Source organism: Salvia splendens, chromosome 1, assembly GCF_004379255.2.
Source record: "Salvia splendens isolate huo1 chromosome 1, SspV2, whole genome shotgun sequence".
In the NCBI taxonomy this organism is placed as follows: domain Eukaryota; kingdom Viridiplantae; phylum Streptophyta; class Magnoliopsida; order Lamiales; family Lamiaceae; genus Salvia; species Salvia splendens.
The window spans coordinates 15,652,684-15,793,296 of record NC_056032.1 but is presented as its reverse complement, the minus strand read 5'-3'; the positions used below and the strand labels follow the sequence as shown (position 1 = coordinate 15,793,296).

General features: G+C 40.2%; 17 protein-coding genes, 2 long non-coding RNA genes and 3 pseudogenes across 25 annotated transcripts; 14 read left to right on the top strand and 8 right to left on the bottom strand.

Annotated features, from left to right (window-relative positions):
- Nucleotides 1–9,938: 9,938 nt before the first annotated feature.
- LOC121805663 (calcium homeostasis endoplasmic reticulum protein-like) lies at nt 9,939–10,931 on the top strand. Its single transcript, XM_042205645.1, has one exon. The coding sequence runs from the start codon at nt 9,939–9,941 to the stop codon at nt 10,929–10,931; it is 993 nt and encodes a 330-aa protein (XP_042061579.1).
- A 48-nt stretch (nt 10,932–10,979) lies between these two features.
- On the top strand, nt 10,980–11,815 carry LOC121805579. The gene is made up of 2 exons (XM_042205530.1): nt 10,980–11,330; nt 11,381–11,815. The coding sequence occupies exons 1-2, from the start codon at nt 10,980–10,982 to the stop codon at nt 11,813–11,815; spliced, it is 786 nt and encodes a 261-aa protein (XP_042061464.1).
- Nucleotides 11,816–14,487: 2,672 nt separating this feature from the next.
- On the top strand, nt 14,488–14,970 carry LOC121805429. Its single transcript, XM_042205310.1, has 2 exons — nt 14,488–14,666; nt 14,784–14,970. The coding sequence occupies exons 1-2, from the start codon at nt 14,488–14,490 to the stop codon at nt 14,968–14,970; spliced, it is 366 nt and encodes a 121-aa protein (XP_042061244.1).
- A 4,560-nt stretch (nt 14,971–19,530) lies between these two features.
- LOC121805351 lies at nt 19,531–26,197 on the top strand. The gene is made up of 2 exons (XM_042205198.1): nt 19,531–19,856; nt 25,978–26,197. Exons 1-2 carry the CDS (start codon nt 19,531–19,533, stop codon nt 26,195–26,197), a joined length of 546 nt encoding a protein of 181 aa, XP_042061132.1.
- Nucleotides 22,404–24,803, bottom strand: LOC121796675. Of its 4 annotated transcripts, none has more exons than XR_006049781.1 (5): nt 24,640–24,803; nt 24,061–24,190; nt 23,740–23,845; nt 23,248–23,355; nt 22,404–22,844 (listed from the first exon to the last, which is right to left on the bottom strand). It is a non-coding gene; the product is annotated as an uncharacterized LOC121796675 (long non-coding RNA). The 4 variants fall into 4 exon arrangements; XR_006049782.1 differs by having other exon boundaries at nt 23,740–23,827; XR_006049779.1 differs by having other exon boundaries at nt 23,740–23,834; nt 24,640–24,802.
- A 6,370-nt stretch (nt 26,198–32,567) lies between the features above and the next one.
- Nucleotides 32,568–34,523, top strand: LOC121799229. The gene is made up of 3 exons (XM_042198558.1): nt 32,568–32,877; nt 33,072–33,383; nt 33,756–34,523. Exons 1-3 carry the CDS (start codon nt 32,608–32,610, stop codon nt 34,353–34,355), a joined length of 1,182 nt encoding a protein of 393 aa, XP_042054492.1. The 5' UTR covers nt 32,568–32,607; the 3' UTR covers nt 34,356–34,523.
- Nucleotides 34,524–35,859: 1,336 nt separating this feature from the next.
- LOC121744041 lies at nt 35,860–39,625 on the top strand (annotated as a pseudogene).
- Nucleotides 39,626–39,674: 49 nt separating this feature from the next.
- On the top strand, nt 39,675–41,778 carry LOC121744037 (7-deoxyloganetic acid glucosyltransferase-like). Its single transcript, XM_042137481.1, has 2 exons — nt 39,675–40,515; nt 40,684–41,778. Exons 1-2 carry the CDS (start codon nt 39,993–39,995, stop codon nt 41,613–41,615), a joined length of 1,455 nt encoding a protein of 484 aa, XP_041993415.1. The 5' UTR covers nt 39,675–39,992; the 3' UTR covers nt 41,616–41,778.
- A 793-nt stretch (nt 41,779–42,571) lies between these two features.
- Nucleotides 42,572–43,216, top strand: LOC121805262 (7-deoxyloganetic acid glucosyltransferase-like). Its single transcript, XM_042205094.1, has one exon. It carries the CDS (start codon nt 42,572–42,574, stop codon nt 43,214–43,216), a length of 645 nt encoding a protein of 214 aa, XP_042061028.1.
- Nucleotides 43,217–43,318: 102 nt separating this feature from the next.
- LOC121797008 (UDP-glycosyltransferase 76B1-like) lies at nt 43,319–45,049 on the bottom strand. The gene is made up of 2 exons (XM_042195754.1): nt 44,563–45,049; nt 43,319–44,270 (listed from the first exon to the last, which is right to left on the bottom strand). The coding sequence occupies exons 1-2, from the start codon at nt 45,035–45,037 to the stop codon at nt 43,396–43,398; spliced, it is 1,350 nt and encodes a 449-aa protein (XP_042051688.1). The 5' UTR covers nt 45,038–45,049; the 3' UTR covers nt 43,319–43,395.
- Nucleotides 45,050–58,375: 13,326 nt separating this feature from the next.
- Nucleotides 58,376–61,100, top strand: LOC121796669 (rop guanine nucleotide exchange factor 5-like). Its single transcript, XM_042195474.1, has 7 exons — nt 58,376–58,911; nt 58,984–59,100; nt 59,223–59,377; nt 59,459–59,533; nt 59,625–59,918; nt 59,991–60,350; nt 60,440–61,100. The coding sequence occupies exons 1-7, from the start codon at nt 58,674–58,676 to the stop codon at nt 60,920–60,922; spliced, it is 1,722 nt and encodes a 573-aa protein (XP_042051408.1). The 5' UTR covers nt 58,376–58,673; the 3' UTR covers nt 60,923–61,100.
- Nucleotides 61,101–74,440: 13,340 nt separating this feature from the next.
- Nucleotides 74,441–76,974, top strand: LOC121744029. Its single transcript, XR_006038414.1, has 2 exons — nt 74,441–74,581; nt 76,465–76,974. It is a non-coding gene; the product is annotated as an uncharacterized LOC121744029 (long non-coding RNA).
- LOC121744019 lies at nt 74,522–76,421 on the top strand. Of its 2 annotated transcripts, XM_042137463.1 has the most exons (3): nt 74,575–75,415; nt 75,504–75,728; nt 75,844–76,421. In XM_042137463.1, exons 1-3 carry the CDS (start codon nt 74,921–74,923, stop codon nt 75,892–75,894), a joined length of 771 nt encoding a protein of 256 aa, XP_041993397.1. In that variant the 5' UTR covers nt 74,575–74,920; the 3' UTR covers nt 75,895–76,421. The 2 variants fall into 2 exon arrangements, with proteins under 2 accessions (XP_041993390.1, XP_041993397.1); XM_042137456.1 differs by having other exon boundaries at nt 74,522–75,415; nt 75,504–76,421.
- A 1,785-nt stretch (nt 76,975–78,759) lies between the features above and the next one.
- On the bottom strand, nt 78,760–80,633 carry LOC121798732. 3 transcript variants are annotated; one of them, XM_042197876.1, is made up of 4 exons: nt 80,546–80,608; nt 80,143–80,202; nt 79,698–80,050; nt 78,760–79,576 (listed from the first exon to the last, which is right to left on the bottom strand). In XM_042197876.1, exons 3-4 carry the CDS (start codon nt 79,956–79,958, stop codon nt 78,974–78,976), a joined length of 864 nt encoding a protein of 287 aa, XP_042053810.1. In that variant the 5' UTR covers nt 79,959–80,050; nt 80,143–80,202; nt 80,546–80,608; the 3' UTR covers nt 78,760–78,973. The 3 variants fall into 3 exon arrangements, with proteins under 3 accessions (XP_042053810.1, XP_042053827.1, XP_042053818.1); XM_042197893.1 differs by having other exon boundaries at nt 79,698–80,202; nt 80,546–80,633; XM_042197884.1 differs by having other exon boundaries at nt 79,698–80,585.
- A 1,036-nt stretch (nt 80,634–81,669) lies between these two features.
- Nucleotides 81,670–84,704, top strand: LOC121805202. Its single transcript, XM_042205029.1, has 3 exons — nt 81,670–81,921; nt 84,257–84,566; nt 84,656–84,704. The coding sequence occupies exons 1-3, from the start codon at nt 81,670–81,672 to the stop codon at nt 84,670–84,672; spliced, it is 579 nt and encodes a 192-aa protein (XP_042060963.1). The 3' UTR covers nt 84,673–84,704.
- Nucleotides 84,705–85,708: 1,004 nt separating this feature from the next.
- Nucleotides 85,709–89,464, bottom strand: LOC121805112 (cucumisin-like). The gene is made up of 10 exons (XM_042204933.1): nt 89,405–89,464; nt 89,230–89,321; nt 89,054–89,139; nt 88,682–88,925; nt 88,045–88,558; nt 87,764–87,867; nt 87,462–87,680; nt 87,276–87,387; nt 86,976–87,189; nt 85,709–86,229 (listed from the first exon to the last, which is right to left on the bottom strand). The coding sequence occupies exons 1-10, from the start codon at nt 89,462–89,464 to the stop codon at nt 85,709–85,711; spliced, it is 2,166 nt and encodes a 721-aa protein (XP_042060867.1).
- Nucleotides 89,465–90,406: 942 nt separating this feature from the next.
- Nucleotides 90,407–94,423, bottom strand: LOC121805036 (cucumisin-like). Its single transcript, XM_042204818.1, has 10 exons — nt 94,306–94,423; nt 93,874–93,962; nt 93,696–93,790; nt 93,378–93,621; nt 92,333–92,846; nt 92,028–92,131; nt 91,654–91,872; nt 91,466–91,574; nt 91,167–91,380; nt 90,407–90,924 (listed from the first exon to the last, which is right to left on the bottom strand). Exons 1-10 carry the CDS (start codon nt 94,408–94,410, stop codon nt 90,407–90,409), a joined length of 2,211 nt encoding a protein of 736 aa, XP_042060752.1. The 5' UTR covers nt 94,411–94,423.
- A 5,830-nt stretch (nt 94,424–100,253) lies between these two features.
- Nucleotides 100,254–101,273, bottom strand: LOC121804947. The gene is made up of 2 exons (XM_042204713.1): nt 100,776–101,273; nt 100,254–100,685 (listed from the first exon to the last, which is right to left on the bottom strand). Exons 1-2 carry the CDS (start codon nt 101,271–101,273, stop codon nt 100,254–100,256), a joined length of 930 nt encoding a protein of 309 aa, XP_042060647.1.
- Nucleotides 101,274–105,311: 4,038 nt separating this feature from the next.
- On the top strand, nt 105,312–106,048 carry LOC121796663 (ras-related protein Rab2BV-like). The gene is made up of 2 exons (XM_042195470.1): nt 105,312–105,476; nt 105,560–106,048. The coding sequence occupies exons 1-2, from the start codon at nt 105,312–105,314 to the stop codon at nt 106,046–106,048; spliced, it is 654 nt and encodes a 217-aa protein (XP_042051404.1).
- Nucleotides 106,049–107,922: 1,874 nt separating this feature from the next.
- LOC121804780 lies at nt 107,923–114,060 on the top strand. The gene is made up of 3 exons (XM_042204486.1): nt 107,923–108,059; nt 112,804–113,765; nt 114,020–114,060. Exons 2-3 carry the CDS (start codon nt 112,892–112,894, stop codon nt 114,058–114,060), a joined length of 915 nt encoding a protein of 304 aa, XP_042060420.1. The 5' UTR covers nt 107,923–108,059; nt 112,804–112,891.
- LOC121804863 lies at nt 111,211–112,663 on the bottom strand (annotated as a pseudogene).
- Nucleotides 114,061–120,177: 6,117 nt separating the features above from the next.
- Nucleotides 120,178–123,351, bottom strand: LOC121804697 (annotated as a pseudogene).
- Nucleotides 123,352–140,613: the final 17,262 nt, after the last annotated feature.

The following is a 140,613-nucleotide window of genomic DNA, read 5'->3' as shown; positions in this document are numbered from 1 at the left end:
TGATGGAATCACTATGGAAGAATCTGACATGGGAGCTAATCAAACGGCCTAAGGGTTGAAAGATTGTTACTTGCAAATGGATCTTCAAGAAGAAGGAAGGGACCACAGTAGATGATGGTATTAGATACAAAGATCAGCTAGTTGCAAGAGGGTTCACACAGAAGGAGGGGGTTGACTATAATGAGATTTTCTCGCCAGTGGTCAGACACACTTCCATCAGAGTGTTACTAGCGATGGTTGCACATTATGATCTGGAGCTTGAGCAACTAGACGTGAAGATAGCTTTCCTACACGGATTGCTTGAAGAAGATATCTAGATGACTCAGCCAGAGGGATTCGTGGTTCCTGGCAAGGAGGATTATGTTTGCAAGCTGAAGAAGTTCTTGTATGGACTAAAGCAGTCTCTGAGGCAATGGTATAAGAGATTTGACAGCTATGATTGTTGTGTGTATCATAACAAAGCTGATGATGGTTCTGTGATCTATCTCGTTATGTATGTTGATGATATGCTTATAGCTGCAAAGTCAAAGTCCGAAATTCAGAAGTTAAAAGCTCATCTCAGTGCTGAATTTGATATGAAGGATTTGGGTGCTGCAAAGAAAATCCTGTGTATGTAGATTTATAGGGATAGAGAAAAGAAGAAGCTTTCTTTGTCACAGAAGAGCTATATTGAGAAGATTTTGTCAAGATTTGGCATGTCTACGTCAAAGGCTATTAATACTCCAAGTGCCATAAACATTCATCTGTCATCTAATCATGCACCGAAATCTGAAGCTGAGGAGGAGTACATGTCTCGAGTTCCATACTATAATGCAATAGGGAGTTTGATGTACTCTAATGCAATAGGGAGTTTGATGTACGCTATGGTCTTGTATGGACTAAAGCAGTCTCTTTATTCAATTTTTTATTATTAAATAAAAGTTCTTTATTCAATTTTAAAAAATTAATATAAAAATTTGAAGAAGCAATTTTACTTGTATGTCACAAAATTAAGTGATAATATTTAAGGTCAAATTATATTTAGAAAATTTGTCAAAAATATATTGTAAAGATATTTATAAAAAATTATGAGTATATGCTAAATTTATTAAAAATATATACACTTTAAAGTATTAGGGGTATTTTCGTCCAAAAAAACTTGGAAATAGTAAAAAGTACCTCAAATGATACTAACTCAAAGTTCACGGACCTAAAATGATATTTTCAAAGTTCACGGACCTAAAATGATACTTTGGCAAAGTTCGTGGACCAAAAATGATGTTCCCTCTTAAAATAATAAGCTAATAAGTGAAATCATTTAATGCAGCCGGTGCTTTATTGATAAAATAATATTATATTTTAATATTTTAAAATTAAGTCTCTTCCTCAACAAGACACAACTGTCATTGTTCTTTCTTTCTACCGCTACAAATATTCAGTTCAACCCCTCTTCTTACTCAATTTCTGATGATTTACTTTTCAATAACCTAAATTTGGTGAGGGCTAATGACCGTTTTAAAAATAATTGTAAATTTTAGAAGTAGAGAAAACATAAAAATAAGAATTTGGGGAAGGGCTTAAGCCCTCCCCTTCCCTTTACTGCGTCCGCCCATGATTAGAACCCGAGTTTCTATGGTGAACTACCTTCTCCCTCATAATCCCAGCCACCTCTTTCTTGATCAAATCAATTTCTTCTATCACATTTTGTAGATCTTGATAGAAGTGGATGCAACGGATTTGTTCATCAACATCATCATCAGTTGCTGCTGCAGAAAGCTGAATGGTATTAATTATATAGGACTCAATCACATTTTGAGTTGTATCACTTGCATCTGCAATGCAAATTAGGGATGTGTTATAGAGATGACAATTAATCAGATTTTATTCAAAAATAAAACATGTATCAAATTTGATTTCATCTAAATCAACAATTAATAAAATTCTAGTAAAATAGGTATATCATCTCTAATCAACACCAATATAATAGATAAATAATTTGCAATATTTATACAAAAATTATCTCACCCATAATGCGAATCTCCAATGGATCTCGCAATACTCATAGGGTGACTTGTAGCCTTCGAGAAATTCCTGCAAGAAGGTAACTATTTGTTTGAGAGATTCTACTTGTTGTTTATCGAGACAAATAGGAGGGAAAGGATGAGTTTCAATATCATTTATGATACATAAGGGAAACCAGAGCTGCATAAGCGGCCATCTTAATTCTATGAATAATGCACAAATTAAACACAATGTGAATTGAAATGATCAGATGAATATGGTATATCGACACCACAATTGAGACTTGAAGCTTTTTATGAAATACTCGCCCCGTCCCATAATAGATGTCACACTTTTTTTTTAGTTTGTCCCACAAAAGATGTCACATTTCCTCTTTTAGAAAAATTTTCATCTCACATCAATTATAAAATTATATTTTCTCTCATCAATTAACACATAAAATAACATTTCCTAAAATTCGGTGTCATCTTCCAAGTGTGACATTTATTATGGGACGGAGGGAGTACAAAGAAAGAAAGAGAGTGAGAGAGAGAAAGTCAATTATGAAGTAGAATGTGATATTGTGCAAGATAAGAAAGGAAGGCAATTATTAGAATGTGATTTCTGCAAGATATTTTCATGAGCACTAGCATTATAACTTTTATTAACACTTCATGAGCACTAGCATTAACTTTTATTAGCACTACAAATTTATTAATGTTGCTACAGCGTGGGCTTCCGCAACAAATCCACCAAGTACAATAATAAGTAACGAAATAAAGAATGCTGTCATCAAATTTTTTATTCAGTCTTTCTCATAGAAAAATAGCAGGGGTTTTAATACGCAAGTTGTAAAGTAAAAAAATGAGAAAAATAAATGAAATTGTTTAGTGAATGATAGAAATATAAATGATAAAATAAAAAAGAAAGAAAAATTTTGTTATAAATGGATATAGAATATTTCTTAGGAACAAACGAAAAATGAAATATGGTCTATTTCTATGAGCCGCAGAAAGTATTATAAATTACTCCTTCCATCCCATAATATGTGTCCCACTTTGACACAACACGAATTTTAAGAAATGTAATAGAAAGTGGCTGAAAAAGTTAATGAAATATGAGTTCTACTTTTATCTATTCTCTCCGTCCCACAATAGGAGTCACATTTGATGTGAGCACGAATTTTAAGAAATGTATAAAAATATTGAGTTGGAAAAAGTTAGTGGAATATGAGGTCCACTTTTTTATATTGATTTTAAAATAACAGAATGTGAATGAAATGAATTAGTAGAAAGTGGGACATACTTACCATTTATGGTAAAATTGAAATGTGGTTCTTATTTTGGGACGGATCAAAACGGCAAAATGTGACTCTTATTATAGGACGGAGAGAGTATTAGTTTTATAAAATAAGTTACTAGAATATGGGGTCAATTATAAAAAAAATTAAAAATAAAGTGAGATAATTAATATGGAACAGATCAAAATGGAAATTGAAACATATAACAGGGAACAGAGGGAGTACTAAATACTACTCTCTATGTTCCATTTAAAATGAAACGTTTTTCATTATAAATGATACGTTTCCGAAAAAATTTCTTGTCAAAAAACTAATATTTTATTTCTAAGGCCATCCACAATAGGAATAGTCCAGCAATAGCCCAGCCATAGCCTAGCCACAAACTCCTCCTGCCACGTCATCAACACTAAAAATCCTCCTGCCACATCATAAATAGCCCAGCCATAGCCTAGCCACATCATAAATAGCCCAGCCACATCAATAGCCACATCACTAATAACAATTATATAAAAATGAAATAATTAACAATCACACAATATACGGAATTTAATTTACGAGACATATACGGGAAACATTAATAATACTATTAAAATTTTAAAAAGTACAATAATTTTAAAAAAAGTACAATAATTTAAAAAAATTACAATAATTAACCAAAAAGTACAATAATTCACTCCTCTGCTCCGTCGTCGTCTCCTCCGTCGTTATCGGCACCATCGCCTCCGCCTCCGTCGCCGCCGCCTCTACTCCCGGCGGCTTCCCTCCATGCCGCCTCCAAATCCTCCTGCATGCTCAGGAGCAATGTTTGAAGCAAACTCTTCTCCACGGGGTCCACCGCCGCCCGCCATTCGGCCATCGTCTTGACCATCTAAGCGTGCGTTTGTTGACGCGCGAAGAATTTGAGATTCGCTGTGGATTGGCCAAGGGGGGATGCCGACTGGACCTCCTGGGAACCTCGACCCCCCCCCGCCTCCCGTTGAGCCCGCTTGTGCCCAACCGGGCGAGTTCGGCGAGCGAACGAACGAGGGTTCGGGACCTCCTGGGCCGTCTCGGGGAGGTCGTGGGAACCACCGCTGCCGCCGCTGAAATCACCGGTATAGTTCAGTCGTTGCTTTTTCGGCCAGCCAGCGTCGACACCTACTCGGAACTTCTCGGAGTCGTTCAGCACAAGATAGCAGTTCCAGTAGGTGAAGTCCTTATACACCCCCTTCAGGGGGAAGGCTTTCTCCGCTATCCTCCTGCAGTCTTCCTCCGTTTGGCCACTGCTCATCATGCGGAGGGCGCTGGTGTACAAGCTCGAAAATCGGGAGACCGCAGCCCAGATTCGGTCCGACCCCTTCCGGCAATCCTCCCCGGTGCATCGCCTCCCCTCCGGGAAAAACCTCTGGTAGGCTGCTGCTATCTTGCCCCATAAGTTGACGATCCTCTGGTTGTTCGAAACGAGAGGATCGTCCCAAACACTCACCCACGCCTTGGACAGCGCGACGTTCTCCGCGTCCGTCCACCTCCTCCGTATAGAGCTGTCGTCCTCACCCGGCTGTGAGGACTCGCCGACCCTCTTCCCCTTGCTTTTCTTCTTTGGGGCGCCACGACCCCGCCCTGCGCCTCCCGTTTGAACGGGAGCATCCGGAACACCGAGAAGATCTACCCCAAGTCATCGAAGGAGAAAGTGTCAAATTGGGGCAACGGCTGCGCATCCGTTGGGGTCGATGTGTGTGACGAACCAGTCGAAAAATCAAAACTGGGGCGATAGACGTCCCCCGGCGTCCCCTGCGTCGCCGGGGATCCCCCCGTCGTCCACTGCGTCGCCGGTACCCCCCCCCCCCCGGCGTCCCCTGTGTCGCCTGGGATCCCCTCGTCGTCCACTGCGTCACCGGTACCCCCCCGGCGTCCCTTGCGTCGCATGTACCCCCCCGTGCATCATCTGTATCACGGGTGCCCACCCCGGCATCATCTAGCCACTGGGTGCCCACAAGGGCATCGCCGGAAACCCCCCGGCTGGCATCCCGGGCATCATCTGCTGCCACGGGTACATGTTGTAGTATGGTGGCATCTGACTCCATCCACTTCCCACGGGGACCGGGGGAGTTTGAGCTTGAGACCCGCTACTCCCTGAAGTAGGCTCGTTGTTGAGATCCATTTACCGTTGTTGATCTTGTACAGAAATTTAGATAGAGAGAGTACTCGTTAAAACAAGTGGTGCGAATGAAAATGACGTGCAAGGCGCGTATATATAGTGTTTCGAAAAAAAAATCGCGCTAGGCGGTGGCTAGGCGATCCGGACGCTGCAATAGCGCCGAGCGGATCGCCCAGCGCACCGCCTAGCGCCACGGAACCGCCGAGCGCTAGGCGGTTTTTAATTCCGGAAATAGTTGGGCGGTTGCAATAGATCGCCTAGCGCCCCGCTCGGCTAAGCGGTGCGCTAGGTGCTATTGTGGATGGCCTAATGGGACAGAAAGAGTACTACCACGACATGTGCTCGAACATTGTAAATGCTATGGGCCTTACCACAAGCTCACACGACAACAACTGATTAATCTATACCACTGATTCCTTAAACACGCTCTTTATAATTTATAATCCTTATGTCCCAATAAAAATGTAACGTTTTCCTATTTTAATTGCCCCATTAAAAATGAAACATCTCCTAAAATGGAAATAACTCTATCTCTATTTTTTCATCTTTCTTACTTTACTTTCTCTCTTATTAACTCACAAAACAACATTCTATAAAATCCCGTGCTGATTTCCAAATGTTTCATTTTAAGTGGGACGGAGGGAGTGTATTAGGAATGCATATGATAAAAAGATTCTTTAAACACGCTCTTTGTATTTTATATATTAGGAATGCATATGATAAGAAATTGAGATTAATCTAATACTATAGTAATATCAATGTAATAATATAAGGAACTATGTAAAACTGGAAAATAAGAAATAAATTCGAGATATCAGTATACAAATCTTGTAGATCTGGAAATAACTGTTACTACTACTATTTACAAATAAATGGTAATTTTCATCTTTTTTCGATGTGGATATGGTATTAGTTTAATGACTTTTCAACTTTGTAATTAGCATGATATATACATTATGTTTTTTAAAAAGAGAAGAAATCCTGTTTATTAAAAGTTTCATGAGGAAAATATTTACTATATTGAAGTTTTGACCTCACGTTATACAAGTATAATTAATTTCATACATTTCGTACTAAAGAAACAATATGTTGAGATAAAATAGAGTAATTGTGTAATCGACAAACGAAAGAACGTAAAGAGACACATAATTTACGTGGTTCGCCAATTTGCTACGTCCACGGGCAAGAACGGAGAACAAATTGTATTATGACTGTTGTTATAGATTTAAGATCACGATCAGTGAATTATGTGCTCTAGTCACATATAAATAGGCACACATGAGATCCTATCCCAATTAGGAAACATAATCCTATCCCAATTAGGAAACATAATCATATCCCAATTAGGAGACAAATTCAAGCCATACTAACAAATCTCCACATTGACTTGAATCCTCCTCCAAATGCATCATCATAATACCAAACAAACAAACTTCTTCATCCTTGCCTCAAATTTGCCCTCCACGAGCAACTAAAAGCTCATGACATCAACATTACGCAAATCCAGCAAAATTTTGTTCAAATTTTCCAGATGATCCGAAGGGGCATACCTTCCTAATTGCGTAATTGAAACAAACGTTGTTTCAGGAGCAACTTGTTGGTTAGAGACTTCGTCATGTATAGACTCTCCAACTTCTTCCAAAGGGTGGCAGCAGTCTCCTGCTCAGTAACTTCGATGATAACATCGTCAGACAGGCACAACATGATGGTCGAGTGGGCCTTTTCGTCTAAGGTTGTCCACTCCTCATCATCCTTCATTTCCTTCTTTATTTTGAGCAGCGCCCACAAACTCTGCCGCTTCAGCAAGGATCGCATCTTGATCTGTCATAAGCCAAAATTATTTCTCCCGGTGAATTTGTCGACCTTCACGTTCAAAGCAGACATCTTGGTCGATTAACAAAGAAACCCTAACAGATGCGGAATTCAAAACCCTAGTCCGAAAACCAGGCTCTGATACCAGTTTGTTGTGACAAAATAGAGTAATTGTGTAATCGACAAACGAAAGAACGTAAAGAGACACAGAATTTACGTGGTTCACCAATTGGCTACGTCCACGGGCAAGAACGGATAACAAATTGTATTATGACTGTTGTTACAGATTTAAGATCACTGAATTATGTGCTCTAGTCACATATAAATAGGCACACATGAGATCATATCCTAATTAGGAAATAAGCCTATCCCAATTAGGAAACATAATCATATCCCAATTAGGAAACAAATTCAAGTCATACTAACACAATATATTTAATTGTGCAGGAATGTCCCTTGACCAAGGGCAACAAGGCCAAGCTGATCAAGCTGGCACAGGAGGCGAAAAAGGCCAAAACTGGGTGGGTTGATCAAGGTGGTGATCAAGCAGTTGGCCGGGGGACCACTGCATTCAAGAAGGAGGACACGTGAGGCTGATGCGCTAGAAAACGATCCTCAATTAGTTATCAAGAACTACAGCTGTGAAACAGAAAGGGGACACGTATCGATGGATAAAACGCACAAGGACGAAGCCGAATCCTCATTCGGTTATTGAAGAACCACTGCATTCTAGAAGGAGGGCACGTATCAATTGATGAGGCGCGCAATCCTAGGAAGGACGAATATTCACTGCCGAAGTCGTTATCCTAGCTGGAGATTGTTGCGACGAGCCTATAAATAAAAGACGCAGCACCATAATGAGAATCTTCGGCCGGTCCCTTAGTTTAGTTCTCGCCTGGTTCCAAGTTCTTCCACGTTCCAAAATAGCCTAGGTTAGGGAGTAGAAATGGTCAGTTAGAAGGAGAGCGACCGAAGGGAGCGCGACAGAGAAACTCAGATCTGTTCAGCGCCGTCTCAAGTTTCTTTCGGCTTTATTCACTTTCTTACTTTCTAGTTTTAGTTGTTTAAGTTTAATTCCGTGTTGTTGCGTAGTTAAAGAATAGTTCTTGTTTTGTATTTCGCATGTTCACAATATTGTTTTGAGTTATGAGTATAAAAATCAAAGTTGTTTGTTTTCGGAATTCTTGTTTACTGTTCCAGCTTAGTTTCATTTTGAAATCCCAGATCGAGTGCTTGTATCTGCATTATGATGAATGACGAAGTGGTTTGTAGTTTCGTAGCATGTTTAGGTAGTTAAGTCTTTATTTCAATCTGTCGTTTACTTGGTCCGTTATCTGTTGTCCGCATGATGAGTTCCTTGATCAAGTAGTTAGTTTATATTCTGACCAGCGTAATCCAGTAGTTTAAAACTCCCAACTTAAAGCATGGCAGCAGCCGACTCATGTTCACTATTCACACACTCAACGCACCAGTTTCTCTGTGGGATCGATCCCGTACTTGCCGCTTTTCTGTTAAAGTAGTGCATGTTTCGGAGTTATAAATGTTTTCGTGAAAGAGAAAGCGCCTTGATCAAGTCACAACGACTATTGTGAACTGATCCACCGGTTCGGTTATCTTTCCATATAACTTGATCCACGCGAAATCTCCGCATTCACCAAATGGCGCCGTTGCCGGGGAGACATGGTGTTATTACATGGATGTGTTTAGTGCATAGGTGTAAATAGTTTTGTTTCTTTCTTTTCTAATTTGTTTTTCTTTCCGTTCATGAGAAGGTACCACCGTGGAGGACACTGGAATCATCCTCTCATCTACAGAGATATAAACGCTCATTAGCGAGTCCAGGAAGCCGGTGTTGTAACCACCCGTTACAGAGCCGCGTTAGCAGCAACCGCATCATTATCAACTGTGGAGCAACTAACCAGTGAGGAAGAAGGAGAACAGACCACACCACCTAAACCACCTCTCGAGGAAGCAGAAAAGAAGATGGCCCTCGTCGACAATGATTCAGGAATTGGCTCCCTACATGCTCATGACAAGAAAGAGCCCATTTATGCCATCGCCATCACTCCGGGAATGCGAGCAATCGCGATCAAATCAGGGGTGCTAGCCGTAATGTCGAATTTCTGTGGCCTCTCGAAGGAATGTCCTTACGCTTTTCTAGAAGAATTTTGCAGATACTGTGATATTCAACCCGTGCCGGATGGATCCAAATCAGAAGATTATAGACTCAAGGCTATACCCTTCGTCTTGAAGGGTGACGCAAGAGTTTGGCTGTCAAGGTTGCCAGAGGGCTCAATTAGAACATTGGCCGAGTTTCGCATGATCATTCTGGACCGTTTCTTCCCAGTGTCAAAGACAAGTGCCTTGAAAAGGGAGATTACAGAGGCAAGGCAAGAGTATGATGAGCCTCTGGGCAAATACTGGGACAAATTTCAAGGACTGCTTCAAGCGTTTCAGAATCACAAGATGGGAGAGCGGGAGATCTATTCAACCTTATATGGCGGACTTACGGTGGACAGCAAAAACAATCTCAACCTAGCGGCCCAAGGGGATTTCTCAAAAACCTCATTCAGTCAAGCGAAGAGTATTATGGAAAGGCTAATCGAAGCAAAGAGATCGTATGAGACCTCTCGCGGCCAATACAGACGAGGAGCAGCGTATGCAGCAGAGGCACGTAGTGACGAGAAGCTGGAGGCTTGATTCGAGCAGATGAAAAAGAAGCTGCTATCCAGAGCGCCTCCACCTCCTGCTACCAAGGAGAAGCCATATGTGCCACCACCCCCGGAGGAGCACCATTACTATTACTGCGAGTTCCCTCCTGAAGCGGAGCTGCAGACTCAGGTGAATGCCGTCGGCCATTGGAACCCAAATGGCAACTGGATCCAGGGAAAGCAGAGGGATGCTCCGTGGAGAGACCATCCTAATTTCAGGTGGAGTGACCAGAGCCAAGGCCAACCACCTCAACCATCCACACAACAAATACAACCCTCCGAGGGGCAGCCCAATTGGCCCGCTCGAAATCAAGAGAGACCACATAATGGAGGAAACAGAGTGCAAGGTGGTCAAGCGAACTGGTCAGGCGGACCACAAGGTAATTGGTCAAGTGGTAACCAGAGCAACTGGTCCAGTGGAGGACAACCTAACTGGTCAGGCAGACAGTACGAAGGAAACTGGGGTTACAGACATCAAAGCCCCCAGTCGAGCAACACCGCAAGACAACCCAATAATCAGGTGGTGAGCTACGTCCCGCCGCATCAAAGAGGCAACCACCAGCACCAGGGGAACCAACAATACTCCCAAGGAAATCAACAGCATCATCAGCCACAATATCAGCCAGATCACTATGGGACATCCGACTACCCTCAGCCTAACCACGGTGGAGGGCCTTCGAATCAAAGATATAACCGGAAACCCAATGAAGGTCCGGGGGAAATGATGGTTCCGCACCATCCTAATGATGCGATGCGTGAGATTCAGGAGGCTCATAAGGAGCAGAGGGCAGCGCTGGACATGCTTACAAAGCAATTATCTCAAGTCTCCATGTCGGTGGGAGAGCTGAGAGGAAACGAAGGGAAGATCCATGCCACGGTGCAACCGCCTAGGCGGGAGAACATAAGCGAAGTCTCCCTGAGATCAGGGAAGGTATACCAGAGCCCCAGCTCACCTGCGGTACCTGGATCAAGCCAAGAAGAAGAAGGATAGTCCAGTCCCCCTGATCAAGCCAAAGTAAGAGACAAAGGGAAGGCGAAAATGGGCGGCGAGACCTCAAGAGAAAGTCAAGGAGAAGAAACTGAGAAGGTCAATCCCTACCCATATCGTGGAATAGTCACCAGGAAAAGAGACGCCACGATCGATGTGGCCAGTCTATTCAAGGATGTGGAAGTCAAGGTGCCACTCTTGACGGCATTAAAGATGCCCCCAATCAGCAAGTTTATAAAAGGCTACCTGGCGGGGAAGGTCAATGAAGAAGGGAGAATGATCATAGAGGAAAATGTCTCTGCAGTGATCCAGCGGAGCGACCCCCCATCAAAGAAGACCGAACCAGTGATGTTCACACTCCCAATTTCGATCGGAGATATATTCAAGTGGAGCACGCAATGTGTAATTTGGGGGCGTCTATCAATGTTCTGCCGTATTCTATTTATAAGAAGCTGGGAGAGGCCAAGCTTGTCGATACTGACATCATGATACAGCTGGCCGACACGTCTTGCATTCATCCGGAGGGAATTCTGGAAGATGTAATAGTGAAGGTTAATGATTTTCTATACCTAGCCGTCTTCTGCATCATAAAAATGACAGAACCAGCGGCGAAGGAGTCTAGTGGAGTCCTGTTGGGAAGGCCGTTCCTGTCTACGGCCAGCACTATAATCGACGTCCGTAATGGGACGATCAGTTTGGATTTCAATGGAGAACAGTTTACATTTAATATTGACGAAGCAATGAAGAGTCCGTCGGATAGTGAAAACGTGTATTCGGTGGATGTGACCGAGCCGCTAGTGCAGGAGTATCTGGACAAAGGTAGTTCACAGACTCCACCGCGCATGAAGAGGTTGAGAGAGAAGTCACCGACTGGTATGAAGCCATGAACGTCGGTGAAATGGATGATCAAGTCATCGCGAAAGCGGTGATAGATTTCTGCGAACGACCGCGACTAGCTGGGTCAAGCGGGATCGCTCAAATGTCTAGCCTCGAGAAGCTTCCTGATCAAGGCAAGCCACTGAGAAGAGAAACGGAAGAAAATCCTCTGCCTACTGAAGTGCCGACGCCCGCAAAGGAATTGAAGCCCCTTCCAGCACATTTGAAGTACGCCTATCTGGGGGAAGACGAAACAAAGCCAGTTATCATCAAGAGTGAGTTGACCCAGGGGCAGGAAGACAAATTGCTGGAAGTACTGAGGCGAAATCAGAAGGCCATCGGGTGGAAGTTGACAGATCTGGTGGGCATCATCCCAGATTTATGCATGCACTATATCAGGTTGGAAGAATGAGCTAAACCACACCGTGACCAGCAACATGAGGGAAGATGTACTCAAGAAGATAGTCAGGCTGGTCTCCATAGGAATTATCTACTCCATCCCTGATAGCAACTGGGTCAGTCCAGTTCATATGGTGCCAAAGAAGTGCGGAATCCAGATGGTGAAGAACGAGAAGAATGAGTTGATTCCGACACGACCCGTCACTGGGTGGAGGATGTGTATTGATTACAGGAAGCTGAACGCGGCCACAAAGAAAGATCATTTCCCGTTGCCATTCATTGACCAGATGCTTGAGAAGTTAGCCGGGAAACAATACTTCAGTTTCCTCGATGGATACAATGGCTATTTTCAGATTGCAGTGAATCCAGGGGATCAAGAAAAGACCACTTTCACATGCCCCTTTGGCACCTACGCCTACAGAAGAATGCCATTTGGCCTCTACAATGCCCCAGGCACCTTCCAAAGATGCATGATGAGCATCTTCTCTGCTTTGTTGGAGGATTGTATAGAGATCTTCATGGACGATTTTACCGTCTATGGGGACACATTTGATCAAGGATTACATAGCCTAGACAGAGTGTTGGAGAGGTGCCGGCAGAAGGACCTGGTCTTAAACTTCGAGAAGTGTCATTTCATGATCACTAAAGGCATTGTCCTGGGCCACGTGGTGTCAAGCAGAGGGATAGAGGTTGATCAAGCTAAGGTGGCCGTTATTGCAAAACTCTCGTACCCAACAAATCTAAAGGAGATCAATGCCTTCTTGGGTCATGCGGGCTTTTACAGGCGGTTTATCACAGATTTTGTGAAGATAGCCCAGCCCTTGACGAGGCTACTCCAGAATTATGTGGAGTTCGAGTTTTCCGATGCCTGCAAGGCCGCTTTCCAGCTATTGAAGGACAGACTGATCAGTTCTCCGATCATCCGCGCCCTCGACTGGAGTCCCCCTTTCGAGGTGATGTGCGATGCAAGCGATTATACATTAGGGGCGGTCCTGGGTCAAAAGGTCGATGGGAAAAGCAATGTTATATTCTACGCTTCAAAGACTCTCAATCAAGCGCATAAGAATTACGATACGACAGAGAATGAGGTGCTGTCAGTAGTCTATGCCTTCGAGAAGTTCAAACCCTACGTGCTCGGTGCAAAGGTGATTGTCTACACAGACCATGTGACTATCAAGTATCTCCTGGCTAAGAAAGAGTCAAAACCGCGCCTGATCAGATGGGTACTCCTTCTACAAGAGTTTGACTGGGAGGCGGTTGATAGGAAGGGGTCGGAGAATAGAGTGGCTGATCACCTGAGCCGAATCATGCAAGAAGACAATGGGGAAGCCATCTCTGACGCCTTCCTTGAAGAGCACTTATACCTGATCAAGTCAACGTCCAGTCTGCAGTCTATTAACCAAGTTGAGAAGTTAAATCAAGCTGAGCAAGAGAGAGAGAGATCCACAGGCGGAAGGAGCCATGGTTTGCTGACATGGCCAACTATCTGGTGACAGGCGAGCTGCCCAGGAATGATTAAGTCACAAGAGCGCAAAGGCAAAAACTCAAAAGTTACTCCCGCTATTTCTACTGGGACGATTCTTATTTGTGGAAGATGAGAGCTGATCAAGTCATCCGACGCTGCATACCAGAGTGGGAACAAGAGGACGTATTGGTCCACTGCCACGCGCTAGCTTGTGGCGGTCATTTTGGTTCGAAGAAGACAGCAATGAAGGTGCTTGATAGCGGGTTCTATTGGCCCTCCCTTCATAAAGACACCTATGAGTTTTTGCAAGAGATGCCCCGATGCCAGCTGACTAGAGCGATTTCTGCTAGAGATGAGATACCACAAATCCCTGTAGTAGTGTGTGAAATATTCGATGTGTGGGGGGTGGATGTCATGGGACCCTTCCCATCGTCGGAAGAGAATCTTTATATTCTGGTGGCAGTGGACTATGTGTCCAAGTGGATAGAGGCTAAGGTGACAAGGACGTGTGAGTCCAAGAAGGTGGCAAGATTTTTAAAATCAAATATCTTTACCCAGTACGGGGTGCCACGAGCCATCATCTCTGATCAAGGAACTCACTTTGTCAACTGGACCATTGAAGCTTTAATGAGAAGATAAGGCGTCCACCACCGACTGTCCACGCCTTACCACCCCCAATCAAATGGCCAAGCTGAGGTGTCTAACCGAGAGATCAAGGCGATTTTGGATAATACAGTGAACCCCACAAGGAAGGATTAGAGCCGTCGATTGGAGGACGCGCTCTGGGCATACAGGACCGTCTTCAAGACGCCGATCGGAATGTCCCCTTACCGTCTGGTATTCGGGAAAATGTGTCATTTACCTGTGGGAATCGAGCATCAAGCCTTCTGGGCTATCAAAGATATGAATCTGAATGCTGAGGCCTGTGCTGAAGAAAGGAAATTGCAGCTGCAAGAGCTTGAAGAGCTCCACCTTGACGCGTACGACTCTGCAATGTGGTACAAAGAAAGGGCAAAAATGTGGCATGACAAGAACCTCCGAAATAAGGAGCTCAAGGTGGGACAGAAGGTGTTGCTTTTCCAATCAAGACTCAAGTTGATGTCTGGAAAGTTAAGGTCAAGGTGGATAGGCCCATATACCATCATCGCCATACGAGCAAATGGAGCAATCGAACTCCAAGGAAGTGTTCATGATTCATCTTTTTTTTTGGTGAATGGGCATAGAGTGAAGCCTTACAGAGATGGAACTGAGGTGTGCGTGGTGGACGACATTCCACTGCTCATGTCTAACTCTCTCCAGTGAAAGCAGGTATAAGGAGTGACTGAGTATTCTTGGGTAGTCTACTTGATCAAGCAACTGATTTCTAAACCTACAAACTGATCAAGTGACGTTCTAAGGGCAATCAACCAATTCTTTGGTAGTTTAGTGTAAATACTTTTTCTCAGGGTTAATTTTAAACGCATATAAAATTGAAAATTTAAAAAAAAAAGAAACTGATCAAGTGGTTATTATTTGAGTATTCATCTGGAATTACTTGTCCACTTGATCAGTTGGAATCTGGATTTAATTGGTGGGTTAATATGGTAGCCTTGACCAAGGCAGGGAAATAACAAGGCGTGCTCATTCATTGAAAAATCGCTGAAAGACGGAACGTAGGAGAAGGCCAACTGTTGCGTTGAAAAGCCGTAGTCCAAGAAGTAGCGTATCAGGGTAGCCAAGCTAGCTGTTGTTCTAAAAAATAGAAGCGTCAGTACTTAAAGCATCGCACGGACACCAACAATCTACATTTCAAATTAAAAGGGAGTTTTCTGAACCGTCCTTCACTTTTTCTTCCAACAGCCAACAGTACTTCTTTGTTTGCTCTCTCGTTTCTCTCTCAAATTTGCAGAACCCTAGCCCAAGTTGCCACCATTTTCACAGAAAAAAACCCCATAGATATCAAAGAATGAAGATCACCGAAATCAGCAAAGAAACCACATCATTCAGGGACGTCACCAGCAGTAGCGGCCGAGGACCCTCCGTAACAGCCGCAGCGGCGACATCTGAAAACCCTAGCGCCGCCGCTCCACTCCCTACAGTGGACCCGACTTTCATGAGGCAACTAGAGAGCCTCCTTGGCAGCGTACCCATCGGGACGGATACTGCGGCGGTTTACGCCAACCTCAAAGCACAGCTGGGAATTCCCAGGTCTGGGAATCCCGTTCCGCCTCCCGTACCCCAAAATTTCCCCACTTTCTCCTCCCTGAACACAAGCTCCACCTCACTCTCCTAAATTTCCCCCCATCATTCTGTTGGTACAGTACAGTGGAGACGACTCAGACGATGTAGAGCAGGGGGAGGCTATTGAGCAGCCTATCGCTTGTCACAACGAGGGCGTATCTACCCACGGCTGGAGGAAGCGGAGTTAGAGCCGCTTGTCGGAGATATTGGTAGGGCTAGCCCTAAGCCAGAAGAGGGCACCCCTGCCCTCAACATTCCGTCACCAGCGAGTGGCGGGGGTTCTAACTCTGCCCCTTTCCAAAGGCCACAACAGATAGAGGTGGTGGAGATTGACGACGATGATTTGGAGGACTTTCCGCCTCTTCCCAGCGATATTTTACTCAGCAAAGGGAGGTCGACTGGAATTTTCTACAAAATGTTAAGGATGAACCAGTACCCGAGAAGGAGACGGAGCAGCTACGTCGCCGAACGCGTCGTATGAGGCGGCTTATAGATGAAGCAGAAGCCATGAAGGCCACTCAGCCAAGGAGGGAGGATGAGCCGCTAGAACAGAGGCCCCGCGTTGTGCGGCGCCTAGTTGATGATGAAGAGACTGTTGAGGACAGCCACGTAAGGAAAGAAAGGAAGAGGAAGGGGAAGGAGCTTGCTCACCCTCCTCTTAAGAAAACAAGCCCTGCTAGCCAGGGAATTGTGATCAAGGACACCGACCTGCCAGCCCCCCCACTGCCGCATGAAGAAGAGGAAGACAGTGAGACTGAGGGACGTGACCTGCTCTGGACCTGGACGTCCAGGAGACGACAAGGGAGGCCTGCGTCAGCCCCTGCTGCTGATTACTCTAAACAATCAGTGGTCTTGACCGCAGACCTCCTCAGGCAGATGCTCGAGTTTGATAATCCCAAATGGCAGGAGGAGGTCAACCAGCGGGTGACTAAGAAAAAGCGGCTGAAGTCAGGGAAGAAGCTCCATCAACCGACCCTAGAGAAGATACAGGTCAAGGAGAGGTTCGCAGAGTACATAACCGGGATTGGGTTCGAGTGGCTCCTGGAGGTAGATGAGACCCATGTTCCTGAGGTCTTAGCCAAGGAATTCTTCACTTCTTTTCGGTTCACAGGCGACACAGACTTAGAGGCCAGGAGTGTCACGTTCAGGGTGTTTGGCTATGGCCAACGAATGAGTTTAAATGAGTTCTCCATCCGCATGGGACTATATACAAATGCCCAAGTGGCCAATGGAGAGTGGTTTGGGCGAGACATCGGCCTCCCGAACAAGAAGCCCGAATTTAATCAGCAAGCTGTCTGGAAGGTCCTTAGCCATGAACGAGCCCCAACTTTCAAAGCCTCTGAGTCCAGGGGAAATCATATTGCTGACTCAGCCCTTTGCCTCATCCAGGTCTACCTCGGCTGCAACCTTCTGGGTCAGGCCAACACCATGGCCATAATCACTCTGGCGGAGCTCTACTTCATATGGTGCACGAAGTAACAAAGAAAAGTCCACGTGGGCTTCTGGCTAGCCTACTCCATCTACAAGATCGCTACCCGCCCAGCTCGTCATTTGAATGTGTGCCACCTCCTGGGTGCTTACTTAAGAAGAAACTGGACACTGGAGAACTAGGAGAGTGTGGAACGCCCCCTCTGTTGCCCTAGACCTGAATTGTTTGACCTGGACTTCTTTTTCAGAATACAGGTACTAGAGAAGGCGCGAAAAGGGCTGCTATTTATTCTCGTTTTGTAAAAATGATAATATATAGTTAAAGTGGAGATTTGGTAAAGTAAGAGACAGAATAATGTAGAAGACTCTCTTCTCTACATTATTCTCTTTCTTAATTTACCATTTCTCTACTTTAACTATATATTATCATTTCTACAAAACGAGTGCTCAAAAGTAACTTGGACTGCTAATGCGGGACGGAGGGAGTATAAAACTAATATATAAAAGTAGGATCCACATTACACTAACTTTTTTATCCACTTTTCTTTATATAGTCAAACAATTTTCTTAAAACTTGAGCCGGTCAAATATGAGACATTTATTTATGGATGAAAGAAGTACTTGTTAAGAAGATATAGTTACTCTTTTGAAAATGTACCTTCTCAATTTACATTTATCCTTTGGAGATGCTCTTAGTGGATGAGACCTACTTCATATTATATTACTAGTATTTAATGAGTGTAATGGTGGATCATAGTGGTATAAGTGGTAAAAAAATTGATGTTTATGAATAATAAGTTAGGACGGAGAGAATGTTATGTACTAATAATTAAAAAAGAAAAAAGAAAAAAACTCAATAACACGAATTTGTAATTTTCCTGGAGGGCAACTCTAAATCTGTTTATGTATCAGGCCATCCGCTATGCTGTCTCTTATCCGTCTCTTAACCGTTTCATCTCTTAACTATTCATGGGCCCCACTGTACTTTTCACTCCATCTCTTAACTAAGAGACATCATCTGCATTCATCCATCTCTTAACTATCTCATCCCTTAACTATTCATTCAATTTCATTTTTTATTTCCAACAAATTCAATTAATAAAAAACACACTTCATTAAATAAAATAAAATTACAATTTAAAATCCTAAAAAAATAAAAAAAAAACCACATAATTAAAAAAACACATAATTAAAATCTAAAAAAATAAATAAAAAAGACATAATAGGGTGGTTAGTGCCGGCGTCAACGAGCCTTGGGTGCCCGGCGTCTACGAACCGGAACCGGAAGCACCCAAGACATTGTACATGCCCAAACGTGTTCAAGTCATAGCCGCCGGAGCCGCCAGAGTTTCCGTCGCCGGACATTTTCAGATGATAATTGGAGAGGTGAGATGAAAATTGGAGAGAAAAGAAAGATGAATTGAGAAGAATAGATGTGTGTTTGTGTGTATAATGAGAATGAAAGAGGAGTATTTATAGAAAAAAAAGAAAAATATTACCGTTTTTTTATTTTTATTTATTTTTTATTTTTTATTAAAATCAAATTTTAAAAAAAATTATTTATTGCGTCAGCATGACGACGCACATTCGCGGGCCGGCGAGTGGGCGTCACGCCTAGCGCCAGCGCTCGCCACGTGGCGCTGGCGCGTGGCGAGACGTCTCGCCAACACACCCTCCGGGCCGAGACGCCCACCGAGACGAGACCGAGATGGATGGTTGCATCGCCGTCTCGCTGCCGTCTCGTCTCTCTGAGACTAGACCGGGGGCGTGTTGCGGATGCTCTCAGACAGACGCCAACACTTGTGTGTGTGTGTGTGTTTGTGATCATTTCGATGTGACTAATGAAAATCATAGGTTTAGATACTACTCCTATTATAAATTTCGGCGAAGAAGAATGGTCCAAAACGAACTCCCGCCGTTTATGACGATTGTATTTCTCCCTATCGACGCTTCTGTTTCACTGCGTCTACTGTATGTTTTTCTCTTTTCTCTATACAGACACCTGATTTTCGCTCCACTGATATCTTTTTTGGAGGCTGTCTTGTTCCTTGCCTCTGTCTCTCTCTGTCCCATAAACTGACACCTAAATGCTGCCCTACATTAGCTACCTCAATCCAATAATATACCCTCAAGAGAGAGAGCGTGTGAAATTATTGATGATATTGATTGTATTTAGCATTTACATGAAGATTTTTCACCTGGGTTTATCCAAAGATGCAATCTTTACAAGAACCCAGTAATGCGGATTTGGAATCTGCAGCTGATTTTGATAGTGTCGGTGGTTTAGTGAAAGTTGCAATCGAGATTGTGGTTATGGCAGAAAACGGCAATGGTGGGGAAGAGAGAGAATCCAGTGTGTCTGAGTGCTCTGTAGAGATTGTGGCTAAAATTGAGAGGGATTGTAGGATATGCCACCTCAGCATGGATGCAACTGATCAGGACTCAGGGTTTGCCATTGAGCTGGGATGCTCTTGTAAGGAGGATTTGGCTGCTGCCCACAACCAATGTGCTGAGGCATGGTTCAAGATTAAAGGAGACAATTTCATCTTGCAAAACTATTCATCTCCATTTTACTACTTTAAAAAATAAATCTTGATGTGATTTGTGGTGAATTGTTTGTATAGTTGATTGTTAAAGTTGGTGAATTGGGTTAAGAGCATCCACAATGGGCGCCCTAGTCCACCCTATAGGGCGCCCTATACTCCGTCATATCAGCATTCTATCCTCCTACCTTTCCACCTGCATTCTGATGCCCTAAAGTCCGCGCTTTAGGTTTCACTACTATTTTGTTAATTAATTTTTTATGTTATGCAAAATTATAAAAAAAACACTATAATTAAAGGCAAAATCCTACATTACTAATTAAATTTGTTTTACAAGAATTAGAAAAAAAAACAAATTCACTTAATCCTACATTACTAGTTCATTCTCAGCTTGCGGCGCAGATCATCGATCATCCACTTGAGGTATTCGGCTTTGGCCGGGTCCTCGCACTGCATGAGGGCGTGGTGCGTGTCCAACAACATCCTCCGGTTGGCGGCCTCCACCAACTCAGCGTAGGCATGTCCCGTAGCCGAAGTCAGGTCGGGGTCGGGTTCGGGGTCGGGATCAGGGCCGGGGCCGCGGTCGCGACCTGTGAGGATGTCGCCTTCGCATTGCCCTTGTTCTTGGCAGCCTTGACGCCAATGGGACGCCGGGAGGACATCGGTGTGCCGGAACTCTCATCCTCGTACATCGGCTGGTTTAGGTCCATCCGAGGTGCGCCGCTGTCGCTGCTCGTACAATCACCGGTAGCGGTGTTCTTCATCCTCTTCGCCGCAGCCGATAGGGGCATAATCCCTCCTTGGAACTTCTGCTTGTCCTTCAAGAGGAGCGAGGAGTTGTGATGCTTGAAATCGCCATACAATGAAATGTACGACGCAAGCGCTCTATCGCGCACATCAGTCAAACTCTCGCCGCTGCCCTGCTCCCTCAAGCACTTCTCGTACTCCGCCGAGAACAAATTGACCTGCCTCTTCACCTGATCCCAATGCTTGCGGAGCTGCTCTCTATAGCGCTTGTAGGCGGCCGGCGGCTTGACCTCGTTGTAGCGCTCAGCGATACGCTCCTAGTACGCTATTTGCTTTTGGTTGTTGGCAAACACCGGGTCCTCTGAAATATCAATCCAACATCTCGCCAAGACGATGGTTTCATCCGGGTTGTAGTTCGTCCTCCCTGGGGCGAACTCTTCATTCTTCTCCGGAGGCGGCAACTTCTGGGCCCTTTGCCTGTTCCGCTTCTTCTTGGTGGCGGAGCCCGAGGCGGCGACGGCGGCGGAGGCAGAGGCGCAGCGGGGTGGGGTGGGGGCGCGGGTGGGAGACGGCTCCATGTCTGACAGCCCATACGAATCCGTACTGAAATCGTGATCATACTGGGTGTTGGAGTCAAAGGGCCGGTATTCAGAGTGTGTACCCGGCCACCGTGCACCACCACTGAACATCGGACTATTCGGACTTGGGTAACCACCGGGATTCATTTTATAAAAGTGAAATAGAGAATGATGAATGAAAGAGTGAAATGTTAAAGAGTGAAAGGAATGGTGGTGTATATATATAAGTTTTGAAGAATTAAAAAAAAAAGGAAAACGCGTTGCATCGTCCCCTCGCCCGCAGTGGGGCGGGCGATGCATGGTCAAAGCCCTATCGTCCGCGGACAAAGCATAGGGCGCGGACGATGGATGTGTCATCGTCCGCATGGCTATAGTGGCGGACGATAGTCAGCTCGATGCATCGGGCGGACTATCATCCGCCCCACTGTGGATGCCCTAATGATGAAGTGTTGTGTTCTTGATTGTTTTGTGTTTCTATTAGGTTCATTATAAGGAAGATAAATTGGAATTAATGTTCTCCTTTGGATCTTATGAACTTTAGCTTTATAATAAAGAGAAAAAAAGAATGCTAGTATGGTACTGGACAAAAAGATGTGAGCACTAGGAATGGTTTGATAGTGAAATACTTTTGTTTCACATTGTGAGAATCTAATCTTCTCTTTCAAGCTTGGCCTTGTTCATTGGGCGGTTTTGGTGTTATTAATTGGATCTATTGAAATTCAATCAGTTAGGGCAAGTTGGGTTACTTGTTGTGGTTGTTTAGTAATTTCAAGTCATTTAGCACATGGTTTCACTACAAAAAAAACGTTGATTTGCAAGCACTAAGCATTTATGCTCGCAAAAACATCATTTTGCAAGCACTTTGCGAGTAGAAAGGGTGCTAGCCTTTTCACTTGTCGCAAAATTTGCGAGAACAATAGCAAGCACATTCTGAAAAATTGCAAGCACATTGACTGGTGCTCGCAAAATGGCTTGCAAAATCTGGAGGCCGTTGCAAGAATTTTTTGCTCGCAATACTTCCTCAATGTTGTCGCAAATTCAACTTCGGCGAGCATTCTTGTGCTCGCAAAATAATTCCATTTTCTAATTTTGCAAGCACCGTGGTGCTCGCTGTTCAGCATTTATTTTAAAATACTTTCTACTAAATATTTGTAATTTTTTTAAAAACTAATATTAGGATTTATATTTTCAAATCATAGTATGAAATAACTCAATTGAATGACGAAAATTCAAATTTTACATAGATACAAAATATTGTTTCACACTTCAATTAAATCAAATCACAAATTAAGTTCTAATACTACTAGTTTCCACAATTTAGTTCAAATACTACTAGCCACTTCTAGACTCTAGAACTTGCTTGAACTTGCTGACTGAGGACTTTTACTAGCTCCCGCAATTCTTCGATCTCTTGATGCAAAGGCTGTACTCGTCGCTCGAAAAGCTCATCAACCTGATCAGTGCTGAGGCATGACGAGCCGGAAGATGCAGAGCCCTCAACTGAGCTGGTAGCAAATGGAAAATACAAGCTTGTCGCTTGCCCAACTCCAGGAACCTGTTTCCTTTTCTTAACCCTCCCAAAAAGCTCGAGAAAGATTGCATCGTAATCTGGATCTTCCCCTTCAGCACGCAACTCTTCAGCCCTTGCCAAAACCCTCTCCTTCAAACAAACAAACAAACGTTAAATTTAGCAGTGAGCTGATGCAAGAAATTATGTTGGCCACATAATGGTTCATCATTCATTGGAGGAGAGATTATAAGGAGTATTAAACAATAATGGTTCATCATTCATTTATGTGGCTGGCAGTAGACTATTAAGATTCCAAGTTCTGACTTATTAATTAACAGAACTTAGCAAGCAATTAGCAAAAGTTACAGAAGCATGCTACTCACTCTTCTGAAAATAGAACTTACAGAACTTACTCTTCTGAAAAGTTACAGAAGCATACTATCCTAAAACAGAACTTACAGAAGCATGATAATAAACTAAACATGTTTTATAATGTCAATAAAATTCACCTAAACTGAAACAGGAAAGGAGTAAAACTCAAACAGCAAATTACCTCAATTTCTTTGGCTTGTTGTGAACATAACTCGTATGAGTCCTTTAGCCTATGAGTCTTGAGAAATAGGTCCCAAAATGGAGGGAGATTTCCATGGTTCTCCTTAGCCTGCAAACAATTTTAACAAAAATTTAACAATAATTAACTATAAGTTCAAACATTATGTAATATCCAAATAGAAACATAAAACATAACTATAAGTTTCTGTTATCCATTTTTCTCTATTTTCAAATTCTTGGTGCTATTCTACATGTTAAATGACATTTTGATGAATGAATAAAATGATGTTCATGAACATATTTCTTTTCCTCGAGTCTCTGATTTTGTTCTACAATCAGTTCTTTATTTAGTGTTTTTTACATATATGTTTGCTGCTAATCAACTAAAACCTATTCTGCATTGATCAACCAAATATAGCTACAAATAAATGACACTCAACTATAGATTGTTCCAAATGCATTTGAAATAATTCTCCCTAGTTGCCAGCAGTACCTTTCTTTATAAATCCAGCAAGAAGTAGTATGCTAATCCAATTGGAACAGCAATGAGCAAGCCAAATATAACCCTATAGACTCATTAACTAAAATCTGCATCAGAACTTCGAATGTTGATTAATAATTAAACAAGTATTTTTTCCAAGGCAATTAGCATATAACACCCAACCATGTTGAAATTTAGATATGCTGAAATGAAACTTAGATACCAAGCTGCAACATTCACATAGTTCTCATATTGGGGTGGCATTGATGACAAGAAATAGTGATACACAAACAAGAGAATTGAAAAATAAACAGAGTCTGAAAAAACATGTACAATGTCTCAAGCTTAGATGACTTCTCCTCATTCGACTTTATTGCGCATAACATCCAAAGAGAGTTGCTCAAACCAACAAGCTATAAGACCACTTCTCCTTCACGTTCCATATTTGAATCACACCACTGTTCTGGTAAAAAAGCCACAAGGAACTATGAGGTACTGAGATATTTTTTTTGTGCTTAAATAGAATGAATACTGAGATATCTTATTCTGAGGGATTTACATTAGTAAGGAAGACAAGTTAAGACGAAAGCTGCAAAAGTAACCAATTTTTACAAATATCGGATAACTCGAGCAAATCACCCTAAATCGAATTCCACACGAATCGAAGAACAATTAAATGAAACGACATTAAATGATTTCAAAGAAGATCAATTCCAACATTTAGAAATACATAAAGCAAACATGTTTCTGCATTGAAATTCAGAGTTACATATAGAATCACAAAAACTCACGCATCTGCCGATGAAATCATGGAACTCGCGCTTCAAAATCAAAAAATTAAACAGAACTCCCAATGAAAACACTTGTGGATCTACCAAATCGAAGACGAAACAAACCGGAATAGAAAAGCACCTTAGATTTTGGCAGCTATGCGAGATTCATGGCCGAGATTTAGGTTTTTTGTTTAGATTAAGAGAATGGAGAAAAATAAGGGGAAGGAAATGAATGGAGAAAGAGTGGCGGGAGGGTTTTGTGTAGTGGGAGGATTTTGTTTTGTGTAGATCTAATATTTGCGAGCACAAAAAATTGTGCTAGCAAAACAGCGAGCACAATTTATTGTTGCTAGCAAAACAGCTACCAATACTTTTGCTAGCACCATGTGCTCGCAAATTAGCAAGCATAATTAATTTGCTCGAAGTAGTTGTCGCAAAATTATTTGCAACCATCTATTTTGCATTTTGGTCGCTTTTTTGGTCGAAATTCTTCCAGAAATTGCAAGCACAACATATGCTTGAAAATATGTGCTTGCAAACAAGCATTTTTTTTGTAGTGTTTGCTGAATCATTTTGACATAGATCTATTTGCCTTTCATCCTAATCTATGTTAAACCTTGTCGACTATCGATTTTCGTTACAGAGTATGGCATCGTTCGATCCAGCATCTCTTATCCCTATCATAGAATTTTTTCTAAGAATATTACTTTGCAAGTGGAGTCATTTTCTGGTCCTATCACCTATGTCAGAGAAATCTAAACGCTGTTTTAAATTATGAGAAAGTTGAAATTTAACTAATGGCTTGAGACTTTTGTTTCTGAAGATGAAGATGTTACCCAATGAGAAGCATATAAGCTATAGTGAAAAGAGATTGTACACTATGAATCCTAAGCTATACTTAGAAACTTCTATGTATGGAGGCTCAGATGGTACGCTTCTACCGCGTTATTTCGTTCAATGAATTAAAGCTAGCTGCTTAATTACTGTGATCGATTAAAACTATTCTTGATATATTGTGGAAATATTTTTTACATTAGCACAAATTCATGATTTTATGAAGGATTTTAGGTTCATTATGCATATTCTTTTGAGAATCTCAAGTGAAGAAAAGGTGTTCTTCATTGAAAGTCTTTTATGTTCTTTCGAGTATATCAAATGAAATTTAAGATATTCTAGTGTGCTGCTATACTTGTGTCTTTAGATTTGGTGAGGGTACATTTTTCTTAGAGATCATATACACTTTGTATTAGTTACTCGTTGCTTTGGTTGATTGTTACAATGAGCGTAGTCCTTAAACACGAATAGGAGTCTAGAGCTCTGAATGGATGTCTCGTTCTTTTTCGTATGGTCAATTCACTGTAAATTACTTCGAAACGTAGAGCCTGCTGATTGGAAATGAGTTCTGAGTATTAATATCCGGTCAAGAAAAAGTGAAGAGCAATCAAAATGACATGATTTTTCTGTATGTTATATACAGAACCTGTGAGATATGTGGATCCCTTGCAAAAAATGTGGTCGGGGCAACTGAGGCTGATCTGACAGAGTCATGGAACGAGACCGGTGATGCTGCTGCTGCAAGTGCAGCATCCCAGTCGCGGAACTTCTGGCAAGGCCGGCGTTTTCTCTACTTCTTGTTAGCTTGCATGGTGTTTGCGTTTGTCATATCGTGTCTTTTCCATTTCAACGTGCCATCTTGAAACTCATGGAGACTGCGTGAACCAGTAAGTACCCGATGAATATCCACTCTTCTGAGGTGTATCCCTTCTCCCTTTCCGTAGCGCCTATCCACACCGTTGTGTACATTAGCGCCTCCTCCCCTACCTTCTTCTGCAAAATGCACGATCTCTTTGTGCACGCGTGTGACACTAGTTTTAAATAATACTCATAATTTAACAATTCCTATATAGAAAGGATACACCATTTAAATTAAATTAAATTCTAATAAATTTGTAGTATGTCTATGTTTACTTGTATTAGTTTGGCGAATCACTTAAAAATAATTGAGTTTCTCTTTCTATCAAATTGTTACCACAATCGCCATACATCCACATTCAAAAATATGAAATGACTCTAATTTATATGTAACAATAATTAATATATTGTTGCATTAGAATATAGGTATACCGTGCTGTTATAACTCAAGCGTTTGTTTCAACAAATTCAAGGAATGCATGTTGACATGGGGAAGAGGTTTATCTTTTTCTCTTGAACCATTGATTCCGTATGCATGATTACAAAATATACATAGTAATGAAATTAAAATTGAAGTTCATTTTCATAGTTGCGATTGCAATTTCCCTCACCATTTATAATTACATAAATATATGTACAATTATGCTATTAAAACAACCATTAGATTTGTTCGGGGAACTGATAATTTCTTTGTAAGGCTGATCATTGTGGAAAACCTGAGAGTCTCTACCTGACTAGAACAACTTAGATCTTACCGAGTCTGCTATCTACCGATTGTTTGGATCTAATCAATTTCATGGGGATTGTATTGTAATCCACAAATATCAAATTTTGTTTGATCGGGACTATTTGAGGGGAGAAGAGATGTTTAATAATATTAAATATGCAAAATAAAAATAAACAAAACCATATGCACGAATTTACATTAAACTGACTAACAATTATAATTTCAATATAAAGAACGACTAACAAATAACTATACATACATAAAAGGCGAGTTTTGGCCTTATTTTGAAATATTTATAAGTTATGGGATGAATATGAATATGAATATTTATAAAATATGTCATAATCAAGGTTCAATGTAATGGAAACATTTTTATTGTTTATTTTAACTCTGATTTGAATTCACGTATAACATGTTTGTTGTATTAATAGATATAGTAAACTTAGAAATTGTTACATATGAATATTAAATTAACTTAACGAAATAAATATTGCAAAAACTAAAATTGTGGCAATACATTACCACTTCGAATAGATTTTTAATTTGATATATTGCTATATTGAATGCATATTTTTATTTCTTCTTTAGTGTACTATATTTTTATCTCTTATTTGGTGTACTATATTTTTACCTCAAATCAACGATTCAAAATATTTTAGTCCCAGTACCAGTCGACAAATTGTATGTCGATTAAAGGTTTTCAGAATTAAATTAATAATGTCTAAGTTAAGATGCATGTTAGTACAACATAACAATAAGTAACTTGTAGTTAGAGGTATAGTCATCCTATTTCTACCCCTAATTCTAAATTCTAATTCAGACCTTCAGAGCATCTGCAATGGTGGACGGACGTCGTCCGCCGCTGCGCTCGCACCGCTGGCACGGCGCTGCTCGATGCATCGAGCACGTCCGTGCCAGCGAGCAGGCGACGTGGCAGCGTGTGATTGGCCAACGGCATATCCGTTGGAAAATATTTTTTTAATTTTTTTAAAAAATAGAAAATAATACCAAAAAATAAAATAAAAATATTTTCCCAATCCCAAAAAAATGCCCGTTTTTTTGCTTGTTTTTCTGTATTTTTTTTATTTTTTCCCCAAAATCATCTATAAATACACACATTCATCATCCATTTTTCACATCAAATCATCTCTCATTCATCTCTCATTCATATTTTTCATACAACTTATCTACACCTTCATCTCTCACTCAAAACCTCAAATGGATTTCACCCATCTCATTGCGGAAGCCGAGCGCAAAGAACAAGAATACTACGAACAACATCGCGCCGCTTATGAAGCATATGTCGCAGCGAATACCCCCGCCCCTCCTCCTCAACCAACTAGGTCAACTTGCCGCTACATCCATCGTGACCGGGAGGGAGTCCACGAAAGGCTCGTTGCCGACTATTTTGCCGACCCGCCGCGGTTTCTGGCAGATTACTTCAGGCGCCGTTTTCGCATGTCAAAGCGCTTGTTTATGCGTATTGTCAACACATTATCCGCTCGTGTTGAATTCTTCCAAACAGGTCCAGATGCAGCCGGTCGACAAAGTATCTCGGCGTTGCAGAAGTGTACGTGTGCCATCCGACAACTCGCTACTGGGCAGACGGTCGACCTCTTCGACGAGTATTTGCATGTCGGTGAGTCCACTGGAATCCTTTGTCTTAAATTTTTTTGCGAGGGCTTTCGTGCAGCTTCCGGTGATGAATTCCTTCAGGCACCCACCACCGATGATTGCCAACGGTTGCTTCGCCTTCACGAATCAGTCCATGGCTTTCCCGGAATGCTTGGCAGCATTGACTGCATGCATTGGAGGTGGAAGAATTATCCGACTGCTTGGAGGGGGCAACACTTCAGCGGCCACAAAGGCGGCGGCCCAACACTTATCCTTGAAGCGATCGCCGACTACCGCCTATGGATTTGGCATGCATATTTCGGCGTTGCCGGATCCAACAACGACTTGAACGTGCTCTATTCTTCACCCCTCTTCAATGATGTGTTGAATGGTGTAGCACCGGCGATCGACTTCACCGTCAACGGAAATACAAACCACATGGGTTACTATCTTGCCGATGGTATCTACCCAAGGTGGTCGACTTTCGTGAAGACGCTCAGTAACCCGCAAGACCCGAGACATGTTCTTTTTGCGCAGCGTCAAGAGTCCGCGCGGAAAGACGTCGAAAGAGCCTTTGGGGTCCTTAAGCCCGATTCAACATTGTGAAGGCCCCGGCTCGGCTGTGGTACTTGAACAATATCGCCGACATCATGTACACGTGTATTATCTTACACAACATGATTATAGCCGACGAAGGACCAAGGGCGGCTAGCTTCTACGACGAGGATGAAGTCGGAAGCTCAAGCGCGAGGTTTCCTCACGCCGAGGTGTGCATACGACGGTGGGTGAAAGGATCGAAACAAGGCACACAATGCGCGATACCCGAACCCACGTTGAGCTACAAGAAGACCTAATCAAACACATGTGTGCGAAATTCGGCAACGCGTACTGAGTTTTTTTAATTTTATGAATTTAATTATGTAATTTTTAATTTTTAAGATTTTAATTATGTAATTTTTAATTTTTAGGATTTTAATTATGTCTTTTTTATTTTATTTGTAATTTGTAATATTATTTTGGTTTTTAATGAATTTTAATATTATGGAAATGTTTTTATTTAAACTGAATTGTGCTCGTCCTTGCGGAAGAGTACAGCTGTGGATGTTGTGCTCTTGCCTAAGAGCAGGAAGAAAAAGTGGGGTCGGGCCCATAACCGTGCTAGTTGGCAAGAGCACGGTTGTGGGTGCTCTCATAATCATTGTGTAAAGCTCAATCATCCTTCGCGAAGAAAACAAACTGAATTATGGAAAAGATTGTGATTTTAATATTTTATTCTTACAAGCATACTATAATTCCTCATAATTTAGATCTTGGTTTCACAATATATTTCTCCTATTGATGCTAAATAGCTAGAATATATCATGAGATTTTCTGTTTTATTTTTGTTATATTGTGAAGATTTAATATTCCCCACCATGTGCGTAACAAACAAGCTAGATTAAGATAAAATTGCGTCAAATTCTCTTCGTGATTAATTTTGGAGTGGCTGATTTTTTTTTCCCGATAAGATTACACCAATCCTCAGTTAATTGGACAAAATTCAGATATATTATTGGATCAATCCATTTTAATATAGATATTTTATAGAGTTAGTTAAATTTCAATTAATAATCGTAGATTTGTTATGATACTATTAAGATGTACCCTATAAAATTTAGGATAGTCATAAATGGATGTAATTGTGCGTACATAATCGAACTTTTTAACATTTTACCTTAAAAATTGATTCATAAACATTAATTGATTAAAAATAAATTTCATATTAATCATTTTGCAAAACTTCAAAAAAAAATATTTTAACTTATATATTTGTATATTTAAGAAAAAAATATACTTTTTAACTAAATATTGTATAATTAATTTGAATCAAGCTTGAAATCATGTTAAAATTTGACATAGAATTTCTATATCACTTCTTTCTTATTGCTTCATAATAATTCAACAAATAACAAAACTAATTTTTAATTAAATTCAATTAAGTTTAAAAATTTAGGAATATTATGAACATGTACAATTTATGTACATATATATTTTTTTCTAAAATTTATATAGTGATTTCAAATTTCTCATTTACATAAAATATTTGTTATATTTACTTGGATTTTTTTAAGTAAGGTAAGACGTGTTCCTCTGTAGCAGAGTATTAAAAAAATCTCATTTAGGAAACTTTTTTTCTTTGAATCAACTTATAATTAGGGTTGGCACGGTACGGTATGCCGCACTCAAAATGTCATACCGTATACCGTACCGCAAATTGCGGTATGAGAAAATATCATACCTATACCTTACCGAATTTTTCGGTATACCTCATTGCGGTATACCGCAAAATTCGGTATGATTATTTTCGATACCGTTACCATACCGTCTATGCGGTATACCATACCGTATTGCGGTATACCGTACTTTTATATTATACCGAAATAAGGTATGGCATATCGAGTACGGTATACCAAAATAAGGTATGACATACCGTAATACTTGTGTTTCATACCAAAAAAATTATATTATAGCCAAATATTTAAAATAAAATTTCACTTATTTAAATAATTTCTAAAAGATTAAAACTACACCATAATCAAATCTATACAGTGAACTTGATTTGCATCTTTGCATATGTATGTTTGGGGTTGGGGGCGGTTGAACTAAAATATGAAAGTATGGTTAGAGATTTTAACATATTAACTATTTTTTATATAAATTTTAAATACAACATATATATCAAATTTTTGGCAAATATCGTAAATCCGGTATATTGCGGTATACCGCGGTATAGGAAAATCTATACCTTTACCATACCGATACGGTATCATACCGTACCGCAAATTCGGTATTTTCGATATTTTTTCGGTACGATAAGTGCGGTATTTTGGTATTACGGTATATTTTGCCAGCCCTACCTATAATCAATTTTTTCCTGATACATGTGGCTGGATCTTTTACTTAGATTTATATTATAATTTAAAGTTTAAACCTATTTTAAATCATGAATCTGAAGTGCGTCACACCTACTATTTGGGAATAAATATAGAAGTATATGCATAATTATTTATTTGACGGAATTGCGGACACATATCTGATATGCTGATTATTTTTAAGATTTTAATTTTTTGTCCCATTGGTCTTCCATTTAGATTTATGAGTCTATGAAAGATGCTTTTGGTCGCCTTTGCAACGTGGTATATCAATCAAATCGCCTCATAGTTATCAATTCTTTATAATTCAATCAAAATTATACTACTAGTAATTTGATTTGCCATCTAAGTCTTTCTTCCAGTCTTGCTAATTGGCCGATATATTTTTGGCAACCTATTTATTTAGTGAGTCGTCAAAGGAGCAAGTCTAATGAAAAGAAAAAGAAAAATCACTACTATAAAATATTTATTTTGCAATAAAAAAATATTTTAAGAAGATATTATACCTTCTTTAATTTATTCAAAAAGAAAAATATGATAGTTATTTTTATTAATCTATTTTCAAGTTATCTTCTTCCTTTTATAAAAATATATATTTATGGGCGGTACGAGTTTTAAGAAATGTTAAGAAAAATGGGTAAAAAAGTTAGTGGAATAGGGATCTCACTTGTATGGAAGGTGAGACCCTATTACCATTTAAGGTAAGAGTGAACCGAGACTCCTATTCGCGGACGGACTAAAATGAAAAAACGGGACTCTTATTCGTGAACAAAGTAAATGACAAATATATCTTCTCAATTTACCTAGCTCAATATCAATTATTTGAGACGTGTTTACAAGCATAGTTACAACTCATTCATTCACATAACTCGAAAGTAGTAATTTTTTTGTAAACGAATGTGAGAACCTGTATAAATTATAGAAATTCTATAACTGACGAACACATATATGAGAAAATTAGGTGGGAAATGATATTATTCCCTATGTCCGATAAAGCTAATTGGACTATTATACCCCAAACATAAAATAACTAGACATTGTCCTTTCATATGGTATGGACATTAGACTATATAAACATTGCCGTTTACCATTACACAAACAAACTCTTTTGCGTTGTCCACATCTTTTATTACATACACACACCAAACTCAAACCCCTTCCGATGAGAACCTTGTGGCCCAACCTCGAAGGGGACGACGGCCTCGAGACAGTCCTGGAGGTCCCCATCCCCGACGAGATGTTCCCAGCCGCCTCCAACTCCAGCAAGCCGTGGCGGGCTGTCAAGTCCTGGCTCATGAGCGGCCGCGCCTCCCGCCCTTCCCCGGACTATGAGGGGCGCGCCTTGGAGATTCAGTCCTTGCTCGGCGTCGTTGGAGCCCCGTTGCTCCCCCTCCCGATCTCCTCCGATCACGACATCAAACCCCACCCCATCGTATGTCTTGATATTATCACATATATATATTGTCCTTGGAGCTCCGTTGACATTGTGTTTATCTGTTAACATTTTCTAACGATCAGATCGTAGTTTGAAGTTTATACAATATTTAGAGTTTGCATTTGATTACATCCCTCTATGAAGTTTTTTTTTGGTTTTGGAAATTAATTGTATTGAATTTTGGTATGCAGGAAAAATCGATGGCTTCATACATAGTCCAACAGTATGTAGCGTCTTGCGGAGGCGCACACGCCCTCGACTCGATCGAAAACATGTGCGCGGTCGGGAAGGTGAAGATGGCGGCTGATGCTAGAAAGATGAATAAAGGCGCGGGGGAATTCGGCGGATTCGTGCTGTGGCACCAGAGCCCCGCGCTCTGGAGTCTGGAGCTCATGCTTTCTGCTTTCAAATTAAGCGCCGGCTGCGATGGAAAGGTCGCGTGGGGCCAGACTCCTTGGCGCACCTCCCGCGCTCCCCCGCGCCCTCTCCGCCGCTCCTTGCAAGTACGGTTTCAATTGAATAGTCAACTCCTTTTTTTTTTAATTTGTCAAATTTGATTTGCTAGTTTTGACTAAAGGAATACTTCAATTTTCCAACTGATTACCTTTTTACATCGTATGAAATCACTAAGTCATCACAGTCCAAAAACGCGCATATATATATTTAATTAGTCATCACTTTGTGATTTTTATTTTGTCACAAACAACCTCAAAAGTCATCTTTTCCTTTTGACTTGAGATGGTGGAAAAATGTCTCATATCATTAAACAACTAAACCTACTTTTTTGACTTTTCTTTTGTACACCAACGTGAGATTGTTGTAATATATTTTTTTAGTTTAAATGAGTAACTGTGATCAATGTTGTGCACTATTAGGGGCTCGATCCAAAGGGAACAGCAGACTTATTCTCCAACTCCATCTGCATCGGCGAGAAAAAAATCAACGGCGAGGATTGCTTTGTACTAAAGCTTGAAACAGAGGCTGCAAGATGCAGCAACAACGCAGAAATAATCAAACACACAATTTGGGGGTATTTTAGCCAGAAAAGTGGGCTATTAATCCAACTACAAGACTCTCACTCACTGAGAGTAAAAGAAATCCATTGGGAGACCAAAACAGAGTCGTTGATCCAAGACTACAGAGCAATCAACGGCGTCAACATTGCTCACGGGGGCCGGACAATGGTGTGGCTGTCGAGTTTTGATGACAATAATCCCGAGAGCCACAGCAGAAGCAGAATGGAGGAGATTTGGAGCATTGAGGAGATCGACTTCAACGTCAAGGGGCTGTCGACGGATTGCTTCCTGCCTCCTGCGGAATTGGGTGATTGCGACGATGAGGATCGGCTGAGGTGTAAGGGTTTGGATAAGTATAGTAGAAATTGTGCTTCGAGAAGTGGGAGGAAGAAGAAGAAGAAGGTGGTTGCAATTGATGAACACTATGATTTAGATGATGATAATTCGTGCATTAGATGACTCCAACCCCGCCTTACTTATTGATGAGAAGTGCTTACTAACTGAGTGAGTTGCTCTTCATACTTGTCCGCAAATAACAATTGGATTGTAGAATTATGGTATATTAATAGTTAGTTTGTACATTATTAATTTACTCATACCTATACATTTTCAACCTTACTTGATTAATGATCTATGTCAGTAAACATGATGCATCAGTACTAACTAACTCCAACGGAATTTTTGTTTTTTAAGAAAACAATCAAGCTCACAAAATAGTACTTTAAGTAAAATTCAAATATCTGGTAGCATTACCATAAGAATGATTAATGATGACTATCACTTGCTTCTCTGCCTGTTTATACGATTTTTAAAAGATCATCATCAACTTTCTCCTGTGCAAGTACTCCATCTTCTCTGATGCCACTTTTTCCATCTTCTCTTGATTGATGGATGATGACTACACTCCAAGGGAATTTAATTTGTTTTTGTATATATGCTTCGTTGTGATAGGCCCAGTGATCAAGCCCAATCACTGCTTAAACCCAACCCTAGCCCACAACCCACTTAGCAACCCTAAATTCGATCCACCTCCATTAACTCGGCCCGGTTCGGTCCCCTTGGTATTTAAAATTAAATTAGGGTTTGAAAACATACTCTCATTTCCTTATCTTAATTATGCCTCTGTCTCTCTGACTTTTGTTTTAAAACAAACTGATTTATGCCTCCTTGTTGGACTTCTTTAAGCATACCAATTTAATAATTTGAACAAGGAGGCTTGAAATCTGATTGCTGTGTCTCATATGGCTTCTCCCTTATTCTGTGCAACTACTCTCTTTATTCTACAAAAATATGTAATATTTCATTTTTAGTCAATCCCACAAGAATATATACATTTTCTAAATTTAGATTTTTTTTTCCTCTAATGAGATGGGACTCATTCTCCATTAACAATACTGTAATTATTTTTTCTTTCTATATCTCTTTTACTTTATCAATTATACATTAAAATCTATACACAACCAAAAATGCATATTTTTATCGAAAATGGAAGAAGTATGGACCTTCCTCTTTTCCTTCACTAATACTCTGTCCAAATAAGTGTTCTAAGTCGCCTCACTAGAAATTTAAAGAAATATAAAGAACAGTAGATTGAAAAATAATAGAATGTGAGTCATATTTTGTATTAATTTTATAATAAAATATGAGTCTTATTTGTAAAAGTAATAAGACATTTAATCGTGGACGAATGGAGTAATAGATTTAGTTTGACCCATCTTAAATTTTAAAAAATATATACTACCTCCGTACACAAAACAATATCAGTTTTACTATGTTGGACACAATTATGTTTATTTTTATTGGACAAGTGTAGTAATAAAAAATGGATGAAAAAAGGTAATGGTAGGTAGATTAATAGTATAATAAAATATAGGTGCAAAAAAATTAATAAATGTACTAAAATAGTTTTTTTTAAAAAAGTTAATTATTCAGTAAGAGAGTAACAAATTGGAATAATTAATAACGGACATAAAAGTAGTAAATTAAATAAAAAGAAACTTATCTCTCTAGATTTGCCATCCTTCTCCACCGCCACCTGTCACATAATAAAACCATACATAGCAATGAAAGAAAACCACAATACCCAATCCAGATCCAGTCATGGATGCCCATGAGCTGATCTTCCCTCTCCCTCTCCAAGGCCCCATCAATTCCATGCTCAAACTCGCTGAGCTTTTCTGCCTCCGCCAAATCAAGGTCACTTTCATCATCACTCAACACATCCACCGCCGCCTCTTCGTCTCCTCCGCCATCCAAACTTACATGACAACAAACTATGGCGGCGCCTTTCGCTTCAAATCCATCCCCGACGGTCTGCCTGAAGAGCATCCCCGAACTATTCGCGAGTTCTCGGCATTGTTGGCATCATTGTCGGCCGTCGCCCCGCCTATCTTGCAGCAGATGGTGGCGGTGAGGGAGATCAGTTGCATTGTTGCTGAGGGGATTTTTTCCTTTGCGAGTGATATAGCTGGTGAGATTGGAGTGCCACTATTCTATTTTGATACTTATAGTACTTCTGCGCTTTGGGCTAATATGTGTCTGCCTCAACTCATTCAGGCTGGGGAACTTCCCTTCAAAGGTTTGTTTATCACACTTTCTTCCTGTTTTTCATCTTTTTAATATCCCACCTTCTCACCCTATATAAAATAAATCAAGCATTTTAATTTTACATGTACTATTTTTTTAACAATACGGGTAGAAATGTGAAAAACCAAATTCTAGCAAAAAAATATATAAAGCTTGATAATTAAAACTAGCATTAATTCAACCACTTTCCAATGACCTAACCTCAATTTAATACTCCATCTGTCCCACTTTAGAAGTCACGGTTTACCATTTTAGGGCGTCTCACTTTAGGAGTTTTGGTTGAAAAATTCCATAAATGGTATTAGGCCTCACATTCCACTAATATTTTTTCACTCACATTTTATTATAAAACTAATATAAAAACTAGGACTCACATTCCACTATCTTTTTTCACCAACATTCTTTTACATTTCTTAAAATCCGTGTCGAACTCAAATGGGACTCCTAAAATGGGACGGGGGAGTGTGTATCATAAAAAAGAATAGGTATCATATTGAGGAATATGCTTTCCTATCATGCGTCCCAATCGCCCATCAAATTAAAAAATTTCAAGAAATTTCTCTATTCTTGTACTAAAAAATTGAATTCACAAGTACCTTTTATTTATACTTAGTTAAATAATTTTATATGTATAACTACAAAACTAGTACTCCCTCTGTCCCATTAGAAATGAAACGTTTTCCTTTTTGGTCTGTCACATTAAAAATGAAACGTTTCTAAAAATAGAAACAATACTCTCTCTACTTTTTCTTCTCTCTTACTTTACTCTCTCTTCATTAACTCACAAAACAACACTACATAAATTCCTGTGCCGAAAAGCAAATGTTGCATATTTAATGGGACGGAGGGAGTACTAATTTAGGAAAAAGGTTAATACAAAAAAGCATCCCAATCTCAATATAAAATCTAGACCAAATCCTGACAATGACCTAAATATGACCTCCGTATGCTTGATTCTGCGTTTTTGTATTAAGATTGAGTTTTATATAGATCAAAACTCACTAATTTAGTTTTTATATATTAGTTAAATAATAGTATTAAATGTATAACCAAAAAACACGAATTTAGTTCACTATAAGAGTGATTTAGGCCGGTCACTACAACCTTCAATGAAGGATTTAGTGCATTATACTGGCTTTTTGGTTTACGTTGTGTTTTTAAATTCGTGTTGTGAACTAAAACGCCTTTATATCGAAGTAAAATTGCGCTTATAGTGAACTAAATTCATGTTCTCTAGTTATGCATTTAAGTATTGGTCGCTCGTTCACTAAAAAACTAACATGTTGACATGTTGTAACAAAACACAGATGACAACTTGGACGAAACTATAAGAAACGCACCCGGCATCGAAGGCATCATCCGCCGGCGCGACCTTCCCAGCTTCTGCCGCGGCATCAACTTGGAAGATCTCGAGATCAAGTTGCTCCTGGAGCAGGCACACTTGATGCCCCTTTCTCAAGGGATCATCTTGAACACTTTTCATCAACTTGATTCTTCACTTTTATCTCATATGCTCAAACTCCCCCCTCCACACTGTCCTTCGAACACAAACATCTCAGAACAGCTCCTCCAGCATCTTGCTAGAAGACAGGAGCTGCATTTCTTGGCTCGACAAGCAGCCCTCGAAATCGGTTGTGTATGTCAGCATTGGAAGCCTTGCTCTCATGACAAAGGATCAGTTTCATGAGTTTTGGTATGGTTTGGTGTAGGGCTAGCAAATCGTGCGGATTGGGTCGTTATCGGGTCAACCTGATAATGACCCAACCCAATAAGGCCTAACCTGAACCCGACCTGCTAAGGAAACTGTAAATCCGAACACGAACCCGACCTGCTACCTTCAAATCCGAACACGACCTGCACCCGACACGAACCCGTTATCGACACGATATAATATGGGTTGACACGATACGATAACAACCCGAACCTGATATTACACGATTAAAACCTAATATTACACGATTAAACCTTAATTTCTAACCTAATTTACATAATTAAAATTCGTTTTATACTATTTAAACCTAATTTATAAGAAATTAAAAAATTAAAGTAATATATATTTTTTTAAATAATAATAAAAAAAATAATATTATTTCTTAATGGGTTACCCGTATCCGACCCGCATCCGACCCGAACCCAACCCGAAATTATCGGGTTCTTAATGGGTCAACCCGATAAGGACACGAATCCAATAAGACTTGACCCCAACCCAATAATTTCGTGCGGATTCGTGTCAGATTATCGTGTCGTGTCGAAAATTGCCAGCACTAGTTTGGTGAATAGTGGGTCGAGATTTTTGTTGGTTCAGAGGCCCGGTTCGGTGGCTGGATTGGATGATGGGATTCCTGTTGAGTTGTTGGAGGGTGCGAGAGAGAGGGGGTGTGTTGTGAGTTGGGCGCCGCAGCAGAAGGTGTTGGATCATCGGGCTGTTGGGGGGTTTTTGACGTACTGTGGGTGGAACTCGATTCTGGAGAGTGTGGTGGCGGGAAAGCCGATGATTTGTTGGCCGCATCATTTTGACCAACAAGTGAATAGTAGGTATGTGGGAAAGGTGTGGAAGGTGGGATTAGACATGAAGGATAGTTGCGATAGAGTTGTGGTGGAGAAGATGGTGAGAGAGGTTATGGAGTTGAGGAAGGATGAGTTCTTGGAAAGGGCTCGACAACTGTCGGAGGCGGCTAGGTCGAGTGTTGGCGAAGGCGGGTCGTCGGCCAAAGATTTGGATCGCTTGATTGATGATATCAAGAACATGAAGTTGCTCCCCAAACACAACTAATGGACTAATGGAGTACTCCCTCCGTCCCAAAAGTTTGTCCCAATTTGACTCGACACAAGTTTTAGAAATTGTTTGACTTTGTATTAAATGGAGTTGTTTAATGGAATAAGGGTCCCACATTGAGGAGATTGAAGGGTGAATTTAATATCTATTTTTGGTAGGTTCCAAGTGGGATAAACTTTATGGGACGGACAAAAATGATAAAATGAAACAAACTTTGTGATACGGAAGGATTATTAATTAGTGAGAGCCTCTTTTTGGTTGTACTCCAATTTCCAAACACATAGTACGTCTCTTTGTGGCTGAGTCGTACTTTTTTTTTGTAGTCATTTTAGTTTTTGGAAAAAATCAACTTATTTCTTGTTTGATACTTTACTCTTTTTTACTTTATTATCTCTTCATCTCTCTATCTTTTTTCTTTCTTACTTTATTCTGTATTCAAAATTAATCTTTATATATTTATAATAAGTTTTTCTTTATATAAACACCTCTCCACCTTTCTATTTATAATATATGATCTACCAAGCAGAGTAAAGGTTCTCCCATGCCTATCCAGTATCCGCACATATAAAATATCAGGGGGACCACCACTACATTATCTTGGATGCAAGTATTTGTATATATTCAATGTTGCAGAACAAGCTGCATACACGACTACAGCATACCATCTCTGACTTAGATGTTTGTTATTTTTGTATTCTAAAACTTTTGATTTGTTGGAAGAGACACTTATATATATGAATAAGAATATCCCATTACTCCAATTCAATCCAACAATGGGTGCCCATGTGCTGATATTCCCTTTACCTCTCCAAGGCCCCATCAACTGCATGCTCAAACTCGCTGAGCTTTTATGTCTCCACCAAATCAAGGTCACTTTCATCATCACTCAACACATCCACCGCCGCCTCCTCCATTCCTCCCACGCTCAACCTCACTCAACCAAGTATGGCGACTCCTTTCGCTTCAACCCCATCCCCGATGGTCTCCCCCACGACCATCCCAGAACCGTCTTTGAGTTCTCCGAGCTCATGACCTCCCTGGGGGCCGCGGCCCCCCCTATCTTGCACCAGATGCTCATCTCAACCGATGACCACTCCCCCACTTGCGTCGTCGCTGATGGCCTACTCACGTTTGCTACCGATATAGCTGCTCAGGCTCGAGTCCCCCTCTTGTATTTTGATACTATTAGCCCATCTGCTATTTGGACATACATGTGCCTTCCTAAACTCATTCAAGCTGGGGACCTTCCTTTCAAAGGTTTGTCATTTTCTTGTCTTTAGAGGATTAAACTGATAGAAATCTATTGGTTCCATCCTAAAACCAATCGGGAGGATGGGTCTATCAGACTTATATAGTAATTTCAGTTTTGTTTGTACACCGATGTGGTTAGTTTCAATTGCCAACATAAACTTTTGTCACTAACAGATGACAACCAGGATGAGTATATAAGAAACGCCCCGGAATTAGAAGGCATTATGAGGCATCGCGACCTACCAAGCTTTTGTCGCGGCGCCATAGATTTCACAGATCCTCAGGTAGATCTAGTGCTGAAGCAGGTACACCATATGCCCCTTTCCCAGGGGCTCATCTTCAACACTTTTCAACGCCTCGACGCCCCAGTCTTAGCCCAAATACGCAATCTCTGCCCAAACATCTACGCCATCGGCCCCCTCCACGCCCTCCTTCTGAAGAATCGCACAAGCTGCTACATCAACTCCACCAGCATCTACCAAGAAGACAGGAGCTGCATTTCTTGGCTCGACAACCAGCCCGCCCGGTCCGTTTTGTATGTCAGCATTGGGAGCCTCTGTGTCATGACAAAGGAAAACTTCTTTGAGGTTCTGCATGGAACTGTGAATAGTGGTTCCAGATTCTTGTGGGTCCGGAGGCCTGGCTCGGTCGCAGGTTTGGATCCCGTGGAGATTCCTAATGAGTTGTCACGAGCCACGGAAGAGAGGGGGTGCACGGTTAGCTGGGCCCCGCAGCAGGAGGTGCTGGCGCACCCGGCTGTTGGGGGATTTCTGACGCACAGTGGATGGAACTCGACTCTGGAGAGTTTGGTGGCGGGGATACCGATGATATGTTGGCCGCATTATGTGGACCAACAAGTGAATAGTAGGTTTGTGGGGGAGGTGTGGAAGGTGGGATTGGATATGAAGGATAGTTGCGACAGAGTTGTGGTGGAGAAGATGGTGAGGGAGGTTATGGAGGTGAGGAAGGATGAGTTCTTGGAAAGGGCTAAAGAGATGTCGGAGGCGGCTGAGGCGAGTGTGGGGGAAGGCGGCTCGTCGGCGGCGGATTTGGATCGTTTGATTGATGATATCAAGAATATGAAGTTAAGCACCGAGCACAAGTGATGTGCTTCTTTTTATTTTATTGTGGAATTGGAGTTGGATTTTGTTACTTGTTGTATTAGAGCAGAGGATATGGCTAAAATAAAATTTTGGTTTTTTTATTATTAGAGTAGTTGGATGTTGTATTATGTTATCTACAAATGGTTCGCAATGTTCTTTCATTTTATATGGTTGGAGTGAGATGGAATTGTTTATCATTATTTTTTTTTACTTGATTTACTAGATCTCATCGTCTACTACTATCTAATTTCAACTAATTCTTCTATATTTTATTAATTACGCATTAAAATTAAAATTTGTATGATCCAATATAATTTAATTTTAAGGAATAGAAAGTGTAAGAAGGGCGGTTTTTAAGAAATTGAAAAAAGAAGACAACACTCACCGCACCGCTATGCCAACAAAAAAAAAACATACTACTACTAGTCAGATAAGTCTATATTTTTCTATTTCTTTTCCCTTCCTAACCTTATTCATTCTCGAGAGCTTCCTTTCAAAGCTATATTTTTCTATTTGTTTATTCTCAATTGTTGAAATTTTTTGTGGTTCTCATATATGTAAATTGATTCTCTTCTAAACAACTCTAAATCATTAGTGCAATTTCTTTAGATTTAAGACGGAGCTTGTCATCTATTACCAGAGCATACTCCCAAAAAGGACATTTGTCTACAAGAGAATTAATGCATACGGGTAGTTAATATTAGAAGATAGTGAGATCCACATTATATTAGTGTTTAATGATGAGTTCTAGTAATATAAGTTGTATATGGGTAATGAGTTTGAGAGAAACTTTCCATAAATGGAACTGGGATAATTTTATAGGACGGACGGAAAAGAAAAATGTACTTATTTTTATGGAAGGAGGGAGTATTTGACCTTTGTTACTGAGTTATATCCTGACTTTATAAACACAACAATTTTTCGATTTTTCATTTTTGGTAGGAGATGATTTGGATGTAATGGTGAAGGGTGTGCCCGGCATGGAAAGGTATCTCAGGCGCAGAGACCTTCCAAGTTTTTGTTGCTCCGATGACTTACATAATCCCAGCGTTAGATTTTATCAGACGGAAACCAGACAAAATCCCCGAGCCTGTGGTCTCATACTAAACACATTTGATGAACTCGATGCCCCAATTCTTTTCGAGATGCATAATATCTGTCCCAATATTTACACTATTGAACCACTGCACGCACATCTCAAGGCCAAATTAGCTGCCACTTCATCAACACTAACTGCATCCTCCAATAGCTTATGGGAAGAAGATAGGTCCTGCTTGACATGGCTCGACTCTCAACCGCTCAAGTCTGTGCTCTATGTGAGCTTCGGGAGTCTGGCTATAGTCAATAAGGATCAACTGATGGAGTTTTGGCATGGTTTGGTGAATAGTGGTCAAAGATTCCTGTGGGTGATGAGGCCTGATTCTGAGGCTGGGGAGAGTTGGTTTCCGGTGGAACTATCGCAAGGTACTAAGGAGAGGGGATATATTGTTGGTTGGGCACCTCAAGAAGAGGTGTTGGCTCATCCGGCTGTTGGAGGGTTCTTGACGCCCAGTGGGTGTCACTCCTCGCTCGAGAGCATACATGAAGGGGTGCCTATGATATAACTCATCTAGGGATGAAATTCTATAAACTAACTATGTGCAAGGAAATTGTCATTCATTTTCTACTATCTAGCATCAGTATATTCCACCATACGATCATATGAATTTTTTCTGAGTGGATTGTCAATTTTATTTTCTTAACCACAAATTGCAGACACTACATAACAAATCACTAAATGTGACTAGAATGAAGAAATGACATTAATCAATTCATCAAGCTCCCTATTAGTGGAACCTCCCATCTTCAATCCAGCATCTATCTTCTCCTTCAACAGCATAGCCATCTTCCTCATCTCCTCCCCATCTCTCTCCACCATTAATTTCCTAATACCATTTTCAGTCCTTCCCCTCTCCAAATCCTTGTGCAAATTGATGCCAACTCTCCAAACATCACTCACATACCTCGCATTCACAAACTGATCGCCAAAGAAAGGCGAACATATCATTGGCACGCCCTCGCATATGCTCTCCAGCGTCGAGTTCCATCCACAGTGCGTCCAGAATCCCCCGACTGAGGGATGGGACAGAATCTCCTGCTGCGGGGCCCACTTTATAATGATTCCTCTCCCACTCGTCGCCTCGAAGAACCCACTGGGCAGCATCTCGAGCCACTCCGACCCATGGACCAGGCCGGGCCGGACCGCCCACAGGAACCGGCTCCCGCTGTTGGCTAAACCCCACGCCATCTCGAGCAGCCTCGTGCCATCCATGGCCGCGACGCTGCCGAAGCTAACGTAGAGTACGGACTTCGGTGGCTGCTCGTCCAGCCATGAGATGGAGCTCATGTCTTGGGCTAGTAAGCTGCTCGATGCCGCCGAGAAGCATTTGTGGAATGGGATGGCGAAATTTGGGGACTCGAGGTGTTGGTTGAGCCGCCCGATCTCGGGTTGCTCAAGCTCTTGGAATGTGTTGAAAATTACGGCGGAAGCCTTCTTCGTTTCTTCCACCATTTTTGCTATGTTGTTGTATGCATCTTCAGAGTTGTACATTTCTATCACGGGCATGTCTTTCACCTTCAGCGGCGGCACCTCCTCCACTGCCTCCTCCATTTTCAAATCTGTCAAAAATTAGTAGTCTTAGACGGGTTTGGATCCCCTGTTGAGACTATAAGCACAAGGACAGTTGTTCTACGCAACACATATTTTAAATGAAAAAATTAATATTTTAATTTATTATTAAAATATATGTTGTGCGGGACATCAGCCTTTGCTGTGCTTGCAGGCACAACATGGGACCCAAACACATCTTAGACAATCAATATATACAGTATCATACTAATATCAAGTTTGAGTATGCATCGCTAAACTCTCAAAGATACAATCAATGAAATTAGGAGCATGCAACCGTACCTCCGTCAGAGAGGGACAGATATCCCTCATCTCTAAGACGAGAGAGAGCGGCGAAGGCCAAGAAAGCGCCGACGCTGCTAGTCCTCATGACAATCCTGGGAAGACCGAGAGCGGTGGCAACAGAGTGCGTGAAATACCAATTAGCATCGGAGATGAAGCACTTGACGTCGCCCTCGGAGACGAGGCCCTCGAGGCATTGGCAAAAAGGGTGGACGCAGTTGGTGTTGATGAGATTGATGATGCGGACAGGGTCGGGGGCGGAATGGGGGGATTCGGACAAGGAGTCGGAGATGGGGTGGAAGGAGAAGTGGGGGTAATTGGATGGATTGGGGGAATTGTAGCGGGTGTGGATGACGGAGATGAGGAATCCACGAGAGTGGAGGATGCTGGCCAGCTGAAGCATCGGGTTTATGTGGCCTTGAAATGGAAGAGGGAATACTACTAATCTGCATTGCTTTTTCTTTGCATAATCCATCCTTTTTCTTTCTTTCTTTTCGGACAAGGAGAGCTCTATTAATATGCTCTAATATATGGAAATTTAAAGCTGTCATTTTAAGTGTGTGGGGGGCCCGACTCCGACCATAGGCAGTCATAAGTCAATTTCTTTTATGATTTACCAGAAAATTGTAGGCATGATGGGGAAACTACATGGAGTAAGTAGAGTTTTCAAGTCCACTAGTCCTGAATCTAGGCATGCACAACGGTTCCGAACCGCCGGTTCCGGTTCATGAACCGACGGTTCACGGTTCATCATATGCATGAACCGGAACCAGCCCGCCAAGGGTCCCGGCGGTTCCGGTTCCGGTTCAAAAAACCGCCGGTTCACGAGGCGGTTTAAAACCGCCGGTTTTTTGCATGAACCGGCGGTTCGCCGGTTTGAACCGGCGGTTCAACCGAAAATTAAAAAAAATACTTTTATTTTTAAAAATTGATTTTTATACTTAAAAACAATTTTTACAAATAAATGAATACAAGAAATTCATAATAGCCCATAGATATTTGATGGGCTTGTGAATTTATAAAACCATTCTTGGTTGTTTCTCTTTTATAGAGACATCCTTGAATGTTTTATATTTCACTTTTGATGTGGGACAAAATCATTCTTGGTTGTTTCTCTTTTATAGAGACATCCTTGAATGCTTTATGTTTCACTTTCGATGTGGGACAAAATTATTCTTGGTTGTTTCTCTTTTATAGAGACATCCTTGAATGTTTTATGTTTCACTTTCGATGTTGGACAAAATATGTTGAAGTATTTTCTTTTATAACTATATGTTTAGAGCATTCATTCATTTTTTTTCCAATGTGGAATACAAAACTTTCTTTTATCTTCTACTTTTCTTCATGTTTTGTATAATATATATAAACAAAATTATTATTCAAATATATTATTGATTGATAAAAATAAAGAATTATTGAGAAATATGATTTGTATATAGAAAATATTTATTTGTATAATAATTATTGTTAGGTTTATACTTTGTATAAGAATTATTCTTTCAATGTGTATAATATTATTTATTAGTTAACATATACATAAATTTATAAACCTAAGCAAATCATTAATGATAAAGAACTAATGAATAATAGTTTATGTAATAATATTTGTTGTTAAATTATAATAATAGAAGATAGAGTATTAATATAGACGAAGAATGATGGACGGTCTATAATATACTTATAAATAAAGACTTTTTATCCCACATTGAAATAAAGAGTAACACATCCAAAATGTGTAACTATAAAAGAGAATAATTCAATATACTATCTTCTAAATTAAATAAAATCCAATATACTCTCATCCAAGTATTGGCATTTTAAAAATCAAATCCAACTTTAAGTATGGAGTATTTTTTTTTTGTCTTTTTAGTCTTTATTATGTATAAAATGTGCTTAAACAAATTTCAAACAATAAGGTGAAAATTACAATTTTATTGATAATAAATTTGAATAAGACTAAAAATTACAACTTATAATGAATATATTTTATTTACAAAAATAAATAAACACTACTTAAAGTTAAACCTTTTGATTTTTAAAATATCAATACTTAATATTGGACTTGAGCATTTAAATTGGAAGACAGTGTATTGAATTATAGAGAAAACACTACTTGAATTATAGTGTATTGAATTATAGAGAGTGTATTTCAACTTATAATGAATATATTTTATTTACAAAAATTAATAAACACTACTTAATATTTTATTTATCATTAATGATTTGCTTATGTTTATAAATTTATGTATATGTTAACTAATAAATAATATTATATACATTGAAAGAATAATTCTTATACAAATTGTATAAACCTAACAATAATTATTATACAAATAAATATTTTCTATATACAAATCATATTTCTCAATAATTCTTTATTTTTATCAATCAAGAATATATTTGAATAATAATTTTGTTTATATATATCATACAAAACATGAAGAAAAGTAGAAGACAAAAGAAAGTTTTATATCCCACATTGGAAAAAGATGAATGAATGCTCTAAACATGTAGTTATAAAAGAAAGCACTTCAACATATTTTGTCCCACATCGAAAGTGGAACATAAAACATTCAAGCATGTATCTATAAAAGAGAAACAACCAAGAATGATTTTGTCCCCCATCAAAAGTGGAACATAAAACATTCAAGGATGTCTCTATAAAAGAGAAACAACCAAGAATGATTTCATAAATTCGCAAGCCCATTAAATATATATGGGCTATTACGAATTTCGTGTATTCATTTGTTTGTAAAAATTGATTTTAAATATAAAAATCAATTTTTATAAATAATTTTTTTTTTAAAATTCGGTTGAACCAGAGGTTCAAACCACCGAACCGCCGGTTCACGGTTCACGATTTCACCGACCCTGAACCGGCAGTTTGAACCGTTGAACCGCCGGTTCAAACCGATAAACCGCCGGTTTTGAACCGTCGGCTCACAGTTCACGCATCCTTCGACCCTGAACCGGCCCGTTGGAACCGGCAACCCGCCGGACGGTTCAAACCGCTGGTTTCGGTTCCGTTCCGATTCATGAACCGGCGGGCCCGAACCGGCGTTTAACCACCGAGCTGGTTCGGTTTGTGCACGCCTACCTGAATCTTACGTTACAGAAATTAAATTCTTAGCTTTAGAGCATCCCCAACGGTGCTCTTGGGCAAGAGCACTGTCCTTGTCGTCGGCAAGAGCACGACTGTGCTCGCCGTTGCGCTCTTGCCGTCGGCACGGACGTGCTCTTGCCGAAGAGCAGGGCGAAGTGGCAGCGTTCCGTTGGACGGTGATGCCCAATCGCGTCATGCGCGATTGGGCATGTTTTTATTCCATTAAATTTTTTTTTTAAACTCATAAAAAATCGAAAATCATTAAAAAAAAATTCGGATTCTCAAAAATATACTCCCCCCGTCCGCACTCATTTTATAAAAATAAATAGTTAAAATGGAGAAATGGTAAAGTAAGAGAGAGCTTTTAAAATTTTTATAAAACGAGTGCACAAAATTGACCGAGATTCCTAATGGCGGACGAAGGGAGTAGCCATTTTTTGTCTAATTTTTTTAAAAAATTTTGATTTTTTTACATCAAATAGTAGTGATATCAGTCAATCTTTCTCATCAAATGTCAATTTTTACTTAAGATAGATAGGTTTATGTTTATGGTTGCAATTCCCAATTTTGTAGCCTATATATATAAGCATGTTCTTGTGTCTTCAATTCGGAAGCGAACATGATTCACCAATTATGTAATTTTTAATTTTTTAGTAATTTGTAATTTTATTTTAGGTATTTTTAATGCATTTTAATATTATGGAAATGTACTCCTAACCCCACAAGGTTCCAAGACAGGGCTTAACTCAATCCATAAACAAGATCGGACGTTATTCCGTTTCGTCTTACCCTCTTTTTCTTTTCCACTTTTGGTTTAATAATAGAAGTATTTAAAATGAATAATAGAATTGTGGGACCCTTGAATAGTGTAAGAGCATGCTCTTGCGGAAGAGCATGGATGTGAGTGTTGTGCTCTTGCAGAAGAGCAAAGAATTAAAAATGAATAAATGTGGGTCCGGGCCCACATCCGTGCTCTTATATCTCTGTTGGTTTTGCACTTGTTGTGTTGATAGCTTTGTTGATTTTTTTGCTTCCGTTTTATTAGTCTGTGTACATTTGATGGTGTTGTACTCTACTCGCCACTTTGGATGGTTTAAGATTTTTTATTTTATCGAAAAAAAAGTGTCGCACTCTTATAGGTATTAATTATTGCTTCCCTCCGTCCTAAAAAAATACTCATTTTACTATTTTAGGTCGTCCCCCAAAATTAGACTAAGCCTAAATATGGAAATATTTTAACCAATTACACACCACTTATAAAGTGCACCCCACAATCCACTGCTTTCTCTCTCTCTCTCTCTCTCTCTCTCTCTCTCTCTCTCTCATACTTTACTAATTGCACATTAAAACTCGTGACATTTATAAGTTTGTCTATTTTTTGAGGACGAAGAAGTATGAATTAATACTCCATAAGTCCCTCATTTTTTGTCTAGTTTTGTCATTTCGTCCGTCTCTAATTTCTTGTCCATTTTCACTTTTTACTATGAATGATAATGTAACATCCCTAACCCAAATCATACATCAATTTATATAATTATATAATTTTTATTATTAGATATGATTATTATTATTACTATTTAATTATAGCAAGTGAGAATTATAGAAGAACTATTTAATAAATTATGGGAGATTTTCTTATATAGTTGAAATGTACATCTATACATATACGTAAGATTAGTACTATTTGGGGTAATCAATTGCTAACTCTCTTTAAATTGCTAACTACAATTAATTAGAGATCATAGGATGTTTAGAGATCTAGTGGTCTATAATTTGTCATGTGTAAATTTATTTTTTTATTATTTAAATATAAAAGGATAATTTAAAACTCCCAAAATTAGGGTTTTAGATCAAAATGTCAATGTAGTGTATTAAACATATCAATACGATGTCCTGAATATGTCAATACAATTTCGAATTCACATTTTACATATTATATTGACATATTTTGATAACTACATTGACGTTAAACCGCTTCATAAAAATCTGAAAAATTGAAGAATTGTTTTCAAAAATTTGACATCGGAATATATGCTAATGAGATCTCGTTAGAATCCTTATACAATTATCTTTAATTTGATATATGTTGTGTGCAAAAATAATTTAAATTGTGATAGTTATATGTATTTAAAGTTTTGTGATACTTTTCAAAAGTTAGTTATAACTAATTTATTCTTGATTGACCTTAATACCCTTATTGACATTTTTTTACAATATATTCATATTCGGAGTTTAATGATCTTAGCCTTTGATTTGAAGATCTAATGCATCTCATTTAGTCGTAGTTAGCAATTTAAAGAATAGTTAACAATATAACACACCTCATTTGTTAAGTACTAGTATTTAATATTTTGTGAAATGTTTAAACTCTCCATTTTTTTAATAAATATGTGATTAATTAAAATTCTTCATAAATATAAGATCAACTAAAATTTCTTATGACATAATTCAATGTATTATTATTATTATTATTATTAACTATGTTGCTATTATCACAAGGTACATGATAATTGGTGTATTAGATTTAATAATAGTAGTATTATTACTATTGATTAAATTATTTGAATAAAACTATCATTGATTTAAAGTACTTCCTCCGTCCTCCAAAAATAAAAATAAAAAAAAACGTTTCTTTTTAATCTCGTTCCTTAAAAATAAAAACTTTCTATTTGAGGAAATTTTTTATGAGACCCATTTTACATTAACACACTTTTCTTTCTATCTCTTACTTTTAATTTTGGATTAAAACATGTTCCATTTAAAAAATTCCTATTTTAGCAGACGGAGAAGGTATATATTATTGAGAGCTCTTGTTTTCTTCATAATTACCATATTCTTCTCTCCACAAACCATTCATTTCCGTTGATGCTAGTAAAATTTTTTATGCAATCAAATTAATAGTACTATTACAATTACTAAGATAAGAATTAAGAGTGGGATTAAAGAAGTTGTGATATCATATATAAATATTCAATATTTATGAATTAATTTGTGAGATAATACAATAATTGGCTGTGACATCATAGTTAACGTGTGAGGGGGGGGGGGGGGTGTCTATATAAGTTTTAATTTAAAATTAATACTCCTAACTTGTTATGTTTTTTTATAGAGTAGATTTTTATTTACTAGTAAGAGCTGAGGGATAAAATTGAGTTTAATGGATGAGTTTTGGTAGTTGGTGCCCTGTGATAGACTATTCTGAGTTTTATTTGAGTTTTATAGTAGTAATATTTTATTTTTACATAATACAGTAGTATTAATTTCAAATAATAATGTATACTACTCATTTTTGACTAATTGAATTTTTTAATATATTAAACTGATTATAAACTATATGAGTCTTTGTCATAACTTAGCTTTATAAATTATCTAGGATTTTAATTTATTTAATGGATTTCAATTAAGTAATTTCCAATTGTCTAACTTAGCTTTTACCTATATTTTGTTATAATTATGTAGATACTAATTATTAATAATTGACTTATTTTATATAAAGGAGAACAAAAATTATTAGTAACAATTGAATTTTAATATCATTAGATATTTATATTCTAACTTTAAAATTAATTTCACACAAAATTTAAATAATAAATAAAAGTATAAAAAGTGATACGAAATCAACATAAAAGAGTTGAAAAGAGGGTTACATTTCTCTTTATTATTTACTAGTGTTAGTGTTCAAGGATAATATAGTCAAAAATATATTGTTGTTTTCTAGATGAAATAAATTAAAGTGAATCAGCAATAAATGTACAACTTTTTATTAATATTTTAAGTTTATGGCTGGGCATAATATGACCATTTAGCACTACTCTTTTGATAAACGTGACATAGTTTCAACTATGAACAAATACTGGTCTTTTTCTTGTGCATTCTTCAGTGTAATTCTTATGCATTTTGTCATGTGCATATTTGTTGGTATTGTCTTTGTAGCTCACGTAGGCAAAATATAAAGCCAATATAGACTAATGTTGATTATGAGTTTCCCTAACATGATTTCTTTCCGTGTGTAAAATTTATGGTAAAGTATGTTTATTCTCAGCTCGAGAAGGGGAAAGTTCTAGAGGAGCACAACAAAGATGTTGCCACCTTCTCTGCGGTGATTTCAATTACAGTAGATGATGGGATGAGTAGAAGGCTACAATTGAGATTGCTTTCATATTAGGATTATAAAAATATGAGATTGCTTTCATATTAGGATTATAAAAAATGTACTTCATCTAACCACAAAAAATAATCTCATTATTCACTTTTCTTCCGTTCACCAAAGTCAGTCACATACTCATAATGGAAAGTCGCTCATAGTTTATTACTCACATTTATCATTCGCTCATATTTTATTGATTTTCTTTTATTTCCCTCTTATTCTATCTCTTTCTCTCTTACACATTATCAATTTCATTTAAAAATTATGTCTCCCACGCGTCACTATTCATCATTGCTTTTCCTACAAACCTAAAATAAACCAAAAACTAGGTAGCTCACTATCAAAAGCCCAATGATCTAACTAAACACTAAAAGAATGAAAAATACATTATCACAAAAAACCTATATAGTATGTAGGATTGTTGCTAACGAAACAATTTATAAAACTATAAGAATTCGGGATTTGTAAGTATTAAACAAATTGCAGCGTAATTATTTTGCAGCATACATTCTCAATTTACTAACATATATTCTTCTTTAGGTTGAATTTAGGTGAAAATATTGGTCAAGAAATCTTATAATCAACGGGGTAATTTTGCTTTTATTAACAACGGTATACAAAAAAAGTTTCACCTTTTTACTTTCGGATTATGACCTCGATAATAGCAGTTGGATTATGAAATTCTTTACTAGCCGTTTGACTATTTTTGAAGTGGAATTTGAATACGTGATTATTATGTACGGATTTGCTGTAGATACGTTCGAATTCGAACTTTGTCTTATCTAACAATTCTTTACAGAATATGATACTACAAGTCATCTAGGATTGATTATTTTGCAGTATAACCTCGTATACTAATATTACCTGAGTTATTGATGTTACACGACAGTTTTAATTAATGTTCATAAAATTATTACGACAAGTGTACAGCTTTATTTATGGTACTTTTCAATCGATTCCATGTGACGCGAATATTTTTTAATCTAATTAAAATTGAGATTTTGAAACTATGTTTAAAGTCAAAGATTTAGATTATGGGTCTCAATTTGACGAACATTTCAAAATTTCAGATTAAATTTATTAACCTTACAAAATATAAAATATAGGACCGAGATATCGAACTTATCTGAATTTTTTTTTTCTTTTCTCTTCTACTTTTTCCTTATAATTTCCCTTCCCAACATTTATCAATTTACCAAACTACCCACTTAAATTTGAACCTAAAATCTGAAAATTATTCAAATACAGTTTCTGCTGCTCCACTCCAGATCAACCTCTTTCCCACCGGCCCTTTTTTTCCTTATTTTGGCTCTTTCAACAATTTCTGCCGCTTCGCAATTTCTTTATCACTTTACATACAAAAATAGAATTCAATCAAAAAGTAACTAAACCTTTGTAGCAAAGTGTTTATATGAGTTTAAAAGACCAGAAATTGCAAAGTAATCGTAATGGAAAGGGGAAAAAATAATAGAAACACAATTAAGGAACACAACAAAGAGGTTTACAGCTTTGCGTTAACTAATTTCAGAATTATAAAAGCGGTAGCTTTGGGTTAACTAATTTTCACGTTATGTATTCTGCCGCTTTGTAATTTCTTTCAACAACTACGAGAAATTTGGGTTCGAATTTGAGTGGGTAATTTAGTTAATTGATTAGTGTTAGAAGGGAAATTATTATTAGAAAAAAGAAAATAAAAAAAGATAAAAAAAAATATAAAAAGCTTATTCCGAAAAATTTGTATGTCTCGGTCTCATATTCTGAAAGGTCGACAAATTTAATCTCAAATCTCTAAAGGTTAACGAATCGAGACTCATATTCTAAAATCTCTCGTTTAAAGTAGAGTATAGCCCAAAATAGTTCGGCTCTATTTTCATGTGTTGTCCACCTTATATTATAGGGCTGACAAATCTTGTGGATTGTATCGTTATAATGTAAACCCAATGTCGACCCAAACTAATATGACCAAATCCAACCAAAAATATAGGGTTCTTATCAGGTCTCAATCCATTAACTTTATGTATGTTCGTGCGGATTATCGTTTCATATCCAAAATTGTCAGGATGATTGTGAATGTTACTAAGTTACTATACAAATTAGTTTGACTCAACACGATAACGACCCCGGCGTGATATTATACGATTAAAACTTGATAAAACACTATAAAATATGATATTACACAGTTAAAACATGTTATAACATAATTAAATGTTTATCATGATTTAAATCTAAATAATAAAATTAAAATTTAATAATTAATTAAAATAATTATCATCATTCTTATCAGATATACAAACCCAATCCGACATAATTTGAACCCAACCTAAAATCATCGGGTTCTTATTGGGTCGACCCGATAAGGACCCAAGCCTAATAATTAAGGTCTTACTCAAACCCATTAATTTTGTGTGGATTTATGTCGAATGATTGTACCACGTCAAACATTGCCAAGTCTACTAAATTATCTTTATCAGTTTTTTTGTGTATTGCATTAAGTAGACGGTTTGGCTCTATTTTATTTTATTTTATTTTGCGTAACTTCTCCAAGCCATTCTACCGAATGGATTGTCGCATATCACAATCGGTCGAGTTGCTTGTCGACATACACCACTCACTTAATATGTTGAAGGAAAATTACATAAACTACAATCAAAGATACCTAAGGGAGTCATATTATTTTGATTACCATCAATTGGATAATGACCATAATATTTTGTTGCCTCTCACTTTCGATATCAGCTAAAATCTGAGTTGGAATAGACATGATTCACATCGCTAATGAAACAACGTCACATTATTTTGAATTTTTTATTTATTTTTCTGAGTTTAATATTTTAATCTAATATTAATAGTAGTTAATAATTAATCTATATATTTGGTGGTCTACTACTACTTCCTCCTTCCATTATTAAGTGAGATATTTCTTTTCGACATAAAATTTAAGAAAATGAGATTTTATTAATTAAGTGAAGAAAAAATGTAAGGTGGATTAAAATGCAACACAATTCTATTTAACGTCTCTAATATTAAATAATTGACAGAAAAAAAAGTTGTCATAAATCACAATTGACTTTATCAAACTAAGTATTCGAAACATTATTTCACTGGAGAACTTTCGTCATATTTACGCAATTTCCTAATGATATTGTATTATAGTTCTATTATAGTAATCTCACGATCCATATTCATGACAACCTTTTTCTTCTTTTCTTTTACATTATTATTTATCCCCCTAAATGACCTATTTTTATGGGAGAAATTTCGGAATAAGGGTTTAAATTCGCCGACCTTTCGTAATTAGGGATTCAATTCGCTGACCTTTCGTAATTTGGGATCGAGGCATGCGTATTCTTCGTAATAAGGGATTTCTGATATTTTAGCTTATTTATGTGCTTTTTAAATATTATTTCCCTCTGATATTTTAGCTTATTTATGTGTTTTTTTAATATTATTTCTCTCTAACCATTTATCAAACGTCTAAATTACCCCCTTTAAATTTGTTTTTTTTGCTAATTTCATGCCTCTAAAATAAATCTCCAAGAGCAAATGGTCTCTTATTTCCCTGACATACTCGAATCATGAACCATAAATCTATTGTATGTGTTCTACGGTGCATATGATTCCACACAATCTACACTTAGAGCACCCTTTCATCCTTATTTGATTTCTTAGGAAATATTTTAATAAATTGAAAAAAGAAAAAAATATTTGTCTTCCCCCCGAAGAAAATCGATATCGTGAGTACTTGTATTTGATTAATGAGTCTAGTTGCATGTTTTATTATTGTTATATTGTATCCTTGGCTTTAGGGATGACAATGGGAAGGTCTGGGTTGGGATTGGATTTTCCCAAGAACCACTCAGCCAGGGAAACATGTGGGCCAGCTCAGCAGCTCCGTCTTGCCTTGATGATAGTGGAAGAAAATTGAGAAAATAAAACATTAATATGTCCATATATTTAGTGACTTTAAAATGGAAAGAAGAGGAATATGTAGGGGAACAAAACCAATGACAAGGATGAGGAGGGCTCACAATGTCTGTTACTAGCATCTAGGGTGGTAGGTGTGACCATGGGTGAAAGTGCAGAATTTGGGCAGACATAGCTGCTGAGACTCTCAGAAAATGTAATGACAGAAGAGTCACAGTGAAATGTATCATGTATAGACATTAGAGAAGTGATGACATGATGAAGGGAAGGGAAGTGGTTGGGTCTTGTCTAGAATGGATAATATATGTATTAAAAAGATCATCTTTCTACACCTAATTTATCACAATTTTATCGTCCCAACTAAGAACAAGTTTGAAGGGGGTAATTTAGACGTTTGATAAATGGTTAGAGGGAAATAATATTAAAAAAGCACATAAATAAGCTAAAATATCATAAATCCCTAATTACGAAAAATACGCATGCCTCAATCCCAAATTACGAAAGGTCAGCGAATTGAATCCCTAATTACGAAAGGTCGGTGAATTTAAACCCTTATTCCAAAATTTCTCTTTGTATGGGATGCTGAGAGTATTTCTTTATGCTCTTTGTGTCCACAAAAAATAGTCTTATTTATGGATGACACAAATTTTATTGCAAAATTGATAAAGCAATAGAAATAGTGAGAAAAAATAGGTAAAATATGAAACAGAAAAAAATGTATAAGATATAAAAAAAATTATTTTTAAAAATTAGACTATATTTTGTGGATATTTTGAGACAGATATGTTTAACTTTACATATAAAGGAGGAATGACAAGATCAACACATTATTTTCAAACTGATTTTCGGAATGACTTTGACAATTTATGCGTTTGACTATTAAAAAGAGAATCTCTCTTGAAAGTTACGGGAGATAAAAATAGTACTTCTATCCCATATACAATTACAAGCATATAGAATGTGTATAATTATAGCATAATTCTTTCTCTTGAAAATTTAAATAGAATGTCTTCCCTCTCATAATTTCAAAAGCTTCTCCTTTCTCGATGCATAATACTCTCGTAATCATGCGGTATTTGCAGCTTACTTGGCACTAATACACAATTACCACCAATAATAAGATTTAATTAATGAGAGTGGATCAATTAACGAGGGCAGAATAATATTGAAAACACTACCATGCATAGGCGTTTGAAAAATGTACGTAAACCTTATTTTCAGGCAACAAAAAGTAGGACGATTACAAACTCGATGAATACAATTATTTCATTGTCAACCAATTTATATAAATTAATTAAGGTCGATGTATGAAATAATAATAAAGTAGCCGCCCTATTATGGCTGAACATCCTTGTTGTTTTTGTTTTAATAAATATGGAACATTTCCAACAAAAGGTAAATCCATAATTTGGATTCTTTTGGTTGTAAGATTTCATTTTGTTTCGCAAGTTAATATTCTCAAGTAGGAGAATGGAAAAATAACAACAGAATTTACCATAAAAAGAAATAGAAATAGAAATTTAAATTTTCAATTAATAATAATTGATTAGGTGAATAACCCAAAAAAAATAAATTATAAATACCAGTAGAAAAAAAAGAGAGAAATGAAAATGAAAAGAAACACACATAGAGCACTGGAATTATAAATGTATGGTTATGTCAATTTCATCAGGATTGGAGAGGTGAAAACTAATGAACTTGACGCTCCCCATGCGATAATTGCAGCTCTAATTTAATGCGAATTCAACCTCACTAAAGTTAAGTCTCTTCTACTTCTAACTTAACTTAAAATATATAAATCAATATGTAAATTATTCCATGACTAGCTACTAGGAAACATAAGTTCATATAAAAAAGAATACTACTTGCGAGAATGCTGAACTGCATAAATTGCTTATTCATTCAGGTAATGCAATTATCACATTATTGATGACCAACATTACAAATATTCATTTATTTCATTACAAATTAATGTCACAATTTCAAAATTAGCCCATTAGAATATAGCCATCATATATGGAGTACTATACTAAAGCATCCAAGCTTGACTAGTGACTAGTCATGTTAGGCCATGAGATCTACATCTTGTAATATGACTGTGATTTAGATTCCCAAATATTAAGCATTTAACATACTTCCCCGATCCCTGAAAAGTATGAACTCTTTCTTTTTAGTCCGTCTCTAAAAAATATGAACTTTCTAATTTTGAAAACTTTTTTATCTCTAATGAGGTGAGTCTCATCTTTCTCTCTTATTTTATGAATTATAAATTAAAACTCGTGTCGAACCAAATATTCATACTTTTCAGGTATGAATGTAGTATATTTATAAGCATATGATTAAATTGAATTTATAAAAAGATAATGATAAAAAAAAGCAGTTGAAAATTTCCTTGTTAATCTAGAACTAGAAATCAATTAGTAAACCAGCTTGGCAATCAACAAAAACTGGGGATGATGTACATAAGTATAGCACTTGATTAATTGATAATGACCAAATAATTAATTAAAGAAAGAGCAAAATAGTAAATTGCGTAGATCGAGCAGCCCCACGCCTACGGCTTCGCATCTCTATCACTATTATTATAGTAAATCATTATTTTGAATGGGACTTCCAAAGTAGACGTTGGCCATCTTGTGACTTGGTAGTTACCTTCAAGCTATTTTGAAAATCAAATCTGCACTCAACACACACAGTGAAAACCACCACTTTCACGCAGTAGTAGTACTAATAAAATCCAGTCTACCCAAGAGAGATAATCCACGCCTAACCGTTTAAAGATCGCTTTTTTCCCATTTTCATTTTCGAAATTTCGACCTTTTCAACCTTTGTCCGTTGCCAAGATTGAATCTTTATGGCCTTCTCTGAGGCAACGGCTAACCCCTTTTCTTGAATAGAAGCAACCCCCTTTTGTGGTAATTCCCATTTGCCGTTTAAATGGCTAGCGCAACTGGGAAGAAGAAAGAGCCGTCCGAGTTGGCGAGTGATGACTCAGTGAGTGGCCCGACTGGGAGCAGCAGCTCTGAGAGTAGATCGAGTTCTGACAATTCTTGCTCAGCTCAATTGGGTTGGCCGATCAAGAAAACCCCCAATCAGTCAATCAAAAACCCCCAATTGAATGCTGAGTGTTGTGACAGTGAGAATGTGTTGACGAAGCAGACCTCAAATCTTTCAGGTTAGTCAAGACTCTCTCTTGGTTATAATCTTCAAAGGATTTGATATTCATTCTTTTTCTTTTTAAATAAAGAAATGGAGATGATGAAAGAGCGGTTTGGGAAGTTATTGCTGGGTGAGGACATGTCAGGAGGTGGAAAGGGAGTGTGCCCAGCGTTGGCGATTTCGAATGCAATTACAAATTTGTGTGGTAAAGATTCAGTTTTTAATCTCAATTGTGTCTATATTTGTTTCTGAATTAGCATCGAAAATTAGATTCTATATTTATTTGTATGTTGTGGTGATGATATGTGACAAATTGTTTGTCCATAGCTACTGTGTTTGGGCAGCTGTGGAGATTGGAGCCATTGCAGTTGGAGAAGAAAACAATGTGGAGGAGAGAAATGGAATGGCTTCTCTGTGTTAGTGATTACATTGTGGAGTTGAAACCTTCTTGGCAGACTTTTCCTGATGGAACCAGGCTTGAGGTGAAGCATCTAGTGATGGACTAATCTTTTTTGGAAACTAGTTGATGAACTTGAATTGTGATTGGTTTTTGTTGTGTGCAGGTTATGTCGTCTCGGCCAAGATTGGATCTTGTTATTAATCTTCCGGCTCTTCAGAAACTCGACAACATGTTGCTGGTGCGACTTGCACGGATTTCTCTTTCGACATTGTTTTTATCTCATCTTTTAATATTGATTGATCTCTGTGATTGTCCTTGTGATGTGGCAGGAGATACTAGAAGGGTTCACGGAGACTGAGTTCTGGTACGTTGATCAAGGTGTGGTAGCTCCGGAGAGTGATGATGGATCAGCCTCCTTCCGGGAAGCTACTCAACGACAAGAGGACAAATGGTGGCTGCCTGTACCCCGTGTCCCTCCTGGTGGTCTACCTGAGGCCTCGAAGAAGAAGCTGATCAACAAACGCGATTTTGCAAGCCAGATACTCAAAGCTGCTATGGCAATCAACAGCATTGTTTTGGCTGAGATGGAAGTTCCTGAGTCATACTTGGAAACACTCCCAAAGGTTTATTATTAGGATTTTCAACACTAGAATTTGAAAGAGGAAGTTTCTGATTCGTGTTTTTTTGAATTGTAGAACGGGAGAGCATGCCTCGGGGATGTCATCTACCGCTACATAACATCATGTCACTTCTCCTCCGAGTGCTTGCTTGATTGCCTTGACTTGTCAACGGAGCACGTTGCTCTAGAGATAGCAAACCGGGTGGAGGCAGCAATATACGTGTGGCGGAGAAGGCAGCATCCAAGGCCACTAACTCATCCAAACCGTTCGACCAACAAGTCATCTTGGGAGATCATTAAGGATCTCATGATGGATGGGGACAAGAGGGAGCAGCTCCTCGCTGAACGAGCTGAAACCCTCTTGCAATGCTTGAAGCAGCGATTCCCTGGTTTAACACAAACCGCACTGGATAGCACCAAGATACAATGCAACAAGGTAAAATTAAACACACACATACATATATACTATACCCTCTTTTGTGATGTGGATTGATGTAATAATAATGTGTTTATGAATTGTTGTAGGATGTCGGGAAGGCCATCTTGGAGAGCTACTCGCGCGTGTTGGAGAGCCTCGCATTCAACATTGTAGCGCGGATTGAGGATCTACTCTACGTTGATAACATAAATAAGCAGTCTGAGAAACTTTCAACAGTGAGTGTGGTTTCTCAGAAGAAGCTGTCGATGCCATTCAGCGTGCCCGTCTCAGGCACTCCCTACCGGTCAGCATATAGCACGCCTAGCTTCTCCCCGGCTCCGCTGATCAGCCCTGCCAGAGGGGAGAGGACACCGTTCATCGGGGGCAACTGCAACAAGCCTCCACGACGTGGCTTAGGTGTTAGACGAGTCCTAACAAACTATCTTGGGGGCGAGTCTAAAGTGAAGAACTGCAGCAATGTTCGACAAGGCCTAGGTTCTGTATCCAACAGAATCAGTGAAGGCACAACTTCATCGGTGTCCCGTCTGAGCATTGAAGGGAAGGAAACCGAGTCTTCGATGGACCGGTGAAATGTTAGGCATAGACGGAATAGGGAAGATGTGTGTAGCTTCTTTTAGAACAAGCATAGGATGTGTATCCACTCTTTATTATTTGTTCTTTGATTTATTTGTCAATCCATGGTTGTGTTATAATATAACTCTGGATTGTTTTGTGGTTGAAGAGCCTATGATACCACAAGTTATCCAATCAATCAGCCTTGAAGTCGTTAAGAAATAAGAACAGAAGACTAGCAAACACATATACACTACAAATCTGATTCTACAATAAATTAAAATATTGAATCTGGAATATAGGTAGCTTTGCAAATATTTATTTGTTTCACAATTGAGATTAGTCTAAGATTAGTTCGTGGTTATCTTTTTATTCATTATATGATTAGATATGTCTTCGTCTATAAAAGGCACGACGGTTATTGAATAAAGCATGAATTATTTTTGGAACTATGTCCCATGCTACTCGCACTTTTCACTTTGACAGCGTAAATTTGAACATGAGTAATTAGTGAAATTAAATTAAATTAAATTTTTAAGTGCAATAAGGCAACACTTGTTAAAGGAAATACGAACTAACTCTAATATCTTAATTAAATACCATAATTTTTTTTATCTAAAATAGAAATAGTGCAAATAGTTTTGAATCCAAAAATGAAATGCGCAAGTAGCACGAGGCGGAGAGAATATCAATCAAGAAAATTTCTCTTTGAGTTTTGGTTCGTAGCAATACCACAACTTATCAAACGAATTTTCTATCATATCAACTACTCATTTAGCCAAAACACACAATGTACGTGACTCATTTTTGCAACTAACTCAATTTTGAATTAAAATACTCCCTACGTCCCTAAAATATTGTCCAAGTTTTACTCGATACGAATTTTAAAAAATATGAAGAAATGTGAATTAAAAAAGTTGGTGTAATGAGAGTCCCACATTTATATATTAGTTTTATAATGGAATGTGAGTGGAATGAGTTGATGGAAAGTGAGATCCATTTACCAAAATTAGAAGAAAAAAAAAGTAAAGTGAACAACTTTTAACGGACAGACCAAAATGGCAAAACTGGACAACATTTCACGGACAGAGGGAGTAGAAAAATACTTAAAAGTCATTTCAACTAGAAAATTACAATAATCTAAAAACTACAATGAACATAAAAAAAATACTCCCTCCGTCCCACTTTAGCAGTCTTAGTCACTTTTCTGCACTAATTTTATAAAAATATACTCCATCCGCCCCCATTAATTGTCCACTTTGGTTAAAGAAAAGTGAGTTGAAAAAGTTAGTGAAATATGAGTTGTACATTAGTTTTATAATAAAATGTGAGTGAATTGAGTTAGTGGAATGTGAGACCTACTTACTATTTATGATAAAAAAATGAAAGTGGACAATTAATGAGGGACGAACGAAAATAGTAAAAGTAGACAATTAATAGGGGACGGAGGAAGTAATAAATAGTTAGAGTGAAAAAATGGTAAAGTAAGAGACAAAATAATGTTCCACTTAGAGTGAGACGGAAGGAGTATTTCTCAATCCAATCCAAATAAAACCAACCATTTTACTTGGCAAAAAACTTATTCTATGTGGGCAATAGACCATTTTTTAAATTCCTGGCAAGTAGGATAAAAAGTCATTTAGAAGAGCAGTTGAGAATTGTTCTATGTGGCCCTATTGTACGGGGGAGGCTGCCGACGGCGCTATTGCGGCAGGTTCCGCCGAGAATTCCGGCTGCGGAATTATTTTTTTTTGTTTTTCATTATAACTCTATAAATACTCTATTCCACACCCCTTCACTTCAATCTCTCCTTATCTCATTTATCACTCTCAAGAAAACAAAAAATGAATCACGGTGGTCCCCTAACAATCCCGATGGAACATCGATGTACACTAACTGTTCATTCCCCAATGGTTTCCCAATATTGTTTGCTGACGGTACCCCGATGATCCCTACCATTGCCCAACTGAGAGGACCCAAGACTCCGGCTATCCAGGCCACCTACTACAACTTTTGTCAAGTTACGGGGATTGAGAGAAAGTGCATTGGCCGGCCATGAATAGCCAAGATCTAAGTACCCCAGAAATGCATGGCTCCACCATGGACCTGAACTTCAACATAGACGAGTATGAGCTCTCGAACATGGAGCCATCACACTCCCTCCGGAGCATGCTTCCCAGGTGCGCACAAACGGGAATGGGAAGGGCAAAGCAACGTAAATGTCTAAGCCTATCACTCGCTCTAACTCTACAACCACGATGAGACTATGGTTCTGGCTAGGTCTTGGGTCGACATCTTCGAGGACCTGATCTTCACGAACAAACATAAAGTGAAAAATTTATGGTTGCGGATCTCGGAGATGTACCATTCCCTGAAGCTGACATTGGCAAAGGAGAACAACAAGGACCATCTCCGCAAGCACTGGAACTGGGTCAAAGCGGATATTTCCAAATTTGCAGCCACCTACCACAACACCCAAAGGATGCGGGGCAACGACCAAAGTTGGGAAGACATCCACGACTAGGCCATGAGACGTACTCCAACAACGGTATCAATCCCAAGTTCAAGTACTACGACGTCTTTCTTCTTGTGAAGGACCAAGGTCAGTGCCGCTGGCAGCTACACTAGAAGTGGCAGGGGTGATGCCATCGACTTGAACCCTCCAATGGAGGAGACTGTTGGCACACAAGTGCCAATAGACATTCGTCCCATTGGTGCCAAGATGAAGGGGAAGACAAAGCCAACCTAGCCACCAGACCCAGCGCCGCAGCCGAAGAAAAAGCCCTCCAGTTGTTGGTCAATACATCGTTGCAGCGAACTGTTCAAAGGGATCGATAATAGGAGAATTCTGTATTTCATTTTTTTAATTCTTGTACAAAGAGTACTACAATATAGGACTATGATTTGCTATACAAGGTAATGAAATTAATTACATTGATTCAGCATCTTCTATGTTTGGTACAGTATAATTCTTCCAAATCTTCGGTAATTTGGAGAATATTCTTCGTGATCTCCGTAATCTTCTCCAACACTCCCTCTCAAGTTAAGTGACGGGATTCCCGATACTTAACTTGCACAATACTTCTCGGAAGGACTTCGAGTTTACTGCCTTTGTCAATATGTCTGCCAACTAATATTCAGATTTTACATATGGAATCTCAACTACCTTTGCTTCGATGTTGTCCTTTATGAAGTGCCTATCAACTTCCACATGTTTCGTACGATCATGTTGAACTGGATTTTCCGAAATGCTTATAGCCGCCTTGTTATCGCAGTACAACTTGCATGTTTGGGATGAAAAAAGATTCAACTCCTTCATAAGTTTCCGTAGCCATAGTAGCTTAGTTAATCCACTCTTAATACCCCGAAATTCTGCTTCTGCACTAGAAAGTGCCACCACCTTCTGTTTCTTGCTTCTCCATGTTACAAGGTTACCTCCTACAAAGATAAAGTAGCCCATCGTCGATTTTCTATCGTTTGGGTTCCTGGCCGAATCAGCATCAGTGAATCCATGTATCTGTAGGTGCCCATGCTTCTCGAAGAGAATTCCGTGTTCGACTGGCCCCTTTAAATACCGCACGATCCGTAGAACTGCCTCCCAATGCTCTTCTTGGGGTGCGTGCATGAACTGGCTTACGACCCCTACATCATAGGCAATATCTGGTCTTGTATGTGATAGATATATTAACTTCCCGACCAATCGTTGGTACCTTCCTCTGTCAGTCTGTTTTGCCCTTTCCTTTATCTGCAGACCGTGGTTCTGGACCATTTGAGTGTCTGCTGGTTTACAATCTATCATCCCAACTTCAGCAAGCAAATCCAGCACATATTTCTTCTGATTGATGAAGATTCCCTTCCTTGATCGCAGTACTTCTATACCCAAGAAATACTTCAACGACCCTAAGTCTTTCATTTCAAACTCGCTGAACAGATTTTTCCTTAACTCTGCCATTTCTTCTGTGTCATCCCCGGTAAGAATCATGTCATCCACATATATGATCAGGCACGTGATTTTATCCCCTCTTTGCTTGATGAAAAACATGTGATCAGAATTGCTTTGCCTATACCCATACTTCTTCATCACCTCTGTGAACCTGCCGAACCAGGCTCTCGGGGACTGTTTTAACCCGTAAAGGGTCTTCTGCAGTCTACATACTTCTCCTCCCTGAACTCGTCAGTGAACCCGGGCGGGGGTTCCATAAAGACTGGTTTCGCCAACTCTCCATGTAAAAAGACATTAGTCACATCAAACTGATGAAGTGGCCAATCCTTGTTGGTAGCGATTGAGAACAGAACCCGTACAGTATTGATCTTTGCCACGGGTGAAAAAGTCTCAGCGTAGTCGACACCATAGGTTTGGGTGTATCCCTTCGCCACGAGTCTGGCTTTATACCTTTCTATTGTGCCGTCTGGCCTCCTCTTTATTGTGAATACCCATCTGCAACCAACCGTTCTGACTCCTTCAGGCAACTTATCTTTGACCCACGTATTGTTCCTTTTTAGTGCTTTTATCTCTGTCAGCATGGCCTCTCTCCAGTGTTTATGTTCCATCGCTTCCTTGGCTGATTGTGGAATCTCTTCTTCGTCATATAGGGCAGCTTCGAACGCCCTTGCCATTTTTGTCAGATTTCCTTGCACAAAGTTTGCCACTCCGTATCGGCTTTTCTTTCCAATCTTCTCAGGGGAGTATCTTTTCGGTGGGATCCCCCTTGTGCTTCTGGGGGGAGGACATATCTTCCAGTGTCACTGTCAACTGTGTTGTTTTCCGCTAATACTTCTGCATCTATCGGGTCAGTATCAACCGTATGGACATTCGGTTCAGAAATTACCTCGGATATCGGCGGAGTAGGATCGAGGGATCGCGGTTGAGAGGACTCACTTGGCGAGACATGCTCGGCGGTAGTGACAACTGGTTCTGTTAGATCCTCAATCGAAGAATTTGGAAGTGGCACGACCCAACTTAGATAGTCCACAGAAGTATCAGACTCATTCCCCCCCTGACTACTAAGGTGGGTCTGGTAGAAAAATTCGGTCTCCAAAAAATTACAGTTCATGGTAGTGGTCATTTTCCAAGTGTTGGGATCAGAACATCGGTAGCTCTTCTGGTTCACCCCGTACCCAACGAAGACATATTTGGTAGCACATGGGGATAATTTGGTTCTCTCGTGTTTGTCAATATGAACATAAACCGTGCAACCAAAAATCTTGGGTGTAAGGTTCAAATGTTGGGGAATTTTAGATAGAGAGGATAGGATATCAAGTGGGGTTTTTTAGTTCAGGATTTTTGTGGGTAGGCGGTTCATGAGGTAAACGGATGTGGCTATGGCTTCAGGCCAAAAGTGTTGAGGAACTTTGGATTCAATCATGAGGGCTCGGGCTATTTCTAGGATTGTTCTATTTTTTCGTTCGGCTACCACATTTTGTTCAGGTGTATAGGCACAGGAAGTTTGATGGATCATCCCCTTTTCTTGAAATTTTTTTGTCATAGGGTTGTTAATAAATTCCCTCCCATTATCGCATCAAAGAGTTTTGATTGAAGTATGAAATTGGGTTTGAACCATGTTAAAAAACAAGACAAACTTATCTATCACTTCAGATTTGTGTTTCATGAAATAGATCCACGTCATTCTAGTGCAATCATCAATAAATATAATGAAGTATCGAAAACCCTTTCCCCCAATAAAAGGTGCCGGACCCCACACATCAGAATGAACCAAAGAAAATATAGATTGCACACGAGTGTTTGAAAGTTTAAACGACCGTCGGTGGCTTTTAGCCAAAACACAGGTTTCACAAAAGAAATCATTAGGAATAGAAAGTTTTGGAAACAGTAATTTAAAGTAACCAGGGGAAGGATGTCCTAGTCTTCGGTGCCACAGCCAATTTCTTGTTTCATGGACCCGTGAGCCAGCATCGCACTACCAGTTTGAGTTATCTCGTCCACGTAGTAGAGTTCACATTTCTCAGTGCCACGCCAAGGTATCCTCTTCGTCCGAATATCCTGTAGAATGCAGAAATCAGGGTGCATCAGAAGAGTACAATTCAATTCTCTTGTTACATCGCTAATAGACATCAATCGCTGAGATAGAGTCGGAACATATAAGCAGTTCTCAAGACGCAAAGTAGGCGATATTTCAACAGTGCCAGACCCTTGTACCGTAATCAATTCCCCACTAGCCGTTTTAATATAAGTCTTGGTAATCGTACTCATGTTAATAAAATCATTCATATCCGGGGTCATAGTATCCGTTGCCCCACAATCAAATATCCAACCCTTCGACATACTAGCCCTTTTATTCACATGAAATGCAGCGAAAATTTTTCCTAGGGGAGCAAAAGGATTTTTAGATACAAAATCACATACTTGGGGGCTATTATTCAAATTTTTTTCATGATGGGGGTCAAAAAAGGATTTGGAGCAGTCTAGGGGGCCTTTTTGCAAAATATGGGGTTGACATTTAAATTTAGAACACTTATGGGGTGAAACTCTAATTTGGAATTCTTAATAGGAGTGTTTGGCGAAATAAAAAAGGGTCTAGGGTTTGGTTTCGAACCAAACCCGATACCTCTATATGTTGGCGCCGCTCCTTCTCTTCCGGCGAAATTGCCGGCTCCCCGGACATTGCCGCCGTCGGTTGGACCCTCTAGATTATCTCCTGACCCGCGACTAGTCGTTCCCCCACGGTTTCCACTTTGATTTCGCGGTTGTCCCTCCTCGGTGACTCCGACCGCCATCTTCGCTTGCGGCTGTGCCGCCCTCGTCTTTTGCCTCTCCTCCCACCACTCCGGGTATCCGAGGCGTTTGAAGCACGTCTCGTACGTATGCTTGGGTTTCTGGCAGTGAGTACACCAGAGACCGGATTTGTCCGGTCGTCCTCCCGACCGGCTGGTTGCGATGGTGGAGCGAGGCAATCCTCCGTTCCGATATGGTGGACGCTGACTCTGGGCAACGAACCCGCTCCCAATTCCATCCCCAGATGATGTATTTCCGGCTTTTCCGCCGATGACTTCGCGGGTGGGGGATGACGATGCCGGTGGCATGACTTGACGTCGAGCTGCCTCCGTCTTCACCCACCCGTATGCTGATTCAACTGATGGGTAGGGGTCCTCCTTGAGGATGTCACGCTTGATGGAATCGTATTCTGGATTCAATCCGGCTAGAAACTTGAATAGCCGCTTCTCGTTCGAGTGGGTTCAGTATTGGTTCACTCCTTTGTCGTAGCAAGTGGCTGGCTGCTTCTGGCATTGATCGACATTGATCCATAGCCAGTGGATCTTCCGGTAATACGTTTCCAAGTCCATACTGCCCTGTTTACTCGTGATTATTTTCTCCTCCAGGTCGTAGATGAGGCATTTGTCCGTTTTGTTCTCGAAAGTGACAGCGAGACTATCCCATAGCGCTTTCGATGTCTGATGATGGGCGAAATCAACAATGATTTCGTTCTCTATGTTGTCGACGATCCAAGAGAACACCACCAAGTCGTCCTTTTCCCAGTCGTTATATTCCCGACTTCCGGGTTCTGGGGGCTCTTCTCGGATGTGCGAGTATGCGCCCCTGCCTCCTATCTTGACTTTCATAAGTCGAGACCACAACGGGTAGTTTTTCCCGTTGAGTTTAAATGCCACTGTGACATTTTTGCTATTCTTCAGTTTTGGTTCTGAATTGATTTTGTTATCGTCGGGTTTAGTATCATTCGTATCTGACATTTTTGGATGTAGGGTTGGTTGCTCTGGTTCTTGGCTAAGGAAGGTCGGGATTGGTATTCTCCGGCTATGCTATGATGATAATTTTCTGAGCCGAGAGGAAGCCGACTCCGATGCCTTGTTCAAAGGGATCGGTAATAGGAGAATTCTGTATTTCATTTTTTAATTCTTGTACAAAGAGTACTATAATATAGGACTATGATCTGCTATACAAGGTAATGAAATTAATTACATTGATTCAACATCTTCTATGTTTAGTACAGTATAATTCTTCCAAATCTTCGGTAATTTGGAGAATATTCTTCGTGATCTCCGTAATCTTCTCCAACACGAACGTTGCTCGACATTGTGATCAAGCTCTCTAAGACAGACGATGAGAGCATCCGCAGCGGTGGCGAAAGACGCCACCGCCGTCCGCGCCGTTGGCAAGGCGCAGGACCGCCGCCGCTGCAGCCGCGCCGCTGGCACGGCGCTGCTCGATGTATCGAGCACGTCCGTGCCAGCGGACGCACACGTGGCGCGCTCCCATTCGTCAACGGCATAGCCGTTGTGTTTAAACTTTTTTTTATTTTTATTTTTTAAAAATCGGTATTTAATTATAAATAATGCTAAAAAATAAAAAAAAATATTTTCCAAATCCCAAAAATATGGCCGTTTTTTTCCCGTTTTTTCTGAATTTTTTTGATTTTTTTTTTATTTTTTTTCCCCAAAATCATCTATAAATACACACATTCATCATCCATTTATCACATCAAATCATCTCTCATTCATCTCTCATTCATAATTCTCATACAAACTATCAACACATTCATCCCCCACTCAAAATCTCAAATGGATTTCACCCATATTATGGCGGAAGCGGAACGCGAAGAACAAGAATACTACGAACAACATCGTGCCGCTTACGAAAGAGCCTTCGGGGGTCCTTCGGGGTCCTTCAAGAGTCAGCGCGGAAAGATGTCGAAAGAGCCTTCGGGGTCCTTCAAGCTCGATTCAACATTGTGAAGGCCCCGGCTCGGCTGTGGTACGTGAATAATATCGCCGACATCATGTTCACGTGTATTATATTACACAACATGATTATAGCCGACGAAGGGCCGAGGGCGGCTAGCTTCTACGACGAGGACGAAGCCGGAAGCTCAACAGCGAGGTCTCCCCTACGCCGAGGCGAGCATACGACGGTTGGCCAGAGGATCGAGACAAGACACACAATGCGCGATACTCGAATCCACAATCAACTACAAGAAGACCTAATCAACCACATGTGGGCGAAATTCGGCAACGAGTAGTGTCATTTTTAATTTTTAGGATTTTAATTATGTAATTTTTAATTTTTAGGATTTTAATTATGCAATGTTTAATTTTATTTGTCATTTGTAATATTTATTGTGGGTTTTAAATGAATTTTAATATTATGGAAATGTTTTTGTGTAATTGAATTTTATATTAATTGTGCTCGTCCTTGCGGAAGAGCACAATTGTGGGTGTTGTGCTCTTGCCAGAGAGCAGGCATGAATAGTACCGCCCGGGCCCACAACCGTGCCGCTGGCAAGAGCACGGTTGTGGATGCTCTGAGGATTTGAAAAAAATTACTAGCAACTTATCGACAACATTATCAGACAATTGAGATTCAAGTGATATGCTTTATTTCTTTATTCGACTAGCTTTTTTTATTTTTTCCTATATGTTTTTTTTTCTCTGTTCAAAATTAAGTATGCTTTGGTATTGTGTTTATGTTATTTTGCTATTTTACTTTATTTGATAACACAAAAATTAACAAAAAAAAGATGAAAATTGTGAAACAAGTTGGGTGTATTTTGGGGTTGATGTTATTGCAGGTGCGAGGCTGGAATGTGAAATGCTGATGTGGCGGTGTGAAAACGAGTTGTGGCGGATTTGGGACGACTTTGGATATGACATGCTTACTTCAGTATGACCTGGTCTAACAACGACTTTAATGTACCCAGTCGTGTCTTTTCAACGAACAATATCGTGGTAAATCCCCAGCCTTCGAATTCACATCGAACGGCCGAAAGTATCATATGGGGTAATACGCAAATGCCATATTTCTGAGGTGGCTGTATTTGTGAAGTCGATTACTTGCCAAACTAATGATAAGAGAGTTTTACTTGCTGAAAGGCAAGAGGTTGTACGGATGGATGTCGAACGGGCATTTGGTGTGTTGCAATCGTTCAGAGCAATAGTGAAAGGCGCGACGCGTTTATGCTATCATGTATGCATACATCATCATGCATAACATGATAGTCGAGGATGATGGTGAAGGAATAACCAATTGGGGCGACGAGAACGCTGGATCTAGCTCTTTAGCTCAGAAGCCCCAACATCACGGTGCACCGTCCCAATTCCACGATTTTAGTCGTCAATAAGCTACAATGCACGAGGAACAAGCACACTATCAACTCCAACAAAATATGATCGAAGAAATTTAAACCCATAACCGTTGAAGTTCGTTGAAGTTTGTTTGTACCTATTTTTCTAGTTTTTTTCTCATTGTACTTTTTTCTGCATTTAATATTATATTTTTAAATCTATGTTATTTTGCTATTTTATTTTTTTACTAACTTAAAAATTTTAAAAAGAGTGAAAAATGGTGAAAAAAACTGTGGCTGATTATGGGACGGGCACTATTGCAATTATCGGAAATGTAATTTAAAATACTGCTATGACATGAGAAAAATTGGACATGGCGAATTTTGGGCGGGTTTTTATCTACTACTGTGGATGCCTTACTTCCATTATCTAACTTTATTGGGCAATTAAGATGTCAAAATAGTGGTATAATGTTCTTTTGTTGATTTTAAGGCCATAAGTCTTAACCTTTAATATAAACATGATGTTGACCTCATATTAAATTTTGTTAGTGGGGTGAAATATGATTTTTCTTTCTGAAATTATTACTACTACAATTTCTCTACCTTTTGGACTCATAGTGCGTTACCACCAAAGAAGTTAGGTAAACTAGCTATACCTTTTTGTTCCATTTTATTTTATGCTATTTTACTACTCCCTCTATTTCATAATAATTTTTATCATTTTGATACGTTCCATAGTGGTACAATCATTTCCCCTTTTAGTAAAAGTCAATACATTTCTTCTCACTTACTTGACTATTTTTTACTTTATTATCTCTTCATCTCTCTATCCTTTTCATTTCTACCTTGTTATTCTTTTTACTTAACTCATTAACACAACGTTTCTTAAATTGTGTGCTAAAAAGAAACACCTCCACTACTATGAAACGGAGGGAGTAGTATGTAATTATTTAGCTAAGACTTAATAGGAGTACTTACTACTTAAGGTTGGTAACACATTATTTTGAATTCCATTAATTAGAAACATGAAAATTTAAGTAAGAACAATGATTTGAGACATAGGGTAGTGATAAACTGCAAACTCTAAATTTTATACAAACTTCAAACTATGATCTGAACCACCGGTTTTCGGTGGAAACCGGCCGTTTTCGTCGATTTTAAAAATTCAAATTTTTGAAATTACCGTTGGAACCGCCGGTTTTCCGCCGGAACCGGTGGTTTTTCGGCCGAAACCGACGGTTTCCGTCAACGGTTTCTGACCAAACCGGCGGCCGGGGGAGCAGTTTCTGAAAAGGCTAAGAAGTAGGCCTGAAAAGGTGTCGGGAGGTGTCGGGAACCGGCGAGACCGGCGGTTCGGAACCGCCGGTTACGGTTCTTCAATTTTTGTGAACCTGAACCGGCCCGGCGGTTCGGGCGGTTCCGGTCCCGGTGACGGTTCCGGGCCGGTTCGTCCGGGCCGGTTTGGAGACCTCTACTTATAAACTACTAAGAGACAAGGGACTACTGTATAGCCCATCACTTATAGCTAAGAATATGTTAGTCACGCCCGCATGGGCGTAGCGCAGTTAGCAACGGATGGACAAATCTTGCTGCAAGAATATGTTAGTCACAAAATTTTCAAAAGATATTTGATTAATTAACTATTTATTTGGAAATGTACCAATATATCTTTAGCAAAAAGTTATTCAAAAAATAATTCACTTGTAATATAACAAATTGAACGGTTTTATAATTATATGAAGCTTCGTTGGGTAATATACAATTAAACGTGTAGAACGGAATTTGGAGCATTTAATTTTAAATTTAATGTTTGATACCATAAAAATATTTTGATCTAGATTGAATTTCCAAATTCTCTCATCTTCACGATTTGAATTTCATATCAAAGTAAATAATTGGCATTCCGAATAGTTCTTAAATCGGACACCACATGTGCCACACGCACGTTGCACGCACACACAACGCGCTTACAATCACACAATACACACACAAGTTGCGCACACACTTTGTACAAGATACACACAATACACGATGTGCACGCGCGCCCCACATACAGTGCCAATAGGACTCAATGACTTAAGGTTGTGTTATCAATTGTGGGGTATTATTTAATGTCAATGTCTTCGGAAGCAATTGCGACGGTAGAAAAATACGATAGATATGGATAATGAGAGAGAAACAAAGTGATGAGTGATAGATCCTAGAGATATGTATATAATGGTTGTCGTTAAAAAACAATGACGGCATCGAAAGAGCTGCAAGTGTCTGGAGAGCAGTAGCGTTGTTGTTGTTGTTAAAGCAACGACGATGTCGAAAGAGAGTCTGAAAAGACATAACATAAGAAAGACATAAAGAAATATAAAAATAATAATAATAGCTGTAAATCCGATTGGAGCAAGATCATACAAGAATTTGTAACTCACAAATTGAGATGAAAACGATTCAAGAACACGAAGATATATGTGGTTTGGCGTAGGCCTATGTCCATTGACAAAATGAGAAGGAATTCATTGATGATCAACTATAGATACAATGAAGAAGACCACTCTCATATCGAATACGAACGGGAACTATGAACATTCATTTTCTCTCCCTCAATCTCACTCGAAATATGACATGGTTTCGAGAGCACATAGCACAGATTGCAATTTGTATTCTCTCTGATGAAGTTGTTCTCTCTTGCTGATCTATACGGCTTGTAGCAATATTTTTAGAAATATTCAAGATCAGTTTCAAGTAACTACATCTTGCAACCGCTCTTTTCTAATCGTTGCAACTGAATTTTCTGTTGCAAACTTCCAACCGCCACCCTTGATCAAGTTACTTCATCACTGAATCCCCTTGATCAAGTTTCTTGAATTATTGGAGTGTTTTATCAGCTCAAAATATCCTAACAATAGCAAATGACATAAAACATAACCTAAGAAAGACCAAATAAAAAATAAAAACTTGCAAAGAAAAACAGAAGATGAAAACAAAAATAATAATATAAGAAAAAAAACAGAAACTAACATAAATAATGGAGAAAATTAAAAATGATAACAATGTGTTTGTTGTCATGTATATGTGTGTAATTCATATATTTAGGGTGCGTTCGGTGTGGTTGATTGAGGGAGAAATTGATTTAGTTATGGTCATTTATGTTGTTCGGTGTGTGTGTTTGTAGCTTCTGGCCCCACATAAATGCGGCTGCCGTCACTGTATATCTCTTAAATGACATTCATAAAGTCTACTGAAAAAGGTTATGTCTATTTTTGAAAAAGAAATAAACAACAAAAATGAGAAGTGTCCCTTCCCAAATTACCCCTTGCATCTATTTTTCCCCAATTTCCCTTCACTCGTTTGAACCTTCCAGTTTTTCTGAAATCCCTAACCCTAGCCAGCGGTGGTGATGACTCTCTCATCCCGTTTCCAAGAGCTCATCGCCGGTGCCAACAGAAGGTGATCGGAATATCTCAGTTCGTTTCCAAGCTTCGATTTTATTTTGGGTGGAATTCGGGTACCAATCTCTAGTACCCCGCGATTCAACGTCGACATTTTCGGCCTATCAGTTGACGAGGCAATTTGGGTTTTTGATAGGTTACTGGAAAACCAACATAACTACACCTACGACTATCAAGAACCGAAGGACGTACAGAGGTACATACTGCCCCTTCGGGCAGAGCCTCTTCGGTTTGCAATTGATCTTGAATTTGTAAAGAAATTTGCATGCTTTTTTGTGCTAAATTCATATCGTTGGGTGCTTTCATTATCTAGCCCGCCATAATATGCACCTTTGAGTTTGTGACAGTTATAAATATAATTCCACCATTCCCTTTGTTCTTGTGTATTGGCCGTTATATTTTTGTGTCTGTTTGCATATGTATCGTATAGCAAGAGTATTTAGGGAATTATTGGGTGATCAGCCTACCAAATCTTTGACACTACCCTTGCGCCGTAGCCACGATAAGAACTCTAGTTAATTCCGTGAGATTACTGATGATGCTTGAAGACCTCATGCTATTATACCGGGTAGAGAGCACAATTCTCGTACAGCGTTACATCAGAGCCCGCACAAACCGTGCTAGGCGTAGGATCATTGGACATGCGAGGCAGTACAGCTTGATAAGTAAGGTTCCTCAGCAATTGATACACTTGGAACGCCTGATTAATGTCACTGATGTTGACTGCATAGCAAACTTAAGAATGGATCGTAACACATTTGGGAAGTTGTGTCGCATCCTCACTGAGCAGGGAGGATTGCGTCCAGGGAAATGCTTAGGCATTGAAGAACAGGTGGCGATTTTTTTGGGCGTCTTAGCGCATCACAATAAAAATCGTGTTGTTCGTTCCAGTTTTTTTAGGTCCGGTTCGACAGTGTCCCACTACATTAACAAGGTTTTGTGGGCTGTTTTGAGTCTCCACAGAGTGTTATTGTCGAAGCCTACACCAGTGCCGGATGATTGCATTGATCACAGATGGAAATGGTTCAAGGTATTTAATATAGCACACCTGTGTCACTGTATACCTTGTTTCACTGTCGGTTTCTGTAAATGTTTATACAAGGTTGTTGTTCTTGTAGGGCTGTCTCGGTGCACTCGACGGTACACACATCAACGTACTGGTTAGCACCAGTGACAAACCTCGTTATCGGACGCGCAAGGGGACTATTGCAACGAACACCTTGGCTGTTTGCGATCGCAATATGCAGCTTGTTTATTTCCTACCTGGTTGGGAAGGGTCCGCCGACGACTCTCGCGTACTCAGGGATGCTGTGGCTCGCCCCAACGGTCTAAAAGTTCCCCAGGTTATGCAGCCTGCTGTCCCCCCTTTTTTTGTGGACATTGGATGTTATTTTTGTCGGGTTTCCAGTTATTGGGTTTAACTATGTACATATCTCCTTACTCTGTTGAACGTTTCAGGCTGTTACTATTTATGTGACAACGGCTACGCCAATAGCAACGGGTTTTTGACGCCTTGCAAAGGGGTTCGATACCACCTCAAGGAATGGGGTATAGGGAATGCACAGCCACAAAATCCGAAGGAATTGTTCAACATGAGGCACAACAAGGCTAGAAATGTAATCGAGAGAGCCTTCGCCGTTTTGAAGATGCGCTGGGGGATATTACGTAGTGCGTCTTTTTACCCAATACAAACCCAAATTAGGTTAATCATGGTGTGTTTCCTACTCCATAATTTTATTCACCGCGAGATGACCAATGACCCCTTCGAGGCAGCGGTTGATGGAGGGAGCTCAGCACTCACCCCGGCTCTAGATTGCACACAGCCTGACTACATAGACTACGTAGACCCAACTGCAGAATGGACTCAGTTCAGAGACTCCCTCACACTGACCATGTGGAACAATAGATAGAGTTTGTTGCTATCATGTTATTAGACCCACCCAGACGTTGTGACCAACTTTGTAATTGAAACAATTTAAATAGCACTTATGTCTGCTATAGTAATGTGTTTCCTTTCGCATATAGATAAAATTCAATTGTACTCCACGTTGACTTTTTCCAAACGTAATGTATTAACAGATATAAATGGGAGTCGGCATACCCGAATGTAGATGTGGCAAGGGGAAGATGGAGTTGCGTCGTGCAGGAAAACGGCTACCAATGCAGGACGCTACTACTTCAAATGTCCCGACAAACTCAACCATGTTGGATCATTTCAGTGGTACAACAAGGCTGAACAGGGGATGGGACAGGGAGGGAAAATGGTCGTACAAGGTCAGGGACAACCAGTTATGGCTGAAGAACAGAGATCTTATGCCAATTTCAGTGCGGGTGAATATAAAGGAGGTGGCCATTGCTGCCGCGCTTCAACCCCGAACGATTTGAAGACCCTAATGCAACTTGGGTTCATGGCCGTCGTGTTGGTAGTAGTGGGAATAGTTATAGGCAGGTTTCTGTGAACTGCTTCTTATTCAGCCTAGGATGGCACTTATGTGTTGTGTCAATGGCGGATCCAGGAACAAATTATCGTGGGGTCGAACAAGATAGTAAATATTTATTTAAAATAATTGTTTAAATTAATTATTTTTATAAATATATTTTTTAATATAAATAATTCATGCGAGTATCGATATTCTTAAAACAACATACTCCACTTTCTTCGTCCCGTTATAAGCAAGACTCTTCTTTTGGATACAAAATTTAAGAAAAAGACGTTTATGGAGCTAACTGAAGAAAGAATAAAATATGATCTTAGATAAAACAAAGATGCAAATAAATAATAAAGTAAGAGAGAACAATTATGTTATATTACGTATTTTGACAAAAAAAATGACATACACATAGCATAATTTTTCTGTAACATACCAAATTTTTAAAGATTTAAAAAATTGAATATGAATAATAAGGTTGAAAATTTAAATTATAAAACTAAGAGTAGAAGAAATTAAGAAATATTTACTTTATATAAGTAGGTGGTTAATTTAGATAAATTGATTTTGATATACTGTAAAAAAAATATTACTACTACTACTACTATTTAACATTAATTGATAAGATGAGAAAATATTTTTAATGGACTTCTAAGAATTAATTCAAATAAAGAAAATATTTCAAAGCCCATTTTACAATTAGATAACATATTTAAGATATTTAATCTTTTAAACTTAGTTAAATTTATTGATGCCGGTTTATTCTATTTCACGAGTGAATATAGGGATGAGAAAACAATAATGACATCGCCAATACCATTCCTCTTTCTCTTCGAAAACAAAAACCGCGGAAGGACTCTTCCCCTCCAACTCCTTCGTTCTCGACGACAGTCTACCTATCCGGCTGCCTCACTTCCTTCCTTTCTCTCTGATCAGTCTCCTCATCATCTCACACAGCGTGAGGACGTGAGGTGGGGGCGGAGACGTGAACGCCGTAGGGTCGGAGGCTGAAGAAAGTAGCTTTCCGGTGCACTCCGTGGCAGGTGGTGGGGTCGGCCGACCCCGCCCGACCCCACCTGGATCCGCCAGTGTGTTGTGTACGCAAGTATATATCAGACCAATCTCGTGATCTTTTTTGTTTTTTGCCAGATGCCATGTTGTTTTTTTTGTGTACTAGCCTCAGCAGATGATTCCCCGGGGCTTTAACGGGCTTGTAGTTTTTAATGATTCCAGTGCCTAACCAATTCGAGTATCTTCTATTTCTCTTGCTTGTGTTGAGGCTTGCAATATAATGTGTATTTTTCGAGCTTTTAGAACAATTAACTAATAACACACAAGCTTAATAACACACAAGCTTAATTTGAGATTGATAAAATTCGTCCCCACAAAGTCGTCTCCCCTTTCTTCCCTCTAATTTTCTGAAGGTTAAATTCCTCAAACTCCTGCCAGAACTGCCACTTTGCAATTAGAGTGTAAAACGCCCGACCGGGCGAAATCGAAATGAAAATCGCCTGACCGGGTGAAGCATTCTGGACTCCACTCGTCTTTCACCCGATCGAGTGTTTTGGTTGTGCCAAAACACCCGACCGGGTTGTGCATCTGGAGTCTCCAAGCTAGAGCACACCAAGTGTTCGATGGAATGATTCAAAGAGTCATCTGTCCATATCTTGACATAGCATACCAATTTGTTTGATGAAATGTCTGAGTGTATCAGCCCCTATTACGTGAACTACAATGAAAACCACAATTTAATGAATCATAACTTGTATAAAAGTATGAAGACCAAAGGGGAAAATTATGTAAAAATGCTTCGCATCACAATATATTTTCAAACCAAGTCCATTGAAAATGCATTATGAATCATTGCAATAGTAAAACTTACGCTTTAACTCCCATATCCATTTTATACATGGACTAGTGTGCATTCAAAACAAGAGTGTTATACTGAGAAGCACATCATAATAGCATATGCATCACTTCATATAATAGGAGTTGTACAAACTGCACGATAGAGCCCATAAGTAGTTGCGGTTCATATCAAACAACACGCCTGCTACAGCAAAAATATGCGATTTCGAACTAATAACCGTTTTGCATCGGTTTCCCCCCACCGAGAAAAGGTAGCAACAAAAAAAATGTCCAAAACATTTTATCTGCTTTCACATTACTTTCTGATTCTCCTCGATAAGCTTCAACAGGTATCCAAGACGAGCGCCAGCTCTCATTCCCATGAATACCTCAAGCCGCTGCAGCTTGTCGCTTAAGATGTTGCACAGTTCGTACCGTTCATCGAGTGTGAGGCCTTCAACAGTTTCCAGCTTGTCGAATACATCTTGCTTAGACTTTCCAAGATCGAATTCATAGGCGATTCTAGATGAAATCACCTCCAGGCGGGCGTTTGTCTCAGCATGCAGATTTGAGAGGAATTCCATGATTGCTGCATCGGCTCCATCGTGTTTGCGCTTCTGACTACCGCCGGACTTGTTGATGGAAGCTTGTTTGCCATTGTTCCCTGAGCTGTAGGCTTCAAATCCCGACGCCTGTGACAGACGAACCACGTTCTCGGAATCACGCTCCTCGATGTCTGGGAACTCGTTCTCATTGACCTCGCTTAAGCTTGGGCCATTGCGTCGCATACGATTCACCGCATCATTAACCTGTTCTGCACCTGCACTGCTAGCACGGTCCTTTCCGAAAATGGCCTTCCATGTATCCCATAACGGCCATGACTTGCCCCGCATGAACTTCGCATCCTTATCAGCCTACACATTCACACGATGACAACATAACAAGAAAAAAAAATAACAGGGTGACGTTCATTTTTGTGATGATCTCTTGGTCGAAATTGAGAGATCTAAGCCATGCAATAATCATCTTCAGTACCTGGACGATTGCATCCCACTGATCGTCGTCGCATTCAATCATATATTGCCCATCCGAATTGAATCCCACGCCACTCCGGCCTAGTATTTTTGTCAGGCTCGTGTAGTTCTTCTTCCACGCGGAAATCCTGGAGGTGATATGGGGCGTGCCTTTGAGGTCGGTATTTGGAAACTCCTTTCGTAGACTGTCCTCAATCTCCTCGAAATACCCATTACGAAAGTCATTGTCGGATTTCCATCCTTGAGCAAGTAGCTCAAGCATTGATGCAGCCAGTATCTCCTCTTCTCGGGCACTCCATAACCTCCGGGTTCGATCACCTTTTCGAAATTTGCGTGATTAAGTGTCTGTGTTTGCTGTCAAGGCACATAAATGATTACACCATAGTCAAACTGATGAATACAATACCCCACCGTTAGAGGAAGAGTAGCCTAAGTCAGCGACAAACCATGGGATGGTATTCCTAGCGACCGACCACCACCACGGCGTGTTGGATCAGCCATGATACCTAATTCCAAATGCACAAATTTTTTCTTATCAGAACTGAACACATATTCTTGCATAAGGCATTCTCATATACAATAGCCCTGCATTTGAGTTAACACAACTGAAGAACACAAATGAAAAACAGTTCATTCATGCACTTGACTTACATCTATTCAAAAACCGAAGCAGGCACAATACCCTGCTCCATCATACAACCACAATAAAATATGAAAATACTGAACTAATCTCAGAATACACCACAATAAACGCTGGAACTACAATTGGGCGGATGTCCTTCCCAGTGGGAAAATGCTGTTCTAACTCTACACAGCCTGACAGAATTGCTCGTAAATATTTCAAAATACCTCGTTATGCATCTTGAGAGCACTCCGTCTGCAGATGTCCTTCCCGTTGTTCCTACCTCTTTTTGTAGTGAGGTGAAGCTGAGGTATGCGTTTATTTGAATGCAATTTAGGGGGGATGCGCGGGAGAGGAAATTTTTATGCGTCTCAATGGTCAATGTGGGCTGTTACCAATAAAAGTGGGACCCCTCAAAAGCGTGTGGTGCCAGCATTTCCATAAATTAGATTAGTCAATGAAAGTAGATGAGGTTTCAATAAATTCCATTTATTAATTGACATCTCGCATTCCCTATTTTATATGAATTCCTGTTACAGGGGTGGCTCACATTTTGTGTAAGTGCTAATACCCTACTTCAGATAGATGTATACAAGTCAAGTAAGCAGATAAATGAGGAAATAATCCCACCTACACAAAGACTCATAAAACTCGAAACAAATAAGCTGCTTGGCTTCTATTTTTGGTGGTGAGGGAGCTGTGTTAAATACAAATACCAACGGCCCAAACAACAGTGCTCAGCAATGAGTATGTGGCCAGTGCATTGATGTAGGGAGGTAGATACCAGTCTTTCAAAGTAATTAATGTGTAACCCCTATTTAATAGCATCCTCACCCCACGATTAGTCGCACTACTTGCATTCCAAAGCTTCCACCACTAGCACCATGCTCATTCCTCAACAGGCTGTGTATCTGTACTATGGAAACTGGACTCTGGAGATCGATGAGATTGTTCTAAACATGATCATCAAGCTGAAAAGGGAGACCCAATGGAAGTTCGATGATTTTCCATCGTGGTTCTTATTTACGGCGCAGCACGCAGTGTAGTCTAAAGCCAACATTCTGCCGACCGAGGTGGACATCAAACAACGACTCGACTTTCTGAAGTTGAGGTACACCACCTTCAAGGCGGTAGTGGCTTACAAGGGCGCATCGTATGACGTGGAGGCTAAGCTTGTGCGTGCGGCTGATGAGACGTGGGAGGAAATTCTGAAGGTTAGAATGCTCCTTTATGTTTTATACGTTGTGCATGCAATGCCTGATCAATTGTAATTATGTAGAAAACTCCATTCGTGGCAGCGTACTACCACCGAGATGATCCCCACTTCCCGCAGCTGGCGTGCTTGTACGGAATGGACGACGTCAAGAAGGAAGAAGAAGTTTCTGTGATAGTGCTCTCTGACTGCACCGAGGAGATCCCTTCTGATGAACCGAGCTGTTACGAGGTTATTGGAATCGAAGCAGAGGTGAACTCACCGGGGGTTGTCCCCCCTTCCAAGGTTTGCCGTAAACTATTTCCGGCGGATGTCTCACCTCCAGTTGATCAGGAGTCGACCAATGACATAGGCATGTATTTCATAGACATTGGGCCGGATGGGAGGCTGGTAACTCGCCTTGAGACATGCTGGGTTTTTCCCAAGCCAGATGCAGCGAAGACAGAACAAGCTGGGCCTCTACTCGATCACCCAATGCGAGTTCGGTTGCGTCAAACTCGCCTCTCCGTTGGTGGCCACACATAATAAGGCGTCCCAATTTCTAACCAAGATTAGTAGTGATGAGTAGGTTCTAAAATCTGCTATGATAGCATATATAGTAATGCCATAGATCTTGCATCTCATTTTGCTGGACCTACGTTTTGGAAGGTGGAAAAAAATCAATAGTATTGTAATAGGTAGCGCCCAATGTTTTGGTTTGATGTACGGCGTCGTCCCTCGCCTGTTGGTGCTCTGTTTATGAACACCTAATATGCATATTAGGTGATGTTTATGTACGAATTTGATGATGGCAGCTGCTCTGTTATAGATGTAGGAGCATACACGCACATTTTTACAAACCGAGTAGTATGCATTCTAATTCATCGCATGCTGCCCAGCCACGATGACCCCACGATGACCACAATAATCAATCAAGCACTTGAATTACATCTATTCAACAACCCAATAGCGACGCATTCCACCGTCCAAAGCGCATGCAAACACAAGAATGGCTTGCCTCGCAAGAACCACAATTTTTGGCAACCGAATATTAATCCACGAGTGCAGCGTTGCGAGGAACTCCATAAGGGATGGCTCAAATGTGCGACGTCGTCGATGTAAGAGGATACGACACTGCAATTAATATGACGTTGGTGATGATTTTACCCAAAATCGAATGGGTAATGGAGAGATTACCCCTGCCAATTTGCTCCAGTCTACTGCGTGCGTTGGGTGAGATCGGATGGGAGGACGCCTCCTTGCTATGAAAAAATGAGTCCACCCAACATAAGAATCACGGTGTGTTCATAATGTGCGAGGATGTTGAAAATTGAGATGTGGCTTAGGGTTAAGTTGGGAAATTCGGTGTGAATTGACGGCCAATTGACTAAACTCGCATTACTGATACTTTGAAATCTAGACCCCATATATGAAGAGGTGAACACCAGTGTATAAAATGACAAAGTGGGCCAGGCCTTATCAATTCCGTGTCTGTTTTTATTCTGCCCAGCTCAAACATGCTTAGTGTTTGTGTGCGTGATTTCATGTAGTATGTGCATTGTGAGTTGTGTAGTGCATACATAGTTCGTGTGTATGTGTGTGCACACACAATTATTTCAAATTCAATTTCATATCAATCACTTTATTTTTATTGGACAAAAAATTTGAAATTAAATTAGAATAGTTCTTTCAAATTCAAATTATGAGATTCCAGATCCAATCCAATTTCATAATATTAAACGGGCCCGAGCTACTTTAAATCCAAAATCTACATCTTATTATAATTTAACTTTACACACGATATCTTGAAATTGCAAGGATATTTTCGTAATCTCATCGAACTATTATGGGTTGCTGCCCTGCCTCCATAAGCATAAGAGCATCCACAACCGTGCTCTTGCCAGCGGCACGGTTGTGGGCCCGGGCGGTACTATTCATGCCTGCTCTCTGGCAAGAGCACAACACCCACAACTGTGCTCTTCCGCAAGGACGAGCACAATTAATATAAAATTCAATTACACAAAAACATTTCCATAATATTAAAATTAATTTAAAACCCACAATAAATATTACAAATGACAAATAAAATTAAACATTGCATAATTAAAATCCTAAAAATTAAAAATTACATAATTAAAATCCTAAAAATTAAAAATTACATAATTAAAATCCTAAAAATTAAAAATGACACTACTCGTTGCCGAATTTCGCCCACATGTGGTTGATTAGGTCTTCTTGTAGTTGATAGTTTGTATGAGAATTATGAATGAGAGATGAATGAGAGATGATTTGATGTGATAAATGGATGATGAATGTGTGTATTTATAGATGATTTTGGGGAAAAAAAAAATAAAAAAAAATCAAAAAAATTCAGAAAAAACGGGAAAAAAACGGCCATATTTTTGGGATTTGGAAAATATTTTTTTTTTATTTTTTAGCATTATTTATAATTAAATACCGATTTTTAAAAAAAAAAATAAAAAAAAGTTTAAACACAACGGCTATGCCGTTGACGAATGGGAGCGCGCCACGTGTGCGTCCGCTGGCACGGACGTGCTCGATACATCGAGCAGCGCCGTGCCAGCGGCGCGGCTGCAGCGGCGGCGGTCCTGCGCCTTGCCAACGGCGCGGACGGCGGTGGCGTCTTTCGCCACCGCTGCGGATGCTCTAAACTAATCTCTATAAATTCTCCCACCTTCCCCAAACTAATGCATACTTAATTCATCATCATGGAGCATCAACCAAGGCACTCTGCTTTCTGGCCCTTCTCCTTTCCGTTGCCATTTCCACAGACGGCGCCGGCGAGTGTCCGAAATCAACCCCGGACAACGAAGCCATGAAGCTGGCTCCGTGCGCGTCAGCAGCGCAGGACGCCAACTCGGCCGTCCCGAGCAGCTGCTGCGCTCAGGTGAAGAAGCTGGGAAAGAACCCCAAATGCCTCTGCGCGGTGATGCTCTCGAATATGGCCAAAATGGCCGGGATTAATCCTCAAATCGCCATCGGCATTCCCAAACGTTGTAACCTTGCCGATAGGCCAGTTGGTTACAAGTGTGGAGGTTTGATTTCCACAAATTAATTAATCTCTTCTTTTTATACTTATCATTGTTCTAAATTGATAACATATCATTGTTTCTGTGCTGTGCAGCTTATACGTTGCCGTGAAACGTGGATTGGATATGAAGTTTAATGGCGGAGACTGTTGTTGATTTTACTCTTTAATTGTGTTAACATCATCGCTGCGTCTGATCTCTGCTCTACTGCAAGTTAAATATAATAAATAAATTATTTATATTCTACCCTTCTTTTTTCCCCTTACTATTTTAGTTCATAATCTATCCTTCCATGGTAGTAGAGTCACGTCTTTTCGGGAGTATATCAAGTGAGTAGAAAAAAGAGAAAAATAGAGAGAATAAAATAAGAGAAAGAATAAAGAAAGTGAAGGAAAAAGTGTTACTTTTTACTAAATAAAAAAATAACTCCGCTGCTAAAGAAAATGAGGGAAAAAGTGTTACTTTTTACTAAATGGAAAAATAACTCCGCTGCTGTGGAATAGAGGGAGTACTAAATAGGAGAAAAATGATTCTTAAGGGTGGTTTCATGGCTTCAAAACGGAAAAAAAATGGCGGATGCGAACTTCTATAAATTTTAAAAACTACTCGGAGGAGAACAATAAGTATATGCAAATATTTTACGTGAATTACGAAAAAGGGTATTTTAGGAAATGGTTCTACTTTTATGAGTATTACTATTAATAGTGTTACACATGTATCTCGCACATAATTTTTTAAAATTACGTGATTAATTATATTCCTTTGTCTTGAAGATGCCACAAGTTTTAATGCATAAGTTAAAATTAGAGAGGAGAAAAATGGGTTGAAATTATATAGTGGATGGTGAGGCCCATAAATGATAAAGTAAAAAAAATAGAAAAAAGTTTTCATAATTGGATATGGACTATTTCTATGAGATGGACGAAAAAAGAAATCAGACCTATTTCTATAAATGGAGTATAAGATAGATACTAATTTAATTGCGTAGTAGTAATATATTAACAAAGTCAAACAATTTCTTAAAACTCGATTCGATCATAAATACGATATTTATTCATGGACGGAGAGAGAGTAATTTAATGAACCAACCCTTAAAAGTGCATGGAAATTTGAACACACAACAATGCAACAAAGGATTTGAGTTATAACTAAATAGCATGAGCTACAATGGGGCTCCTTACTTGGTATGTACCATCATCCCACACCAAACACCCCGACACCACTCCACTCCCAATCGTTACATTAACTGTTACAACAAATTCTTGCGTCTCATCCACATATGTGAAGGAGAGCTCACTAGGTTGGACATGGACGCTCAGGCCCGGTGGCGCTGCCACAACAGCCTTGTAAGTAGACAACGGAGTCCCCACATTCGTTACACTCCGGTGGAACACTGCAGTGATTGAACTCCCCGAGACACTGGACACCGAGAAAGACGGATAGTTGAGGTCGTAGACTGTGCCATTGCTTGCTGCAGTGCAGGTTGAGTTGTCGCCGGTGACAAGCTGCAGGTTTTTGTTGCTATAGCCTTGGCCGCATAAGAACATGACGTAGTCCGCCTCCCCCATGTCATAAACTAGACCGGGTGATTTAGCCTTCAGAGGGTTGATGTGGCCGGAGCCATACGCGAACTCCGCTTCCCCGTTTCTCTCCGCACTCATCGGAAAAGCTGTCAAGCCATTATCGCTAATTAGTGACGGCAACAGATAGCTCAATAACTAGTGTCGGATAAATGACTGAAAAGCGTCAGTCACTAATTAGTGACAGATTAGTCCGTCACTAATACGAACTTACCAATGTTTCCCGTCAATAGGTGGATTAGTAACTTTAGTGGCAGACAAATCCGTCAATTAAATTTTTTAGTGACAGATCTGTCCATACTTAATCTGTCACTAACTCTGTTAAGTGCAGAAATTTTGCTAATTTTTTTAGTGACATATTAGCAAGTTTTTTTTGTTGCATAGAGATGTTTACTTTTGAATGACATGATGAAATCCAAAATTTAGTTAGAAAATGTCAATTTTGAGTGTTGGGGTTCAAACCATGCTTAATTAGAAAATATACCAGCAATATATACCCCGTCCGTCCCTTAAATTTTGTCACATTTTGATCGGGCAAGGATTCTAAGAAATGTAATGGAGGTGAGTTGATAAAGTTAATGGAATGTGAATTCTACTTTTAAATATTAGTTTTATAATAAAATGTGAGTGGAGATGAGTTAATGGAATGTGGGTTCAACTACCAAAAATAGTAAAAAGTGAAATGTGACAGATTTTGTGGGTGAGACGAAAATGAAAATATATGACAAATTTTTAAGGACGGGGGAGTAATTAACTGCAACCCCATATTTCGATTAGTATTAAGCATTTTGAGAAGTGTTCCAAAAACAAAACCAGACTAGTGCATCACAATCACCTGTGGTCATTAGAGCGGATTTGATGGCAGCAGGGGACCATGTGGGATTGAATGATTTGACGTAAGCTGCCGCACCGGAAGCATGGGGGCACGACATGGATGTTCCAGACACGATGTTGTATGCTACTACCCTTGTATCTTCAGGATATCCTGAGGCGGTACTAGCTTCGGACCATGCTGCAAGAATGTCGACTCCGGGTGCAGTAAGATCAGGCTAGGAAACATTTCAAGAATAAGTTGGGTCCCAATTCAAGAAATGGGATAACTTAACTTAGTAGGAGTACTATATATGTATGCCACCTTAAGGATGTCCTTGGTGAAGGGATTGGGACCCCTTGAGGAAAATGAGACAACATATGGAGCGAGTGCATCATTGACTTGATCACTCCTAAAAATGGTTGCTGTTGGACTCCTGCATGCCCAAAACAATGAGAGAAAAACCTACAATCTCAATCAAGTTAAACAAGAATGGGTACAAAAAAACACCTAGTTGTGTTGATATAATCATATACTTCGCCACCATCAAATAATCCCAAGTAAGAGGCAGGTAGAGGATAAGAGAGGGCCACATCTCTTAACTGATCCTCGCGCATTATAGCTCCGGCTGCACCAACCGCCACCACAGGCTCGCCATCACTCAGCCCATCGCAGAGGACAATTGTACCGTTAGCTAATTCAGGGTCCAAAGAATTTGGTAGGCAGTACCTAAAATCAATACATCACATGACATATGTGTCTCAGTCACAGTGTATCAAAACTTACATTCTGTTCCAAACCATACACCATACCTTGATTCTGTGTTGTTATATCCTCCGCCAGTGTTAGCCACATTTCCTCCATAGACTATCGGGTAGTCGTCCTTCTCTAAGGTGAACGTGTTCACCGATACTCCCTAGAAATAACATCACACAACATGCTATAAAATCCTCATAATTAAATTATACTACAAGTAACTTGTAGTACAAACATGGAACAACTCTGTATATGTTAAGGCGTAGTGGTTGAGTGGTCAATATCTAAGCTCTTTAAAGTCACACTTACCAAAGAAAAACATAGAACAACACATCACCTCATAAGTCTTGTTGTTACCCAACTTGACTCTAGTTAGGAACTTCCGGTCAATGGTGCTGGCTGCGACGGAAAGGGACCAGGGCGAGAAATTGACGATGGATTTGGGGTTGGGACCGGAATTACCAACAGCATTCGATGTAAGTATCCCATTTCTCATGGCGTGGAATGCACCAATTGCAATTGAATCATTGAAGTAATCAACAGGGGTTAATCCCCCTACTGATATGGAGATAATGTCGACTCCATCAGCAATCGCATCATCAAATGCAGCAAGAATGTCTGCATCCGAACATCCACCGTGCCAGCAGATCTTGTACACAGCAATGCGCGCAGAGGGCACTCCTCCGCGAGCTGTTCCAGCTGCTAAGCCATACAGATTCGCCCCGGGAACTGAGCAGCCGGCTGCTATAGACGCTGTATGTGTTCCATGCCCTCCATAATCTCTTGGAGATGGAGTATTTGGTGGAGCCATAGACCCTTCACTGTGGTAATACTTTGCTCCTATAACTTTGCTGCAAAACTTATGTTGGATGAGTTTTGAACAAAATATAATTCTCATTTGAAAAAAAATTCATTACTACCAATTAAGTTGTTAGGACAGTTTTGATTGTATATACAGACAGAAACTATCTTACTTGTTGCAAGTGAAGTTGGATGAGGATTGGCAGCTACCCTTCCATTTGGTGGGTGGAGGGCCGAAGCCTTGGTCGTCGAAACTGTGGGACTCCGGCCATATGCCGGAGTCCAGCATTCCGATAATGATGTCACTCTCAGACTGTGCTCTTTGTGCATTTAGAGGAAATCCCATGAAGTCCCACGACCGCGTCGTGTGCAGTTGCTTTTTCGTGTTTGGAAACACAGAGACCACACCTTCCAAGTCTGTAAACATCAAGAATTAGTGTTTACTTTGAGTAATAGGATTACTAATTTAATTTTTACTTTGATAGATTGATTAATTTTGAAATTATTTCTCTAACAAGGAGAGAAGCTCTTTGAAATTAAATTACTAGCAATCTTGTTTTTGTGTTCCTCGGTGAGCTTGGCGACGAACCCATTGAAGCTTCTCGTGTAACTATAGAGCCACGGCTCGGCACTAACAAATCACATCGCGCATTAAAAGAGAAGCTCTTAGAAATTAAACAAGAAACAACTGATTCTTGAGTAACAAGTGAGATTGGAAAACCTGCCCAAAGTGGCATGTAGCAAGCTCTTGTGCTGCGTTGTAGCAGAGAAATCGCCTCCCTTTGGTCGATCGCCCATATAAACTATGTACACCTATAAATCGAAACAACCTTTAAAATGTATATTTATCAATATCAGAAACCAATACAAAATGTAATAGTAGCAACTTGTTTTGCCTTTAGATGTTGAGAATTTGCCATAACTAGCGAGAACAGAGCAACCGTTACAACGGCCATGCATAAAGCTAAAGTTGCCATGGAAATGTAGAGGATTTTGGAATTAGAGGTGCAGCTATAAGCCAATTATTTACTTGAATTAGTGGACTTTGAGAACTCAAAACACTGATGTTAACGAAACGGCTGACAAATGAGAGCCGGCCTTGTAATGAAAGTGGGATATATATGGTCTTTTCATCAATAGATAAAAGCTTTCTTATGTCTTCTTTCTAAACTAAATTAGATGGGCGGCTACTTGGCTAATATACTAAGTTTAATTTGTCATGTTTCCAAAAACTTATGCTTCAGGAAAGAATACTCCTAATTAACCTAAAAACAAAACTAGAACTCTAAATTAGATTAACTCGATAAAATATCACCCCAACTCATTTGGTTTAACTCATGCACAAGCTCAATATAACTAATCTCGGATTATGAACTCGATATAACTTGTCTATATAATTTACTTAATTGGTAATATGATTCTATGAATATTACATATCTACTCAACTTATAAGCTAATAAAGTTACAAAGTTTCCTATAATATAAACTTGCTCTAAAGTAATTGACTTTTCTATTTATATCTTAATTCAAAAGATCTCAAAAAACTTTATTTTCACTCTCACTTTATCCTCTCTACTTTTCACTCTCTTCTATTTTATTATCTATTTATTTAATATAATATACATCTCTTTCTTAATCTCCATTTTGAAAAGAAATTATTCTACTACCGCAGAACGGAGAGTGTACTATTTATCAGAACAAATTAAAATAAGAGTTAACATATAAAACATAAATGTTTAATTATGCAGGATACAAATGCCATAATTATATGGACTTAAATAAAAATGCTTCACCAAACAATTGAAATACAATCGCCCTTAAGCTTATTGAAACTCACCAACAAAATTAAACCAAAATAACAATAACAATATAATCTCAATTTATTAAAAAAAAAAGGATCAGAAAGCATCAGTACTGTAAGCAACAATAGGGCTCCTGACTTGGTAGGTTCCATCATCCCACACCAACGACCCTGACACCATTTCACTCGCAATGGCGGCGCTCACTGTCACAACAAAGCTCTGCTTCTCCCCCACCGACTTGAACGTCAGACTGCTCGGCTGCACACTCACGCTCAGCTCCGACGGCGCAGCCACCAACGCCTTGTACGTGGACGTCGCGGACCCCACGTTCGTCACAGTCCTGTGGAAGACGGCTGTGACGGGGCCGCTCAGTGTGAAGGACGGGTAGTTGAGGTCATAGGCTGTGCCGTTGTTGGCTGCCGTGCAGGTTGAGTTGTCACCGGTTACGAGCTGCAGGTTTTTGCTGCTGTAGCCTTGCCCGCAGAGCAGCTTCACGTAGTCGGCCTCTCCGAGGTCATACACCAGACCCGGGGATTTCGCCTTCAGAGGGTCGATGTGGCCCGACCCGTACGCGAACTCCCCATCCGAATTTTCGTTCACGGTCATCACGGCGGCTTGAGCACCATACCAAGTATTGTGTTAGTTCATTTAAATTAAAACACTTTAATTTAGTGCAGTACATGGTCAATTGTCAAAAATAGTGATACAAATAATAAGGGACCGACTAAAATAGAAAATTGAGAAACACTTTAATTTAGTGCGGGGTCAATTGCCAAAAAATATTGAGTCAAATAATAAGGGACGGACTAAAATAGAAACTGAGAGTATAATGGGAACAGAAAGGATTGATAGTTACCGGTGGTCATTAGGGCGGACTTGATGGCGGCAGGGGACCATGTAGGGTTGAAGGATTTGACATAGGCGGCGGCAGCGGAGGCATGGGGGCAAGACATGGATGTTCCGGAGATGATGTTGTACGCTACAACTCTATCATCTCCGGGGATGCCAGTGACCGTGGTAGCCCCCGACCACGCCGCTAGAATATCGACTCCTGGTGCGGTAAGATCAGGCTGCAGAAGAAACAAAATGATGAAAACTCTAAGATCATTAATTAATTAGTAGGTGTATATGAAGATAGCTAATTAACTACTCCACCTTAAGAATGTCCCTTGTGATGGGATTTGGGCCTCTTGAAGAAAAGGAAACAACAAATGGAGCTGTTTGATTGAATTCAGTGCTCTTGAAGATGGTTGCTGTGGGATTACTATATATGCCAAGAACAATGAGTAATATAATTAAATAAAAAATGGAAGCAAAAGAAAAAATGATGAGAATAGAAAAACCTAGTTTTGTTGATGTAATCGTAAACTTGAGCGCCATCTAGTAATGACAAGTATGATGCTGGCAGAGGAAATGCGAAGGCGGTGTCGTTGAAGATATCGCCGTTCATTATAGCTCCGGTGGCGCCTGCAGCTGCCGGTCCATCTGCATCATTAAGCTCATCGCAAAGAACAATGGCGTCTTTTACTAGTGTTTGGTCCAACGTGCCTGCTTCGCAATATCTGCATCAATTATGTACCAAATCACACAGGACATTATGATTTTCCATTAAAAAATATCTCTATCTTTGTTTCTCTTCAATAATCACTGAATTTTCAGGTTTATTGTAGTTTAAGTGAAGTGGATGTAATCATCATATCCATGATATATATGTTACCTTGATATGGATCCATCAACACCTGCACTAGTATTGGGCACATTTCCTCCATAGACTAAATTGTAACTCTCCTCTGGTAGGGTGAATGTGTTTACCGTAACTCCCTGAATAGAAAAAGTAGTTAGTGGATTGTAGGTCTCATTTTTAATATCAATTTTATAATGGAATGTGGGTGAAAAAGTTAGTATAATGTGGAGTCCGCATGTCAAAAGTGAAAAAAGTAAATGGATGTTTAAATTCTGTACATTTCAAAATGACAAAATGGTGCTTTAAATTAGTCGATCAATTTTGAATTGGTAATTTACCTCATAAGTAGCGTTGTTTCCCAACAAGACCTTGGTGAGGAACTTCCTATCAATGGTGCTGGCTGCAACCGAAAGCGACCACGGTGAGAAGTTGACGATGCTCTCAGGTTCCGGCCCCGAGTTCCCCGCGGAGTTCGAGGTCAGAACGCCGTGTTTCATGGCGTGGAAAGCGCCAATGGCAATGGGATCTCCGAAGTAGTCGACGGCGAAGAAGCCACCGACGGAGATGGATATAATGTCGACTCCGTCGGCAATGGCGTCGTCGAATGCGGCGAGAATGTCTGCATCGGAGCAGCCGTCTAACCAGCAGATCTTGTAGACTGCAATGCGCGCGGATGGAACTCCTCCGCGCGCTGTTCCGGCTGCCAAGCCGTACATGTTGGCCCCGGAGACCAACCCTCCGGCTGCCGTGGACGACGTGTGCGTTCCGTGGCCTTCTGAATCCCTCGGCGATGGGAAATCCGGTGGGCTGATGCTCCCGTCGCTGTGGTAGTACTTTGCTCCTATGATTTTACTGCATAGAATGGTAGCCACAATTCTTAGGTTCATTTTTAGGGTTTACAATTTTTGAAATATGAATGACAAATTGTTAGAAATGGTCACTCACTTAAGTGCCTTATCCATTCATTTATAGTATAGCCAATATCACTATTTTGTTGCTGTGGGAACAGAAGGGGTTTCAATGCAAATATTGTTAGAAAAAAAAATTTAACGGCATATGAGATTTTTTTAATGCTATTAAGAATGCTAATTTGTCTACTTATACTATCAATGCTTCATAAAGTGTTCTTAATGTATTGGTGTGCAAACTAAAATTAATAGACACAAATAAAAGCCCTAAAAAAGTAAAAGAATAAGATAATTTTTCATAACTTAGAAATGCTTTCTTTTATATCTTAAATGAGTTATTTTTTTAAAAAAAAATTCAAAAGCTAATAATTGCGTCTCAATTTTTGTATCCTAAAAGATCGGTAAGTTTTTAGTAGCGTAAGTGCCGAATGAAACAAGCACATCATATTGAAAAGGTAAACTGAGAAATACTGACTTGTTGCAAGTGAAGTTAGATGAGGATTGGCAAGTGCCCTTCCACTTGGCTGGCGTGGGACCAAAGCCGGTGTCGTTGAAACTCGGGGACTCGGGCCAGATTCCGGTGTCCAGCATTCCGACAATGACATCACTCTCTGTCTGAGATCTTTCCGAGTTCACAGGAAAGCCCATGAAATCCCACGATCGCGTCGTGAGCAGCTGCTTTTTGGTGCTAGGAAACACAGACACCACTTCCTCCAAGCCTGAAATTAAGGTGATTACAACTCCGCACCTCTTAATTAATAGCCTCCCAGTTCGTGTAGAAAATAAAACTTACTAGCAATTTTGTTCTTCTCATCCTCACTTAGCTTCGCCACAAAGCCACTGAAGCTTCTCTTGTAGCTGTGGAGCAAAGACTCCGACGCCCTTTTGCTGAATTCAGAAATATATTAATTATATAGAAACATATTAAATTATTTTTATTTTCCAATTATACATGAAATTAATCTATCAACCTCCCCAGAGTAGCCTGTAGAAGGCTCACGTGATGTGCCGAAGCAGAGATGCCACCTTTAGGGAGATCTCCCATGTATACCACGTACACCTATTAACAAATCCATATACTTGCTTGGAAAACAAATTGATGAAACAAACTCAAATTTGTTTGAATGAAACATACTCCCTCCGTCCCGCAATAGGAGTCCTATTTAATTATGGCACGGGTTCTATGAAATGTAAAGAAAAGTGGATTGAATAAGTTAGTGGAATATGAGTCTCACTCTTATATATATTAGTTTTATAATAAAATATGAGTGAAATAAGTTGGTGATATAGGGTCTACTTAGCATTTATGGTAAAAGTGAAATAACACTCTTATTATGGGACAGACTGAAATGACAAAATAGGACTCTTATTGTGTGACGGATGGAGTATAATATTATATATACCTTGTGATCAGAGGGGTTTCCTCTACAGCTAATGACCATAGAGAATAGAGCCATGCATATATATAAAAGAGCCTTCCATGGAGGAGAAATTGGTGTGTTTGCCATGTCAAAATGAAGAGTTTTGAGGTTTAGATATGGATGTGTGTTTCTTGCATGTATTGCAATAAAAGCATGAATATATATAACGAGATGTCAACTGTGATATATTGTACAAACCGCCTACAAATACTCTGTCCAAAAGCCGGCTCTACCCAACAATGCTTCACGCTGTAATTTCTATTCTTTATTTATTTATTTATAAATTGATAATAACCATTTAAATTACGGTGTTTGATCAAATTCTGGTCGATCCCAAAAGATTTGAAATCGGAATTATAAATTATGAAGTTTCAATTATTCACAATTGTGTCATCCGTGTATAAAACGTCTTCAGTGACGCTCAAAACGATATTTTTTATTAACGTAGGTGAGAAAAGAGAATGAAAAGAAATGAAAAAAATTATTTATTTTAATGGAACAATAACATTTTGAAAAGACATAATTTGATGAGAAAATTAAGAAAAAATTAATATTTTGTGATTTAATATTATAGTAGCATTTTTTATTTTTATAAATTGATCAAATTTTGACCAAATTGCGAACTTCAATTGGCTATTATCCCATCTGTAAATGTAGATTTTAAATTTATCATTACTAATGATGAAGGGAGTCGGATATACCTCTTTTTCAGCATCTACTTTGGACAAAATGTGATAATATTAAGGAATACATAGCTTATTCGAGTTTGTAAAGTCAACGCCCAACTTTTTGCTAATTAAGATATTTATTCTATAACTATTTGCATTTTCATCTCGTAATTTTTTACAAACTTATTTTTACCATTGAATTCTAGTACTCCCTCCGTCCATGTCAACTCCATTCCATGTTAACAGAGACGCTTATTTTGTGCACTTGTTTTGATAAAATAATACTTCCTTCGTCCCACAATAAGAGTTACATTTTGTCATTTCAGCCCGTATCACAATAAGAGTCACATTTCACTTTTATCATAAATGGTAAGTAGGTCTTAGATCCACTAACTCACTTCACTCACATTCTATTATAAAATTAATATAAAAAATGGACCTCATATTCCACTAACTTTTCCACTATTATTATTTACATTTCTTAAAATCTATGTCCACACCAAATGTGATTCCTATTATAGAACAGAGATAGCAATAAACAGTTAAAGTGGAGAAAAATCAACTAAGAGAGAGAAAAATGTAGACTATACTTTTTTGTCTCTCTTACTTTACTATTTCTCCACTTTAAAATTCTACTCCCTTCATCCGCCATTAGGAGTCCCATTTTTTGGAGGCACTGATTTTAAGAAATGTTAAGAAAAATTGGTGGAAAAAAGTTAGTGGAATAAGGGTCACTTGTATAGTAATAGTTTTAAACGAAGTGTGAGTGAAATGAGTTAGTGGAAGGTGGGATCCTATTACCATTTATGGTAAAAGTGAACAAAGACTCCTATTCGCGGACGGACTAAAATGGAAAAACGGGACACCTATTCGCGGACGGAGGGAGTATCTCTTAATTGATTTTTCTCCACTAACTACTCCCTCAGTCCGCCATTAAATTCCCCATATTTGACTAGCACGGGTTTTAAGAAATTGTTTAAAACTTTATGAAATAAAGTGGGTAGAAAAGTTGGTGGAATGTGGGACCTACTTTTATATATTAGTTTTATAATATAATATGAGTGCAATGAGCTAGTAGAACGTAGAGCCTACTTACCAAATATGGTAAAAGTGAAATGAGACATTTGTTGGGGGGAGTATAATACATTATCCTACACATATAAGCAATTGTTAATTAAAAAATACTCCCTCCGTCCCAAAAAAATATGTGGTAGTTAAAGTAGAATGGGAGGCACGGATTTTAAGAAAAATTGGTAAAGTAAGAGAGATGAGGATGATGGTATAGTAAAGTGAAAGAGAGGAGAAGAATGATAGTTAAAGTAGTGTTAGTGGATAGTAGGACCTGCATTATTAAATTGATACTCCATCCGTCCCACTTTAGGAGTCACATTTGAGTTAGGCACGAGTTTTAAGAAATGTAAAGGAAAATTGGTGAAAAAAGATAGTGGAATCTGAGTCCTACTTTTATATATTGGTTTTATAATAAAATGTGAGTGGAAAAAATTAGTGGAATGTGGGACCTATTACCATTTATGGAATATTTTAACCGAGACTCTTAAAGTGGAACATCCAAAAATGGTAAATCAGGACTCCTAAAGTGGGACGGATGGAGTATAACTTTTCAAAAATAGAATGCACATATTTTTGTGGGACGGACGAAAATGGAAATTGCACATATTTTTATGGGACGGAGTGAGTATGAGATATGAAGTCAAACAATGTACTGCAACCTTATGATATTATTGATATCTTACTATGCAATAGCTGTAGATAGATTACGACATATTTAAGTATGCACCTTTACATTGATGAGATGGAATTAATCTAACTAGATGAAGAATGGTGGCGTATTGTGGTCTACTAAATTATTACATATCGTTCTTGATTAGTTTCTACTATTCTTATTTATCATCATATTTTACTTTTTATTTGCAATTGAATTAGGTTTGTATAATGCGATGTTTCAAATTAGTTATTACATTTTTATTTATATGCATTAAGGGTGGGAAGCAACAAAAACTTCAAATCCGATCATATAAACCCGATTTTGGAAAATGTAACAAGTGACAAAATTAAGATCCTAAATTCAGTGTTTTATACTTACACCATCCCACAAGAATATGCATTCTTTTCTTTTTAGTCCCAATTTTGGAAACTCTTCATCTTTAATGAGGTGGAACCTATTCTCTACTAAGAGCATTAGCAATAGGGGGCGATCAATTGAGCCTATGATCGGCTCCCACATGATCGGCCCCTCATTGTGAAAGAGGGGCCCGATCACCGCCCCATTCCACCTCCCCCATTTGAGTCGTTGTATCGGCTCTAGCCGATCCCATAGGGCCTTTGATCGGCTCTCCATTGTGGAGATAGGGCCAATCATCGATTTTTTTATTTTTTATATTTATTCAATTTTTATCCTCTAAACATACATCCATACCCCATTCTTCATTTCATGCAATTCTTCTTACTTTATACTTCTTTTCCTCTCTCTACAAGATGAATTCTGACAACACTCTGCAAAATTTCGGCGATTGAAGCCCATACACGGGCTAAACCTAAATTCCCCTCGAACCCCAACTCCACCCAGTTTTCAAATTCTCTCCTCCAACTAAGTCCCAGGTGGAAACCTATTCGTTTGAAGGACCCAATTCCTCAGTGGTCACCAATTCACCGCAGGCAACCAATTCGCCCCTGGGTTCATTGCTTTCTTAGGTAGTGGGGGTCTTCTGTATTTCACCCGGAACCTATACGAAAACCTCCCTCAATTCTCCGGGAACGCCTTTGTCGGAGCTGGTAGACTGTTGACCCTACAAGCATTCCAATTGAGCATTGGAAGAGGAATTGACCTAAATTACGGGGACACTGTCTACTAGCCAAAAATGTTGAGTTCGACGCCCGGTTCTCACGGATCCACAACTGTTTCAGTCAGAGATCTGACCTTCAGCACGGAAGAGTATGAGGTGGAGGAGATGCACCTTTCTCCTCCCAAGGAGAAGGCGAAGGCCGCAGAGCCATCTACACCTCAGAAGGTTAGGAGGCGGCCGCGAACAAAAAACCATGTTGCTGAGACGCTTGCTCTGGCGAGGTGTTGGATAGATATCGGTAGGGATGTCAATCGGGCCGACCCGTCGGATTTCGGGCCAACCCTACTCAGGTTGCGGGTCAATCAGGTGCAGGCTAATCGAGTTGTGATTTCTTTCCGGTTTTGAAAGTTCAACCCTAACCCTAAAAACTCGGGTTTCGGGCTAGCCCAGCGGGTTAATCGGGTTGCTACCGATAATATTAACATGCGATCAATCGAATAAATAATTATTAAAATTAGGGTTTTTGGCTTTAAAAACCAAAAACTTTCCCCGAATTCCGGTTTTTCCCCCGAACTTTGAGATTGGATTTTAAAACCACGAACTTTCACTTTGTTTGCTATTTCCCCTGACGGGTCAGCAGCCAAACCCGGCTTGTCTATGTGTCATCTTTAATCCTATTTGTCAATAAAGTGATTAGTTAGATCCTATTTGGAAAAAACACTACATACAGTCACAAATAATATTATACAAAAATATAATAACTTTCCTCCTTAAACAAATAGCCAAATGCTTAAACAAATACTCCATTCGTCCCAGTTTTGGACTCACATTTTTCCATAAAAGTCCGTCCCAATTTAAGAGTCACATTTAGAATTTTCCATATTTGGACATAAAATTTTACCCCATTATTCAATAAAATTACACCCAAATGCCATTATCTACACAAAATAAACCCAAAAATAAAACAAAAACTTAACCCCCCTAACCCCACCCCCAACCCCCCTCATTTGACTTTCATTTCTCTCTCACTCCACCTTCCCGTCTCTCTCTATTCCTAATCGAAGGAACCCTAATCGACTCCTACTATAATTGTCGATCTAAATCCGACGATTACTCCATCACCGTTCGCTTCTCATGGCCGATGAATGGGATGCTTTGCCAGAGTTTGAATTGTTGCCATCTTTCGATACACCCCTTGAAACCCTAATCGTCCCTGATACACCACCGGAAGTCATTGCGCGGTGGGAAATCGAACGACCGGTTGATTGGTACCACCGATCAGAAAATCCACGACGGTTTGGGGGCGTTGACGGGTCTGAGGTCGTCGAAGAAACTGAGATTCCCCCACCGGCTGAGGTCTTCGACGGATCCGAAACCCAGCCACCGTCTGAGGGCTTTGACGGGTCTGAACGTCAACCACCGTTCCAGCCCTATGATGACTCTGAAACGCAGGCACCGTCGGATGGCTTTCACGGATCTGAACATCCACCACCGTTCCAGCCCTACGAAGACTCTGAAATGCAAGCACCATCCCTCCCCTTTGACGCATCTGAACCTCAACCACAGTCTTCATCAAAGGTGGAGTACACCGAGAATAAAAAAGCAATGTTGTTGATCTTGTTGCCTAGCATGAAAGATCTCCTCTAATATGTGAGTATTTTTTCAATTCTAAGCCACCCCCTCTGTAGGGTTTGGAGGTTGTTTCAGTTGAATTGATTGAGGTTTATTGTTGCCTTGGTTGTGTTGGTTTGTTTGCTACTCCTTGATGAAGTTTTTCTGATGAATTACATGTGATAATCTGTGTATTCACTGCATTGGTAGGTTTTTTATGAACTTAGCCACCCATTTGATGGTTTGGAGGCTCTGATTTGCAATTTTGCTCCTCTGTGATGAAGTTTTTCTGAGAGTTTTGCATGCTCAGCTATGATGCCTCTGTATTGGTTGGTTTTTTTTGTGAACTTAGCCACCCCTTTGATGGTTTGTAGGCTCTGATTTGCAATTTTGCTGTCTTTGGTTGGTTTGTTGGCTCTGATTTGTAATTTTACTCCTCTGTGATGAAGTTTGTGTGATTATAATCCACACATGTATTAGGTTTGGAGGCTTAAGTCTTATGATGAAACTTTGCTGAGGGTTTTTTTAAAAAATACACACACCAACCATGACTTACACTTGGAATTCATACAAAATCCAGCTTCTAGAGCTGTAAGCAAGCCTAGTTACCCTATCCCAGAATGCAGCCTAGTAATCCTAACTCAAAATGAAGGCTATAACCAAAAAAACAAGTTTACATACTAAACACCAACCTATTTTGATGCTTATACTGTAAACTCCATGATCCAAGTGGCCTAGCTAGAAATCTAAAACATTGATTAGATGCCCTATGTCATATGAGGCACCCACATCATTTTGAGGGAGTAGTAGATACTCCAAGCTTTCCCTTACCAGATTCTCTTCAACTTCAAGTGATGTAGGAAGCCCCATTGTCCTTCTCAGCCTTTCTTTGTTCAAGTGGGGTATTTTTGTAGTTGTTGCCCCCATGCACTTCTAAGATCTTGCTGAGACAGCTTTGCAATGTTAAGAAAACATTGTTCAGAGTTTGTGGTGTGAGTTCCTCAAAAGAACTCCAAACATTACCCAATAATTCATCTATATTGGTGGCTAGTTTATCATCTTGTAGTGATTGTATGGCCCTAAAAAAGTCAAGGTCCAATAGATTGGTGTCTGGGGAGTTGACTGGTTGGCTAATTAGATGGAATTTAAATCCATCTGAACTTGAAAGAGCCTCAAATTGTGAGTCAGATGAGTTTAGGTGAGGTGTGGCATTGTCTTGTTGGATATATATCTCCTTGCTTGCATTGGCTGGCCACTTAGCCTTAATTGCTGGAATAATCTGTGCATTATGTATGAATAAATGAATGAATGGCTAAGTGATGGCATTACCAATGTCTGATAGGAATGTGAGTTAAAAAAATATTCATACCTGATTCAAGAGGCATTCTCTCATTGCTTCCTTGTTAACTGATGGGATAGGCTTTATCTCCAGTGTCCCTCTTGGCCTATTCTTTGACTTCCTTTTGGCTGGAACTTGTTCTGTGAATGGGAATATGCCTATTTTACCATCAAAGATGGTCTTCCCATCTGTGCCAAACTGTGGCCTACTTACAGCACCCATGAACATCACTTTTGTGATGAATCTTTTTGATTTGCAAGACCTGTAAGACTCATCCTCATCCGGCAACAGGTAGTATCTGTCTGAAGCCTTTGTCATGTAAAACCATTTCTCATCAATATGAACTGTGTTGTGCATTGCATGATAAAGAAGCTTCCCTTCATCTATAGCTGACTGAATATGAGTAAGACACCATCTCATTCTACTAATTTTGTTTGCTTCAGTGAGTGCTGGCTTTATGGCATTTGTATGTGGCCTTATCAGGTTATTCTTTGCCCATCTACCAATTGTGGTCTTGCTAACTTCCATCTTACAAGCAAGTTTTCTATAGCAAGATCTCTCAAGAAAAGATAAATTTTTGAACTTATCTTCATCAAAATTTAGTTTACCTATTTTCTTAGTATATCCTGATGCTCTGCCCATCATGATAACAGGTTTCCCATCTTCAATGTGCTGCTTGGCTATCCCCCATAAGCGGCTCACTGTCCTTCTGTGCACTTTGAATCTCTTGGCTGCCTCTTGAAATGAACCATGTGGCAGTGCTCCAGCTTGGCATTGCCGTTGAAGGAACTGCACAATATGGTTCTTCTTTTGGCTGCTCTAACTCAGGGTGGCTCTCGGCCCTTGCTCTGGTTCTGCCTCTTGAATCTGCTCCTGCTCCATCTCTTGCTCCATATCTTGCTCCATCTCCATTGCCCTATGATGAGAATTCTCTGAGGGTAATTTAGCTATAAATACCTTTGGTTGGTTTGTTGGTAGGTGGAGTTCAAGTTTTTAGAGTAATGGTGAAGTGAATGTATTTATAGGTGTAGTTTAGCTTAAATTTGATTTTTGGATTTTTCCTTTCATGGGATTGTAATGAATTTTCCCCCCCCTTAATTTGGAGTTTGAGTTAGTGAAAATGGAATTTGGTTCCCTCTTTAAATTTGTTGAGATGTGATGGCCGAAAAACATGGGTTTGCAATGTGTGAAACATTTTTTTTATTTTAACTTTGGCATAACTTAATTTTTTGTAAAGAAAAAAAGAGTAAACAAGTTGGAAAATTAAAAAGCATAAGTTTAAATAATTTAAACAAACAAACTTATAGTAAGTCAAAAAGAAACAATTTTAAAATCTAAAAAGTCAACTCATCTCATTTTCCACCAACTCACTTCATTTATTACACACTCCACCATCTCACTTCATTAATTACACAGTCCACCAATTCCTTAAAATCCATGTCATAACTAATACCACTCCAAATGTGGGACGGAGGGAGTAGCACATTTCCTAAATAGCACAACCGACACAAACATAATGTTAGGGTTTTTCATCAATCTTCTTCCTTCCTTCTCTGTCGCATATTTGGGGATTTTTGTCTGCAAAAATCTTTGAATCTTTGATTTTTGTGTGCGCAGAGAGTGGATTTCTGGCGCGAAGCGTGGGTTCTCAAAGAAGGTGGGAAGTTGAATCGACGAAAACATCCAACACATACAAAAATGGAATGAATTGACTTACGTAAACACCAAAAACTCACTAAATTGAATCGCCTACCTGAGATGGACCGAATATGGCTGAAATCGGAGTGAGGACACTAGCAAAATCGGTGCCCACGAATTTTGAGATTGAATTTCGCAAATGTTTGGGTTAATTGTGAGGGTTGTGTTTTAAATGTTACTGGGTGTAAAAACGATGTCGTTTACGGTAATAAAACCGGCATCCAGGTCATTTTTCCGATATTCCACGTTGGACAATTTTGCGCCGAAAATGTGTTACTCCGGTCGGGTTGGGAAATAGCAAACAAAGTGAAAGTTCGTGGTTTTAAAATCCAATCTCAAAGTTCATGGGAAAAACTGGAATTTGGGGAAAGTTTTTTATTTTTAAAGCCAAATAAAAATTACTAATATTCATACAATTTAAAGCATTTAATTATGATATATTTGAGATATATGCTTAAACTCAATCATAAACATGATCAAATACTAATATTTGAGATATTTCGTGGAATTTTAATACATGTTTTAGAAATGTATATATTTTTTAGTGAATTTGAAGTTTTTAATTTATTTATCAATTATTATATTAATAAAAATTCAATACTCCTTCCGTCCCATTAAATATGTAACATTTGCTTTTCGGCACGAGATTTTATGTAGTGTTGTTTTGTGAGTTAATGAAGAGAGAGTAAAGTAAGAGAGAAGAAAAAGTAGAGAGAGTATTGTTTCCATTTTTAGAAACATTTCATTTTTAATGGGACATACCAAAAATGAAAACGTTTCATTTCTAATTGGACAGAGGGAGTATATAATTTGTATATTTAATATAAAATTGAAAGTTATTTTTTAGTTAAAATTGAAAGTGTCGAATTAGGAGTAAAAAATTGAATAAAAATAGAATAATAGAATAATAGAAATTAATAAGTGTCTGGCCCTAACGGGTTTTGGGTTAATCGGGTGCGGGTTAAGCGAGTTTTTATTTTATCGGGCTAGAAATTTTCGGCCCTAACCCTATAAATTTGGCGGCTATTCGGGCCAACCCACGGATTATGGGCTACATTGACATCATAGATATCGGTGAGGATCCGATTGTAGCCAACAAATCAATGGAAGCAGGGTTTCTGGGTCCACATCGCGCAACGCTACAATCATCCTAGAGTGAAGCCCGATGGGGCACCGACTCACAAGCCGGTCGAGCTCCTCAAGCCTTTTGAGCATGTAATGTACAACATCGGTAAGTTTCATGGCATCTACGAGAACAACCGTCGATCAATGACGAGCGGAATGAGCTACGACGATGTCCGAGAGTTGTCGAATGCCCAGTTCATGACCACCATCCACAGTATGGGCTTTAATAACTGGGAAGCCTATCACAAACTGAAGGATCACCCCAAATTTCAAATCAGAATTCGAGCGGCAATGGCGCAAGGCTCGAGAAGGACGAGGCTCATCGGATCCCAGAGTTTGAGCAGCGGCGGACCGGCGCCAACCAACTTGACTAAGTCGGTTGAGGTGAGTTAACCCACTCCTCAGCGTCCGATCGGAGGGAAAGCGGCGAAGGCAGCGGCGAAGGGGAGGGGGAAGACACAGTCGAGCGTCTCACAGACCGAAGTTAGCGTGGAAGGTGAGCTAAGAGTAGCCAACTACGCTACGCTGCACAAGTTCTACAAGCTGTACGAAGAGGCACCAGACGAGCGGATTAGGACGGACATCTGGAAAACAATCACGAAGATGAAGAAAATACTGGGTCTGGATGACGATGACGTTTGAGTTAGTATCTTGTGGGTTTTTATCTGTGTTTTTTTAGTTGGTTTTTTTCTGAAATTTTTTTAATGTAAGAATTTGTTTTTAATCAAGTACGTTTTTATAATTTATTTGTCTTTAATTTATTTTCATTTATTGCATTTTATTTGATACCAACAATTAAAAATGAAATATACGAATATTGATGATGTGGAAATGAAATGGGAAGTGGGATAGACGTCCTTTTATAATAAGTGGGGTAAAATGCTGACGTTTAAATAATACTCCCTCTGTATTCAAAAAATAGAAACCTTTGAAACGGAACGGGTTTTAATGAACAATTGGTAAAGTAAGTGAAAAGAATTGGTAAAGTAAGAGAGAGGAAAAAAATGAGTAAAGTAAGAGAGAGGAAGAGAAAAAATAGTGAAAGTAGAGTTAGTGGATTGCGGGGTCTATGTCCTAAAATAGAAATATTCTAAAGTTTTTATTTTTAAGGAATGACCCAAAATGAAAATAGTTGATATTTTTAAAAAACGGAGGGAATAATAAAAGAAGGGTCCTTCCATTGTCAATGCTCTAACATTACTGTAAATACTTTTTCTTTTTACTCCTCTCTTACTTTACCAATTTTACATTAAAATTCATGCTGAATTCAAAGTGAATATTCTTTATGGTCAGAGATAGTAGTAAAGTGACTCACCCAAGATAAATACAAATATTCAAATCTTATCAAATAAACCCGAATTTTTATTAGTGACGAACCCAAGACTTTAAATCACGCTTGCAAGGGTTTTGTATGTATGTTTAAATGAAAGTGTTTGTAGCTACCATACATAGGCCTCCGTTCATGCAAACAACAATGACCATTTAAATTCCTGTTATATCGCTTAATTCTGTTATTCATCTTAACAGCAAAAACACTTTTTTTTCTTTTTCATTTTTTTCTTATATTTTTTTAATTTGAATTTCAACCACTAGGCCCAAATCAAGAATCAGTTTTGGTAATTTGGCAATGGTGAACCGTACAATACTTTGTTGATTAGTGGTGAGTATGTATTTTTGTTAATTTCCTTAAAATCGATCGTTATGTTGAAGGATGAATCTTGATTTTAAGGGAAGAAGAAATCAATGGCGTATAAAGTAGATCACGAGTATGATTATTTGTTCAAGATCGTTTTAATTGGAGATTCAGGCGTTGGGAAATCCAATATTTTGTCAAGATTTACAAGGAATGAATTCTGTTTAGAGTCCAAATCCACAATAGGCGTTGAATTTGCAACGAGGACTCTCCAGGTAATTAATCTTACATTTTGTTGTTTTAAGAAAATGTGTTAGGTTTAGAGTAATTATTTAAGAAAAGAAATGGACACGTGTAGGTGGAAGGGAAGACGGTGAAGGCGCAGATATGGGACACGGCAGGGCAGGAGCGATATCGCGCGATCACGAGCGCCTACTACCGCGGTGCAGTGGGGGCGCTCGTGGTTTACGACCTGACAAAGCGTCAGACCTTTGAGAACGTGCAGAGGTGGCTGCGGGAGCTCAGGGACCACGCGGACTCCAACATTGTGATCATGCTTGCTGGCAATAAGTCTGATCTAAACCACCTCCGCATTGTAGCCGAGAATGACGCCCAGGTCTTCGCTGAGAAGGAAGGCCTTTCCTTCCTCGAGACATCCGCATTGGAAGCCCACAACGTTGAGAAGGCCTTCCAAACTATATTGTTAGATATTTATCAGATTATTAGCCGGAAGGCACTGGCGGCCCAAGATGGGGCCGCCTCGCTCCCCGGCCATGGCACCACAATCAAAGTCGGGGAGCCTAACAACTCTCAGCAGCAGCAGAAAGCCTCATGTTGTTCTAGTTGATTTTTTCATTTATGCCACAAGGAATGCAAATTTTATTTTGTGAAGAGAATTGATTACCAAAAAAATTTGGTCGGTTGAATTAATTATGTAAACAAAATTTTGTATGATTTATGCTGCAGGCAGACATATATATTGTTGTAGGTGAATAATTTATTTAACGATTTAAGCTTTCGTAGCTATTTTTGGTTTTGTGCTTACATATGTGAGACTATTATTGGTGATTCGGTTAGCTCGGGCAGTATATGAGATTCATACTCAAAATGCGACAATGTTTTTCTGAGGCATTTTCTTGGCAGTTTGGAAGTTTAATTAATTTATTTACTAGTATGTACTCCATGTATATATAGTTTGCAAAATTTCCCTTGTGAACGAGTAGCTTTACATTCAGGGGCGGAGGGAGGGTGGGGCCAGGGGGGCCAATGGTCCCCCCACTAATTCTTAAAAAACTTAGGGGTATTTTAGTAATTTCACAATAATTATAATTTATAATAAATATAATATTAGAGATAGGTTTCAGCAAAATATATATGAATCGTGCCTCTTAATTTAGCGTATTCATTCTGTCGTTCCAATCCAAGTCTGAATTTAGCGTATTCATTCTGCCGTTCCAAGTCTGAAATCTGGTAAACTAGAACTAGGTATATTCAAAACTCAAATATAATTCAATTAATTTTTCTACATAGGTTGTTTTTTTGTTTGGATGCAATAATAATTCAAAGGGGGAGAAAGAAGATAGCTTATGTAATTCAATGGCTACGGACTACGGTGGTTATGTAGTGCTCTTTTGAAGAAAATGAAGAATCTCCACTATTATCGAGTTGAGCTCTTTTGTTCTGTTATTGACTTGCAAGCTCAAGAGTTGAATCAACGTTTTGATGAAGTCAACACAGACTTAGTTTTATGCATGTCATGTTTTGATCCTAGGGATTTATTTTCTGCATTTGATTTGGAGAAGCTGCTTCGTCTTGCACGGTATTATCCTTCTGAATTTTCTGAAGTTGCTTTGTCCGAGCTTAAAAGTCAACTTGAGAACTTTATTTTCGATGTGCGCATAGATGAAAAGTTTTCACAAATATCAGGAATCAGTGGTCTTGCTCAAAAGATGATTTCTATAAGGAAACATGAAGTTTTTCCAATGATTTATTCATTAGTTAAGTTGTCATTGATCTTACCAGTTGCCACTGCATCAGTAGAAAGAGCCTTTTCAGCAATGAAGATCATCAAGACTTCTCTACGTAATAGCATGGGAGACCAACTATTGAATGATTACTTAGTTCCTTATATCGAAAAGGATGTGTTTGTTAAAGTTACCAATGAAACTATTATGCAGCGGTTTCAGAAGATGAAAAATAAAAGACAAATGTTATGATGTGATTGCATTTGACTTTTACATTTTGAACCTTATAATTTAATTTATGTAATTTTTTTTGAAGTTTAATTTTGGATCCCCCATTATGAAATCTCTGGCTCCGCCACTGTTTACATTATTTAGTTCTCAAATTTCATTATATCATATTTTTCCAATCTTTTTAAGATTAGCATTATAAGTTTTTTTTTTAAAATTTATGTGAAAATATATTTGGATTCAATATTCGAAAGATATAAGTTTTTCCAAACCTTGGAAAGTTAGTATACGTATCAAATGAATTCAGCTTCATATTTATTATTAGACGCAAAATTAATTTCTAACTAATTAAGTTTAAATATTCATGAATCAATAGAATCCAAAGGAATCGGCCACCATTTTAGCAAAATAGAATATCCCTCGAATAATCCATATTTATATTATAAATCAAATCAAATCAAATCAGATAAAAACCCAAACGTCCGTTTAGCAATTAATTACAATGATAAAATTAAGTTTAATGGGAATTCGAGAAGAAGCGACTCTTTTGGCGCCTTGGAACTTGGGCGAAAGGATGGTGCCCGGATTTTCTCTTTGCACTGGAGTTGTTAGAGGATGGCTCGAAGGTTGTCAGAGGCTGGGCAGGAACAAGAGCTCCACGAAGAGGTAGGTTGTGCTGACTTTTTTTGAATTCCGGGCTCTTGATGTTTTTTCCTTCTTTTGTGGCTTTGTTATGGGTTTTGGCTCGGTGAGAGGATGATTGGTTTGTTACTTTGTTGGGGCTGCTTTGTTAGGTAGTTTTTTGCTTGTTTTGGATCCTTTTTATGGGAGGTTAGGGGTTTCGCTTTTGTTGGTGGTCTCGCTTTTGGGCTTGCCTCTTTGTAGCTCGCCGTCTTGTGGCTTGAGCATTTACTTTTCAAAAAAAAATAATAAAAGGTTAATGGGTTCGAGCCTAAAATCATGTAATTTACGCTAACTGCAATTTAATTATCTGCAAAGGAATACTACTTTAAACAAACTGATTAAATAAACACTTGTCGATTTTCCCGCTTTTCAATTAGAGATATCATACGTCGGCGATTGGTAAAATGCATTCCCGAAAGCTAGATAAGTTCGCCACTCATACTTGCATGTTTCTTGATGTCACTAAGTTTTGTGAGTGTTGTATAGATAAGGAAACAAAGATGGAAAATAAATCATTATACTAACTGTACTACGATTTAAGTGTATCATACATTTTTACCAGGTCTTGTAGTTGATTTTTTTCCCTGTAAAAGTGCAGATTAAATTTGTGTGATTTTTAGTCCATAAATTAGGTATGGAAGTATGGATTGATATAGTAGAAATTGAATTTATCGGTAAACAAGCAACGGTGAACGAATAATTGAAATGCAGAGATATGCCCGATTGGTTCATGATGTTGTGAGTTTGTGACTACTCTGGGAAAGTTCCTGTGTAGCGTACGTGATCCAAGGTACGACGTAGGCCGTTGGTACGGACTAGGGCGGCTGGGATCTGAAAACCGGAACTTGACCGGAGAACTCACCGGCAGTTACAGAGTATTGAGAGAGGGAGATAAGAGAGAAAACGATATTTCATTTCATTAATTGGTTACCTATTGAAGAAGAGTACAATGCTATTTATAGAGGATTAACCATTCTACTTAATAACCACCTAATTAACAAGCTAATTCTCTTAATTGGCTTGCTGCTCACTAATCCCTTTAACTGCACTTAACCAAATCTAACTGCCTCAACAACTCTACTCCTTTTCACGTATCAAATCATCCCACCCGAAATCAACCTTGCCCTCAAGGTTGAAAATCTTAATATTTCCCGCAGCAATCGTTGATGCATTCCTTTGAAAACCCGAAAGACGCGCTCTGTGCGATGCTTCGGTTCTTCAATCTTATGCGGAGCTGATTCAATTTCCTCATTCCTACTATTCCCGAGTTTGAGAATGGCCTCCAAGAGTTGGAAGAACAATCTTCTTTGGCCCAACTTCAAACAACCAACCTCGAAAACCTCGAATGATTCTTGTAGCATTGACCCACCTTTCCTTCTTCCTAAGCTGACCATAATATCCATAGTGTGAACTCTTGAAAGAGCATCTTTCTCAATCACATCTTTTTGGACTGAAGTGTGTCTGTAGGATCTGCTAGCTATATCTTGAGTGCCCTCCTTCAACAATATTTGATGATTATGATCTCTAAACGGAAGTAGAGATGTTGGCTCTTTAAAGACTACCTCATAGCCTTCCAAAAATAGAGCCACAATATCATCTACAATCTTATTACTCCCAGAGCAGTTAAGTGAATGTAGTTGTAGCTGCTGCTCATCCTTCACAGCTTGAGCACATCCTCTCAGCACATGTGTCTTGCCTTGATAACTAAACTCTATAGACATATTCTTGAAGTCCCACTGAGTAGTACCCTAATTTTCTAACCATTGAAATCCCAAGACCATATCACAATTCCCCAACGACAACAATAACACATCAGTTGTGAAGAAGGTGTTCAGCAAAGACCATTTTACACCCTACATAAAGAGTCACAGCTCCAGCTGATCCCATCAGCTACGGCCACTCTGACCGGTTTAACTTGCATAATTCTCAGCCTGGAATAAACTTTGACCTCAAGTTCCAGCTCTTCAAAAATCCATAAGACTCTTTCAGTGAGATGTTTAAGCTCCTCAACTATTATAGGATGTTGCTCCAAATTGTGAGCATACGGAATCTTTCCAGCTAGAAGCATCCATAGCATAACCTCATAGTCATAGATAAAAACATTGTCCTTGTGATTGTATAGCTTCTGCCTAAAAACCTCTGAAGCAATTCCTTGTCAATTTTCAGCTTTTGCAGTCATAATTCCTAGCTGAACCAGAACTTGAGCAACACAAAAAACAGCAGCATTAATATTCATTAGCACTTTGTTTTCATCCATCAAAAGGTTAGCAACCTTCAAGCACCTACGAATTATGGTATTTTGATGCAAATAGCACATTCCTTCAGTGACATCAATCGTAATTTTCAATGTGCCTGGAAGCTTGAGGATACTCTGTCGAGTTTGCAGATCATCGAACACCCTTCCACTTGACATAAATTCAGTAACGAGACATAGGGGTGGAGCCAGGCAGGCAACCTGGGTCAGCACTTGTTTAATTAACAGGTGCTTGAAGTTCCTCTTCCCCCTCTCCTCCGAACGAGACCGAGTCCTTGAAGCTGTATGCATTGCAGTATGTTCCTTGTTCTCACTGAGTTCTATGCCATGCTGGTCCCAAACACAGTATGTACAGTCCTCACCAACAGTGATGTTTAAAGATTCACATGCATTATGCCCAAATAGAATCAAGCCCTCAAGAATGTTTGATCTGTTTCTCAGTAGCAATGTATGAAATTCTCTCCTCTGCGCCTCCATTCGTTTCTCTGTTTGCGCCTCCCAAATACAATCATTATGATAAGAGAAGCCCTCATCACCCTTCAGCTGCAAATGGTCTTCAACATGACTTCTACTATGTATGTCTCCATTCTGACAAATGAATTCTGAACCAACTACCTCATTGAAGATAGTACCAAAAGCAATACGGAAAGATTCAATATCATTTCTAATCGAATACAATAGACACCTCTCTATTTCGTAGAAGTGCTCCTTTGCAACTTGAAGTAGTCGCTCTGGACGATGTCTTGGTTCCTCAACTAACACCCAACGGTGTGAATATGGACTCTTCCCCATTAGAAGCACACATACTGTAAATCTAAAGCTAGAAGCATCCACTATGTGATGTGGCGGAAGGAAAACCATGCAGCTCTCCTCATGAGGTTAAGCACCAAGCAAACTTGGATTCATCAAGCAATATTTTCTTAGAGAGAATGACTTGCACGATGCATAAGTACATACACCATCATCTCCTTCCATTCTAGTCAATAAGGGCACCCAATATTTGTGATGATCTAGCTTGAAAAATTCACAATGGCTCGTAGCCTCTGTAATTGTCACAACACCAAGATTTTGTTCTCCCTTGGACTCATGTACTGAATTCGTCAACTCAACGTTGCCTTCAAGTGAGGATTCCTTCTCCTTCAAATTCATCACCATCCCCTCTTCAGTCTTTTCTATCCAACCCTTCTCCATCACTTCCTTCTCAAAATAAATTCCTCTAAAATTCAAAAACTGACTCTTGTAGTCTAGCCAAAGCAAATGCGTGAATAAGTGATTTAGGCTTGAACATTTTAACTGATTTTTGTACATGATAATTCAATCCACTCACAAAAAGATGCACACCTTCGGGTCAGCTTCTGCGGCTGCGTCTTGATACCTACTAGACCACGACGGTCCATCCGCGGCCTCTTCGTTATCTGAAGTCACAATGAGCTCAAAGTTTGAGTAAAACGGCTATTTGTTAAACATCCATGATGCGATAAACCTCATCTTACACTTGTTTGTGACAGTCTGCTCTTCAGAAAGGCACAACCCTCTTGTTTCAGGCATGTGGTGGTAACCCTAGAAAAATATATGATATATTTCAGTAAAATTTTGTGTTGTTAAGGAAAGAAGAGGGATGGTTCAATTCATTACATGTTTTGATAGCCTCGTTGAGGGCTTGTCTTGGGATTTCCTGCTCGATTCTCATGTTCATTCCTTCGTAGTAGTCTCCGTGGAATGGTATAAAGGTTGGCAGTCGTCGGTGTACATGCACTCCAAGCATAAGCAACGGCCATCTCCCAAGGATATGTATTTAGTATTCCTTGACTTAGAACGAAAATGACACAATATTTTAAACAAATATAAATTTGATAGAAGACCATAAATGGTTTAGTTCAAGGATGGTTCTAACCTCCAAACGCTCACAAGTGCAGCACCGGGGTGTGGTGAAAATGACAGTACTTCTGTGACCAAAATGGATGGCATCTATACTCGATCAAGCCCATATCATTGGTCGGGATCTACAAGAACAGACAGAAGAGCATTGATGTTGATGGAAAGGGCGTAGATGTGGAATGCGATATGTATTAGCAGAAACTGAGGCTGCTTACAAATTGATGACAGACTTCACATTTTGGATGATTGAGCTCTTTGAAGTAGGATTTGTGGTATGTTATGAAAAAAATAGCAACTTGATGATGGGTGAGAAATAGTATGTTGCAGTTTGAGTTAATCTGTCTTGTATATTCATATCGTGCTCGGACAACAGAAGCACTCTGGATGGTAAAAGGCCCCCATGCATCCGAGATAGTTCCCATATCCGATGGTCATGTTTGCAGCCAGCACACATTCTGCAAGTTATAGACAACACCATAGAATTAGAAGAAGATGTCAATCTTTTTTCACTAAACGAATGTGTTGCATTCGTGTATATGCTATATTGGAGATGAATTACTTATATCCCCTTAGATAATAATTAATAGTCTCCAGGGACATATGAAGGGTACGGTGCTGAGTTGAAACTGTCGTGAAGTGACCTTGCTAGATCGTCATCATTTTCTGTATCCTAAACCCTAAAATGGATGCCGACAGTATGAAGACCTTCATGAGGAAGTACTTCCCTTCTTGGCACTTTATACACAACCTTGCCCAGCTTTCAGGTGGAAGGATGCTTCTTATCTGGAACCCTCAAATGGCTAAGGTTGATATCGTGAAAACAGAAAAGCAGGTCATTCACACAAGAATCAGGTGTGCTCTTACTTTGAACGAGTTCAACTATTCTATTGTTTATGGCCTCTACACTGACAAGGAACGGGACCAGATTTGGAGCTCGATTTTTACTTTTTGTGGACAGGTGGAACTCTATCTCATCAGTGGGGACTTCAACTGTGTCATGTCTCCGGAAGAAAGAACCGGAGGAACAAGACGCACACCAAACAAGGAATCCAAAGAGTTGGTTGCTACATGTGCGTTGCTTGGTCTGCAGGATGTTACAGCCACAAGCTGTGAATTCACTTGGACGAATGGACGGGTTTTTAGTAAGATTGATAGGATCATGGTGAACGAGGGATGTCACAACGCGGGCTACCTCATTTCAGCTCGTTTCCCTCCACCGGGAGCTAGAACAGACCACTCTCCTGTCATCGCCTCCCTTTTCGGAGAATTGAGGTCCTTTCATAAACCCTTCAAATATTTCAATTTCTGGCTAACTCACGCAGGGTTTGAGCCACTTTTGAGAGATCATTGGAGGATACCTATCCAAGGATGCAAGCAATTCGTTCTTATGCAAAGGGGAAAGGAATTCAAGAAGATGCTCAAGTCTTTCAACTTCAAGGAGTTCAGCAACCTTTCGCAGAGAGTCAAGGATCTCACCATGGAATTAGAGGATCTTCAGATCGCAGCTGACAGAGACACCGGGAATGTAGAAATTCAGTACCGTATTGAAAGAACAGGTTTGTGCAGGTGTCGTTTCAAGCAAATGGTGTATCCTACTGATCAGTATGGAAGTCCGCGTTAATCCTGAACCTGGTATCAATAATCCTCAACCCACTTCTACTGGCTAGTATAGTGGACGTAAGGGTCGAATCCCACAGAGATGAATGCATTTTGGGAATTGTGGTGATATTCTGGAAATGTTTGGTTAGCTACCACGCTTTGGGTTGAGACTTATCTAGGCTGGAATTTAAGGTGGTACTGTACTGACTAGGAGGCGGGAGAGATGTTAAACAGACGGTTGTGTACGTGTGAGTGGGGAACATGATGTTTCAGAAATAAATGTAGAAGGTACGAGTTTACTACAAAAGGCTAAACGGAATATCAGAGGAAAAGAGGTAGTTAGGTGACTACACTGACAGATCTGTAGGGTACCAGCTGAAAAGGTAGAAAAAGTATAGGACAAAAGCAAAAAGTAACTAAAAAATAAAAGTGGTCCCAAACTTGGATGTGGATGTTATCTTCTTCAACATGAATAAACTCAGATCAACAATCTCAGATTTCATGAACGAGAAACACAGATTAACAAACTTCACAGCTCAGATCCAAAATTAAAACTCCAAATCAAAAGATTAATCTAACGAAACTGATATTACGCTTACTGGGTGACATGCAAGGCGGCAGAAACTACGTAAACTGGACTTTCACATTTAACCATTTCAGATCTAAAATCTAACAGCTATCTAGACTTGCAAACTCAGAGAGATTAACTACAGAATTTAAAATATGCGATTCCACACTGGAAATTACCGTAACAGCTAGATCTAAGCTATCTAGGCAGAAAGAAGCGAAAACAAACATGAACCGATGCTGGAAAACAACTTCATATTCAATAAAACGTTTGGATCACAACTAAGACTTCAAAGTAAGCAAATATTTAAAGTGCAACAAATCCAATCGTAATAAAACATAATGCGATTAACTAAGAAAGCAATAAAGATTATTTGCCACTCCGGGCGATGAAACTGTTGACACTGCGAGACACGCTGACTGGAACGAGAGAGTGGAACTCCGGTGAACTGATGATCTTCAAGTGACCATGGCTGTCAATTCCTTGTCAATTTTCAGCTTTTGCAGTCATAATTCCTAGCTGAACCAGAACTTGAGCAACACAAAAAACAGCAGCATTAATATTCATTAGCACTTTGTTTTCATCCATCAAAAGGTTAGCAACCTTCAAGCACCTACGAATTATGGTATTTTGATGCAAATAGCACATTCCTTCAGTGACATCAATCGTAATTTTCAATGTGCCTGGAAGCTTGAGGATACTCTGTCGAGTTTGCAGATCATCGAACACCCTTCCACTTGACATAAATTCAGTAACGAGACATAGGGGTGGAGCCAGGCAGGCAACCTGGGATATCAGCACTTGTTTAATTAACAGGTGCTTGAAGTTCCTCTTCCCCCTCTCCTCCGAACGAGACCGAGTCCTTGAAGCTGTATGCATTGCAGTATGTTCCTTGTTCTCACTGAGTTCTATGCCATGCTGGTCCCAAACACAGTATGTACAGCAATGTTTGTAAGTCGTCCGATATATCGCGATATATCGCGATATATCGCCTGTATCGGTAGGCCAAGGGATACACACCCAGATGCGACTTAGGCGACTAACATTCGAGTCGTCCGATATATCGCGCGACTCGACCGATTAGTCGCCTGATCGAGTCGAGGACGACTTAATGGGCTTCACTCCAGATTGGGCCAGGCGGACAGGTAGGTGTCTATTCAGCCCATTAGGGTTTCTTTATACATCCCCCACACCCCCTCCCCACGTCCTCCTCCTCCAGAACTGCAGCCGCCGCCGACGCTCCCTCCACCTCCAGAAACTGAAGAACGCCGCCGCCTCTCCTGGACACGCCTCCGGCCAGCCTCATCCGCCGCCTCTCCTCCTGGATGATGCTGTGCTTTGAGTTTGCTTAATTGCTTGTTAGTTGTTATCATGCAAATCGTTGAACATGACTAAATCATTGAACAATATGATGCTGTGTTTTTTCCTGTTGTAATTTGAAGTATATATTGCATATTTTACATGTGTAAAAGGGCAAGTCGCCCGATATATCGATATATATCGGTCTTGAGGGACCTGGACGACTTGTCTGGTGAGTCGCCCGACTTACCATCGATATATCGACTAAGTCGACCGATATATCGACTGAGTCGATATATCGGTCCTATGGCGACGCGGTTCGATTCACCGACTTAAAAACATTGATGTACAGTCCTCACCAACAGTGATGTTTAAAGATTCACATGCATTATGCCCAAATAGAATCAAGCCCTCAAGAATGTTTGATCTGTTTCTCAGTAGCAATGTATGAAATTCTCTCCTCTGCGCCTCCATTCGTTTCTCTATTTGCGCCTCCCAAATACAATCATTATGATAAGAGAAGCCCTCATCACCCTTCAGCTGCAAATGGTCTTCAACATGACTTCTACTATGTATGTCTCCATTCTGACAAATGAATTCTCAACCAACTACCTCATTGAAGATAGTACCAAAAGCAATACGGAAAGATTCAATATCATTTCTAATCGAATACAATAGACACCTCTCTATTTCGTAGAAGTGCTCCTTTGCAACTTGAAGTAGTCGCTCTGGACGATGTCTTGGTTCCTCAACTAACACCCAACAGTGTGAATATGGACTCTTCCCCATTAGAAGCACACATACTGTAAATCTAAAGCTAGAAGCATCCACTATGTGATGTGGCGGAAGGAAAACCATGCAGCTCTCCTCATGAGGTTAAGCACCAAGTAAACTTGGATTCATCAAGCAATATTTTCTTAGAGAGAATGACTTGCACGATGCATAAGTACATACACCATCATCTCCTTCCATTCTAGTCAATAAGGGCACCCAATATTTGTGATGATCTAGCTTGAAAAATTCACAATGGCTCGTAGCCTCTGTAATTGTCACAACACCAAGATTTTGTTCTCCCTTGGACTCATGTACTGAATTCGTCAACTCAACGTTGCCTTCAAGTGAGGATTCCTTCTCCTTCAAATTCATCACCATCCCCTCTTCAGTCTTTTCTATCCAACCCTTCTCCATCACTTCCTTCTCACAATAAATTCCTCTAAAATTCAAAAACTGACTCTTGTAGTCTAGCCAAAGCAAATGCGTGAATAAGTGATTTAGGCTTGAACATTTTAACTGATTTTTGTACATGATAATTCAATCCACTCACAAAAAGATGCACACCTTCGGGTCAGCTTCTGCGGCTGCGTCTTGATACCTACTAGACCACGACGGTCCATCCGCGGCCTCTTCGTTATCTGAAGTCACAATGAGCTCAAAGTTTGAGTAAAACGGCTATTTGTTAAACATCCATGATGCGATAAACCTCATCTTACACTTGTTTGTGACAGTCTGCTCTTCAGAAAGGCACAACCCTCTTGTTTCAGGCATGTGGTGGTAACCCTAGAAAAATATATGATATATTTCAGTAAAATTTTGTGTTGTTAAGGAAAGAAGAGGGATGGTTCAATTCATTACATGTTTTGATAGCCTCGTTGAGGGCTTGTCTTGGGATTTCCTGCTCGATTCTCATGTTCATTCCTTCGTAGTAGTCTCCGTGGAATGGTATAAAGGTTGGCAGTCGTCGGTGTACATGCACTCCAAGCATAAGCAACGGCCATCTCCCAAGGATATGTATTTAGTATTCCTTGACTTAGAACGAAAATGACACAATATTTTTAAACAAATATAAATTTGATAGAAGACCATAAATGGTTTAGTTCAAGGATGGTTCTAACCTCCAAACGCTCACAAGTGCAGCACCGGGGTGTGGTGAAAATGACAGTACTTCTGTGACCAAAATGGATGGCATCTATACTCGATCAAGCCCATATCATTGGTCGGGATCTACAAGAACAGACAGAAGAGCATTGATGTTGATGGAAAGGGCGTAGATGTGGAATGCGATATGTATTAGCAGAAACTGAGGCTGCTTACAAATTGATGACAGACTTCACATTTTGGATGATTGAGCTCTTTGAAGTAGGATTTGTGGTATGTTATGAAAAAAATAGCAACTTGATGATGGGTGAGAAATAGTATGTTGCAGTTTGAGTTAATCTGTCTTGTATATTCATATCGTGCTCGGACAACAGACGCACTCTGGATGGTAAAAGGCCCCCATGCATCCGAGATAGTTCCCATATCCGATGGTCATGTTTGCAGCCAGCACACATTCTGCAAGTTATAGACAACACCATAGAATTAGAAGAAGATGTCAATCTTTTTTCACTAAACGAATGTGTTGCATTCGTGTATATGCTATATTGGAGATGAATTACTTATATCCCCTTAGATAATAATTAATAGTCTCCAGGGACATATGAAGGGTACGGTGCTGAGTTGAAACTGTCGTGAAGTGACCTTGCTAGATCGTCATCATTTTCTGTATCCTAAACCCTAAAATGGATGCCGACAGTATGAAGACCTTCATGAGGAAGTACTTCCCTTCTTGGCACTTTATACACAACCTTGCCCAGCTTTCAGGTGGAAGGATGCTTCTTATCTGGAACCCTCAAATGGCTAAGGTTGATATCGTGAAAACAGAAAAGCAGGTCATTCACACAAGAATCAGGTGTGCTCTTACTTTGAACGAGTTCAACTATTCTATTGTTTATGGCCTCTACACTGACAAGGAACGGGACCAGATTTGGAGCTCGATTTTTACTTTTTGTGGACAGGTGGAACTCTATCTCATCAGTGGGGACTTCAACTGTGTCATGTCTCCGGAAGAAAGAACCGGAGGAACAAGACGCACACCAAACAAGGAATCCAAAGAGTTGGTTGCTACATGTGCGTTGCTTGGTCTGCAGGATGTTACAGCCACAAGCTGTGAATTCACTTGGACGAATGGACGGGTTTTTAGTAAGATTGATAGGATCATGGTGAACGAGGGATGTCACAACGCGGGCTACCTCATTTCAGCTCGTTTCCCTCCACCGGGAGCTAGAACAGACCACTCTCCTGTCATCGCCTCCCTTTTCGGAGAATTGAGGTCCTTTCATAAACCCTTCAAATATTTCAATTTCTGGCTAACTCACGCAGGGTTTGAGCCACTTTTGAGAGATCATTGGAGGATACCTATCCAAGGATGCAAGCAATTCGTTCTTATGGAAAGGGGAAAGGAATTCAAGAAGATGCTCAAGTCTTTCAACTTCAAGGAGTTCAGCAACCTTTCGCAGAGAGTCAAGGATCTCACCATGGAATTAGAGGATCTTCAGATCGCAGCTGACAGAGACACCGGGAATGTAGAAATTCAGTACCGTATTGAAAGAGCAGGTTTGTGCAGGTGTCGTTTCAAGCAAATGGTGTATCCTACTGATCAGTATGGAAGTCCGCGTTAATCCTGAACCTGGTATCAATAATCCTCAACCCACTTCTACTGGCTAGTATAGTGGACGTAAGGGTCGAATCCCACAGAGATGAATGCATTTTGGGAATTGTGGTGATATTCTAGAAATGTTTGGTTAGCTACCACGCTTTGGGTTGAGACTTATCTAGGCTGGAATTTAAGGTGGTACTGTACTGACTAGGAGGCGGGAGAGATGTTAAACAGACGGTTGTGTACGTGTGAGTGGGGAACATGATGTTTCAGAAATAAATGTAGAAGGTACGAGTTTACTACAAAAGGCTAAACGGAATATCAGAGGAAAAGAGGTAGTTAGGTGACTACACTGACAGATCTGTAGGGTACCAGCTGAAAAGGTAGAAAAAGTATAGGACAAAAGCAAAAAGTAACTAAAAAATAAAAGTGGTCCCAAACTTGGATGTGGATGTTATCTTCTTCAACATGAATAAACTCAGATCAACAATCTCAGATTTCATGAACGAGAAACACAGATTAACAAACTTCGCAGCTCAGATCCAAAATTAAAAACTCCAAATCAAAAGATTAATCTAGCGAAACTGAAATCATGCTTACTGGGTGACATGCAAGGCGGCAGAAACTACGTAAACTGGACTTTCACATTTAACCATTTCAGATCTAAAATCTAACAGCTATCTAGACTTGCAAACTCAGAGAGATTAACTACAGAATTTAAAATATGCGATTCCACACTGGAAATTACCGTAACAGCTAGATCTAAGCTATCTAGGCAGAAAGAAGCGAAAACAAACATGAACCGATGCTGGAAAACAACTTCATATTCAATAAAACGTTTGGATCACAACTAAGACTTCAAAGTAAGCAAATATTTAAAGTGCAACAAATCCAATCGTAATAAAACATAATGCGATTAACTAAGAAAGCAATAAAGATTATTTGCCACTCCGGGCGATGAAACTGTTGACACTGCGAGACACGCTGACTGGAACGAGAGAGTGGAACTCCGGTGAACTGATGATCTTCAAGTGACCATGGCTGTCAATTCCTTGTCAATTTTCAGCTTTTGCAGTCATAATTCCTAGCTGAACCAGAACTTGAGCAACACAAAAAACAGCAGCATTAATATTCATTAGCACTTTGTTTTCATCCATCAAAAGGTTAGCAACCTTCAAGCACCTACGAATTATGGTATTTTGATGCAAATAGCACATTCCTTCAGTGACATCAATCGTAATTTTCAATGTGCCTGGAAGCTTGAGGATACTCTGTCGAGTTTGCAGATCATCGAACACCCTTCCACTTGACATAAATTCAGTAACGAGACATAGGGGTGGAGCCAGGCAGGCAACCTGGGATATCAGCACTTGTTTAATTAACAGGTGCTTGAAGTTCCTCTTCCCCCTCTCCTCCGAACGAGACCGAGTCCTTGAAGCTGTATGCATTGCAGTATGTTCCTTGTTCTCACTGAGTTCTATGCCATGCTGGTCCCAAACACAGTATGTACAGCAATGTTTGTAAGTCGTCCGATATATCGCGATATATCGCGATATATCGCCTGTATCGGTAGGCCAAGGGTCGATACACACCCAGATGCGACTTAGGCGACTAACATTCGAGTCGTCCGATATATCGCGCGACTCGACCGATTAGTCGCCTGATCGAGTCGAGGACGACTTAATGGGCTTCACTCCAGATTGGGCCAGGCGGACAGGTAGGTGTCTATTCAGCCCATTAGGGTTTCTTTATACATCCCCCACACCCCCTCCCCACGTCCTCCTCCTCCAGAACTGCAGCCGCCGCCGACGCTCCCTCCACCTCCAGAAACTGAAGAACGCCGCCGCCTCTCCTGGACACGCCTCCGGCCAGCCTCATCCGCCGCCTCTCCTCCTGGATGATGCTGTGCTTTGAGTTTGCTTAATTGCTTGTTAGTTGTTATCATGCAAATCGTTGAACATGACTAAATCATTGAACAATATGATGCTGTGTTTTTTCCTGTTGTAATTTGAAGTATATATTGCATATTTTACATGTGTAAAAGGGCAAGTCGCCCGATATATCGATATATATCGGTCTTGAGGGACCTGGACGACTTGTCTGGTGAGTCGCCCGACTTACCATCGATATATCGACTAAGTCGACCGATATATCGACTGAGTCGATATATCGGTCCTATGGCGACGCGGTTCGATTCACCGACTTAAAAACATTGATGTACAGTCCTCACCAACAGTGATGTTTAAAGATTCACATGCATTATGCCCAAATAGAATCAAGCCCTCAAGAATGTTTGATCTGTTTCTCAGTAGCAATGTATGAAATTCTCTCCTCTGCGCCTCCATTCGTTTCTCTATTTGCGCCTCCCAAATACAATCATTATGATAAGAGAAGCCCTCATCACCCTTCAGCTGCAAATGGTCTTCAACATGACTTCTACTATGTATGTCTCCATTCTGACAAATGAATTCTCAACCAACTACCTCATTGAAGATAGTACCAAAAGCAATACGGAAAGATTCAATATCATTTCTAATCGAATACAATAGACACCTCTCTATTTCGTAGAAGTGCTCCTTTGCAACTTGAAGTAGTCGCTCTGGACGATGTCTTGGTTCCTCAACTAACACCCAACAGTGTGAATATGGACTCTTCCCCATTAGAAGCACACATACTGTAAATCTAAAGCTAGAAGCATCCACTATGTGATGTGGCGGAAGGAAAACCATGCAGCTCTCCTCATGAGGTTAAGCACCAAGTAAACTTGGATTCATCAAGCAATATTTTCTTAGAGAGAATGACTTGCACGATGCATAAGTACATACACCATCATCTCCTTCCATTCTAGTCAATAAGGGCACCCAATATTTGTGATGATCTAGCTTGAAAAATTCACAATGGCTCGTAGCCTCTGTAATTGTCACAACACCAAGATTTTGTTCTCCCTTGGACTCATGTACTGAATTCGTCAACTCAACGTTGCCTTCAAGTGAGGATTCCTTCTCCTTCAAATTCATCACCATCCCCTCTTCAGTCTTTTCTATCCAACCCTTCTCCATCACTTCCTTCTCACAATAAATTCCTCTAAAATTCAAAAACTGACTCTTGTAGTCTAGCCAAAGCAAATGCGTGAATAAGTGATTTAGGCTTGAACATTTTAACTGATTTTTGTACATGATAATTCAATCCACTCACAAAAAGATGCACACCTTCGGGTCAGCTTCTGCGGCTGCGTCTTGATACCTACTAGACCACGACGGTCCATCCGCGGCCTCTTCGTTATCTGAAGTCACAATGAGCTCAAAGTTTGAGTAAAACGGCTATTTGTTAAACATCCATGATGCGATAAACCTCATCTTACACTTGTTTGTGACAGTCTGCTCTTCAGAAAGGCACAACCCTCTTGTTTCAGGCATGTGGTGGTAACCCTAGAAAAATATATGATATATTTCAGTAAAATTTTGTGTTGTTAAGGAAAGAAGAGGGATGGTTCAATTCATTACATGTTTTGATAGCCTCGTTGAGGGCTTGTCTTGGGATTTCCTGCTCGATTCTCATGTTCATTCCTTCGTAGTAGTCTCCGTGGAATGGTATAAAGGTTGGCAGTCGTCGGTGTACATGCACTCCAAGCATAAGCAACGGCCATCTCCCAAGGATATGTATTTAGTATTCCTTGACTTAGAACGAAAATGACACAATATTTTTAAACAAATATAAATTTGATAGAAGACCATAAATGGTTTAGTTCAAGGATGGTTCTAACCTCCAAACGCTCACAAGTGCAGCACCGGGGTGTGGTGAAAATGACAGTACTTCTGTGACCAAAATGGATGGCATCTATACTCGATCAAGCCCATATCATTGGTCGGGATCTACAAGAACAGACAGAAGAGCATTGATGTTGATGGAAAGGGCGTAGATGTGGAATGCGATATGTATTAGCAGAAACTGAGGCTGCTTACAAATTGATGACAGACTTCACATTTTGGATGATTGAGCTCTTTGAAGTAGGATTTGTGGTATGTTATGAAAAAAATAGCAACTTGATGATGGGTGAGAAATAGTATGTTGCAGTTTGAGTTAATCTGTCTTGTATATTCATATCGTGCTCGGACAACAGAAGCACTCTGGATGGTAAAAGGCCCCCATGCATCCGAGATAGTTCCCATATCCGATGGTCATGTTTGCAGCCAGCACACATTCTGCAAGTTATAGACAACACCATAGAATTAGAAGAAGATGTCAATCTTTTTTCACTAAACGAATGTGTTGCATTCGTGTATATGCTATATTGGAGATGAATTACTTATATCCCCTTAGATAATAATTAATAGTCTCCAAGGACATATGAAGGGTACGGTGCTGAGTTGAAACTGTCGTGAAGTGACCTTGCTAGATCGTCATCATTTTCTGTATCCTAAACCCTAAAATGGATGCCGACAGTATGAAGACCTTCATGAGGAAGTACTTCCCTTCTTGGCACTTTATACACAACCTTGCCCAGCTTTCAGGTGGAAGGATGCTTCTTATCTGGAACCCTCAAATGGCTAAGGTTGATATCGTGAAAACAGAAAAGCAGGTCATTCACACAAGAATCAGGTGTGCTCTTACTTTGAACGAGTTCAACTATTCTATTGTTTATGGCCTCTACACTGACAAGGAACGGGACCAGATTTGGAGCTCGATTTTTACTTTTTGTGGACAGGTGGAACTCTATCTCATCAGTGGGGACTTCAACTGTGTCATGTCTCCGGAAGAAAGAACCGGAGGAACAAGACGCACACCAAACAAGGAATCCAAAGAGTTGGTTGATACATGTGCGTTGCTTGGTCTGCAGGATGTTACAGCCACAAGCTGTGAATTCACTTGGACGAATGGACGGGTTTTTAGTAAGATTGATAGGATCATGGTGAACGAGGGATGTCACAACGCGGGCTACCTCATTTCAGCTCGTTTCCCTCCACCGGGAGCTAGAACAGACCACTCTCCTGTCATCGCCACCCTTTTAGGAGAATTGAGGTCCTTTCCTAAACCCTTCAAATATTTCAATTTCTGGCTAACTCACGCAGGGTTTGAGCCACTTTTGAGAGATCATTGGAGGATACCTATCCAAGGATGCAAGCAATTCGTTCTCATGGAAAGGGGAAAGGAATTCAAGAAGATGCTCAAGTCTTTCAACTTCAAGGAGTTCAGCAACCTTTCGCAGAGAGTCAAGGATCTCACCATGGAATTAGAGGATCTTCAGATCGCAGCTGACAGAGACACCGGGAATGTAGAAATTCAGTACCGTATTGAAAGAGCAGGTTTGTGCAGGTGTCGTTTCAAGCAAATGGTGTATCCTACTGATCAGTATGGAAGTCCGCGTTAATCCTGAACCTGGTATCAATAATCCTCAACCCACTTCTACTGGCTAGTATAGTGGACATAAGGGTCGAATCCCACAGAGATGAATGCATTTTGGGAATTGTGGTGATATTCTGGAAATGTTTGGTTAGCTACCACGCTTTGGGTTGAGACTTATCTAGGCTGGAATTTAAGGTGGTACTGTACTGACTAGGAGGCGGGAGAGATGTTAAACAGACGGTTGTGTACGTGTGAGTGGGGAACATGATGTTTCAGAAATAAATGTAGAAGGTACGAGTTTACTACAAAAGGCTAAACGGAATATCAGAGGAAAAGAGGTAGTTAGGTGACTACACTGACAGATCTGTAGGGTACCAGCTGAAAAGGTAGAAAAAGTATAGGACAAAAGCAAAAAGTAACTAAAAAATAAAAGTGGTCCCAAACTTGGATCTGTTCGGCTTGGCCTTCCGAGCGGTTTTCTTCTTCGGCTTCTTCACTCTCTCCTACTGCCCATGATACGAGGTCTAGCCCCTCAGCCACCACGGCAGTGTCATCTTCCATCCGATTGACATCATCTAAAATAGCCTGAAATTCCTCATCGGTCATTAGGCCCTGCTTCTTGGCCGTCTCATTCAGATCTATCTCCCCTCTAGCCGCTTCGTGATGGATGGTTTCTGCGACCGGCGTCTCCTCAGCTGCACTTCTTCCCTCTTGGCCTTGCTTCTCCTTCCTCAGCCTTTCCTTCCTTTCTTCTGGATCAGAATCGTAATAGGCCGCATAGGGTTAACATCCATGGGCTCTGTCTCTTGGTGGCTCGGAGAGGGTTCCGAGGGTTCTGACGGTGCGGCTTCAGTGGGAGATTCCTCTTCTTGTGGAGTCGTTGGGGAAGTCGGCATGGTAGATAGAGGTTGTGCCGTGGCATGGTAGATGGAGGTTGTGCCGTGGGCTGCGCGCTTGTCTCTGATGCGGTTACTGCCGGGCTTGCTCCGGTCACGCTCCCCTGTCCTCTGATTCGGCTGAAATTTGCCAACTCCGCCGCCCAATTTCTGGTCGGATCTTGCAGCCTAAGAAACTCCGCCATTGCGTCTAAAGAGATCATCGCTGGTGCTCGCGGAGCCGGCTCTGATGGTTGTGGGTTCGGCGGTGGTTGGGAGGACGGTGGTTCTTCTCGCGTCTGTTGTATTTCTGGGACCTCTTCCCGGCGGTTTGAAGTGGGTTTGATTTTTGTTGCCCATGCTTTCTTTCCCATGGCTTAGATCTATGAAATTCCGGGTATAATGTGGGGGTTGGTGTTTGTGGAGTGACGGTGGAAATTTTGCAGAGAGAAAAATTGCAGAGTGAAATTGTGAAGTGAAAAATGGGTGAGACGGCTGGTTATGGGTTGGAATAGGGCAGTTGTGGGTTTGCGACCGGTTATAGGCGGTTCCAAATCGCGTCGTTTCGAGGGAGAGGCGGTTGAGAATACTGACTCCTGATTGGTCGGCGTGTCCACTCGCTCTGCTCACGCGCCCCTTCCAGCCACTGCCACCCTGCAAAAGCTGCAAAAAGTCCACAAATTCAAATTCGTCCTTTAATGATTTCCCCCTATATTTTCCTAGATTAGAAATAAAGTAAAAAGGACACTTAAATAAAATAGGAGTTTCACCAAAATAGTATTCTGATGGTCAGTACGTACTCCCAATTAATATTTGAGGTCCGAAAAATATTTTTGGGTTTTCTTAAAATTAACTAACATGCAAAGGTTTAAATTAATTAACTACCACATATATATAATATCTACATCTTCCTTAGGAAAATTGGAATTCTACCTTGCCAGCATATGGACATTATGCTAAAAGGAGCTAGCTCAGTAGAATACCAAATTCCTACCCTACCGGTCAGTATGAAACCTGAGTATGTGGTTGCAGTGGGATCTCATCCACTACAGCCACATCACTATTGGCCCTAAATACCTTCATCCTATGCCGATTCACAATAAAGGGTTCAGAGTTAGGAAGACTCCCTGAAATCTCCACTACTCCATTAGAACGGAGTGCGGTGATGACATAAGGCCCGCTCCATTTCGACTTGAGTTTTCCAGGCATGAGCTTCAACCTCGACTGGAAGAGTAGTACTTTCTGCCCAACATGAAGATCTTTGGTCCTTAGATTCCTGTCGTGCCACAATTTGGTTCGCTCTTTGTACCACATGGCTGAATCAAACGACTCCAATCCGAGTTCCTCTAACTCCTGCAGCTGCAGCTTCCTTTCCTCTTCACAGGCTGTAGCATCCATATTCACTTGTTGTACTGCCCAGTATGCTCGGTGTTCAATTCCCACTGGTAAGTGGCACATTTTTCCAAAAATGATTCGGTACGGGGACATTCCTATGGGGGTTTTGTAGGCTGTGCGATATGCCCATAGAGCATCCTCTAACCTCATACTCCAGTCCTTCCTGGAAGGGTTTACGGTCTTCTCCAGAATCTTCTTTATCTCTCGGTTAGAGATCTCTGCTTGCCCGTTCGCTTGCGGGTGGTAGGGGCTTGATAGTCTATGATGCACTCCGTACTTCTTCATCAAGGCTTCGATGGTGCGGTTACAGAAGTGGGTGCCTTGATCGGATATTATGGCCCTTGGTACTCCGAATCGACTGAAAATGTTACTTTTGAGGAACTTGGCTACCTCTCTTGCTTCACACGTGCTCGTGGCCTTGGCCTCTACCCATTTGGAGACGTAGTCAACTACAACTAAGATATATAAGTTCCCATACGACGAGGGAAAAGACCCCATGAAATTCATCCCCCATATGCCGAACAACTCACAAACAATGATCGGGACTTGCGGCATCTCATCTTTTGCAGATATCCCACCGGTCAGTTGATAGCGCTCACAACTTCTGCAGAACTCGTACGCGTCCTTGTTGAGCGTTGGCCAATAAAAGCCGCTATCCAGAATCTTCCTTGCAGTCTTCTTAGGACCGAAGTGTCCTCCACATGCCAAGGAGTGGCAATGTGTCAATACGTCCCTTTGCTCTCAGTCAGGAACGCATCTCCTTATCACTTGATCGGCTCCTACCCTCTAAAGATACGGGTCGTCCCAAAAGTAGTATTTCGACTCACTCTTGATCTTCATTCTTTGAGCTTTGGTGACGTTTGGCACTTGTGGAAGCTCCCCTGAAACGAGGTAGTTGGTTAGGTCTGCATACCATGGTTCTTGCCCTACCTTTTCTTTTCCTTTTGTTGTATCGTACTGGCCAGTAAGCTTCATCACTTCTTCCCATTCAATTTTCCTGACCTCAAAAATTACCTCACATAAATGCTCCTCTGGAAACTTGTCGTGCACCTCTTCGCTGTTTCCATCTTGCACTATTCTACTCAAATGGTCTGCCATCTTGTTCTCGACTCCTTTCTTATCTTCCACCTCCCAATCAAATTCTTGTAACAAGAGTACCCATCGGATCAAACGGGGTTTGGATTCTTTCTTGGTAATCAGATACTTAATCGCTGCATGGTCAGTATATACGATCACCTTGGATCCCAACAAGTATGGCCAGAACTTCTCGAAAGAGTACACCACTGCCAGCATCTCCTTTTCAGTGGTATCGTAATTCCGCTGGGCTTGATTCAGAGTCTTAGATGCATAAAAAATTACGTACCTCTTCCCATCGATCTTCTGACCCAGTACGGCTCCCACTGCATAGTCGCTGGCGTCACACATTACTTCAAAAGGATAGTCCCAGTCAGGGGCCCGTGTGATAGGTGCGGATATCAGCTTTTCCTTGAGAAGGTTGAAAGTAGCCTTGCATTGCTCATAAAAAATGAACTCCACTTCATTCTGAAGAAGTCGGGTAAAGGGTTGGGCGATCTTGGAGAAATCCTCGATAAATCTTCGATAATATCCAGCGTGCCCCAGAAAACCCCTTATCCCCTTCTGATCAGTAGGGAACGGCAATTTGGATATAACATCCACCTTGGCTCGATCCACCTGGATTCCTCTCTCTGAGACCACGTGTCCTAGAACAATCCCCTCGGTGACCATAAAATGACACTTCTCAAAATTCAAAACCAGACTTTTTGCTTGACACCGCTCTAGAACTATGTCCAAATGATGAAGGCATGAGTCGAAAGAGTCTCTGTAGACCGTGAAGTCATCCATGAATATCTCTATACAGTCCTCAATCAAATCGGAGAATATGCTCATCATACATCGTTGAAACGTACCTGGAGCGTTGCATAGGTCGAAAGGCATGCGTCTGTATGCATAGGTTCCGAATGGGCAAGTAAAGGTGGTCTTGTCCTGGTCCTCAGGATCCACGTAAATTTGGAAATATCCGTTGTACCCATCTAGAAAACAAAAGTACTTCTTTCCAGCTAGTCGCTCCAACATTTAGTCGATGAAAGGCAAAGGGAAATGGTCCTTTCTGGTTGCGTTGTTTAACTTGCGGTAGTCTATGCACATTCGCCAACCAGTGACTAGCCTCGTTGGTATCAGCTCATTCCTCTCATTTTGAACGACTTGGATCCCTGACTTATTTGGGACCATGTGAACGGGGCTGACCCACTCGCTGTCCGGCACTGAATAGATAATCCCTAGCGACAACAACTTCAGGATTTCCTTCAATATTTCCTCCCGCATTTTAGGGTTCACTTTCCTTTGCGCGTCTCGGTGTGCCTTTGCTCCTTCCTCCCGCCTAATGTGGTGCATGCAGACGTCGGGGCTTATTCCCACTAGATCTGTAAGACTCCATCAAATTGCTCTCTTGTTCTTGCTCAGCACAGTCAGTAGCCTAACCTCTTGTTCCTTTGTAAGGCTGTTGCTGATGATCACTGGATATGAGTTCTCCTTTCCGAGGAAGGCATACTTCAGATTCGATGGCAGTTTCTTCAGCTCAACTTGGGGTGGAAGTGTGTCTTAGGGTAGAGGGTTTCTTTCAGTTTCACCTTCTTTTTCTAATTCTCCCCCTAAGAATTCCTCTATACTGGCCGGTAGCTAAGCCCCTGCGGCTTCTATAAACTCCGATTTCTGGCAAAATTCCTTGATCGCTCCTCCTATTTCTTCATCAGTCAACCCTTGGCTACTGATCAGATCACACCATGCAGCAGCTTCTACGTCAGCCTGCTCATACACATCTAAAGCTTGGAGTTTCTCCTGCAATAATTCGGTCTCAAGAAAATCTTGGACTAGGGGGTCAATCACATCAACATAGCATAAACTTTCAGAGTCGATAGGCTTCTTCATGGCCTCATTGATATCAAAAGTAAATTTCTCCCCATACAAATCAATGCAAATTGTCCCCTCAGCCATGTCTACTATTGTTTTGGCTGTTCTCAAAAATGGTCTCTCCAACAAGATACCACTAGATTCCCTAGCCTCAGACTCACTCATTTTGATCACATAAAAGTCAGCTGGATAGGTAAAATCATGCACCCTAACCAACACATTCTCTAAAACACCCTCAGGACTTATGCATGACCTATCAGCCAGTTGGATCAACACCTTAGTACTTGTCAACTTCACCCCTTTCAACCGGTTATAGATTGACAATGGCATGACATTTATAGACGCTCCCAGATCACACATTGCATGCTCAACCTTTACATCTCCTATAATTATAGGTAGAGTGAACATACCTGGATCGGCCCTCTTGGGCGGTAGCTTCTCCTGCACTATTGTTGACGCTATCCCTTCCACCATGATTTTTCCATTCTCCTGGGCATTCCCAGCTATGAACTCTTTGATGAACTTCCCAAGCAGGGGTAACTTCACAGCTTGGAGGAATGGTATGGTGACATCCAGCTTCCCAAAAATTGACATGTAGTCCACTGGGTTTTCTTTCTTTCTCTTGGTAACAAAATGGAAAGGGAATGGCCTCTCCCCTTTAGTTCCTTCCGTCGGTCCCTTAACAGCCTTCCCGGAGTCTTTCTCGGGCGCATTCTGGGCTGGAGTTTCCTTCGTCAGTTCCTTCTCCTTAGATGAGTCCACCTTGGGCTGCATGCCTCCGGTTTCACTGTTCCTCGACGGTTCTTCATCCAAGAAAAACGGATCTTGCATCCGAGGCATAGGTGTCTTTAGCGCTTCCAACGAAATGGTATCGCCCATTTTTTTCATCCCATTCGGTTCTCCATTGGCTTTTTTCGGTTGGGGTCCTTCATAGGTGGTGTCGGACCTCAGTGTCACCTTACTAACATTCTCTTTTTCGGGTATATGGACTGTAGAAAGGAGTTTCCCTGAATTTCCTCTCAAATCACCCACCAAACTGGCCAGTTGGGCCAACTGCCTGTTCATCATATCCATGTTCGCTGTATGTTCCTTCTGGGCATTTTGCATCCCCTGCACTACTTCGTTGTGGGATTGCAACTCGCCCTTGATACCTTGCTGCGACGCGAGCAATTCTCCCATCATGTCCTCCATGGATCGTCTTGTCCTGTTGGGATATTGTGACTGATTTGGGCCTTGGTGCTGGTTATACTGGGAACTTTGGTTGGGCTGTAAATTTTGGAAGTTTTGTTGGTTCTGGTTAGGTGGATATTGGTTATACTGGCCAGGAGGGTTGTACTGGTCATGGTGATAGTGGTTCTGGTTCTGGTTTTGGAACTGGTTTTGGTTTTGCTGATGTTGCGTACTCTGGTTAGGCTGATTCTGGTAATTTTAAAAGTTTCTCTGTTGGGTGGTACATAAACAGGGTTTTGGTTCTGGTTTTGTGGGTGTTGGTTTTGAGGTTGTTGACTATGGGATTGTTGGTTCCTTCCTGACCAGTTGAACTGGTTGTTTGGATTTTCTGGGCTCCGGTTGAAATTCTGGTTCGGGTGAGAGTGATATCGGTTCTGACTTGGACCTTGGTTTTGATTTTGGCCCCCATCTCCCCATCGAAAGTTCGGATGGTCCCTCCATGGTGCATCCCGTTGTCTCCCCTGGATCCAATGCCCACTAGAATTGAATACCCAGCAGCGTTGACTTGCTCCATATTCACGAAGTCATTAGGCTGATCATAGCACGGTCCTTGGTTTCCCTGTTCTGCACCCTTGTAGTTCCCAGCTGGAGAAGTCGGTGGTGCATTCTTCTCGATTGCACTCAGGAGTGTCTTCTTCAATTCGTCCATCTTCAAATCCATCTTCTGCTCTATCTTCTGCTCCTGGTCAGTAGACAAGGAGCTGGCAATCCTTTCTCTACTGTAACCATCTCTTGAATTGTCGTACTCCTTCTTCGCGCTCAAAAGTTTCCCTATGACCCTCTTAGCTTCGCTGACCCTCAACTGCGTGAAGCTTCCTCCTGACGAGGAGTTTGCTAGGTTCCTTGTTGCCTTGTTCATTCCCTCATAAAAGGTATGATGTACCTCTATATCCGTCATGCGATGGTTGGGACACCCATCCAAGAGGCTCATGTACTTTGCCCAATAATCACTCAAGGGCTCATCGTACCCTTGCTTCACACTAGTGATCTCTCTTTTCAGCGTGCTCGTCTTCGATGACGGGAAAATTTCTCCTAGGAAAGCTGACTTGAAGTCGGCCCAACTCTCGATGGAATTAGAAGGCAGTCGCATGAACCAGGTGTTTGCCTCCCCTTTCAAAACGAACGGCAAAGCCTTCAATCTGTAGACATCCTCGGTTGCCCCTGCTGGCCTCCTCTGCGCCCTACAAATCTTACAAAACTCATGAAGGAACTCATAAGGGCATTCATAGCTCTTCCCGCAGTACGTAGGTAGAATTGCGATAACATGGGGCTTCACATCACAGGCAGTCTGCCCCGGGGTGACTACTATAGCTTGCGGTGGTTCTCCCTCGGTATGCGCATTCAGCGTTCCGATCTCTGGATCGTCATCTACGTTGGCAGCCATCTCCCTTGGGTTGCCTTCCAACAGTGGTATCTCTTCTGGTATTGACCCTTTTATGGTGTATTGCTCCTCGTCACTACTCGAGCCTAAGTCAGACAAAGCCGTCGACAAGCTGGATCGAGTGGTTACAAGTATAGATCCTCGCTAAAGTATCTTCGGTCTCCACTGGTCAGGAGCCGAACTGCTTCTCATAAACTGAAATAAAAAGAAAGAGAAAAATTATCCACAATATATACGCCAAAGCATCACACACAATAACAATAAATAACGCCATTCATCCCCGGCAACGGCGCCATTTGAAAGAGCAGGTTTGTGCAGGTGTCGTTTCAAGCAAAGGGTGTATCCTACTGATCAGTATGGAAGTCCCTGCTAATCCTGAACCTGGTATCAATAATCCTCAACCCACTTCTACTGGCTCGTATAGTGGACATAAGGCTCGAATCCCACAGAGATGAATGCGTTTTGGGAATTTTGGTGATATTCTGGAAAGGTTTGGTTAGCTACCACGCTTTGGGTTGAGACTTACCTAGGCTGGAATTTAAGGTGGTACTCTACTGACTAGGAGGCGGGAGAGATGTTAAACAGACGGATGTGTACGTGTGAGTGGGGAACATGATGTTTCAGAAATAAATGTAGAAGGTACGAGTTTACTACAAAAGGCTAAACGGAATATCAGAGGAAAAGAGGTAGTTAGGTGACTACACTGACAGATCTGTAGGATACCAGCTGAAAAGGTAGAAAAAGTAAAGAACAAAAGAAAAAAGTAACTAAAAAGTAAAAGTGGTCCCAAACTTGGATGTGGATGTCCTATACTATGGATATCAGAGAAGGCATTCTATGGACAGAAATCACGCCTGAAGCACCTTCTGCAGAGCGACAGGAATACAGCTTTCTTCCACTCTCTTGTCAAGAGGAACAACTCGAGGAACATGATTACTCTCCTCTGCAGAGAATATGGTTCTGTGTCTAAGGATCAGGATGAAATCATTGAGAGTTTTGTCCAATACTACAAGGGACTCCTGGGAACTGAGGGAATTGTTCAGCCTCCAAAGATGGAGGTGCTTGAAGGAGGATACAGACTTGAAGATGAAGATACCTCATCCGAGGGGTGACCAAAGAGGAGATCAAGGAAGCACTCTTCAATATCAGCATCGATAAGGCACTGGGACCAGATGGGTACACATCAGCCTTCTTCAGGAGGCATTGGGAGTTCATTGGGTGGACTTAGTCAATGCGGTAAAGGAGTTCTTCACCACAGAGAGACTTCTCAAAATCCTCAACACTACAGCCATTTCCCTCATCCCGAAGACCTTCTCGAACCCAAGTGTCAGTGACTTTAGACCGATTGCTTGTTGCAACGTGGCCTACAAAGTGATCACAAAAATCATTTCGAAGCGGCTTGAGGTGCTCCTCACCAAGATTGTTAGCCCAGCTCAGTCGGCTTTCATTTCGGGGCGGAGTATCATGGACAACATCTACCTCGCAGAAGAGATTATGAGAGGTTACGCAGTCAAGAGAGGACCACCTCGGTGCACTGTCAAGATTGATCTCCGGAAAGCCTATGACACAGTCTACTGGAGATTCTTGATGGGCGTGCTCCAAGGCCTCAACTTCCACCCTTCTTTTGTTCACCTGATTATGGAGTGCGTCACTTCACCTTCGTACACGATCACGGTGAATGGTAGCCACCATGGCTACTTCAGAGGTGAAAGGGGTCTTAGGCAGGGTGACCCCATGTCCCCCTCTTTGTTCATTTTATGCATGGAATATCTGTCTCGTTTGCTCCTTTCTCGCACTATTAGGGATTTCCATTTCGATAATAAATGAGAGCGAGCGGGCATTACTCACCTTGCTTTTGCAGATGACCTCCTTCTGTTCGGAAGGGGAGACTTGAATTCTATGCAGATTTTGGCAGAAACCATGAAGGAGTTTTCGGCAAGTTCAGGGCTTGGGATCAACCAGAGCAAGTCTAACATGTTTATTGCAGGCACCATCAAAGTTCCCAAGGAGACCTTACTACAAGTGTTTGGCTTCCCAGAAGGCACCCTCCCTATCAAATACTTGGGCATTCCCCTTGCATCAAAGAGACTAGCTACCTCAGACTACGACCAATTGATCGATAACCTGACGGACAAGTAAAAAAATGGCCAAGCAAGACTCTTTCTTTTGCTGGGCGTTTGGAACTGATTACTTCTGTCTTGCAGGGCATGGAATCATACTGGCTCCAAGCTTTTCGATTCCAGGGACAGTCATTGAGAATCTCATTGGTATTGCTCGTTCTTTCCTTTGGGGAAAGAAGTACGGTCAAGTTGCTTGGGATGATGTCTGCAAGCCAAAGAAGGAAGGAGGTTTGGGAATTAAGAACCTCAAGGCTTGGAATTCGGTGCTCCACGCCAAGATCCTCTGGAACATTCACTCAAAGAAGGACTCCCTCTGGATCCGATGGATTCATGCAGAATATCTCAGGAATGGTTCGATCTGGGAGTGGACGGTACACAAGAAGAATGATTCTGTGCTCATCAAGAAGCTCTTATCCATCCGGGATGAGATGTTGGACAGATGCACTAGAGACGAGACCACAGCACTCTGGAGCACTTGGTTCGAGGAAAAAGGGGTTCATGAGGCGTATGAGTGGTTTAGGCCGAGAGGTGAGAGACGATTCTGGGCTAAATATGTATGGAAGGACGTTGTCCCTCTTAAGTACTCGTTCATTACTTGGCTCGCACTTCGAGGACGCCTTCCACATGAGATCGCCTTTACTTCTTTGAGAACTTAGACCCTACATGTCAGCTTTGCCGACGGGAGAAGGAATCAGCAGACCATCTCTTCTTCAAGTGCTCGAAGACATGGGCAGTTTGGGGACAGATCATGCTCTGGCTTGGCATTGCGAGGAGATCGACGACGATTAGGAGTGTCATGAAATGGGTCGGATGGCAGACTAGAGGATCACAGATTGTTCAGGTCGCGAAGAGGATTGCACTTATGGCTTCAGTGGCAATCATTTGGAGGACGCGGAACAAGGTTATCTTTGATGGGAAAGCATGGAAAGCAGCTAGGGTCATCTTTGAGATCAAGGAAGCTACCTATAGCATCTTGTACTCACGTTTCTCGCACGAGCAGGTTCTTCTCCATCTTCCAGACAGATGATGGAGTTTCTCGGGTATTGGTTGTTTGGTCTTCGACACACTTTGAGTCACTCATCAGGGTACTCTTTTTCCCCTTGGAGAGTTTTATCCCATAGGGTTTTACCCCCAAGGGGTTTTACTTGGGGTTTTAACGAGGCCCGCTCACTCTAGGTTTCGATGGGTGATTTGAAATGTGATCGGTCTTTGTTGTAGCCGACTTGTGGCTATGTCTTTTGTTCTTCCTCGGGTATGCCCGAGCGTATGATGTAAACGTTTGGTTTTGTTTATTTAATCATTTATTCATCAAAAAAAAAGAAAGGGATGCTCGAGTGGAGGAAAGCACAAAAGAATGTACCATAATTTGGTCTCTTTAAATCTTCGAACATGGATTGTGCGCTTGCGCAATCTAACTCCTCTTTCTATCTGTTGGCGATCATCCTGCAAACGAATAACATATTTTCAAAATGAAGAAATGTTCCAATAGAATAGGATAGATATGATCAATACCACGGATCTAAACGGAGCACGCCACACCATGTTTTCCTCCTGGGAAACTGAGGTTGGTGTGAGCCAGTTGCAATCCCCCTGCTTCTGCTCTTGAAAAACTTACTCATCCATTTCATAAAACTTGATTTCCACTCTGCACATGAACCAAATGGATATATCCAATCTTGCTATGTGCAAAACTGATCAGTCATGAAGCATCAAACATAAATGGAAATAAAGAAAACCATAAGCATGAATGATTGTCCATTCCATTTCCACACATTTATAGAACTAACAACATATGCAAACGTGCATCTTCTAGCAGAAGCAAAAATTATAAACATCAAGCATTAGAAGCATCAACTAAATGTCAAAAAGGCATCTTCTTAACACAAATAGGAAAGTCCGAAAAGACTCAATCTTTAGCATAATAAGCTTCCAACACAGCCTAGAAAATAACCACTACAGTAAATATTTTTAAGTGAGAAAAGAAGGTGGAAAAGCATACCATAAATACAGGGATGACAAAGGTGGTTGACATTTGAAGAAGAAGACATAGCACAGAGGGTGGGGAGAATGGAAAAGGAGAGAGAAAGCAACTAATGGAGAAGAAGAGCATCATTAATAAATATAAGTTTTTTGCTAAGAGAGAGGAGGGAATATCTGTGAGAGTGGGAAAGAAATCAAGAAAGTGCAAGGAAAAGCAGAAAGTCTGTGATAGAGTCCTCGACTTAGCAAATCTCGCCGAAAATCATCTCCAATATACCTTTCTTGATTTTATTTGATTCAATATCTTTTAATTTAGTTAGTGAAGTGGTGGTCCTCTCACTCGACTCTAATGTCGAATGACTGGACTCAGGAGTAAGCAAGTGTGCACATATGAGAATTAATGCAAAGCTCGGTCCAGACACAACGCTCCTTAAATCCACTGGATCACTGGGTCCAGGAACTCAAGAGAACTACAGTGTTTTTGTCGTTGGACACACTCGACTCCCCTTCAAAAATAAATCCCTCAACCCGAATACTATGAATTAGTATAGGGAAGTGGGGTCGATCCCACAGAGATGGATTCGCAAAGTAGTGCTAAGAGACTATGGAAACAAACGGCTGCTGCCACGCAAAGGGGTTGAGATTTTAACTATCACTAGATCTAGGCAAGAAATGTAAACGCTAGACCTAGGACACAAAAAACTTACTGGAATCAGACATCAAATCCGAAAGACACAATTACTCCCTAGACTAAGTAAACAATTACCTAATCCAGCTAAACAGAAAGCAACTAACAGTGGGGACCATGTTTCCAGAAATAGCAAGTACGGTAAAAGCTGCAGACAACCAACCCATGCAATTTCCTAACCAACTCAGACGCGTAAATGCAGAAAACAGAGCATACTCCTGGATTCGAACAGAATATAGAAATTTGGACGCCGGAAACTTGCTACGAATCGGAAATACACCAGATCTACGTAAACTAGGCGAAATGAAATGAAAACACGTAAGCGAGGCATAAAATTAAACACTCCTGCTCAGAATCACGTCGGACGCTTAATCCACTCCGGATCCAAGCAATCCAAACTCAACAATCAACAAAATCAACTCCATAACTCCGATTCTAACAGATCTGCTCCGATCACCGCCAAATTCCAACAATCACGAACAACTCCACAACATTTACCAGACAAAACCCCGATTCATTCACAAACCAGCTCCATTCTCCTAGATTCAACCATTAACCTGCAATAATCCAAAAATCAACCAACTCCAACAATCCAACTCCAGAATTCAAGTAAACACAATCAAACAACAGGAACCATCACGATCGACGTAAACGAAAACGAAACTTGCATAAAAGTAAGAAATATCCAGAAACAAAAGAGGTCCGAGCTTCAAACAGCGAAGCTCGGCGAATTCAGCAGAAACGAAAGCGGAAAATAAATTGTTTCTTCGCCCTAAAGAAGGACGGTGTTACAACCAGATCGAAAATGTATGAAAGCTAGAGGTGAACCCCCTAGTGTGCCCTGAATTTCCCACCGAAAGAACCCAAGAGTGTGAAGAGAATGGACTAAGCTACAGGCTGTTAGCAAGGTCTCCACCGAGAAGATCCCTCCAGCTTGCATGCTTCTTCCTTTTATAGATGCGGACATAGCCTTCTAGAGTCTTCGTAGAAATCCCTATTCTACCCTTCAACTCCGAGGCTTCCTCCGTCAAGCAATTTCCTTCATAATGTCCACTTTTTCGCCAGTTTCCTTGGACCATGCAAGCGTCCTCTTCTTTTCTTGGATCTAGCGAAAATCTTCACACACCTGGCTTAAATCGTGCGTTAGACCCAGTAATTTCACGAAATAAAACCCCTAGACCGATGCATGAAATTAGCCTTATCAAACTGCTCACACTTAAACCATGCTTGTCCTCAAGTATGAAAGACAAGAAAATAGGAATAAGGCGAATTTCAATGCATGGTTACCAAGTAAAATCCTAAAAATCAAAACAAACTCCTAGACCTAAGCAACTACGGAATTGGAAAAGAAAACAACACAAAGAACAGAAACACAACAAAACAAACAAGCATGAACTAGTTTCGAATTTTAAGCTACTATCCCCACAATTTTAAGTTCAATCTGATCGATTACAGTCTTCAAATCTTCCCCCTTCCTTCGTCTGCCTAAACGGTCCGTCAGTTTGTCAAGATAGCCTATCGATTTCCCATCTGTTAGGTTCGCTCGATCACTCATTCCTCACCAGGGATGCTAGGATCAAAACGCTCCATAGTTAAGGTTATACCACTGATGCGTCGGGTTATGAGAGTTTTTCCCTTCTTACTTCTCCTTTCCTATGAATTTCCCTGGGTCAGGCTACGATTTTTCTGCCCTTAAGGATTATAATTTTTTTTTTCTTCCTCGTTTTTCTGTATTATGACCTCTTTTCCCCTGGACTTCGTCCAGCTTATACCTCAGAATTTTATTTTTTTTTCAAACCTCCCCTGGACTTCGTCCAGCTTATACCTCCTTTTTCTGGACTTCGTCCAGCTTATACCTCCGGTTTTCTGGACTTTTTCCAGCTTATACCTTCTTAACCCATTTATTTTCTCCTTCATACTCTACTCCCTAAGCATCGAGTGGCAGCCCAATTTACATGTTAGCACAAAAGGTGTTTAGGCTTATAACTCACTTTATAGTAGGGCTGCACAGCTAGGTTATCTAAGGCATTTTCCATCGTCCTAACTTCATTCAGATCGCATTCGGCTTATTAAGGAAGAAGGTGTCAAAGTTGATCTGCTTTCTTTCTTCAATCACTCTTACTAAGGGAAACCTGCCTTATTATCTCACTAGCTCATGCGAAACACACATCCTAAAGACTCTAAACCAGAAAAAAAAAAAAAAAAAAAAAAAAAAAAAAAGACACATACTTACTCCCCCCCTCTTACTTCACTCAAGCTTGTCCCCAAGCTATCCTAGTGAAGGGGGGAAAAGGAAGTAAGAACAGCAGACAACAAACAAAACATATGAACAAAACAAACTTCTCACACTTAGACCGAACATCGGGCTAAGTGGGAGAAGGCGCAACATACCAAACCAAGACATGCAAAACAAAAGCCCCTTCTCACACTTAGACCAAAAAATGGGCTAAGTGTGGGAAGGTATAACACATATATACAAACGAAGCATGCTGGCACATAAAAACACAAACGAAAGAAAAACGAAAAGTAAAAGACAGAAAAAAAAATAAGAATTACTTGGTTTTGGGGGATTTTAATTCGGGGTCTGGCCCCCGCGAGGGCCAGACTTTGGTGGCACTGTCTGCTGGGTCACCTTAGCTTTCTTTCGTGCCGGTGACTCCGGCGTCTCCTTCTGATCTTCTGTGGGTCGGGGTACGGTTTTCTTCAAAATCACGGGCCTGGAGGAAGACGAGGTGGTCTGAGGCCTTTGGGCTTGTGGCGGCTTCTGCACAGCTAGACTCCCTTGACCCGGCGTCTTGGAACCGCCGCTAGGTTCAGGAAGTCCCTTCGGTGTCTCGGGGAACTTCGCTTGAAGCCACTTCGTCATCTTCATCATCAGTGCGACGCCCTCCGTCATCCGCTCAGTACATCTGGACGATGATACCACTAGATCAGAAATGCGCCCCTTGAGGGCCACCATTTCCTCCCGAACCTTCCCAACTTCCGTCCTTATTTCTTCCAGTTCCGTTCGTACTCCAGCGACTTCTTTCCTGACACTCTCAGCCTCAGCACTATTCTTCCCTTCTCCCCGCAGGGCCACAATCCCCTCCAAAACCATTTTCATTTCTGACCTCATCCAACCAACCTCCTTTCGCACTTCCTCTACTTCTATCCTGGCTCCTGCTTCCATGTCAGCAGTATCCTTCACTTCCACCACATCGGGTTCCTGTTTCACCTGAGTTTCTGACTGCCCAACCTCGTAAAAGCATACTTCCCTTCTGCGTGCGATCAGCAACCCTTTATTGAAAAAATAATCCATGTTAAAAACCTCAGGGGGCAAGCATGTCTTTACCTCTCGGCATGCCTTATGGAACTTCATGATCACATTCCTCTGCAGATAAGCCCCGAGTAGGTGGCATGTGTATAGGTGTCGAGAAGGATTTGCAGTCACTTGATGGCAGGCTTGGGCTAACCAGTAGCCCAAGTGAACTCTTACCCCTGTAGCCATGCACCATGTGAAGTACAGATCGGCGGTAGTCAGAGC

Coding starts and splice junctions, on each gene's coding strand:
- LOC121805663 (XM_042205645.1), top strand. CDS start 9,939: ATGAAAAAGAAGCTGCTATCCAGAGCGCCTCCACCTCCTGCTACCAAG.
- LOC121805579 (XM_042205530.1), top strand. CDS start 10,980: ATGGGCGGCGAGACCTCAAGAGAAAGTCAAGGAGAAGAAACTGAGAAG. Junction 11,331..11,380: donor TCAAGTGGAGCACGCAATGT/GTAATTTGGGGG, acceptor ATTTATAAGAAG/CTGGGAGAGGCCAAGCTTGT.
- LOC121805429 (XM_042205310.1), top strand. CDS start 14,488: ATGTCCCCTTACCGTCTGGTATTCGGGAAAATGTGTCATTTACCTGTG. Junction 14,667..14,783: donor GCGTACGACTCTGCAATGTG/GTACAAAGAAAG, acceptor TGGAAAGTTAAG/GTCAAGGTGGATAGGCCCAT.
- LOC121805351 (XM_042205198.1), top strand. CDS start 19,531: ATGCAATCTTTACAAGAACCCAGTAATGCGGATTTGGAATCTGCAGCT. Junction 19,857..25,977: donor TTCAAGATTAAAGGAGACAA/TTTCATCTTGCA, acceptor TGTTATATACAG/AACCTGTGAGATATGTGGAT.
- LOC121799229 (XM_042198558.1), top strand. CDS start 32,608: ATGAGAACCTTGTGGCCCAACCTCGAAGGGGACGACGGCCTCGAGACA. Junction 32,878..33,071: donor ACATCAAACCCCACCCCATC/GTATGTCTTGAT, acceptor TTTGGTATGCAG/GAAAAATCGATGGCTTCATA. Junction 33,384..33,755: donor CTCTCCGCCGCTCCTTGCAA/GTACGGTTTCAA, acceptor GTGCACTATTAG/GGGCTCGATCCAAAGGGAAC.
- LOC121744037 (XM_042137481.1), top strand. CDS start 39,993: ATGAATAAGAATATCCCATTACTCCAATTCAATCCAACAATGGGTGCC. Junction 40,516..40,683: donor TGGGGACCTTCCTTTCAAAG/GTTTGTCATTTT, acceptor TGTCACTAACAG/ATGACAACCAGGATGAGTAT.
- LOC121805262 (XM_042205094.1), top strand. CDS start 42,572: ATGGTGAAGGGTGTGCCCGGCATGGAAAGGTATCTCAGGCGCAGAGAC.
- LOC121797008 (XM_042195754.1), bottom strand. CDS start 45,037: ATGGATTATGCAAAGAAAAAGCAATGCAGATTAGTAGTATTCCCTCTT. Junction 44,271..44,562: donor TCTGTCCCTCTCTGACGGAG/GTACGGTTGCAT, acceptor AATTTTTGACAG/ATTTGAAAATGGAGGAGGCA.
- LOC121796669 (XM_042195474.1), top strand. CDS start 58,674: ATGGCTAGCGCAACTGGGAAGAAGAAAGAGCCGTCCGAGTTGGCGAGT. Junction 59,534..59,624: donor AACTCGACAACATGTTGCTG/GTGCGACTTGCA, acceptor GTGATGTGGCAG/GAGATACTAGAAGGGTTCAC. Junction 59,919..59,990: donor ACTTGGAAACACTCCCAAAG/GTTTATTATTAG, acceptor TTTGAATTGTAG/AACGGGAGAGCATGCCTCGG.
- LOC121744019 (XM_042137456.1), top strand. CDS start 74,921: ATGATGCTTGAAGACCTCATGCTATTATACCGGGTAGAGAGCACAATT. Junction 75,416..75,503: donor ACAGATGGAAATGGTTCAAG/GTATTTAATATA, acceptor TTGTTCTTGTAG/GGCTGTCTCGGTGCACTCGA.
- LOC121798732 (XM_042197893.1), bottom strand. CDS start 79,958: ATGCTTGAGCTACTTGCTCAAGGATGGAAATCCGACAATGACTTTCGT. Junction 79,577..79,697: donor AGTGGGATGCAATCGTCCAG/GTACTGAAGATG, acceptor GTGAATGTGTAG/GCTGATAAGGATGCGAAGTT.
- LOC121805202 (XM_042205029.1), top strand. CDS start 81,670: ATGGACGACGTCAAGAAGGAAGAAGAAGTTTCTGTGATAGTGCTCTCT. Junction 81,922..84,256: donor TTGGGCCGGATGGGAGGCTG/GTAACTCGCCTT, acceptor GCATCAACCAAG/GCACTCTGCTTTCTGGCCCT.
- LOC121805112 (XM_042204933.1), bottom strand. CDS start 89,464: ATGGCCGTTGTAACGGTTGCTCTGTTCTCGCTAGTTATGGCAAATTCT. Junction 89,322..89,404: donor CAAATTCTCAACATCTAAAG/GCAAAACAAGTT, acceptor TTCGATTTATAG/GTGTACATAGTTTATATGGG. Junction 87,681..87,763: donor TATAACAACACAGAATCAAG/GTATGGTGTATG, acceptor TATTGATTTTAG/GTACTGCCTACCAAATTCTT.
- LOC121805036 (XM_042204818.1), bottom strand. CDS start 94,410: ATGGCAAACACACCAATTTCTCCTCCATGGAAGGCTCTTTTATATATA. Junction 91,873..92,027: donor GTTGATGGATCCATATCAAG/GTAACATATATA, acceptor TAATTGATGCAG/ATATTGCGAAGCAGGCACGT. Junction 91,381..91,465: donor TCACAAGGGACATTCTTAAG/GTGGAGTAGTTA, acceptor TTTCTTCTGCAG/CCTGATCTTACCGCACCAGG.
- LOC121804947 (XM_042204713.1), bottom strand. CDS start 101,273: ATGGAAGTTAGCAAGACCACAATTGGTAGATGGGCAAAGAATAACCTG. Junction 100,686..100,775: donor GAGAATGCCTCTTGAATCAG/GTATGAATATTT, acceptor CATAATGCACAG/ATTATTCCAGCAATTAAGGC.
- LOC121796663 (XM_042195470.1), top strand. CDS start 105,312: ATGGCGTATAAAGTAGATCACGAGTATGATTATTTGTTCAAGATCGTT. Junction 105,477..105,559: donor TTGCAACGAGGACTCTCCAG/GTAATTAATCTT, acceptor GGACACGTGTAG/GTGGAAGGGAAGACGGTGAA.
- LOC121804780 (XM_042204486.1), top strand. CDS start 112,892: ATGGATGCCGACAGTATGAAGACCTTCATGAGGAAGTACTTCCCTTCT. Junction 113,766..114,019: donor GTACCGTATTGAAAGAACAG/GTTTGTGCAGGT, acceptor TGTACTGACTAG/GAGGCGGGAGAGATGTTAAA.